We start from the raw sequence: 144,179 nt of genomic DNA, 5'->3' as shown, positions 1-144,179 counted from the left end.
TCCATCTCCTTCCTAGATATTTTCGTGATGCCGGAGCGGAATGACGTCACCGAGTCGACGGGGCGCAGGAGGGGGCCGCCGGAGGTGGAGGGCGGTGGTGGAGGCTCCGCTGCCGGCGAGGGGTTCGCGTGGGACAGGGTTGACCTTGCTTTCTTTCTTTTTTGTTTTCCGATGACGGGGGAGGAACCGGGAACGGAGGGAGAAACGGGGATGGGGGGTAGGGGGTTATGTAAACGGAATTGATACTGTTTATATATCGCGAGACTGTTCTGGAAACGTTGTTCTGCTTTGAAACAACGGATACATATATATTCTGCATGAAAATATAGAAAAATCATCAATATTTATGATATCGTGCTGAAAATGGGACCTACTGAGCTCAGTACAACTATGCCAGTGCTTGGTTCAAGGGTCTGTACACTTTTCGTGGTGATTCATCCTCATTTCAGACAAAAAATCCTCCTCGAAATGGTTATTCTATTTAAGGAGACATAGAAACGCCAAACAGAATCATGTCAGCTGACTACAGTGCTTTGTTGGTCGCGTTTGGATCGCAGAGACACTATATTATTTTTTCAACTTTTCTATTGCATTTTTCTTAATTTTTCAACACTTAATGAGTTTCACAGTTATGACGTCATGTATATTTATTCTAAGTATATTTCTTCTTGTGGTTGTCGAAATGTAACAATTATAATTTTTTTTTGCTGTCATTTCTATTCAGATTTACGTTGAAATGATGGTACAATAATTACTATGTTATGTTTCTATGCTTGTAAGTTATTCCAAAAAAGTGGCGAATTTCGATGTATATCATATATCTTAAAAACTATAGATTCTAGAGCAATTTAACATGAATTTTCGTTTATATTTACAAAAAATACATGTATTTTGAGATTTTTATCTTTTTGCAAGAGACGAAGAATTTTAGCACTTTTCCCATATATATAGTCGTGAAAATGTGTGATTTTTGGCAATTTACAATATTTTTACTGTCACTTTTGTTAAAATAATCGCAGGTTAATAAACATCACAGGAGTTATAAAGAATTTTACGCTGAATCGAATGGTTGTTCAATAAATTTTGAAAAGCCTTTATTTTCTAAGTTATACAACGAAAGATGTATTATCAAGAACTGAGTGAATTTCTGTTTATGTCAGGTATCTTAAAAACTATAGATTAAAGAGCAATTTAACATGGATTCTCGTTTATTTCGCCAAAAAATACATGTATTTTGAGGTTTTTATCGTTATACAAGGAATGAAAAAATTTGCCATTTTTTCCATATATATATAGCCGTGAAAATTTGTGAAATTTTGCCATTTTAAAGTTTTTTACTGTCATTTTTTAAAAAATAATCACAGGATAATGAAAATTGCAGGTGTTATAAATAATTTTACGCCGAATCGACTGGTAGTATAATAATTCCTATACAATATTTGGTTTTTAACCTATCCAATTAAAAGTATATTTTCAAAAAATAAGTGTTAAATAAGTCAGTTTGTCACTTATCTTAAGAAATGTAAGTTGCAGAGCAATTTAACATGGATTTTCTTTTCTTTTTACCTCAAAATATATATATTTAGAAAATTTTATCTTTAGCTGAGAGGTTAAAAAGCTTGTCAATTTATTCGTATCGTGAAAATATGTGATTTTCGGCCATTTTCAATATTTCTATTGTCATTTCTGTTGAAATAATCGCATTTTAATGATATCGCAGAAGTTATAAAGAATTTTACGCTGAATCGAATGGTAGCATAATAAATTTTGTATAACCTTTAGTTTCTAAATTATACAATGAAATATGTATATTTAGAAAATAAATGGGTTTATGTTTACATATAATATCTTAAAGACTATGAATTCTAAGGTAATTTAACATGGATTATCGTTTCTTCTTCTTCTTCTTTCGCCACAAACTCCATATATTTTGAGAGTTTTGTGTTTATCCAGGGGGTAATACAATTGGCATTTTTAATATAATGGTGAATTTTTTTAAATATCATTTCCATATTCCAAAAATATTTAATAGATAAGGTTCACAATGAAAATACCGCGTGCAATTTGGATTACGCCGCCTGATGGACAACTCTACTCAGAGAGTGGATATATTTCGATGAATTTCCGCCCTGGCGATATGCTGACGGCGGTGCTACCATTCCATCAAGCCACGGTAAACACAATTACGATACCGTCAGTAATTATGTCCAAAAAAACGTCGCACACGTGTCGACGTCACCGCGAAACGCCTCGGTCGCAGCCATCGCATCGGTACGGATAATTTTAAACGAGGCGACGCACTTGCCGATCGCTCTCACCACCTTTCTTTCTTCGGTGCTATTTCCCGAGACCGTTTTGCATCTCCTCGGTCTTTTATTAGTCACGGCGAGCGGCCGATCTTGTTGTTTTCGTCGCCGCGCTTGGACGTTGACCAAAATCGATTAGCGCTCGTCGGGTCCAGGACGTTATTATCTGGACCATCGGCGAAAACCATCGTCGTTGTTGTTCATCGATGTTGGTTCGAAATATCTCCGCTGACTAATAGTCTATTATTGGGCTTGCAAGAAGGAATGTATTGCGATTCTGTGTCATGATCTTTTACGATCACGTCGTTCCATATTTGTACAACTTTAACTTCAAAAAGTAGACAAAGACTATTCGCTATGGAAAGCAACTCGGAGATTTAAAAGATCAATTATTAGGGTATCGCCGATTAAATATGATCGAAATGAATAGGTTAGAATATACAATAGATATAAATCCTGTTTATGAGCCCGATGTAGCTGTAAACCTGATTTCTCCAATGGAAGTTGCCACGGAAATTGACAATAACGTCAATCCCAAAAAGGTTCCTGGAATTGATGATATTTCACATGGATTAATGCGAGAGCTGCCACGAAAAGCATGTTACAGGAATGTCTTAAAGTTGCTAGAAAAATTATACTTCAAAAACCTGACAAATCGGCAGAACAAGTTGGATCTTACAGGCCTATTTCGCTACTACCTGCGGTATCAAAATTATTTGAGAAAGTGCTTTTAAAACGTATTAAACCAATTATAGAAATACGATTTCCAGTTTGGATTTCGAAATCATCACTCGACAATTGACCAAGTGCACAGAGTTATCACCGTTGTTGTAAAGGCATTAGAAGAAAAAAATATACTGCTTAAAAAATTCCTGGACGTCTCACAAACTTTTGGTCGAGTACGGGAAAATCCATCTCTGCGAACCCTAAATTCTATGAGTAAATAGCTACTATTAGTTGATAATATTGTAAACAGGTGTGCAGTAATAAATGGTTCTAGAAACGTTGGTAACTCTTCATATGATGATGAATGAGTTGCTAGGAGCGTCAAAATAATCGTGAATCTATAGTACAGTTACAAAATATTCATCAGAATGTCTCTACCGTTATAGTTATCACTACATATGAAATTCTTCAGATGAAACTAACAGGTCAATTTAAAAGTCGCCAGCCTGACACATAGATGGCGCTACTAGAATTAAATCCATATGTTTTTAATTAGCCCTAACCCTCAAAAGATGCGTGTATAAATTTGACATCTGTCGGATCATTAGTTTGTGAATTACAGCATTTTGAGTGAAGCAACTTTTGTTATTGTGAAAAAAATAGATAAAAAGGAATTTCGCGTGTTGATAAAATATTGCTTTTTGAAGTGAAAAATACAGTTGAAGCAAAAACTTGGCTTGATGCCGAGTTTCCGGACACTGCCCCAGGAAAGTCAACCACGAAGGATTGGTATGCTAAATTTAGACGTGGTGAAATGAGCACCGAAGACGGTGAAAGCAGTGGACGCCCAAAAGAGGTTGTTACCAACGAAAACATTTAAAAAATCCACAAAATGATTTTGAATGACCGTAAATTGAAGCTGAATGAAATAGCAGACACTCTAAAGATATCAACTGAACGTGTCCATCATGTCATTCACGAATATTTGAGTACGAGAAAACTCTGTGTGAACAGTCACCCTCAAAAAGATTCGGATCAACTCCCTCTACCCGCGTATTTATTTATAATCGCGAAATATGGCGGATTAACATACACCAGAAATTAGACGAGTGGGTCTGAACGACGTCTAAATTTACTCGAACTCCTAAATAACTCAATTATTTACGTTATTTTAGAGAATACGGTATTGAAGGCGGCTAAAATTAAAATAGATACGATAACGTGACACCAGGTGAGTGAAAAACGTTCACGGAGAACGCGAGATATGTTGATTTGTTGTTTGGTGACATTCAACCGCGTTGAACAATGCGTCTGTGGCTTTTTAAATAGCATAGTGCGTGTAAAAATAAGTGTTTTCATTGGCTGGAAGTACGCGTCCAGAGTTTTAAATTACTTTAAAATAATAAAACATCACTGAATTCAAGCTGAAAATAGTTTAGTTCCATTGCTCAACGAAAATCGGAACGTGCAAAGCCTGAACTATACGGTAGATGCATCAAGTAGATGCAGCAACTTCGATGTTTATACATTCAAACTAACATTGACGTTATTTGTATCAACCCATTATAATCCGGACATATAGAGTCTATTCAAAGTTTATGTGTATATGCGTCGTCGAAATTTGTGACGTCAAAACGTCGCAATGTTGCCGCACCAACTCAACATTCTGGTTGTAATGTACGGTTTTAATAGTTCGTTGTTTTGGTAGTATTTTCTGAAGTTTATGAACAAGGCCTTCATGCCAAACCTTATCGAAGGCTTGTGCTACATCTAATATAGCTGAGCATACTTTTTTACTTTTGTAGGCTTTTTCAATAACATCTGTTATTCTGTGAACCTGGTCAATTGTTGAATGCTTGTTAATAAACCCAAACTGGTTGGTGTGGTCTATAGGCTTTTATTTCGTTTGGTGACTTCCCAGGTTTTCCGCCATCTTCCAAATGCCTGGGATATGTTTTAATCTAAATGCTACATTGATCAAGTATACCATATAACATGAAGAATCACCTAACCAATTGTAGTAATAACATTAAATACAACAAATATTCTGGAAATACAAAGGTATTTTGATATTTAATGAACGTTAAGCTCCACTGACCAAATAATATGAAGTGAATCTTAATAAAAGTTTGAAATACATAAGAAATTGAATCATTGCGTTTTCAGGTTATTCAAAATTACTTTGATATTTCATCACACATAAACATAAACAGTACATTTTTATAGTTTTCCTTGAATATATCTTGAAATAATCATTATATACATAGAATACTTTATATAATGTTAATTTGATATTTAACCAATATTAAGTTTTAGAGATATTACTCTATGTTGACCCAAATAATATATCCCTAAGAAATCTTTAAAAAACATTGGAAAAAAGGAATACAAACAAACATGGAAATACAAAGTTATTTTGATATTTAAAAAACGTCAAACTCCACTAATTATTCTGTTTTAGAGTTACTGTTTGACGTTAGCCCAAATAATATTTAATACACCTTAATAAATCTTTGAAATACATAATAAATATAGGAAATACAAAGTTAATTCGCCGTTTTAACCGAAATTTGCCGAATATTTTTCTTGAACTGTCTAGACGAGACATTCAACGACGAAGAATTAAAATCCCAACCAACTATCCCGGCTAATATCACTCCTTACGCAGTACTATTTATTTCGATTAACCTTTGTGCCGTCCGAACACATCATCATTAAACGACAATTTCATTGGATAAATAAGATCATATTGACAAAACAAACGGCAAATGTTATTCACGTCTCGAGGAAATGATACACGGCCTAGATGTTTGTCCCGTTCTTCGCGGCAGATGATCTCTATCAAGCGTTTATTTTGACGCTAGTTCGGTAGTTAGTTGAGGATATGAAGCTAAAAATACATAGCCGACCTTCTCGGGCATCATTTGCGGATGGAAATGTCAAAATCCGTCAAAAAACGAAACATGTTTAGTAATTACGATATCAAGTTTGTGTAATTTATGCAATAAGACATGTTTTACATCAGCCTTTTTTTCGAAACTTTAATTCATTTCGTATTTTTAAAATAAAAAGTAAAAACTTCTATCTAAGTATCTAAAAGACAGTTGATTGAGGTTATACTGATTGAGGTTATATAGAATTCGTTGAGTACATTCAATAAGGAATTTTATTGGTTAAAATTGTAGACCAATGCCCAAAAAGTTGAGGTTATGTTGTAGTTTTATCTTAAAATAGTCTTTTTTGAAATCATGAGTTATTTTAAACAAATTTACTATATTACTACCAAATATTTGAAGTAATAAATTGTCGTTTTTGTTCAAAAACTGTAATTAACTTGTATTTCTTAAAATAAAAAGTAAAAACTTGTATCTAAGTATCTAAAAGATAGTTGATTGAGATTATACTGAATAAGAATTCGTTGAGTACATTCAATAAGGAATTTTATTGGTTAAAATTGTAGACCAATGCCCAAAAAGTTGAGGTTATGTTTTAGTTTTACCTTAAAATAGTCTTTTTTGAATTCATGAGTTATTTTAAACTAATTTACTATATTACTACCAAATATTTGAAGTAAGAAATTGTCGTTTTTGTTCAAAACTGTAATTAACTTGTATTTCTTAAAATAAAAAGTAAAAACTTGTATCTAAGTATCTAAAAGACAGTTGATTGAGGTTATACTGAATAAGAATTCGTTGAGTACATTCAATAAGGAATTTTATTGGTTAAAATTGTAGACCAATGCCCAAAAAGTTGAGGTTATGTTGTAGTTTTACCTTAAAGTAGTCTTTTTTGAACTCATGAGTTATTTTAAACTAATTTACTATATTACTACCAAATATTTGAAGTAAGAAATTGTCGTTTTTGTTCAAAACTGTAATTAACTTGTATTTCTTAAAATAAAAAGAAAAAACTTGTATCAAACCGTCTAAATGACAGTTGATTGAGGTTATACTGAATGAGAATTCGTTGAGTACATTCAATAAGGAATTTTATTGGTTAAAATTGTAGACCAATGCCCAAAAAGTTGAGGTTATGTTGTAGTTTTACCTTAAAGTAGTCTTTTTTGAACTCATGAGTTATTTTAAACTAATTTACTATATTACTACCAAATATTTGAAGTAAGAAATTGTCGTTTTTGTTCAAAACTGTAATTAACTTGTATTTCTTAAAATAAAAAGTAAAAACTTGTATCTAAGTATCTAAATGACAGTTGATTGAGGTTATACTGAATGAGAATTCGTTGAGTACATTCAATAAGGAATTTTATTGGCTAAAATTCTAGATAAATGCCCAAAATTTGAGGTTATGTTGTAGTTTTACTTTAAAATAGTCTTTTTTGAACTCATCAGTTATTTTAAACTAATTTACTATATTACTACCAAATATTTCAGGTAAGAAATTGTCGTTTTTGTTCAAAACTGTAATTAACTCGTATTTCTTAAAATAAAAAGAAAAAACTTGTATCAAACCGTCTAAATGACAGTTGATTGAGGTTATATTGAATAAGAATCCGTTGAGTACTTTTAATAGGAATTTCCTAGTCTAATGTCAAAAATGTGAGGTTATGTTATAGTTTTACTCCAAAATAGTGTAAAAATAGTTTTAAACCGATCTACTAAATTACTACGATATGTTTGACATAACAAATCGACTGGGTAGAGTTAAAATTATATAAAATTCTATAATTTCTCTTTTATGGTGTATTGTTCGATCGGATGGTGGCTTGACACGGCTTACTGTAATCATGACCCAAAAAGCGGACCCGTTCTTGCGGAAAATCGCTCCGCTGTCACCGGTATTTGTATTATCGTCCGTTGGTTATTATTCAATAGTGCTTTCCTTTCGGACGCCGCGTTTTTTTCTTGTCGTTTTTCTGTAGCTAACAGTGGCAAATCATTTTTCAACTTTTACGTAAGGCACTTCATAACATTGTATCGGGTTCGGTTTGGTTAGCGGCCGACAAAAAAGGATTGGGTTAAGTATAGCCACATTGTCCATCGTTGTTGGCTCTTAATTGCTACATTCCCTCGGTTTATTTTATTGTTTCGTTCGATCTTACATCGTTATTGGTCGTAGTTGGTCGTGGATAATTTATAATCGCCTTTGTTGATTTATATTTACCAAATTATACGTTTGTTTTCAGATTTATCGTAATCATAGCAACTGTTGAAATTATATGTATCTTTTTATAGTAATAATGTTATAAAATCCAAGGAAATTGGCAAAATGCGGTATCATAGAGTAGTAGCAAGTAATATCCACGTCTTTATATATATATATATATATATATATATATATATATATATATATATATATATATATGTATATTATTAGTAGTGTTGGGAACTATCGACTGTTTAGTAATTGACTACTTTTTACTATCGACTGTTTCAGTCGTGTACTTTTAGTTACTATTTTTGGTTCTACTTGTTTCATTAGATTGATTTTCAAGGTTCTGGCTCTGCCGTCTTAACAGCGACCTTGACAAAAATATATCCAATATTGCATAGATTTATATGTGATATATAGTTTTATGATTTTTTTGGTAGTTTGCTTGTGAATAACAATATATTGTATATTAATATGGCAGTATTTTGGAAGGAAGAAGGTATATGTTTAATATTATTTAGTATTTGCGGTTATTGTACATTTTTAGTTTTTAGGTTTTGTTTAAGTTCTATCGTATTGTCTATATTTATTATAGTATATTATTTGAAAATAGCAATTAATATATTAAAGTACGATAAAAAATTTGTGGAGTATTATTTCATTCCATAGAAAAATTACATTCCTTTTTACAGATCCACAGAAAATTCAAATATAAAAATAATTCTACTTTCTTTAAAATTAAATTATTAACAATTGCATGTTAATAGTATTCAGTAATTACTTTTCTCCTTATCTTCTTTAAAGTTAGTACGTGAAGGAATATGTACATCTCTGTCTCGCTTATACTACCGTTGGAAAATATAAAAACATATAAGATAAACTGTTTCAAGCAATTATCTCTGTCCTTTCCTCTCTCACAATTTATACTATCAATGGTTCGGTCATCTTCGTCTGACATCACGAATTGACCAAACCAGTCGAACCGTGCATTACTATTTTCAGTCCCTAGTTTTTTGACTATCGACTGTTTCGACTGTTTTCAGTGGATAGTTCCCAACGCCCATTATTAGTCTATGTATTTAATTTGGACCTAATTGACAGTTTTGGTCATTTTGACATTTTATCAAGGTTATCATACATAACCTTATTTTTGAAGAATTAAGAGCTATCTATGTATTACTGATGATTCAGTCGAGTCTGGTGAACTTTTTTCGGATTCCCCTCGTTTCAAATTCGACAATTCTTGATCAATTATTAGATGCTTGCGTGTATTTTGATCAGCGATATCTATTGATGAAAATTATTGTATTATAGAGTAGTACCAAGTAATCCACGTTTCTTTCTATTAATAATATGTTTATTTAGCTCTGGCTCTGATATCTCGAAGCCTTTATCGACTTCAAGTTAATTTCGTTCTGTGAGTATGCTCCCTGGATATTTCCAATATATTTCCAGTCGTTTTTCTCCGCGTCGATGGAACACGGCCCGAAACTATCTACTCCTTTATTTAGGGAAAAAAACCCGGAGCCGTAAAAAGCTCAATCGAGTCAAGTGTTCCACGGAAACCAGGTCGAGTCTCCCGTATCGTCGAAAATCGATAGCGCCGAACGGTTCGCCAACGCCCGATCCATCCGGACGATATTTCTGGAATTTTTCCTCTCTCGTTACGGACACGGAATGGGTCCACGTGCTTTCCATTCGGATGGTCGGCGTTGGATCGCGATTGATTGTCCGTTTCGGGATGTTTTTTTTGTACGTCCACGCGAGGGACGACCGTCGAGCGCGGATATTTTCGGAAATTCCGACGGATATAGGTCTGGAGAATATTGCACGCATTTATTTTACACTTTGGCACTAAATTAATATTTTCTTGTCGTTTTTAATTTTAAATAGCATAACTGTGTTTTTACTAGATTGAGAATATACTGGCCGATACCTAGAAAACCATAAAATTGCTAGGATAACATTATCAGATAGTTTAATCGCTTCTTTTATCATAACCCGTCAAAAAACGAAACATGTTTTGTACTTACGATATCAAGTTATATATACACGTTTAACATCACTCATTTTTTTTTTTGAAACGTTAACTAGCTTGTGTTTTTTACTAGTTTAGATAAACAATTAAAAAATACATACATGTCTAAATGACAGCTGATTGAGGTTATAATAATGAAGAGCGCGTTCAGTATATTCAATAAGACGTTTTATTGGTTACAATTCTAGTACGATAATGTCAGAAGAGTAAGGATATGTTATAGTTTTACTTTGAAATAGTCTTGTAGGAATGTTCGTCGGGTCGGTCGAAATGTGTGGCTGTCGCTGCGATTATTTGTCAGAACACTCACTACTATTTTTGGAAGGAATTTGCACGAGAACTGAAAAACACTGGTTTAATAATCACTTCTTTATTTCGATATTGAGTGATACATGTGGTCGACGGGAGAATTGATAGGATATTAGGTTAGGTAGAGGAAGTACGGTAGCGCTGTGGAAGTGGTACTATTAGAAGGAGATGGAGAAAAGAGAAGAGAGCGAGACATCGTCGTGATGGTCTTTTATACCCTGGAACTGCATGGTACCAATCCACCGGCGTTGCCAACCTTTGTACTTGATGTATTCGTGGTGGCCTAAAGGGTCGTGGCGATCGCCACAGTCTTTTTGCGAACTTGTTGAAATGTTCTTCACATTTTTAACTATCCTTCATTATATTGGAGTTGTATGATATATATTCGAAAATTTCTTTATGATGGCGATAGAATTTTCAATATAGTTAATAGGTGTTCGACAAATAATCGATGCCAACTTCTTTTGACACTTCTGTTCAATAAACGCTCCAAATTCCGTGTACTGTCTGCCAACATTACAGATAACTATTGCTGTTTTATTTTTGTTTATTTGGTGTTAAGAATACTTTTTAGGCGTGATTATTCCGCTTCTTTGTCAATTTAGATGACTCCTCTGGATTAACCTACAGCTTTTAAGCTTCAGATTTTCATTATAAATCCACTTTTCATTGTCAGTTACAGAAAGCGAAAGAGAAATCAGATATTGAAATGTTCTAAATAGTATGTTTAGTCAATTTATATGGTAGACGTTTTCGCACTTTTTGGATCTTTTGCATCGTATATGATCAACTGTTAAGCTATCTGAAAGTTCTATGACTTGAAAATGTATTCAAAGTACAACATTTTCAAGTTAAACCTCCAAGTCCTTTAGAATAACTGCATTTAAATTATTAGACCTAAAACCAAGAATTGTGATATGACAGAGTAGCATCTTCGTAAAATTCTAAAGTTGTTCTAAAGTCTAATGTTTTGATATGTTTTCTATAGAGATATGTTTCATACACTAGAAACACTTCAAAAGTCATTCATTTTATTTTTGTCTGTTTTACATTAGATCTTCTTCACTTCCCTGTAGCCTCAATAAAAGTTTTCTCATTAGAACTGTCACCCTAACTGTCACATGCCAAAGTAATTTTGTGGGTTATGTTTTTTACGATTTGGTTAAATTGTGATAATCGACTATGACCATATATATGAGCTATTGAGAAAAATGATATTTTGTTTATTTTTGTTATTGAAAACTTATATTTTAATCAATAACTAATCGTAGTAAGAACTAATCCTAATTTTGTTCCCTATAACATATGTTCTATATAATTGTTTTACGTTTAAAAAAAACCTAGTAAAATAAAACTATTTCCTATTCTAAACAAATTTGGCCCGCGAAACTATATTTCTCTATAACCAAAATATTTCTCAGCTCTTCATATAATGTATCGTGTATAACGATCTATATATTTGTATTTTGACCGATTATGACCTTCTGTGACCCGTGAAACAGTGTTGTTACAGTGGAAAATAAAAATATTGTGTGACATTGAATGTAAAAATATTGTTTAGCATTGAGTATATTTATCAGAAATAAGTAAATACAAAATAATACAAGCTAAACCATAAAACAAATAATTTTAGCAAATTAAAACTTAAAAAAACCTGAAAATATCATTTAATTGAAATGATACATCCCACATTAATGGCAATGATCTGTCAATTTTAGCATAACAGGTTTAACTAACTTTTAATTTAATGGTTTCTTAATTTCTCTTTCACTTTATTCTCTTTATTAATGGGGATATTAAAATAGAGACATAGGAAACAGATCACATAGCGAAATGGATATGATATCAAACATACGAGAGAGGGGATGACCAAAATCGTCTTAATACTAACTACAAAACTAAGAACAATGGAAGTACTGAAATATAAGAATTCAAGAATGTCCAGATAATAGACAGAGAAATGAGAGAGATCCAAAATTCATTAAAACCATATCATCTAAAGGAAACAAAGAATATGGAAGAAAGATGGAAATTAGAAAGAAAAAAGAATAAGAATGTGGGTTATGTTCATTGATATATTGATTTATTTACTGTTTATTTATATTTCGACTTTATTTTCGATATTTATCCGGTTAATTTATTATTGAAAGTTAAAAAGTGAAAATTTCGAAGCTTGTCCAGTTAGGAAACAAATCGTCTTAGCAGCAACTATCAAACTAAGAACAATGGAAGTACTGAAATATAAGAATTCGAGAATGTCTAGATAATAGGCAGAGAAATGAGAGAGATCCAAAATTCATTAAAACCATATCATCTAATGGAAACAAAGAATATGGAAGAAAGATGGAAATTAGAAAGAAAAAAGAATAAGAATGTGGGTTATGTTCATTGATATATTGATTTATTTACTGTTTATTTATATTTCGGGTTTTTTTATCGATAATTATCCGGTTAATTTATTATTGATAGTTAAAAAGCGAAAATTTCGAAGCTTGTCCGGTTAGGAAACAAATCGTCTTAGCAGTAACTATCAAACTAAGAACAATGGAAGTACTGAAATATAAGAATTCGAGAATATCTAGAGAATAGACAGAGAAATGAGAGATATCCATAATTCAATAAAAGCATAACATCTAATGGAAACAAAAGGAAATGGAAATTAGAAAGAAAAAAGATTGAGAATGGCGGGTTATGTTCACTGATATATCGATTCATTTACTGTCTATTTATAGTTCGGGTTTCTTTCGATAATTATCCGGTTAATTTATTATTGAGAGTTAAAAAGCGAGAATTTCGAAGCTTGTCTGGTTAGGAAACAAATTGTCTTAGCAGTAACTATCAAACTAAGAACAATGGAAGTACTGAAATATAAGAATTCGAGAATATCTAGAGAATAGATAGAGAAATGAGAGATATCCATAATTCAATAAAAGCATAACATCTAATGGAAACAAAAGGAAATGGAAATTAGAAAGAAAAAAGATTGAGAATGGCGGGTTATGTTCACTGATATATCGATTCATTTACTGTCTATTTATACTTCGGGTTTCTTTCGATAATTATCCGGTTAATTTATTATTGAGAGTTAAAAAGCGAAAATTTCGAAGCCTGTTCGGCTAGGAAACGCCGAGAATAACCGCAATGATGTAACGAGAGTTATTCAACGATCGTTCAGTTGTAATTTTTTTCTTTGAGCGCGTATTTAAACGGGATAAATAATGAGCGTTATCTCTTATTTACACTCTTGTTGTTTTTCGTTGTTTTTTATTGGCGTTTCTCGCGAGTATACGGTGTCGCAATATGTGTATGTTGTTACTGTTTGTTTAAAATGTTCGCGAGACGTTCGGGTCTACGTATGATCGAAGTCATTGACTATCAAACACGTCCTAATTGATTTTAAGGACATTTTTTCTGCGATCTTTTCGATTCAGCGACGCGTCCTGCGAAATACTGAACCAATAAATTTTCTTGATCTGTTTTTTATTACTAGTCGAACAGTTCTAGGCTATAATAACGTATTTTTAGTGTCATTTGGTCGAACGAAATGTTCGAGTCGATGTCGTAATGCGAAATAACAATTAACAATATATTTATGCGTAAAATATCATTATAATGTGCATTGTTTGTATGCCAAATCATCTGGCGTAAATATAGCCGAGCGCTTGTATAACATTCGGTCGCGAAATTGTTGGCTGCAAATTAAAAACACGAATCAAGAGAAACATATTGGACGTTCTGATATTTCGAGACAGCCTTCCAGTGATTGTCTCTCATATACACGTAAAAATTACGAGTTTTCAAGGGATTGCGCTGAATAAAAACTGTTTTTTTACGTTTTACAATTCTCTATCTTTATTTCCTGATTAGACAAGGTTAGTAAGGATAAGATAGATAAGATTGTTAAGGCAGTTTTAAGTTTAAATATTTTTTAAATGCCAAAAGGAATATTTTCTGCTATCCAGAAGATAGTAGATGCGAAAATGGTTTGGTTATTTCACCTCTGTGGTATATAGCAATCATGTTGAAATCGATGTTCAGGCTTTACCAGGCATTTAAGACCAATTTTAAAGATTAAAAACTAGGGGCTTGAACAATCGTGCTTAGATACCTGATATTATATAAATTGGCCGTTGAAGAGATCAAAGCTGTACAATAGGATGTAGATAAAAATAGAAACTGTGCAAGCTGAGATAAATGGAACTATAGCGATGAAAATGTCAAAAAGGTATCGGGAATCGATCTATAAAGCACAAAATGTTTATTAACAATTCGAATTTATTATATCGCCTTCAAAGTAGTCCTCTTTCGAAAAAATATACTGACGCCAGCGAATGATCCAACTGTCAAAACATATTTTGAACGCATTTTTGGTATCGATTGGAAGGATAGTATGTTAAACAGTGAAATATTTCCAATTATCACTTGGTAAATATAAATGAAAAGTTTAATTGTGTTTTATGTAATTTATTTAGGCCTCAAAAAAAGATACAGATGGTCTTGCTGACAATACAGGGTGATGAGAGTGGAAACAATTAAAATTGAATATATAATTAATTTAGGATAACTGTAGAAAATCATACTGTAGAGTGAGAAAGATTTATGTGAATAGATAAGTGTGTAATTGTTCAAGAATACATATGAGCATTTGGGTAAAATGTTCGAGGAGAGAATGAATACTGTAACTGTTTTACAGATTTGGCAAATACATTAGGTAGTAACAGAAGAAACTAAGGAGAAATAACGAAGGAAAAAAGAACTAAACATAACAAGGTAAAGATATCATCTAATCAAAATAAAATACATTACTTGGATACATTTACTAATTCAGTGGATTAAGCTTCCAGGGGATACCATAGGTGGTTAAGAAAATAGTTCAATGTTAATATAATAAAATAAGTCTAACCTACAAACTATTCTCGCTGTTAATTAACTGTAGTTTAAGTCCTTCGATAATATATGCATTAGATGTACTATAATATTAAAAGAAAATATATTTCATAAAATATATTTAATATAGTTATATATCAAAGCTAATATAAACTAAAATGCGACAACGTTGCTCAGTTTTGACATCATAAATTGAAATGACGCAAGTTTACAGCTACTAGATAGATTATAGTCCCTTTTGACTATCATGTTCTTAATAGTATTTCCTTTGTTGTTTGCCACCACGGATAGTACCAAAAAAAAGCTGAATAAATGAGTGAGCTATCGCCAGACAGACAAAATAAGTCGTCCAGTTCTTTCCCACCCAGATCTTCTTTGATTTCTCGAATAACTTGGGGCAATTGACGACAAGGCGATTAAAAAAAAAGAGACACCGTAGTCATGGCGAGTAAGCATCTTCGAAAATAAAGCGAAGGAATTCGATTTTTCTCGCACCGGTCAATTATAAAAGCCGCATACGGCTAAAAATAGCGTTGGGGACGTTTTTCTGCCAAAAATCCCGACGCCCACCCGGTTACGGCGCCGAAAACAGTCCTCTTCTCGCTACAAAGGCCAAATACATTTCTATTTATCGCCAGCTACAAGGGTCACCCGATAAAAAATCGAAACAAAACAATAACGACGGCTAAGTTTACGTTTCGGCGATCGGTCGTCCTAGCGACGCGAATTATTTTCGTTCAAAAAACTAATATTTCACAGCCCACTATTTATAAATGTCGCCTCGTATAAATGCTACTACTTATTTTACAAGGCAGCTGCGTATCTCTAAGCCTCCACATGGTTACTGGTCACGTTATATAGGGACTCATTGCCTCTGTGAATCGAAATATTAAGTAGACTAGACTATTATGCGATTTAAGGTTCAAAATCAATGTTAAACAGTAGATCTGGTCACTAAATATGTTCATCTACATGTTAAGGTCCAAATAAATTGTTTTACTGATCAACATCATATTAATTTTCTTCTTTTTTATACAAATTGTGTGCAAACTTAACGTTATAATAGGAAAACTTTTATTTTACTTCGAATAATCCACAGATTTATTGCGTTTAGAAGCATAGAGTTCTCGAGAGCGGTTTCAAACTTAAAGATCTCGTGGTTTAACTTCTTGGATCTGCGTAAGAGACAAGTAAATGCCAGAAAAATTACTAACTAATGATGGACTAGAATTTAACCAAAATGTATTACATATAAAGCTCCCAAAGAACCTTCAAAAGTTGTTTGAACACTTTAAACATACCATATAAAGTAGTAAAGTGTAAAATACAAAAATTAAATTAATTAAGAAAAATAAAAACACAATAACAAATAAGATATCACTAAATAAAAGAAGTAATAGTTAAGAAAATAATTATTTAAATATCTTAAAGATGTAGAGCAAATATTGATAGAACCTCGTATAATCGCCTATACGAAAAAAATACTGTCTCGATACAACTGTCCTCAATTCGAATGAAATTTTATTTCAACTGTAAGTAAAACAGGTAACAATTAAGGAAATAACCATTTAATGATTTTAACAGAGACCGAAATAATATTGATGGTACCTCGTATAATAGATTATACGAAAACACGCTGTTTCGGTACAATTGTCCTCGATTCAAGTGGAGTTTTATCGCACAGGCTCTCGGAATATTTGAATATTTTTAAGTAGCAGGGATTTGCTTAATCAATTTGGCATTACTTAGCGTCTGTATGTTGTTTGTGAAACCAATTCGAAGGAATGTCTGGAGAATCTCTGTAGGCGGAAGTCAGATTGTGCTAATTATCAACAGAGTAGAAAAAAAACACGCTTTATTATTATACTATTACATCTATCAAGTATTTTGTTAGGAAGGATTATGGTGCATATTACGGTGTTCATGTATTTGAACTTGTATTTCGCCAATAGTCTGTTGAAATACTTATAGGAAAAGGTGAAATACCTCGTAAACTAACCAACAGATGGTGTTTTATGTGATACTAGTTCGACATCATCCGTGTTGATGAAAATATGTTGTTTACACTTCAGCAAAGCTCTAGATCTGGCTCTAGAAAGTAAGGTCTAACAGGTCAATTGAACAGTCCCCGGCCTGAGACATAGATGGCGCTACTAGAATTAAATCCATATGTTTTTTAGTTAGCCCTAATCCTCAAAAGATGCGTGTATAAATTTGACAGCTCGCGGATAATTACTTTGTGAATTATAGCATATTGAGTGAAGCAACTTTTGTTATTGTGAAACAAACGGATAAAAATGTTGTTGATAAATGTTGTTGATAAATAAAACGTGTTGATAAAATATTGCATTTTGAAGGGAAATATACAGTTGACGCAAAAACTTGGCTTGATGCCGAGTTTCCGGATACTGGCCCAGGAAAATCAACCATCAAGGATTGGTATGCTAAGTGTAGACGTTGTGAAATGAGCGCCGAAGACGGTGAACGCAATGAACACCTAAAAGAGGTTGTTACCGACGAAAATATTTTAAAAATTCACAAAATGATTTTGAATGACCGTAAATTGAGATTGAATGAAATAGCAGACACTCTAAAGATATTAACTGAACCTGTACATCATATCATTCACGAATATTTGGGTACGAGAAAGCTCTGTGTAAAGAGGGTGCCGCGCGAGCTCACTTTTGACCAAATACAACGACGAGTTGATGTTACGATGCAGTGTTTGAAGATGATTCAAGCGTAATAAACTCGAGTTTTTGCATCGATATGTGACAATGGATGAAACATGGCTCCATCATTTCAGTTCGAAGTTCAATCGACAGTTATCCGAGTGGACTCCACATGATCAATCCGCTCCAAATCGTGGGAAAACGAAAGAGTCGGCTAGCAAGGTTATGGCGTCTGTATTTTGGGATATACATGGAATAACTTTGATTGGCTACCTTGAAAAATGAAGGACTATCAACAAAAATTATTAGATAGCGTTATTGGACCGTTTGAAGGACGAAATCGCCGAACAACGACAGCATTTGGACAAAAGAAGAGCTGCTTCACCAAGACAATACACCTTGTCACAAGTCAGTGAAAACGATGGCAAAAATCCATGAGCAGGGCTTCGAATTGCTTCCTCATCCATCGTATTCTCCAGATCTGCCCTCCAGCGACTATTTCCTGTTTTCAGATCTCAAAAGAACGCTCGCTGGAAAGAAATTTTTGTCGAATGAAGAGGCGATTGCCGAAACTGAGGCCTATTTTTAAGCAAAGGACAAATCGTACTGTATCACCCTTGAAGGGAATTATGTTGGATAAAAAAACTAATTTTGCCAAAAAATATGTCTTACTATGGTAGGCCGGGAACTTTTCAATTTACCTGTTAGGAAAAAGAAAATTTATGGAATTGCCATGACTCTGCTGCAAAAAATGACATTTAAAACGTAATGAGTTAAGAGTTGAAGTTGTATACAGCATCCTAGTTAGTTGAGTAGATTTTTTAACCATTCAAATAATACAAAACAATTTACGAAGCTTATAGTTAATAATTACCTTATATTATCTTACCAATTATCCTCCGATATACTAACAAGAAGCTGTACTCCACTCACCTGAAAAAAGAAAGATTATTAATTATCAACAATAAGACAAAGTAGAAAAACATTAATTTTAAGAAGACCCCCATATATATTCAAAGTATCAACCCATATACGAACGCAAAAGAGGCTACGAACCTTCACCACGGCGTGAATATTAAATAATTCGTTCTGCTAACAAAAACAATAACTCTGATGAGAGGTCGTCGGGGTCATCTGTACCGAAAATACATTCTGACAATGGCGCGGTGCTCGCCCATGTCACTTCGACCGATTACAAGTTTCCTAGAAAGGTCGCGGAGTGATGATAATAAAACGATCGGCACAGCGGCCAAGTCGGAATTACTTCTTCATTCATTTGTTTTTACTAGCTCTCTTACTATAGGCGACGTCGTTATTCGGCTGGTTCGTTGTATTATATAATATGGTATGCCATTCATAGTTCTTTCGAACTTTAAATGACCATATCACAGTTCTGAACGAAATTTAATTATTCATGTTTTATTTTGTCGAAGGAATAAGTCTAGTTCTTCGAGTTGTCCATGTTTGGTCATTTTGTAAGGTTGGTAAACTATTCCTTGTGGTGTATACAGTGTATAGAGCCTCTGGGATAATCAGTCATTAAATCTTTTTAGTCATAACGGAAGTATTAAAACCCAACTTACGATATACATTTTCGTTAGCTTTTATTAAATCAGTATATGAATAGTAAACCAATATCAGTCAGCAAGTGTTTTTACCATAATAGAAATATTAAAACTAACACACCATAATACTTTTTAAAGGTATTTATTAAATCAGTATAAGTTTCGTATACAAAAAATCAGTTATTATATGTTCTTATCTATAATAAAGATATTAAAATCAACAGACGATATTTCTTGAATGGATTTTATTAAATCAGTATACGAATAATCAGTCAGTAAATATTTTAGTCATAACAGAAATAAAAATCAACATACTATAATATGTTTTATTATCTCTTATTAAATCAGTATATATTTAGTATATTAAATAAGCAATCAGAAATTATTTTAGTTATAACATAAAATTGAAACCAATAGATGATAAAAACGTTTCAACAGCTTCTATTAAATCAGCATATGTTTAGTATAAAAATGCAATAATAACTCAGTAAACATTTTAATCAAAACATAAATATTGAAAGCAATGTATAAGAAGACTTTTTCAATAGCTTATTAAATCTATATATGTATATATATTTATATACATTTACATGTTATGTATATGTTTGTAGTACAATCTTAATTTACAAATGAATTTATAAGTTCTGTTCTGTTGTACATGTACAGCTCGTTGGTTACGTAATATCACTGGTAATTAGTCGTAGAGCTGTGTTTTGGGTGCGTTGGATTACCAGTTGGTTTGATGTTTTAGTGCAACCCCATATTTGCACCCCTTAGGTCCAAATTGGCTTTATGATTGACTGATATATATAAAATCCCTTTGATTTTAGTTCAAGTTGAGAGTATCTTCCGACTAACCAGTGGAGTTGCTTGACTTTGAGCCTAATCTATTCTGATTTTTGTTTAACATGATTATTCCAACTTACCCAACCATCGAGATGTATTCCGAAGTAGTTAGCTGATTAGGCAGATACGTCAATTAAGTTTATATAGTTTATATAGTAACTATTAAGCTGTATTTTCTGATCTCTAGTCCATTTGTAGATATTGTTGACAACTACTTGTACTTTATCTACAGCTTTAATTTTTTTTATTAATCTCCTAGAACGTCAACAATCTGTCCGTGGGTAATTAAAATTATTATTGTATGATTTCAGTTACATAATATAACTATCCTGGCATGTAGTAGATCACTTCGGTAAATGATCTGCTGTACAACTTATAATCTAAATCTTATTCTAGATACCATTCTAACTTATTTTAAGTCTAACCTAAGTTATTCTAAAAATTATTCTAGGTTATTCTAGATATTATTTGATCTCACTCTATGTGTCTATTGATTCGTATGGCAGTTTGCGTTTGAACCTACGCACTCCACTGTCATCGCGCACATTTAACTGTTTGGCGAGTGCATTGGGATGCACTAATAGTTTTTCGTATTCCAAATCACACTCGTTATGGGTTCTATGGGGATATCACGCTGAATCAGTTTGTTGGACACGTAATATGGGGCATCGACGATGACTCGCTTTATTCTGGAACCTCTGGGGGATATCTATGTTGGATTTGCTAGTAGTACCGCACAGTTCAATACCATACGTCCAAATGGGCTTAAGTATTGACTTATACAGCAAAACCTTATTATGCAATGATAATTTAGATTTACGCCCTATCAGCCAATGTATTTGGTTTAGTTTAAGCCCAAGCTGTTTGCGTTTTGTCACTATATGTTTTTTCCATGTCAAACATCGATCGGAATATATTCCTCAGATATTTAACGTTGTTATAATGTTATAATGTTCATGATTATTCAATTTTACTGAGGGACATGTTTTTCTACAAACGGTGAATGTCACATGAATAGATTTTGTTTGATACGCCACGTTTTCAACCATAATTCGACTTTGTTAAGATAAAGTTGGAGGTTTCTTGTGACTGATATTGGATCGTTGTGTTATGATAAAACCGCTGTATCGTCAGCGTATGTTGCAACAATAGTGTTTGTTGAGATCGGTAGGTCCAGTATCTACAGCTTTAAATAGAGAACCATCTTTTGCCATGTTTGTAGTCGGCTTATAGTTCCGTTGCAACCTTCATAAAGACGTGTTTTCCCCTCTCGTAAACAACTGTCTACGAATATTACAAAAAATACATCTGTATTTTATATCTGTGCGGACGGCGAATAATGTTATGAGAACGGGAACGGTGAAAATCGATCGTCTACCGGAAAATTTCGACGAGATCCCTCTAGTAATTAATCCGTCTCCATGAACGGAGACGAGCTACGCGGAAATCTCAAAACCAAATAGAATTACGGAGCGTTCGGCCTAATCCTGCTCGCTTTGATTTATAGCAGCTGGAACGTCGTTTTTGTGATCTCTTATCCGTCAAGGTCGCGTTACGACAACCTTCACGTGCTGTCACATGAACTTGTTTTCGCGATGCGGTTTCATTTCGGATCCGTTCTGCGTCGTACGGGGCACCACTAAAGAACATCGCACACGATACCGTCTGTCGGTCATCAAAAAATTAATTGTCGCAAAGCTACGTCACCGCATCGTCCTTAATTAGTACGTGTGACGGCCCCGCACAGCTATTAGCGATGTCCCGGATCAATTACCGCGCTTATAGTTGTTTTATTGGTGTCATCGAGACCACCACGACAAACCGTCCCGTGTATGTTAACCCGCATGTCGGTCGTTAATGATGGAAACGTGATGAAAAATATCATACGAACGTCTGATGGTTACCTAACTCACCGTGAATCCACTAAAAGGATATTGTTTGGCAGTTTAGCACACAATAGAGCTTATTGATCTTATTCATTAGCAGAGAACGTCACCGATACAGAGCGTTTGTGTAATTCGTTTGGTTTATGTTGTGTTTGACGCCATTTAATTTAATTTAATTAGTCCCCTTTGCTGTTTATTTAGTTAATAATAAGACGAATAATATTTTTCGGTTCCAAGCCGGAGTTCGTAGTTGATATAATAAGAAAAAACGATTTAAAAGAAGATATAAGACATACACTTAAAACAAGAGTTGAATAGGTTTTAAAAAATCAGCATATTTTCATTTTTAACTGACATTCATTAAACTGTCAGTAATTGTTGACAGTTTAGAGTGAATAATATTAATAACATACCCTAGAGTTTAGTCATGATAAAATATATTTTTAGTAACTTCTTTTTCAGTAACTTTTGTTATATTAATAATATTTGAGAGTCATACTTCACATCTACATGAAAAATAAACTTATTCTCAGTCAAAATCAAGATTAGTATATAGTTAATTTCAATAGCTTTTGAATAATATGCTTTTCATTAGACTCTCAGTATTTTTGAAAGCTTTGAGACAAACATTTTTCTCAAAACTCAAAAGACAAACATTTTTTAACAACTTCAGTTAAATTACTACATGTTCCTCACTCATAATAAAATATACTTATTCTCAGTTTAACTCAAGCGTCACGCATTTTTTTAATAACATTTGTTAAATCAGTATATTTTACGATATTATCTGACAGTCATTGGAAGATTTGATTGAGGGATACTAGCCACACCTTCTTTTGCTACATCAAAGGTCTAAATCATTTTAACTCAAGGGGCTACATGTATTACACAAATACTTTTTAATAGCTTCTATTAAATCAGTATATTCTAAGGTTCTTATTAAATGTCAATGGAATTACACTACTTTTGAGAGCTCTGAGTGAATAATATTACTAACACATTTCTCAGACATAATAAAAATGTACTTATTCTCAGTTTAACTCAAGCGTCACACATTTTTTTAATAACATTTGTTAAATCAGTATATTTCACGACATTATCTGATAGTCATTGGAAGATTTGATTGAGGGATACTAGCCACACCTTCTTTTGCTACATCAAAGGTCTAAATCATTTTAACTCAAGGGGCTACATGTATTACACAAATACTTTTTAATAGCTTCTATTAAATCAGTATATTCTAAGGTTCTTATTAAATGTCAATGGAATTACACTACTTTTGAGAGCTCTGAGTGAATAATATTACTAACACATTTCTCAGACATAATAAAAATGTACTTATTCTCAGTTTAACTCAAGCGTCACGCATTTTTTAATAACATTTGTTAAATCAGTATATTTTACGATATTATCTGACAGTCATTGGAAGATTTGATTGAGGGATACTAGCCACACCTTCTTTTGCTACATCAAAGGTCTAAATCATTTTAACTCAAGGGGCTACATGTATTACACAAATACTTTTTAATAGCTTCTATTAAATCAGTATATTTTAAGGTTCTTATTAACTGTCAATGGAATTACACTACTTTTGAGAGCTCTGAGTGAATAATATTACTAACACATTTCTCAGGCATAATAAAAATGTACTTATTCTCAGTTTAACTCAAGCGTCACGCATTTTTTAATAACATTTGTTAAATCAGTATATTTTACGATATTATCTGATAGTCATTGGAAGATTTGATTGAGGGATACTAGCCACACCTTCTTTTGCTACATCAAAGGTCTAAATCAGTTTAACTCAAGGGGCTACATGTATTACACAAATACTTTTTAATAGCTTCTATTAAATCAGTATATTTTAAGGTTCTTATTAACTGTCAATGGAATTACACTACTTTTGAGGGCTCTGAGTGAATAATATTACTAACACATTTCTCAGACATAATAAAAATGTACTTATTCTCAGTTTAACTCAAGCGTCACGCATTTTTTAATAACATTTGTTAAATCAGTATATTTTACGATATTATCTGATAGTCATTGGAAGATTTGATTGAGGGATACTAGCCACACCTTCTTTTGCTACATCAAAGGTCTAAATCATTTTAACTCAAGGGGTTGCATGTATTACATAAATCCTTTTTAATAGCTTCTATTAAATCAGTATATTTTAAGGTTCCTATTAACTGTCATTGGAATTACACTACTTTTGAGAGCTCTCAGTGAATAATAGCACATTTCTCAAACATAATAAAAATGTACTTATTCTCAGTTTAATTCAAGAGACTCTACTTTTAATAACTGCTGTTAAATCAGTATATTTTTTACTACAAACTAGCGATCTATTCTGTAATTAGATCAAAGACTGTTCTCGGTTTAACTTGAGGGACTGTATATTATATTCAAGGTTTCTTCGTACATACGTCATCAAGATATTTAATGTATTGCCTGCCGAAATTTGGAAATTCGTTTCAGAATCCGACAATATCCTTCTCATTTTATTCTAGTTAAAAAGAGACACAATGCTGTCTGATTAGTTCGAACAAGTAAACGAATCAACCTGTCAAAGTCGTCCGGTTGTCAGACGTATGCAAAATTATTGAAAGCACTAGTGATAAGAGGTTACAACTCTAACCTATAAACTATTGTGGCTGTATAATTAACTGTAGTTTTTTAGATGTACTATAATGTTAAAATAAATTATATTTGATAACATTTCTGTTCATGTAACATTTTATTTAGATTAGAATTTTGTTGTATATCAAAGCCCAACTGATCTAAAACTCAGAGTTGATGCGGCAACATTGCGACGTTTTGACGTCACAAATTTAGATGATGTATGTGCAAAATAACTTTGAATAGACTATATATATTTTAATTAATTTATATTAGTTACGGTAAAAGCCTCACGTTGTTTATAACTTAACCTAAATTCTTCCTCAGCATACATACGACGTTAAAAAACCTCTCATCGAAATATTTGATGAGGCACCAAGATAAAACGAAACGCAGAAACGAACTAAATGAAATTTTAAAGCCCACTAGATTACCTGGGATTGCGATTGATCTCTGGGGGATTTTCTGTCGAGATTCCGTCGACGACAGTACCTCATAATTGCGATATATAATATTCAGGGGCGGAAATTATTTTTCCGCCGCTCCGTTTACGATTATTAAGGGTTACCGGAAACTGTCGAGTGATGTACGGTGTAGTAGTAATCCACCGGTAGAGGTCGACGACGACAATATCGCATTCATAACCGTTTATTAGTGGAAACTTTTGCCGGTTTACCGGCTCGTAACAGCCTATAGTAACGATATTGGTGCGAATTAACACTGTCAAGGTTAAATAATGGTTAGCGTGTTATTTCGATTCATATATATATATATATATATATATATATATATATATATATATATATATATATATATATATATATATATATATATATATATTTGTAATTCTAAAAGGCGAAATAATATTTTGTTTGTTTGTCATTATCATTATATCAGGATCTGTACAAAGATTGTGTCCTTCAGCAGGTTTTATTCATGTTCAGCAAGAGGCCCCTATTTGATAGTGCCTTTAAAAATCTAGTATTCACGAAAGTAGTACTTGGTTACTTGTTTAAACATTCCAGAAATCAAACTGGTGATATAGTATCAGCTTTCTTCGTTCGAGCATAGGTTTGCCATAACTAGCAACAAAGAAATAGGGTGGTATGATTAAACTTCAATTAGATTTCTTCCAGGTTTTGGTAAAAGGTCAATTGAAAAGTCCTCGGCCTACTATAGTAAAAAATTATTGGCAAAATTAGTTTTTTTATTCAACATAATTCCCTTCAAGGGTGATACACAGATTATAGCGACCCTCCAAATTTTCGATACCATTTTTGTAGTACGATTTGTCCTTTGCTTCAAAATAGGCCTCAGTTTCGGCGATCACCTCTTCATTCGTTGAAAATTTTTTCCCAGTGAGCATTCTTTTGTGATCTGAGAACAGGAAATAGTTACTGGGGGCTAGATCTGGAGAATATGGTGGATGGATGGATTTTTGCCATCGTTTTCACTGACTGGTGATACGATGCATTGTCTTGGTGAAGCAGTACTTTCTTTTTCTTCAAATGCGGCCGTTTTTCGGCGATTTCGTCCTTCAAACGGTCCAATAACGCTATGTAATAGTCGCTGTTGATGGTCCTTCCTTTTTAAGGTAGTTAATGAAAATTATTCCATGCGCATCCCAAAATACAGACGCCATAACCTTGCCAGGGGACTGTTGCTTTTTCCCACGCTTTGGAGCGGGTTCATCGTGTGCAGTCCACTCGGATGACTGTCGATTGGACTTCGGGGTGAAATGATGGAGCCATGTTTCATCCAATGTCAAACACTGCTCCGTATCATCAACTCGTCATTGTTTTTGGTCAAAAGTGAGTTCGCGCGGCATCCACTTTACACAGAGCTTTCTCATACCCAAATATTCCTGAATAATACGATGTACATGTTCAGTTAATATCTTTAGAGTGTCTGCTATTTCATTCAAGTTTTTGCTTCAACTGTATTGTTTCCCTTCAAAAAGCCATATTTTATCAACACGCAGAATTCCTTTTTATCCATTTTTTTATCAATTTTTTTCACAATAACAAATGTTCCTTCACTCAAAATGTTATAATTCACAAACTGATGATCCGACAGCTGTCAAATTTATACACGCATCTTTTGAGGGTTTGGGCTAACTAAAAAATAGATTTAATTCTAGTAGCGCCATCTATGTGTCAGGCCCATGACTTTTCAAATGACCTGTTAATTTCTTCCGAAACTTCCCTAGGATTAGCCATAGCAATCCTCTTAGAACAGTTATTGGGATTGAGGCATGGTAGAACTGTGTTGTACCAAGGGGTTTGATGGAATCTTTCTTCCAGATGTTCTACAAATATATTTTCTTCCCCAAAATTATTTTGGACCCACCATCCATCAGGCTCTCAAATATTTTGAATTTTCAAATATTTTTAGAAATTAAAATAATATATTTCGTATTTTAAATACATGCGAAAGTATTTGGTAATTTATATTTTAATTGAAGCAAAATATGTTTTTTGCTCAGCTCTGTGTATTTGTAAAATTGTTTAGATACCGTCCCAGACTAGCATAACCATCTGGATCTTATTTGATTGAATAATGAGAAAGATATCAATCAAAATATAATGATATATTAAGTTAATCCGTAAATAAGCCTAACAGGTATATTGATAAGAATTTTGAACACCATTTTAATATCGTAAATAACGTCCTGTATTTTTCCTAGCGACTTGTTTACGATACCAATGCCAAACACGTTAATATATAACTAGTTATAATCATTATAAATTCACAATTTTATCACTAATATGAAACAAAAGTTGTTCAGGACCAGCATGGCGCTTGTCCAAAATCGCCTGTGAAAAAAGCCACATCGCTTACCTAATAATGTTTTCCAATAATATATTTTCGATTATCACACAAACATATTGTGTTTTTCGCGATTATTTTTGAAGGTACATCGACCGCAAGTTGTTTGTTGTTAGCAAAGGAATCTTGGCTGCAATATTAATCTGGATAGATACTAGTAGATACTAGTATGTACGAAAATAGATAAAAACGAAGCGGTTAATGAAAAAAAGTGTAGCTTATTATTTATGACGGCATCTAGTGAAGTAAGTTTCATTAGAAAATAAAACAGTACATCGTAAAGTGAGTGGTATTTGAATATAAATTATGCTTTCAGTGTAATTAAGGATTTTTATTGAGCGTTGGAATGAATTCAAGGCGTTTTTTAGTTAAAAAATTATTTATGATGAATGAATGAATGACGATGACGATATGAATGACGTTTTCGAAAAACAAAAAATAGATTAAGTGTCTTCAAAAGTCGTATCATGTGTGGTGGGATACAATTTAATATGTTGGAATATGTTTAAACACAAAATGTTTGAAAGTTGCATGTGCTATCATACATTTACAAGATTCTGTTTTTAAAACATCTGCAAAATTACAATTTTTCCACTTTGTTTTTATAAATGTTGCAATGTATTTTGGTATAAACGCTCATGTGTTTTTTTGGACTACCTGAAGGGGGAACGAGTGAGACGGGTAGGTCTGTTTTTACCCTCAGCGTTGCTTTCTATCTCCGTTCAACAAGCCGCCTGCCCTTTCCGTAAAATGAAACAAGTTTTGTAAGTAAAATAATAGTTTTTTTGTTTAATACCCTTTTACAAAATATAACTTATATTCTTTTTTCACAAATTTATACTAACAATATCCTCGGAGATTCTATATGATGATCCTGCTATCAATGGAGATCGTTTAGATAATATGAAAGCACAGTTCATAATTTTCTTGCCAAGTGTAATGCTGATTAACTATTTTGCACTTCGTTGATTCATCTAATATTCATGGTTGGTGTACATGAATCATAAGAGACGTAGTCATCATTTTTACATTAACTAAATCATGATACTAATCTGATATAAACAAAAAATAATAGTAACGATTTCTTTCATTATTTGTTAAGAAGATATGTATAACCGCTTAACAAAGATAAAATACGTATTATTTAGAAACTTAAGTTGTATATAGTGTTCTAGTAAATATAGATAATATTTGCATGAAAGTTTTAACATTTCCAAATTTATTCGAGCAAAGGTAATTATTTTGAGCTAACCCATTTGCCTTGATGAATAACTAACGTTTCTTTTTTTACTATTGGTAATATAAAACTGATTTTATTAATTTTTTACAGATATCTCATTAATTTCATTACATTTCGGAAAAATAAAAATATAGTAAAATTAATCACTGGAATACGCTGTATACAGTATTATCTTGTGATATCATTGATTATGTGTTACTGTCTTGCCAATTTTCATGCCTAATATGCTATTGTCATGCCAAAACAAATAGGGTATTATGATGCTTCAAAATACCAATTTATATTTATTTATTGTTACGAACTTTATATAAAGGCTAACCAATTTACTTCATTCTACACCTCTTTAAAGAAGTAAATATGTTATAGTGCCATTTGTTTTAGGAATATTTGTCAAGATTGCATTAGTGGGTTAAGATTCGTCATTAATATGTTCACAAAAAGAGTAACCCAACAGCGTCACGTCACCAAACAATAGACGATTTCAAAGGAGCTATATGAATTCGTAATTAACAATAAAAAAGCACGTATCGTTGTGGAACGTCATGGAAAAGGAGATGTTTGTCAAAAAAAGCATCTGAAAGCCAACGTGCAAATGCCCGCAATACTTGTTGACTCCGACTGACACACATTTTGATTTTCAATTTTAAATCTTCCACATTTGGCGTCTATAAATTCGACTGGATTCTTGGCGTCGATCCAGACTACTACATAATGTAGGACACATCTTGGCACATATATCGGCCTGATATTAATTGTTGCGAATTCGCTCTACTACTTCTTGCCACGATAGTCGTACACTGGCGCTCCGAGAAAAATTGCCAAAGATATTTATAAATTCGTAATCAATACTTATAATTGATATTTTTTGATGATATTTTTAGGCAATATTCTAGTCGAGAAATTTTAGAAATTAGATTTAGATATTTTCTTTTCATATTTTCCTTCATTAACTGCTTAAGAACGTGCCCTTAAGAGGATTTTTTAAAATTTAACTAAAAACATATGGATTTAATTGCAGTAGCGCCATCTATGTGTCAGATCGGGGACTTTTCAATTGACCTGTTACATTAAAGTCGATTTATTCCAATGCCTTAGCATATATATAGTTATTTTAAACAACAATAGTTTATGAGCGTGAAAAACCTTGCATTTTCTAATAGTTACTGGAATTTTGTTGATACCTTTCCAGGCATTTTGTATTGTTGCAACATTAAAATTTATTAAATTCCATATAACGATGATTAGAATGTCTCCTAGAATACGCTGTATTGTTGTTTTCTAGTATAATTTTGCATACATACATAGGGTATTAATCATATTCGGTCAGGCATAGGGTAAAAATAAAACTTTTAGCCGTCAAAAATATTCCAGAATATAATTTATGCCAAGACAGCCTTGAAAACAATCGTTTCTACAAACAAAAACTCGTATTTCCCGGTAGTTGTTTGTTCTATTGAACTGTATATAATATTAAACAATTAAAATAGTTAATAGCAATAATATCTCGCCAGTGCGGCTGATACTGGGGATATCCCGAAGTTGTGTTAGTTCATCTGGTCGCTTTACCAAGAATGCCACGAGCCTTGAGTCCGAACGGGTCGGGCTGTTTACAAATAACGAGATGCTAGTATCGCAGCGTAATATGGACAGACTGGGCGATTAGTCAGACGACGCGGGCCAACGCCGTATTTTTAGTCGAATTCCCTCGAAAATATTCGCCTCGTATGTCCATTTTATTTCTGGACAAGATACCATCTGGTAATCTTAGCGCGAAAATAGAAGAATCGTTACGTTCAAGTCACGTTATTTTTGGATGGGCTTTGTGGTGTGTTATTCGAGAGTGGAGTATGAAAATAAAATATGGATCAACAGTTTAAATATATATACAACCAGTGATCATATTTTTAGCACCCATATAGGGGCTGAATGTGGTTAATACAAGCCGTACAAATAAAACTTTCACTTCATTATGATGTATATATCTTTGTGTTTTGTTCTTACACGTGCACAAGTATTTATTCAAACTTGTACCATTATTTATAACAAATTTCATAACTAATAATCTTAAGAAGTATTGATGATATAACAAAATAATCACTCTATGTTATTAAGAATCGTCATTTTCATGAAATATTAGTTTTATTTTCTTTTTTTACATTTTTTTTGTATTTTGTTCGTATATGTACCAAAAATTAATTTCAAACTTTAATTGTTTTTAGATATTTCTCATTATAACTTTAAACAATTATGCACTGATGAAATTAGTACTATTTATGCAAAAAAATTAGTGCGGAATTAGAAACTTTTACACAGTTGAGCTAACAACAAAATGCAATTCCTTATATACGCACATCTTAAAAAGTATTGACGTTATAACAAAGACAATCATTCTATGTTATCGATAATCTTAATTTTCTTCCCTTTGATACATATTTATTTATATTCTATTCATATATGTACCCAAGAATTGATTTCAATCCTTGACACTTCTTAGCTCTTTGTCATTATAATTTTACTACAAACAAAGATAAATTAGTGAGAATACCAGTAATTATGTAAACTTAAATGAGCAAAAAGTTGCTGCAAATATTTGTTCTGAATAATGGGAAGTTTTAATAAACATGGGTGATTAAACAAAATATCTGATTATCGAAAATATGTCCATATCTCAACAAATATTAAATATAGATAAAAAATTATGTAATTTTCGTTTTTCTCGTTAAATTGTGTCTATAATATAGAATTTTCACCTAAATTGGAGACCAAAAAAAATTTGCCACTTATTCCATATATATACTCAGGAAAAATCGCGATTTTTAGCCATTTTCAGACTTTTCCCCATAACCCTGTCTTACACAGGGATATATAGTTAAAAATATCACTACTTGTGTAAAATTTGATGCTGAATATGATGGTAAGGTCAATTTTTCTATAACTTTGAAAGTTTTAAGAGATATGCCTTAAAAGATGTTTTAGTTAAAATATTTTAAAACTCGAATTTTGCTCGTATTTCAAAACCTGTTTAGTATACACGAAAAATAATGGTTTATATGTTTTTAACACTGCAAAATTTACTAGAAATGAAAGTTTTAGTCCATTTGGAGACTTAAAATTTTTTGACATGAATTTTCCGAAAAAATCGAGTTTCAGTCAAAAATATCTCAAAGAAAATGTAAAGGCACACGTAAAATAGCTACCTGACAGGGTACTATACATATTTATTATAATTTGTTGTCACATAAGCGGACATGGTTAGATCACTGAAAAGAATGTTGTTTACGTTTTAGCAAAATGGTGCAATATTTTGTAAATTACTCAAATCTTATCTTCTATTAATCGTATTAATTTTGATTAGCTATTATTTCAACATATTGCATTTTTTTAATCAAACAAATTTGTTGCACTTATCACTAATATTGGTACTTGGTACTTCTCATATTTATTATATAATTGTAAGAATACATATTGTTGAAAGTTTTATAAAAGCCAATCAGATATACAGGCTGAAAAAGAGTTATGATACCTTTATATACAGAATGTTCGATGGACTGTTACCTTTCGAAGGTAAATTTCTTGCTCGCTGTTGTTGGGTTTGATGTGGCCAAACATGTTACATTCTAAGCCTATTCACTTAATTTCCAGTCACTCTCGAACGTAACTTTGATGGCATATTTGATTGACTTCGACACTTTAAGTCAGATCGTCTTCTCCTCGACATTGTCAAAAATAAGTAAAGAAAGTTCTCATGTACTACATTTGTGACTAAATAACAACAAATGTGAAAAACTTATTATTACATATTGTGCTCTACTCTAGGTAAATGTATACCATAGAAAAAATAGAAATTTCACGGTATAGGCGACCTTGGGGAAATGTTTTGTTTAGTTCAATCAACTGTAGCGCTGCGATCGCAAATTGTGATTGGCAGTTTAAATTCCAGGTGCCGCCACTAACATGAAATGTGATTGTTCGATCAAATTGTGTGAAATCAGCATTTTCTATGGGCGTCCATTTTTATGTTTGTTGTTTTTAGGTTATGGTTTTTGTTTAGATCACGAAATTTTCGTTTTACGTTGTGCATATTTTCTGTTTTACATTGATTATTATGGAGTAATAATATAAAAATTGATGACAATACGTCAGTGTAGTAAAAGATGTAGTGTACCGGGGTAAAATTCTACTACGGAAATTAGACATCGTTTCCCAAAGAATGATCTCACTCCTTTCCAAAAATGGGTTGATCAAGTAAATAATAGTAAGTTACCTGGATAAACCACAATGCAAATATATCAACGTATTTTTATCAATAAATTTTATAGTAGAGGAATTATATATTTAAATTTGATTGTCTTGTTAAGAAAATATTTGTTATGGTGCCATCAATTAAAAATTTAATTGCTACTTTTAGGGGATTTATTAACTTAAAGAAATCTATTTTGTCTAAATTTACAAATAACTACAATTGTTTAACAAATCTTAACCAAAATTGCTTAAAGATTTTTGTTGGATCTATTAGAGGTCATAGAGGTAGAAACAGCATCCTTCCCCTAGTATGTTCGAGAAATTTTTAAAAAGGCTCATCATTTCAATTTTTTCACATCATTCCCCCGGAGAAAATTGTGAAGAAGATGAACATTACTGTTTACATGTTAGATAACTTATATTCTTTTTTAACGGGAGATCTAGTACCACTTGGGGTTGTTAAATCACCAGTTGAGTCTATATTTTCAGTTCCAGAGAATTTTGCTCTGAGGAAAACAAAAGTCTAATATTGTATTTTAGTCTTATTTCAGGATTTTTAACAAAACTTCTGAAAAAGAGACAACATGCAATATTTGTCTATATTCTATATTAAGTAGTTCCACAGATTAAATACTCTAAAATCTAAATATTTTTAAAAAACACATACATTTTTAGTGTTTCGACTGTCCAATCCATAATGATTTTCAAGACAAAATTTTAAGTTATTCTGAGGTTTGATTGTATTTTTGGTTTAATGAAGTTAATGTAATATCAACAGGAAAGGATTTAAAGTTTACCTTCAATATATTAAGATAAGTTAGAACTCTAATAGATCCCATAAAATTGATGGCATTAAACATATATGGGAAGGCCTTATAGAAGAATTATAGATATTTTAATATTGCCTAGAATAGAGTTCATAATTGTTTTTTTTTGCTTTTTGTTTATATATATTTATATTATTTACACTTATGTATATTTGTATAGGATTTTATTTTAATAAATTAATTTTAAAATTTAAATTTGATTTTTATTTAAATACTATTGGCCAATAAATGTGACGTCACAAAATAATCAGGGGAAATGGCAGACCAATCAAAGCAAAGTATTTTCCTTACAGGTTTCTACATAACTATTTTAAACTAACCAATCAAATTCGCGTTGTCAGCGCCGCCAATGATTGGACTAAGCGAAACTTTGCCCCACTATTTACCATTGCAGTTGCACACCCCTGATGTATACTTGTCATTTAGCACACAGTTATATCATATTTGACATATATGTCATTACATTTCTCTTGACTTTGAGTTGATGCCAATATTTTTTTGAAATATAAGTCGTGGTAAAAAATTAAAGGATTAGTGCCAAGAAATAATCATTAATGCTTAATGCATTATATATTCTAATCGTGGTTTGATAATACTAGGTAGTTTTAATGAATATTCAACATATTTAGCCACAAAATAAGTTTTCCAACGCACCCATAAATATTTGATAACCGACAAAAACGTCGATCGTTCTTAACGGTGACCCCTTTATATGGGAAAACATAATTGTTGTTTTTATTATTTTCCTCATAGTTATTTCATATTTTCTCATCACATAAACCTTCCCCAAACTTCCACAAACATTTTAAAACCAAAATTATACAAATCGGTCCAGTGGTTGTCGAGTTTTAGCGAGACTAACGAACAGTAATTAGTTCTTATATATAAAGCGTATTTTCTAATGATGGTCAATTTTATACAGCTCGTTTATGTGTTGTTCTGATTTGTGGAGATAGCGTCGTGAAAAAAATACGGTAACACGACTCGTTGTAGCAAAAAATAATGGTAATGTATGACAATGTTTGTAAGCAGGCGACAGATAATAAAATCGAGGCCGATCAAACACTAACATTAACATCACTTGTCCGCCTGTCTGTGCATTACAAATCCGTACAATTTACTAATAAACCATCCAGTTATTAGGCGTCGACGTTTTACAGCAGCCACAGGCGTATAAGTTATCGCACAGCGTATGTTATTCCGCTATCAGAATCACAAAACGTATGTATGTGGGACACATTTAGTCGCTTAACTTTTAAACGAACATTTTGGTGATTCGTCGACCTAAATATATTTTAAAACTGAATATAGTTATTCTAAATTTTAACTATTATTTTATATGTATCTTACTGTTAACGTAACAGATCAATTGAAAAATCCCCGACCTGACACATAGATGGTGCTATTATAATTAAATCCATATGTTTTTTAGTTAGCCCTAACACTCAAAAGATGCGTGTATACACTTGAAAGCTGTAGGATCATTAGTTTGTGAATTATAGCATTTTGAGTCAAGCAACTTTTGTTATTGTGAAGAAAATGCATAAAAAGGAATTTCGCGTGTTGAAAAAATATTGCTTTTTGAAGGGAAAAATACAGTTGAAGAAAAAACTTGGCTTGATGCCGAGTTTCCGGACACTGCCCCAGGAAAATCACCCATCAAGGATTGGTATGCTAAATTTAGACGTGGACGCCCAAAAGAGGTTGTTGCCGACGAAAACATTTAAAAAATCCACAAAATGATTTTAAATGACCGTAAATTGAAACTGAATGAAATAGCAGACACTCTAAAGATATCAACTGAACGTGTACATCATATCATTCACTAATATTTGGGTATGAGAAAGCTCTGTGCAAAGTGGGTGCCGCGCAAACTCACTTTTGACCAAAAACAGCGACGAGTTGATGATTCGGAGCAGTGTTTTAAGATGTTCAAGTGTAATAAACCCGAGTTTTTGCGTCGATATGTGACAATGGATGAAACATGGCTCCATCATTTCACTCCGAAGTTCAGTTGACAGTCGCCCGCGTGAGAAAACGCAACAGTCGGCTGGCAAGGTTATGGCGTCTGTATTTTGGGATGCGCATGGAATAAGTTTAATTGAATACCTTGAAAATAGAAGGACCATCAACAGCGATTATTGCATAACGTTATTGGATCGTTTGAAGGACGAAATCGCCGAAAAACGTACGCATTTGAAGAAAAAGAAAGTGCTGCTTCACCAAGACAATGCACCTTGTCAGATCTGGCCCCCAGCGACTATTTCCTGTTCTCAGATCTCAAAAGAATGGTCGGTGGGGAGAGAATTTCGTCGAATGAAGAGGCGATCGACGAAACATACAACAAAGGACAAATCGTACTACAAAAATGGTATCGAAACGTTGGAGTGTCGCTATAATCAGTGTATCACCCTTGAAGGGAATTATGTTGAATTAAAAAAATATTGCCAAATAAAATGTTTCATTATGGTAGCCCGGGGACTTTTTTCAATTGACCTGTTATTTTCATAAAAATTAAAACTTGTCTATATTTGGGCTGTAGAGTATTGACAATCCAAAAAACAACAACCTACACTTTAGGATTAATACAACTAGAAAGCAGTGGTTAACATATTGATTGAAATTCAGTGGATACAAAAGATAATACCCAATGGCTATATACAACGAAGAGTGTTTATGGAATACTAAACATCAACACATGAATATTGATTTTTAGATCAAAATCATCCGAAGTTTCATCCCAGAAGACCCACATGCGATTGCTGAAAAACAGATATATCAACAACGTATCATTGTTATTCTTTTAAAAATGAAGTTGGTCAGGCTTTGACTGTTACTTGCTTAAATTTGAGACAAATATTTGGCTAAAATACTCACAGATATGAATAAATAACTTTAATAATAATTTTTGACAATAAAATTAAAGTTATAATATTCTTATTCATCCTTTTTATTTGTCATATAAGAAATACAGAACAAATTTGATTACCTTTTAAATAAATCAACGATTGTATCTGGTTATATATTACAAGAGGAATACAAGGAAGAGGAGGACAATTCAGATAAATTTTATTGATAATAAAACAGCGATTTCTTTTATTATCAATAAAAAATTCTCAATGTAAAATGAATGAGTTTTAACTATATTAGCTAAACCCTGGGGCATACATATTTGATAACAATATGTATAGTACATATTGAAAACAATAAAGGCATCATTTATTTCATGCAGGAAATACAAATTCATCAAAGAGATGTTTAGGTACATTTCATTCAAATTCAAACGATCTATGAATGCAAATTATACAGAAAATATTCCATGATGCTTGTTATTATTGTTTGTAGTATGGGTAATAATATTTGTTTTTGTTTATCTATATTGTGTTTGATATAATGTTATCTGATATTTCAGTTCATATTGTTCAGATATAAAAAAAACAACACAGTGGTGATTAATACAACATGATAGGTATATTATATTATATTTAAACTAGATGACATAAAAGTATATTACACAAGAAACATCCATCTTTGTTTATTACAAAAGACGTATCTATTAAATATTTATATTACGTAAAATATATATGTTTTTTCTATATCTTTCAAATATATCAGACCTATAAATTAATTTTAAAGGTTTTTTTTACAACAGATGGTATATATTTGTAACGAACTTCAGGTAGAAGCCTCTGGCTGTCATGTCGTAAAATTATAAACAAATAATTTGTTCAATATATTGAACATGTCTGAATTTTTACCGAGTAAATAGCGTTTGCGGAGAGTTTTACTTTTTTTCTTTACTTTGAAGAAACCAGCGGCTGAAAGATATTATTCTTCAGCATGACAACGTTAAAGACACATGTTGCCAAACACACTTATAAATAAAATATTAAATATATAAATTAAAAATAGGAAATAGTAAAATGGGAAGTGTTAACACACCAGCCGTATTCTCCAGACCCTACTCATTCTGATTACTACTTTTTCCGATATATGAATCGTGACCTGTCTGAGCTTCTTCACTTCACTTCTTATGAAGATAACACAACATGTGATGAAAGAATCCTTTAAAACTAATTTATAGGCTTAATAAACAAACCAACTCTGTCATGATCATTGTAAGGAGATATTAAATGATCTTTAAAGGTAAATGACAAACAAAACCTTTAAATACATCGAAAATCAAAGATGCTTATTGATTGTTATTATTTATTTATATTGTTTAAAATGACTGACTGAAAGAAAAACTGTAAGATTTTATTACTCTTTTTTATAAGGGATGAGCAGATCAACTAAAAAGTGTTTATCTATTGTTTATTTATATTGTTTAAAATTGTGTTTATTATATATTCTATAAACACAAATAAACTAAGTTTAACATTATAGATACAAGGGGATGTTAAATGATCTTTAAACGAACATTACAGTTAAAAGGTTTATATAAATCGAAAACTACAAGATGCTTGTTTGTTGCTATTATTGTTTTCGACAGAAATACGGTTCAAAGTTGATCGATCTCTTTAATAAACAAGATATTACATCTATTTATACCGTCATAAAACACTAGTGACACTGTGTGTGGTGTTACAGAGAAGAAATCCGTATGTTTGTCATGATTATCCGCGGACGGATCCATACGGCCGGCATCATTTCGGTCACGATCAATAGTGGCGGCAACGTCAAACTATTTTGATCAAACTCCCGGCTGACCTACTGGAGGCGGCGACCCTTCCCCACCGTAATCATGGCCTACCGCGCGCCTATGACGGTTCCTCGCATAGAGACACATTTTAGAGGTTATGTCGGCCTATTACATCGATAAAAACACTTATAGATTAGGAATTGGGTCAAGTGAAGGACATACGGCGTAGGATACTCCTCGGCGGTGTCGCCCTCCCCTCCCCCGTCAACGGCCCCACCGCCCTGATCACTTACCAGTTTATCGTACGATTGTCTTCGTGGTGTCGTGTCCTTTTGCTGCGTACGAGACGACGGGGCGGCCGATATGGAGGCGACGGGCGGCAGAAGAACTCGAGGGGGTGTCGTCGTCACCGGCCGGAACAGCGAACTGTACAAGAGACGCGTATAAAAGTAGAAAAATATAAAAAGACGTATGCGGGTATGAGTGTATGCGTGTGTGTAGGTGGGTGGGTGAGTGTAAACTGCTTGTGTGTCGAATCGCGTACTCGACAGTTTGGCTGTGGACGCGACGCGCACGCCAGGGAGATGCACAATGACCGTCGGCGACGCTCACCGTCGATATATAACTCGGTCTGCTCCACGACCAGTTGACGTCACCGGTGACGTCACGGCGTCGTTGCCGGGGCGACGGTTTGTTTATCGGCCGGGCCCGGGAACGGTTGCGTCATCGGTGGACCGCCGCCGCCACCGCCAGCCGCCGACACGGCCGCTGGAGGCGGCCTAGTCCGGGTCCGTGGGGCAGCGCCGGAGGAGGAAGGAGCGCGGTTGCCGGACCGGGATGGATGGACGCCCCGCTCTCTCGCTAGGATCGAGCTGCGAACGTTCCGTCCCTTCCCTTGTATACCAATGTTCTAACCTCAACTTCAGTTCCTTGCTGTTGAAATCAGAATGATACCTGAGGCCGAAATTCGAGTAAAACTTTATCAACGGTTGAATAAAAAGGCTGCTCGTTAGAGAATGTCTCTGAAATTCCACTTAAACAGGCATGAAAGACGTGCAATGCACAAGGACGACTAGTTGTGTCATGGAACTACCATAAAACTAGGCTCAGAGTGGTGTAAAATAATAGCTTAATAGAAAATTATGCACATTTAGGTATTAAATGTTCAATTGCTTTAAAAAACACACTTTGATGTTAAGATCAGAATAATACCTGACACCAAAATTGAAGTAATACTTGAACAGAGGTTGAATAAAGAGACGAATACTCTTACAGGGTGATTCAATTGTTCGTTTCTCTTAAAAAATGTGTCTGAAATTCCACCTGAAAAGGCATAAAAGACGTTCAATGCACAAGAGCGGCTAGTTGTTCCATGGAACTATATCTGAGTTCAGCATAGAGTAATATAATAGCCTGATAAATAACATTCTTAAAATATGAATATTTTGCGATTTTGAAAATATGGAAAAAGTGAAAACATTTTTGAGTCGGATAAAGATAAAACTCTCAAAATAGTGGTAAAATCAGAAATAGTATGGTGCGAAAGAAGCGAAAATATGTTATATGTCAAATTATCTTAGAGTGTTAGTTTCTTAGATATGTGACTTATATATGATTTTTTGAAAATACACTTTTCATTATATAACTTACGAACTTAAGGTTGTATGAAAACTATTATAGCACCACTCGATTTAGCGTAAAATTCTTTATAATCCATGTAATTTTCATGCACCTACCTTTATGCAGACTGAAATGATATTAAAAAAAATTGAAAATTGCAAAAAATCCAAAATTTTCATGACTATATGTATGGAAAAGATGCCAATTTATTTTTACCTCTTAAATAAAGATAAAACTTTCAAAATATATGTAATTTGGGCCGAAACAAACTAATATATATTACTAACAAATTGCGTTAGTATGCATTCTTTCTAAGATATGTAAAATAAACTGAATTGCACTTATTTTTTGAAAATATACTTTTCGATGTTCATCATTTGATCTAGCGTAACATTCTTTACAATCTTTACAATACATTAGAGTGCCATTGTTTGAACGGAAATGACAGCAAAAATATTACAAAATATCCGAAATTTTCGTGTATCTTCTAATATATATACCAAAATAATGTTATACAACGAAAAATGTATTATCAAAAAATGAGTAAATTTTGGTTAATGTCACATATCTTAAAAATTATACATTTCAGAGAAATTTCACATGGATTTTCGTTTCTTTTAGCCCAAAATACATATATTTTGAGAGTTTTTGTCTTTATCCGAGCGGTGATAATAATTATGATGATGTCTTCACCAGATATTACTCCATTCTAATATCATTTAATACACTTTTGACGGTAACTGCTACTATCATAATAATATCGCACCACTAATATCACGCAGTAATTTAGTGATAAATGAACTATATCCAAACATTACTAGTCCAGCATTCATTATGATCATGTTCGTTGATTTATGAGGTTCTAATTGGATAATTTAAAAGCAATTTTCAGCGTTACATCAACAAAATTATTAAATTTTAAAGGAATCGTGTTTGAATTATCCCACAACCTACAACGTATGTGTTTATGATTTTGTTTTATGGTAAATTGTCTATACGTATGATGAATTTTCAGTAGCAGCAAGTATGGATGAGGGAGGAGCTTTTGCGATTTAAACTGCAGCCGTGTGTGTTAAATGAGGTCTCAGAGTTTTAAGAGGGGATATAAGTGTAGAGGTTTCAAAAAAGTGAAAAGAAAAACCTCGTAAAAGATCATTTCACGGAAATCGATAAACAAATTGGCACCCAGATAACTATAGTGAAAATGAAGATGAAGAAGAAGCGAAAGAAGAAGAAGAAAATAAAAAAGAGGAAAGTGAAAATGAATATTTATCGAGAGATGATTTACTCGATAGATGCTTAAGCTATTATATTCAAAATGCATATGAAAGCCTCAATTCAACAGTTTGGAGATTGGCTCCAAAACATTTGCATTCTGATTTAGACATTGTTGAGGTCTCGGCATACTTGGCTGCGTGCTTATTTAATGAAGGAACTTCCGATATTTTAACAATTCTGGGCGATCATCATATTACCGTTGGTTATAGAAGCTTTAATTATGCACAAGAAGTTCGGTCATCAAAGAAGCTAGAAAAGAATTGTAGCATGAATGACTGCAATATGATGCTGGGATAGCTGATTAATTAGCAAAGTCGTTTAAATTAATTAATTATTTTCCTAAAATTTTGAATACGTTTCTCTCGAAAATATGTTTCTCGAATTTGTGTACATTCCACATCTTCTTTTAGCCTTTTTAATCAATCGTTATGAAATTTTACAGTTATCTTGTTTATATAAACTAGAAACTAACAAAAAATTTAATTTTTACTAATACTTATTGCATGTAAATGTAGAAAAAATGATCAAAAATCGTACTGATTTTTACATTCTGGAAAAAATAATAATTTTCGTTTGTTAGTTCACATAGAAGAGAGCTCGGGAATCGACACCAATCACCTACCTGAATGAAAACTCACAACGCAACGGCAGTCTATATATTCATTGTGTGGTTAAAAAAACTTGTATATACTCAAAATGTAAATAAACTAAATTTATTCTTAATTGGCTAAGACAAATACATAAATTTGACCTGAAATACGGTGTCCTAAACCTATTCCCCCCTAATTTAAACGAAATCTCCGTTTATTCCGCGAAATTTTTCACTCATCCGGCCCCAAATGACATTACTGACGAACTAACGGTTTATGGATTTGGCATTTCACGGTCACCAACTGATGGTAGATCGTGTGGGTGGCGCAGAGTGGGCGGTCGGTTGGTTCACTGGGCCAAAATGCAGGAGATGATGCATCCAGGGCCCCCCGTAATAACAGCTTTGACGTCAGATCCGAGCGACAGAAAATGTCAAAGTTCATAGTGGCAACGCCAAGAATCGATATAGCTGTGGCGCATATCCAGCCTGGATATAAACGGAATAGAAATCCCGAGTTTGGGGCTTTGGGATTGTCGGGCGTTCGTTATAGCACTGTATTTGTGTTGTTTCCCTACTTGGGTTCGGCTGAATAATAATAATAATAAAAACAAAATTATTATTAGTCGGACTGATTACGTAATTTATTTGTTAAAATTGAAAATTCTTCGTTCTTATTTTTTGTCTATATTTTAAAGTCTCCTTTTACCAACTAGGGGTTTATCTGGACTGGACCTACAGTTTAACGTGGGCTCCGAACCACGGTTCTCGGCATTAAGCCCAGCAACTGGCGAGGGACCAACTTAGAAATTATCCCAGAAAACATCCGGTCTTACCCAGCCTAGTTACTGACGTAGCTGCGCAGTCGTCGTAGTCCTAGGACCATTACAAATATTAAACAATCACAAACATAAATTTACGACTATGCCCCAGTAGGATTCGAACCCACGACTATCACAACAGTCCCGTGGACCGTCCTATCGCCTTTACCACTGCGACAACAAAAATGCCTAAAAGGGCATTAGAACAATGCGATTTAACCGCTGTTCCTAAGACAGATAAAAGAAACTTAAAAAATAACGACGTGGATGGTGGTGGCAAAATAAAGTTTAAACGTGAAAAATTTAATGGCTATCGAGTTTAAATGACGGATGAAAAGCTCTTCATCAATCAGACAAATCAGACAAAATCTATGAATAATTAAACAAATAAACCAAGCTAAGCACGAATTTTCTCTGAATGTATCACCAAAAACAAAAAACATAAAATAACTACTCCATGTTCTTCATCGTACAGACTTAATTATACAATGAAAATTCTTTTAGTCGTCATATAACCCACAAACAAGCAAACAAAAACGAACAAAGAGCGTAGGAATCGCAAGAAATGTCACACCATTATTACCCTCCAAGTCAGCGCGCTCTGCCCCTTCTTGATTCTGCCCCTGTTCGTATTGCTTCGGTCGCCCCTCGCCCCCCTCGGTTAGGCGATCACCCCGCCAAATTGGGTCAAATTACTTTTTCTTCGGTGGTAAAAATAAGGCAATTAGAGCGTTATTTTCGATGCTCCAGCTAGAAATATCCGAAGGTGGAATATTTAAAGAATTGTTACATATATTATATGTATTAATATCACGATTTTATTATGTATTCTTCATATAATCCGAATTTAATGGGGTATTTAAACGAATATGCTGCTAACAACTAAAGAAAGTTCGGTGTTAAAAAAGAATTCGTTAATGTTAATATTTATCGGAATATAATGTATGTTAGCAATGTTTCTTTAGTAATTGCTGATTCTAAGCCTTTTTTTAATTTATGGATTACAATGTTACTAGTCGTTGCCGACTAACCTACAATTTGTTTTTACAATAACTTAAATCTAGGTATATAACTAGGAGGACCCATCGGCCGTAGTTCAGTCTCTACTGTAGTACTAATATTTATGTGTTAACACTGCAGTTCTAAATGCCAAAAGATATTGTTCGGCTGCTTTCCTAGACATATCTCAGGCTTTTGACAAAGTATGGCATACGGGCTTGCAGGTTAAACTAAAGAAACTTCTCCCTCATCCGGACTAACAGCTACTAAAATCGTATCTCACTGACAGACATTTTATTGTAAATCAAGGCGATGAACATACCGAATTAAATCCCATATATTCAGGAGTTCCGCAAGGTAGTGTACTGGGTCCAGTACTGTATCTTCTGTATACGGCTGATCTGCCCACCACAAAAATAACTACTGTGGCAACATATGCAGACGATACAGCAATCTTAGCATCCCATGAAGATCCAGTCACAGCATCAATAAACCTACAAACCCACCTGGAGCAAATACAATTATGGTTGAAGACATGGCGCATTAAAGCCAATGAATCAAAATCCACGCATATAACGTTTACCCTGCGTAGAAGAACATGTCCACCAGTAAATATCAATCATCGTCAACTCCCCCAAGCAGAGCATGTTAAATATCTTGGTATCCATTTAGATCGACGCCTAACCTGGAAGAAGCACATACTCTCTAAACGGAAACAACTAGGGCTAAAATTATATCAAATGTATTGGCTCATTGGGCGCAAATCCAAGTTATCATTAGATAACAAGGTATTGCTGTATGAGTCTATACTCAAGCCCATTTGGACATATGGAATTCAACTATGGGGTACCGCTAGCAAATTTAATATATCCATCATTCAACGGTTCTAAAATAAGGTGTTGCGTGCCATTGTTGATGCTCCGTATTATATTTCAAATAAAGTGATACAACGCGATATTCCTCTATAACGAGTGTAATCCAACGTGTCTGTGTGAAGTACTTCGAAAGAGTGTCAGTGCATCCCAATGTACTCGCTAATCAACTAAATAAGCGACGTGATAGTGAAGTGCGTAGACTAAAACGTTTAACACCACCTGATCTGATTACTGGACATATGTAGTATTTAGAATAAACATTAGAATAAGACTAATTAATTAAGATAATAATTTATACAGAAGATTGCTTAATGAAGTGATTTTCTACATGCCATGTAGTAATATAAACAGAAGAAATACTTATTGCCAATAGGGCAGATTGTGGAATCACGAAGAGTAATAAAAAAAAACACTGCAGTTTTTCAATTAGGTGCACCTCACTACAGTACACTAATCAGCTGGCTTAGTGACGCAGTGGTAAAGGCGATAGGACGGTCCTACTGTTGCGATAACCGCGGGTTCGAATTCTGTTGGGGCATGGTCGTAAATTTATGTTTGTGATTGTCCTAGGCAAGAGTGTAAAATCCAACAAGGAAAATGATCCCAGTCACACCAATAACCAGGCTGGGTAAGACCGGATGTCTTCCGGGATGATTTCTAAGTTGGTCACTCGTCAGTCGGTAGGCTTAGTGCCGAGAACCGTGGTTCGGAGCCCACGTTAAACTGTAGGTACAGTCTAGATAAACCCCTAGTTGGTAAAAGGAAACTTCAAAATATATTAAAAAAAAGTACACTACTCAAAATTAAATGAGTCTGTCCTCATATCATCTTGCAATTGTTTTGATTTCTTAAGTGACTCTTGACCCTTTTTTCCTTTTTTTTTACATGTTCCTTCCAGCGAAGTATTGCATCAAGATTCATTCCGAGATACTTAGCGTTGTTGCTATATGGAATGATAGTATTATTTATTGTTATTATTGCTTGTGCAATCTGATTATACGTGAACTACACAGGTGCAGATTTACTTTCGCTAATTTTTATACGAAATATTAAGTCCAATTATTTATATTGTTACTAGCCAGTTGCAATTTTCGTGTGGCTTCTTCGCTATTGTCTCCAATATAGCAAGAATCGCAGTCTTATCAGCACATGTAGAGTTTCTTCTATTATAGAGTAGGCTTCCTCTGGTTTGACTCTAAATGTTCTGGCTGTAATGTGAGATTTCAATAACTCAGTGTGTTATTTCAGTTATATTTTCTGTAGCTTATGAACAAGGCCATCATGTCATACCTTTTCAAAGACTTGTGCTACATGTAAGAATGTAGCTGGATCCCAAGCATATGCTATTTTTGTGTTCAATATATGAGGCAATGAATAATATATTTAATTTTGATTAAAATTAAACAATTTAAAAGTCATCAAGCAATAATTAAGTTGCATTTTCATTTCTGTTACCATGTACAGGACTTAATAGAACAGAGCAAAAGAATTTTTCACAACAAAATGTGAAAATCTCGTTAAAAAAAGATCCCCGAAAAAAAAACAAAGTTCATCTTGCAGTCGTTCGGCTTGAAATTAAAACTGCAACCCTCCGAAGACCCATTCCCTGGGGTAACGGACGGGAACGGGATGGCTAGTGTCGCCCAATCTTAATCTGGAGACCGCTAAGCGTCTCCGAAATACAACGTGAAAAAAAAGATGGCGGTGTCGCGGCGGCAGTTGACCGAAAAAGGGCCACCCTTCTCCGGTTTTATGTTCTACGAGGTCAACGGACATCGCTAGAGGACGCTGGCAAATCTCCGTCGTCATATAGGACGATATAGTTCGCACAGATTACAACCGGTCGTTCCTTTTCGAGATATCCTGCAACATAATTAAAGTTTCTGGATCATGGACTTCTCAGCGGCGCCAGTGTTTTCCAGGAGCTGGAGCGACGACTTTGATAAAGGTGATTTTATGAAGGTTTACAACGAGAGTTCAATAACATCTAATGCTGTGTTTTTTCAACATTACCAAACATATTATAATAAGTCGATATAATAGTTAAAACAATCACACTAAAAGCACGAAATAATTTGTTTCAGTTGCTAAAATAGTAAATAATTCATTTTAACGAGTAATTTATTAATATTCCTTAATAACAAATGTTTAGAACAGTCAACAATTATTGGATATTAACATAAACATTATTATTTTAGTTAACATGAAAGATAACAGGTCAATTGGTAGTAAAACACATTTTTTTGGCAAAATTATTTTCTTTTATTCATCATAATTCCCTTCAAGACTGATACACTAATTATAGCGACCCTCCAACTTTTCGATACCATTTTTGTAGTACGATTTGTCCTTTGCTTCAAAATAGGCCTCAGTTTCGGTGATCACCTCTTCATTCGACGAAAATTTCTCCCAGCGAGCATTGTTTTGAGATCTGAGAACACGATATAGTCACTGGGGGGGCAGATCTGGAGAATACGGTGGATGATGAAGCAATTCGAAGTCCCATTCATGTATTTTTGCCATCGTTTTCACTGGCTTGTGATACGGTGCAACACTTTCTTTTTCTTCAAATGCGGCCGTTTTATATATATATATATATATATATATATATATATATATATATATATATATATATATATATATATAGTCTGAACTAGATACTTATAATTAATAATTTGGTTTAACTATAATTAAATTTTTTATTAAGCTACATATTTAAGAGTCAACAACACTATTTCGAATAATTACTGATATTTTCAACTGTTTATATAAGTCAGCGACGAAGAAAGATTTGTTTTCGAAATTCAAGACTCAATCAGTATAATAAGAAATGGTTGAGAATACTAAAATGTATATGGTCTATGTATATAAGTTATATCAACTTAGTTCTTTTTGGTAAGTATAAAATATGTTTAGGAATCAGCAAGCAATATTGCGAGGTAATTTATCATACACAGAATACGTAGTTTATATTTTATAATTACATTATTTGTTGACGAGCAAATATGTTCTTTTGTTTGATATACATAATTTATGTTTAAAAAAAGTCAGTAGTTATAACGGATATAGAATAACATAGAAAATAATTAGCTTTGTTCACAAAGAAAATACACTTTTCTAATTTTAAGAGTAGTAAACCAGCAAATAAACTTAATAGAGAATACTGAACTATATAGGAATACTGAAGTTAGATCAAATTAAATGTTGGTTAGTTTTTAATAATAAGTACAGATGGGAATCAGAAGAACAAAGAATGAACAAATACTTAACAGAAAATAATAAAATATTGAGATATGCTATAGCATAAATTATATATCTTATATATTATTATATAATTATTATTATAAGAGCAGGTTTTCAATATTTTTTATTTAGTTTATTTTATTTCTAAGATGTTTTTTTTATTAATATGTAAGATAATGATTGTATTTAATGAAACTATATTATCTTAAGGGTAATGATTGGGATTGTTATTCCTTGTTGAATTTTACTATTATACATAATATTTTACCTATATTCAAATCTAAGATCCTATAAATAAATAACTTTTAGTTATTTCTCGATTTCAACTATATTTAAGAGCCAGCAAAGCTAATTTCAACGAATACTGTTCTATATATTGTTTCTAAAGGATATCAGATAACGTTTTTCAGTATCAGCCTGATTGAAGAGCCAGCAACTTAATTAAATTCAAATTTTTAGAAATATGTTTCATTAATAATTAGTGAATGTCGATTCAAATAGCTTATATTTGATAATATTTATATTTTAATGGGGCTCGTTCAAATACAACCATATGGAAACAGTTCTTGAGGTATCAGCCATACAGTATGTACCATCAGCAGCCGATTCTTTTTATCATTTACGTCGCCAGTTCCAACGTAACCGTTTAAGAGTTTTAGGGTGGCGATCTGTCAGTTTTACGACATCGCGCCGCGCGTATGTGTGTGTGCGCGCGGCCATCTCCCGAAGAATAGGTCGAGGTCAGGGCTGGACGCAATCGATGGAGCTCGGCGCGGGACCTGGTGCCTGTGGCGGCAGCGGCGATGCGTGGGCGGCCTCGTTTACTACGAGCATGCTCTTGCTCTAGCTGCACCGAAGTGGGACCAGAAACTGGAGGAAGCGGAAGCCCCCGATCTCTTCCACCAGGTTGAGTGTTAACGAGCCTCGCGAAATCGTCGATATTCGCTCATTCACTCTAGGAAATCCATTTGACGTTCTTTATCATCTAGTTCTGCATATTGGTCCCGGAAGGTTTTGACAAAATTAAATTTTATATGAGATTCAACTTTCTAATCGATTTCCTGCATCAGCTTTAATGATTACTATACAGTTTTATTGTTATAATGATAACTTTACAATAAAAGAAGCTAAAGCAGGTCTACCACAAGGAAGTGTATTGGGACCAAGTCTTTTGGACCATAACTTGGAAACAATTGGATCCAAACCTGGAAAATAATGCAGTTCACGTATGATAAGACCGCACAAGCACCAATAACAATAAACAGTTAAGAAATCAAAAGAATTTCAAGAAGTTATGAAGACATAGTCCATTCTCACACTCATATTGTCAACATGGAAGTAAAACAACTCTTGGATGACACAAATGGATGATTTCAAAGATCGTCTTCTATAAACTTCGTAATTTAAGGTCAAAATCATTAATTTTTTATTGTTAGCGAAGAAGTAATTAGAAACTGTACATGAAGATCCAGACCTGGTGAATAAAAGTCAGTGAGTGAAAAACAGTGCATTAAATGCACATACCATCAAACATATGGTAAAGATGTTTTCTAACGAATGACCATACAAAATTAGAATAATCCCGAAATATAAAAGGCAACCCTCGAGTTATCGGAAAAACGCGATTCGCGCAAAAATAGAGTAGATATATGTACAGCAATAACGCAGAGACGATAAAAGTGACGCGAAGACCAACAAAAAGTCCATACCCGGAAATTGTCGGTTAATTTATACGAAAAGTTGTATCGCGGTTTGATGTTCGACGAGCTAACTGAAGACGTTCGCCCGCTACAAGGACTGGCGCTTGTATGGGTGCCATTGCATCCTTTAGTGCTGGCAAAAACAGAAATATGAACGATGTTTTTCGATCGTGGACAAACGCGCAGAGTTCAGAAAACTTTTATGATATCATTTCCTATGGCTGCTGTCGCGATGTGGAGACGCCGTTCAATTTGGGGGGGTTTTAAATAACGACACGAGAGCAGAATGTAAACGAGATACGTCTTGTGTTGTTTATCTCATATTTTGAATTGTTCGGTAGTAAAAGTGCATAGAATATCACATAATTTTATAATTATATTGATATTACAAGAATTTCTGGGTATAAAAATAAAAATCGACATGTTTATCAAAGAAGAAACAACGATATATTGATAAAAAATATAAGACACATATTTCATTAAATAAAAATGTAAAAAATATATTTAATAAATGAATAATTTAATAAAAGTTTCTTTATATATTTCTCATTCAATAATTTGTTCTTAAATATAGAGTTTGTGTATGAAGTATTTTTTAAATCAGTTACCTTTAAATCAATTACATCTTACATTAAATGCGCTTAGGGAAATCTTCATGTTTTAAGACGAAATCTTGGATAACTTCGTAAATGCATTTAATCTCAAGGCCTTCATTGGTTACGTTGCAATACACATTGATAATTAATCGAATAAAATTATTTTGGCATCGTTGGATTACTAGCTACTTTAATACCTCATATTTTAACCTCACACTTCCAAGTAGGTAGTAGTAGTAGTAGGACTGATAAACCAATCTCTTTGATTTCAGATCAAACTGGGAGTATCTTCCGACAAACCAGTACAGTTCTTTGATATTGAGTGATGTTTCCAATTTAATCTACCATCAAGATGGATATCGAGATATTTTGCTGATTCTTCTTGAGGAATTCGGCATCTGCCAAGTGATACATGTTTGAAGTAGGGACGAAATTTTTGGTTGTTTTTTTAAGAAACAATATTTGATGAGAACGATGCTTTTTATTTTAAATTTTCGTTTTTAATGGGCTTAACTCTGATTTTGACTGAATTAATGGGAAATACGTTGTTGTCTTTTCCTGGAAGATACTCTCTGCGTGAGGCCATTAGACTTCGTAATACACAACAATGAGCCTTGATGTGACGCTAGATTAATTCTAACTTAACTAATGGGAGATATGTTGTTGTTTCTTCCTGAGAAATACTGTATACCCTTTGCATGAGGTCATTAGACTTCGTAATACATAACAAAGAGCCTTGACGTGACGCTTGATTGATTCTGAACGATCTAATGGGAAATATGTTGTTGTTTTTTCCTGGGAAATACTGTATACTCTTTGCACGAGGCCATTAGACTTCGTAATACATAACAAAGAGCCTTGACGTGACGCTTGATTGATTCTGAACGATCTAATGGGAAATATGTTGTTGTTTCTTCCTGGGAAATACTGTATACTCTTTGCACGAGGCCATTAGACTTCGTAATACATAACAAAGAGCCTTGACGTGACGCTTGATTGATTCTGAACGATCTAATGGGAAATATGTTGTTGTTTTTTCCTGGGAAATACTGTATACTCTTTGCACGAGGCCATTAGACTTCGTAATACATAACAAAGAGCCTTGACGTGACGCTTGATTGATTCTGAACGATCTAATGGGAAATATGTTGTTGTTTCTTCCTGGGAAATACTGTATACTCTTTGCACGAGGCCATTAGACTTCGTAATACATAACAAAGAGCCTTGACGTGACGCCTGGCACCCAGTGACTGTCACTCATTCACCTGATCTCGATCTCAGCGATCATTGACAGATCACCGTGACATTTTACCAAGTTCTACAGCATCGTTCTACACATAGTTTTTCGAAATTCGGTGCTTGTCGTCGACTTGACAAATTTTCCGTATACTTTGGCTTCGGCATAGAATGAACAGAGCTTACCCGAAGAAGGAGAAGGTAACTAGGCGCGGATTGGCCTAAAACCGCTTAATTAAATCGACCTGTTGGGTTTCAGAGGGACTGGTATCGAAACGAACGCGGCACTTACTGTGTGGGTAATTTGGATTTGGTGAATCTGAGGTAAGTCCCCATCAATTTTCCCGCCGTTATCGATTCCATCGTCCTCTGGACCATTCCAGGTTAAATGTACCTCCTGATTCACCGAGGTTGAGACCGACGGAGAAAGGTTCCGGAGACACGTACGTTTCTCACTCCCTGGTAAGGAAGGTATCAGCATTTATATAAAGATAATTTTTTACACATGAATAAATACGAATCTTTTTCAGGGTTTTTGCATAAATTTGACTTATCTAAAGATAGTAGATATGATTCTCATGAATAATTATAGATCATATATCATTATTTGCTTGTTGCAGTTTCTTGGTTGCTTCTTCGCTTTTGTCTTCAACAGTCATCAGCAAATGTAGCTGAGATGTTCATACATGTGGAGTAGATAGTTATTGGCCATCAACGTACTGTCTTGATTTAATTGATTTTATTGTTCAGTGGACATCCGACTTGTTTGACCCTGAAGATTTTGGCTGAGATATAAGAGCGTGTTGTTCGATATCATTTTCTGAAACTAGCTGATGAATACCTCCTGTCAAACTTTGTCGATAGCTTAAGTCACGTTTAAGAATGTAGCTGTGCAGACTTTCTTCTCTTTATAGACCTTTTCAACGATGCCTTGTCAAGCTCTATGCACCAGGATAGTTACTGAATGTTTGTTTTGTGATTGGTTATGACTAATTTTAGCCTTTTCAACAAGCGATTTTCAAACGGCTAGATTGATTGGATGATTTGGTAACTCCTGAAAAATTCCAGTAGACAATGAGTGACATATTTTGGGTTTTCCCAGTTTTATGTGCACCAAGTATATCAAATTCGCTTACGCTGTAGCTGTGGAGAAGGATTGGGTTTACCGACGTGATCCTCAATCAACATAAGAAGCCAAAAGGGTGACGTTAAACCTTTATTTCAGCCTAAAGGGGAATCAGGGTCCAGTTATCGGCAAAAATCCCGTTTACATCACTGTTTTCAGCTATAAAAGGAGCTTTGTTATGTTGGGCTATATCCAATACAGTAAAATAAACAAAATATAGTACGCAGTAAAATACTCACATTATTATTTGACATGCTGTTGGGAATTATTGAATTTACAGAAGAAAAAACAATCGATCAATTTTTTATCAAATAATAAACGATAGTTATGATATATTTGAGTGAATTTCTTATGACAACAACAAAAATTACTCAGCAACTTAGTATATTAATGAAAATGTCAGTACTTGGTGTAAAATTTACTCCATAATTGGATTTTTTATATGTGTTATAGTTATAGTGGATGATTTAGTCTTGTGCTTGCAGTATCAGCCATACACGAAGAACTGTCCTCGAACATCACAGGAGGCATCGCGGAAACCCGATCACAGACCTAGCTCTCGATGTAGACCTGTCCACCAAGATCGCAGCGAAGAAGTGATCGTTCTTAGATCCAAGGATTCCGAAAGGCGCATTCAAGAGGGCGAAACAGTGAAGGAGGGCGACTTCTTATACCCAACCAAGAAGAAACAGAGTTCCAGAACAGCCGGCTTCGACTCGGGCTGTCGTTTCCCGTTCAAAATCACCCCCAGCGGTAATTTGAAAGTAGAATCATCACAGGTAGGAGCGTGGTCGGCTAGGAACGGTCCCAGTATCGTCGTTTTTGATGTTGCAGGTGGTATTCTCGTCAAAGAAACTCAGTGTTCTAGTTGCGGATCCCAAAAATACTAAAATTGACATCAGCGCCGACAGTACGCCATCTGACTCTCCCAGAGAAATGGCGCATCAAGACGGTACGCCGGTGAAGCGCCCGTTTCTTAATCCCCTTGAAATAATGAATCAGGTATGATGCGAAAACAGTAGCAACGTAGCCGATTGGAGCGAGTATATGCAATGAATGTCCATTAATAAGTTTACTGGGGGTGCAAAAAAGTAATCAACGTTTTTTTTTTAATAATTAAAAAGTTTGATCGAAGGACAAAATACTCCCAAAATATATGTATTTTGGGGTGAAAGAAACGAAAAACCTTATTAAATAGCTTTAGAATATACAATTTTTGAAATATACGACATGAACTTAAATTAGTTCCTTTTTTAAAAATATAATATTCATTCCATAACTTAAAAACTAATGGTTACATATATATCAGTGTACTACCATTCGATTCCGCGTAAATTTCCATTAACTTGTTATGGTTTGAACGACAATGACAGCAAAAAATATGAAAATGACTATAATAAGTTAAAACGAGAATGTTTATAAAAATCACATGCTACCATTCGATTCAGCATTAAATTCTTTATAATTTCCCCAATTTTGTACATATAACCCACGTAAAAATCAAAGACGCGGTCACTCACTTGTCCGACTTTTTTATACTTATACTTTGTATTGAACATGCACTAAGAAAAAACGTGGATTACTTTCTCACGAAACCAATATCTGACCATCGAATAATTATTAAACATTAGGCCGGAGGTTTATCCTCTTTGGGGTCGTTAATTGGCCACTCGCCAATGAGAGGTCCGATGAAAGAATCATCCGAATACGAGAGCAAGAAGACCGAAGACATCCTGGACCCTGAACTGAACCTACATCGCTTGGGATACAGCACGAACGACATAATCAACTGGGACAAGGTAAAGCTTCCCGAAAAACAGAACCTCTACCTTGCACTGTATCAGAGAATCACCAATAACACGTGAGAAGGTCCTTTGGAAGCGTTCAAAACAGATAAACCTGTCTTTTTCTCGCAGGAACGCTGACTGTAAGGTCTACATCGACAACGAAGAGTTCAACTGTCATCTGATCGTACTCCAGTGCTATTCGGAACTCTTCGACGCCTACGTAGCCGTGAAGAAAGTGGAACTTCCTTCAGTAAGTCTATTTGTCTCGATCCTACGTCCACTGAACCAACATCTTCGCAGGACAAATGCAGCATGGCGGCGTTCGGCTTCATCTACGACTGGATGATCACCGGAGAACCCTCCTACTCCAAGCTCTCCCGAGAGAACGTCCTGGACGTCTTTATATCCGCCAAATACCTTAAGATAAAAGGTAATTAATTCTCGTCTCAGTAGACCACCTGTCGGACCATGTTCAGGCTCTTTCTCAGATCTGGTGGAGCAGTGTTGGGCGTTCATCGACAGCGTGGAGGTGTTCAACGAGAGCACCGCCTTCCTGCTGTACCTGGAGGCCAAGAAGCGTAACATGCCCGAGGTGAAGGAGCTGATGCTCCCTCGTATCAAGCAGTTCTTCTTGATGCTGGTCAGCTCCCAGGACTGGTTGGAGCTGGACGTGGACGACGTCAGGAGTTTCCTCAACTCGAACTACATCTCCATTAACTGGTAACTGATGATGATCAGCATTTAATATTCAATAAATTTCTTTATTTCCTGCCGTTATAGAATAATCACTATTAGGAAAAACGGAAATTACTTTTCCTCCAATTTTATATACTAAAAGTTAGGCCATGTATTATAAAACACCCAATATAAAAAAATATTTCAATAATGTTGGCCTGAAGCATATCTCCAATTCATCATAATTAAAAAAGATAACAATCCGTGACGAATTTTTTTTACATTCAACGAATTTTCATAGAATAAACTGTCTGTTTGTTTTACAGTATATTCATCTTGTAACTCATAATTGAAATTATGAATAGAATTAGAAAAGGGTGCTCGTTAAAGCGCCAGGTATTTATACAGGCAACAGCAGTTTTTCTTGGAAGGACACTTCTAATAACCCTTACAGCTAGAGTAACTCTAAAAAGTACTACTGAGTTTATTGATTGTTGATAAAACGGGAAAACTATAGCTTAAAATTCACGGTCTATTCAATATCTCTTTTGTTTTTAGCTGCAAGGACATTAATTAGTACTAAAATATTTCAAATTACCCTTTACAAACTTAATTGTAGTTTTGAATACTTTTTAAAGTCAAAATATATATAAAAGCCTTTAGTGGGTATTAATAAAGTTAAAAGACAATTGACTAAAAAGTTCTCAATATAGCAAATGTTATTTTAATTAATTATTTTGTTCTGTAAATATTGAACTCATATTTGTGATGTTATTAATTTTTTTTTATTTGTTTTGGTATAGATTTCTTTATTTAAAACACAAATGTAATTAATTCCATATATATTTTGTTTTTAAGCATAGAGACATTATTGTTTTTGATTCTGTTGTATTGTAGTTACAAACTTGTTGCTTTTGTTTCAAGATACTTAACAGTTTCTTTCTTATTTCTTTAAACTTAAATAAATTTTGAGATAAGAAATGCCTCGATATATTTCTTGATTTTATGTATATTATTATTATTTCTATTGTATTGAAATATTTGAAGTTACTTTTGTTTCAAGATGCTTTAGATTTGTATTTTTGAATATTTCTTTCAGCTGATATTTAAATCAATTTTGAGACAAAAAGTGTCTATCAGAAAATGAGAAAATCTTTCTTAGGTGTTGTTCTTGCATAGCAACGTTTGTTTAATTGTTTTGTTCTGAATTAACTCTTGTGATGTTGACAAATTTGATAATGCAAGAAGTAGATTAATTAAAAGTTTGTCTTGTTTTTGTTCCCTTAGTGAAATGGAAGTCTTCATGGCCGCTGTGCGCTGGTTGAAGTACGACTGGCAGAACCGCGACAAGTACAAGTACGAAGTCTTGGAGTGCGTCAGGTTCGGTAATGTGGCGCCCTGGCAACTGGTAGATATCAAACGGAACCCAGATAATCCCGAATTCGTGGAGTTAGCCAAAGATATGCGAATATGTAAAATGATCGACGACGGTTTAGCGTAAGTGGCTTTCGCTTAAGAATAAACCGCGACCAAGAGGGCTTTCGCAAAAGTTGAGTTAGCGTCGTTTTAGAATGTTGGGTCCAAGAGAACAACATCATTAAAAATAGTTAAAAATAGAGTTTTTTTCGTAGAGAAATATTGTTGGTATTGAAATATCTTGATGTTCAGGCGGTTTACTTATGTCATGATATTGGTTAAGCACTGATGTGATTTGTTGTTGTAATTTAGAGTCTCCTTTATATCTGGACTGGATATAACTGCGTAACTTGCCTTTTGGAAAATCACATATATAAATTTATGACCATGCCCCGGCAGGATTCTAACCCGCGACTATTACAATAGTAGGAGGACCGTCCTGTTGCCTTGATCACTGCGCCAACCAAAGCTAATGTTTCTTTCTTATTGTCCTGATTCAAATGTATAGTTTAATTACCGGACTAAATTCCAATTTTGGCTGTTTCTTGATAACAATTTTACACTTACATCATATGTTGCTGTCATCTCAAAAACATAGCCTGGAGCTTTCCGAAAAGGACTGGTTGTTGCGCTAAAAGAGAATTTAACATACTCTGTGTGTGGTATCCACAAAATTCTTGTCGTTAGACTGTCCAATAAAAAGTGTATTTTTGAATTTTTGCTGTTTTCAAGTTTCTTGACGCCATTTCCGCCTAAATAACGCCAGATTATTGAAAATCTCAAATGTTATAAATAATTCTACGCTAAATCTAATGGTAGTATAATAATTTTCATAAAACCTTTAACTCTTGGGTTATGCAATAAAAAATATTTTTCCAAATTGAGTGAATATCTGTTTTTGACAAATATCTAAAGAACTGCACAGTCTACATTAATTTAACATGGATTCTCGTTTATTTCACCTCAAAATATATATTTTAAGATTTTTATCTTTATCGGAAAGGTGTGAAAGTAAAAAATTTACTAATTTTCAAAAAATTAGTAAATTTCTGTTTATGTTACATATCTTGAAATCCATCAATTCCAAAGCAATTTAACATGGATTTTCACTTATTTCACCCCAAAATACATATATTTTCAGAGTTTTATCATTATCCGAGAGGTGAAAAATTTTGGCACTTTTTCCATATATATAGTCGTGAAAATTTGCGATTTTTTGCCATTTTCAATGTTTTTCCTCTCATTTTCGTTCAAGTAATCACAGGTTAATGAAAATTACAGGGATTATAGAGATTTTTACGCTGAATCGAATGGTAGTATAATAATTTATATACAACCCTTGGTTTTTAAGTTTTACAATGAAAAATGGATTTTCAAAAAATTAGTAAATTTCTGTTTATGTTACATATCTTGAAATCTATCAATTCCAAAGCAATTTAACATGGATTTTCACTTATTTCACCCCAAAATACATATATTTTCAGAGTTTTATCATTATCCGAGAGGTGAAAAATTTTGGCACTTTTTCCATATATATAGTCGTGAAAATTTGCGATTTTTTGTCATTTTCAATGTATTTCCTCTCATTTTCGTTCAAGTAATCACAGGTTAATGAAAATTACAGGGATTATAGAGATTTTTACGCTGAATCGAATGGTAGTATAATAATTTATATACAACCCTTGGTTTTTAAGTTTTACAATGAAAAATGGATTTTCAAAAAATTAGTAAATTTCTGTTTATGTTACATATCTTGAAATCTATCAATTCCAAAGCAATTTAACATGGATTTTGACTTATTTCACCCCAAAATACATATATTTTCAGAGTTTTATCATTATCCGAGAGGTGAAAAATTTTGGCACTTTTTCCATATATATAGTCGTGAAAATTTGCGATTTTTTGTCATTTTCAATATATTTCCTTTCATTTTCGTTCAAGTAATCACAGGTTAATGAAAATTACAGGGATTATAGAGATTTTTACGCTGAATCGAATGGTAGTATAATAATCTATACACAACCCTTGGTTTTTAAGTTTTACAATAAAAAATGGATTTTCAAAAAATTAGTAAATTTCTGTTTATGTTACATATCTTGAAATCTATCAATTCCAAAGCAATTTAACATGGATTCTCACTTATTTCACCCCAAAATACATATATTTTCAGAGTTTTATCATTATCCGAGAGGTGAAAAATTTTGGCACTTTTTCTATATATATAGTCGTGAAAATTTGCGATTTTTTGTCATTTTCAATGTATTTCCTCCCATTTTCGTTCAAGTAATCACAGGTTAATGAAAATTACAGGGATTATAGAGATTTTTACGCTGAGTCGAATGGTAGTATAATAATTTATATACAACCCTTGGTTTTTAAGTTTTACAATGAAAAATGGATTTTCAAAAAATTGGTAGATTTCTGTTTATGTTACATATATTAAAATCTATCAATTCCAAAGCAATTTAACATGGATTGTCGCTTATTTCACCCCAAAATACATATATTTTCAGAGTTTTATCATTATCCGAGAGGTGAAAAATTTTGGCACTTTTTCCATATATATAGTCGTGAAAATTTGCGATTTTTTGTCATTTTCAATGTATTTCCTCTCATTTTCGTTCAAGTAATCACAGGTTAATGAAAATTACAGGGATTATAGAGATTTTTACGCTGAATCGAATGGTAGTATAATAATTTATATACAACCCTTGGTTTTTAAGTTTTACAATGAAAAATGGATTTTCAAAAAATTAGTAAATTTCTGTTTATGTTACATATCTTGAAACCTATCAATTCCAAAGCAATTTAACATGGATTTTCACTTATTTCACCCCAAAATACATATATTTTCAGAGTTTTATCATTATCCGAGAGGTGAAAAATTTTGACACTTTTTCTATATATATAGTCGTGAAAATTTACGATTTTTTGTCATTTTCAATGTTTTTCCTCTCATTTTCGTTCAAGTAATCACAGGTTAATGAAAATTACAGGGATTATAGAGATTTTTACGCTGAGTCGAATGGTAGTATAATAATTTATATACAACCCTTGGTTTTTAAGTTTTACAATGAAAAATGGATTTTCAAAAAATTGGTAGATTTCTGTTTATGTTACATATCTTAAAATCTATCAATTCCAAAGCAATTTAACACTCATTGTCGCTTATTTTACCCCAAAATACATATATTTTCAGAGTTTTATCATTATCCGAGAGGTGAAAAATTTTGACACTTTTTCTATATATATAGTCGTGAAAATTTACGATTTTTTGTCATTTTCAATGTTTTTCCTCTCATTTTCGTTCAAGTAATCACAGGTTAATGAAAATTACAGGGATTATAGAGATTTTTACGCTGAGTCGAATGGTAGTATAATAATTTATATACAACCCTTGGTTTTTAAGTTTTACAATGAAAAATGGATTTTCAAAAAATTGGTAGATTTCTGTTTATGTTACATATATTAAAATCTATCAATTCCAAAGCAATTTAACATGGATTGTCGCTTATTTCACCCCAAAATACATATATTTTCAGAGTTTTATCATTATCCGAGAGGTGAAAAATTTTGGCACTTTTTCCATATATATAGTCGTGAAAATTTGCGATTTTTTGTCATTTTCAATGTATTTCCTCTCATTTTCGTTCAAGTAATCACAGGTTAATGAAAATTACAGGGATTATAGAGATTTTTACGCTGAATCGAATGGTAGTATAATAATTTATATACAACCCTTGGTTTTTAAGTTTTACAATGAAAAATGGATTTTCAAAAAATTAGTAAATTTCTGTTTATGTTACATATCTTGAAATCTATCAATTCCAAAGCAATTTAACATGGATTTTCACTTATTTCACCCCAAAATACATATATTTTCAGAGTTTTATCATTATCCGAGAGGTGAAAAATTTTGGCACTTTTTCCATATATATAGTCGTGAAAATTTGCGATTTTTTGTCATTTTCAATATATTTCCTTTCATTTTCGTTCAAGTAATCACAGGTTAATGAAAATTACAGGGATTATAGAGATTTTTACGCTGAATCGAATGGTAGTATAATAATCTATACACAACCCTTGGTTTTTAAGTTTTACAATAAAAAATGGATTTTCAAAAAATTAGTAAATTTCTGTTTATGTTACATATCTTGAAATCTATCAATTCCAAAGCAATTTAACATGGATTTTCACTTATTTCACCCCAAAATACATATATTTTCAGAGTTTTATCATTATCCGAGAGGTGAAAAATTTTGACACTTTTTCTATATATATAGTCGTGAAAATTTACGATTTTTTGTCATTTTCAATGTTTTTCCTCTCATTTTCGTTCAAGTAATCACAGGTTAATGAAAATTACAGGGATTATAGAGATTTTTACGCTGAGTCGAATGGTAGTATAATAATTTATATATAACCCTTGGTTTTTAAGTTTTACAATGAAAAATGGATTTTCAAAAAATTGGTAGATTTCTGTTTATGTTACATATATTAAAATCTATCAATTCCAAAGCAATTTAACATGGATTGTCGCTTATTTCACCCCAAAATACATATATTTTCAGAGTTTTATCATTATCCGAGAGGTGAAAAATTTTGGCACTTTTTCCATATATATAGTCGTGAAAATTTGCGATTTTTTGTCATTTTCAATGTATTTCCTCTCATTTTCGTTCAAGTAATCACAGGTTAATGAAAATTACAGGGATTATAGAGATTTTTACGCTGAATCGAATGGTAGTATAATAATTTATATACAACCCTTGGTTTTTAAGTTTTACAATGAAAAATGGATTTTCAAAAAATTAGTAAATTTCTGTTTATGTTACATATCTTGAAATCTATCAATTCCAAAGCAATTTAACATGGATTTTCACTTATTTCACCCCAAAATACATATATTTTCAGAGTTTTATCATTATCCGAGAGGTGAAAAATTTTGACACTTTTTCTATATATATAGTCGTGAAAATTTACGATTTTTTGTCATTTTCAATGTTTTTCCTCTCATTTTCGTTCAAGTAATCACAGGTTAATGAAAATTACAGGGATTATAGAGATTTTTACGCTGAGTCGAATGGTAGTATAATAATTTATATACAACCCTTGGTTTTTAAGTTTTACAATGAAAAATGGATTTTCAAAAAATTGGTAGATTTCTGTTTATGTTACATATCTTAAAATCTATCAATTCCAAAGCAATTTAACACTCATTGTCGCTTATTTTACCCCAAAATACATATATTTTCAGAGTTTTATCATTATCCGAGAGGTGAAAAATTTTGACACTTTTTCTATATATATAGTCGTGAAAATTTACGATTTTTTGTCATTTTCAATGTTTTTCCTCTCATTTTCGTTCAAGTAATCACAGGTTAATGAAAATTACAGGGATTATAGAGATTTTTACGCTGAGTCGAATGGTAGTATAATAATTTATATACAACCCTTGGTTTTTAAGTTTTACAATGAAAAATGGATTTTCAAAAAATTGGTAGATTTCTGTTTATGTTACATATATTAAAATCTATCAATTCCAAAGCAATTTAACATGGATTGTCGCTTATTTCACCCCAAAATACATATATTTTCAGAGTTTTATCATTATCCGAGAGGTGAAAAATTTTGGCACTTTTTCCATATATATAGTCGTGAAAATTTGCGATTTTTTGTCATTTTCAATGTTTTTCCTCTCATTTTCGTTCAAGTAATCACAGGTTAATGAAAATTACAGGGATTATAGAGATTTTTACGCTGAATCGAATGGTAGTATAATAATTTATATACAACCCTTGGTTTTTAAGTTTTACAATGAAAAATGGATTTTCAAAAAATTAGTAAATTTCTGTTTATGTTACATATCTTGAAATCTATCAATTCCAAGGCAATTTAACATGGATTTTCACTTATTTCACCCCAAAATACATATATTTTCAGAGTTTTATCATTATCCGAGAGGTGAAAAATTTTGACACTTTTTCTATATATATAGTCGTGAAAATTTACGATTTTTTGTCATTTTCAATGTTTTTCCTCTCATTTTCGTTCAAGTAATCACAGGTTAATGAAAATTACAGGGATTATAGAGATTTTTACGCTGAGTCGAATGGTAGTATAATAATTTATATACAACCCTTGGTTTTTAAGTTTTACAATGAAAAATGGATTTTCAAAAAATTGGTAGATTTCTGTTTATGTTACATATCTTAAAATCTATCAATTCCAAAGCAATTTAACATGGATTGTCGCTTATTTTACCCCAAAATACATATATTTTCAGAGTTTTATCATTATCCGAGAGGTGAAAAATTTTGGCACTTTTTCCATATATATAGTCGTGAATATTTACGATTTTTTGCAATTTTCAATTTTTTTGTTGTCATTTTCGTCCAAATAATGACAGGTTAATAAAAACTACAGAAATTATAGAGAATTTTATGCTGAATCGAACGGTGGTATAATAAATTTCATAGAGCCTTTAGCTCTTGATTTATAGAATAAAAAACGTATTTTCCCAAAATGAGCGAATATCTGTTTTTGACAAGTATCTTAAAAACTGTACATTCTACAGCAATTTAACATGGATTCTCGTTTATTTCACCTCAAAATACATATATTTTGAGATTTTTATCTTTATCTGAAAGGTGAAAAAATTTGGCACTTTTTCCATATATATAGTCGTGAATATTTACGATTTTTTGCCATTTTCAATTTTTTTGCTGTCATTTTCGTCCAAATAATGACAGGTTAATAAAAATTACAGGAATTATATAGAGTTTTATGCTGAATTTCATAAAATATGTTTTTTTTTCATAAACTTCTTACAATCGTTAGTTTCTGGTTTATATCGTTTATCTTAAAAATTATATGTTTTACAATAATTTAATATGGATTTTCGTTATTAACATTTAGTTTTTGAGTGAAGTAGTTTTATGGGAAGTGCATTTTCAAAAAATTAGCGAAGTTCTTTATGTCCCACGTCTTAAAAACCATCAAATTCTACAGCAATCTAACAAGGATTTCCGTTTTTATCACCTCAAACTACATGGATTTTGAGCATCTTATTTTTATTTGAGAAGTAAAAAACAATTACATTTTGATTACGATTTTCATGTTTTTGATGTAAATTACGTTGAAATTATTCTAAATTCATGAAAATTACAAGAATTACAAAGAATTTTACGCTGAATCTGATGATTGTATAATAAAAGAAATCGTTGGAACAGTTCCTGTAAATTTAATTTTGAAAATTTGAGAAACATTAACATTGATAATAAAATATTTATCACTTTGGTATGCCGCTCAGTCAAACACCTTTCCATGGTGACTTGACATCGGTGATCAGTAACAGATCCAGAATAACTTATTCCCATTAAAATATTGTACACAATAAAAGTATCGGTATACTTGTATAATAAAACTGTAATGTGTTCTCCTAGACCTTTTAATTTAATTTTCTGGGTACTCATGTGTCCTATCATAACTAACTGATGCAACTGAATGGCGATGATGCCTCTTGGTCGTAGTAAACACGAATTACAGCTAGGTCCTCGATGAGGTTCTTCTAAGCGATGTTTTGTTCTAAATCTAGATTCGTGATAATCAAATATTGGTACGGGAGCGACGCACCCGACGACCTCCGTAACTGGAACAGCATCCTAGGCTTACAAGAACCTCCGACGCGGAACTGGACGGGTAGTGACCGAAGCTATTTGACTTTCAGGGAATTCCTCATCTTCCTGGACCAATACCGGCGAAATCAGCTCATCGACAAGAACAAACCGAAGCCGGGCGACAAGCAGCGCGGTGCCGCCTCTTCGGAGAAGTTCACGTCTCAAAAGAGCACCCCCCGGGTCCCCACCATGGACGAATTCCTCGCCAAACGCAAACCTGGTACTCATAAGAAAATTAACAAGGTTATCTCGTAATATATAGTTCGAACGAATTGTTGTTGTTTATTTTTTTTCAATTGTTCAATAAAGAATTCCCCAATTCGCATTATTAAACCGTGTTTTAATCGAAAATATTCCCAAATCCACTGGTTTAGTTAGGCCGATAAACATGCCGATCGCCGTAAGTTTAGTTGTCTGACTACGGGGGGACGATAACCGTCAACGATGTCAGATCGCAACGATCGACTAGAAACTCGTGAAGAACGCGCCTTCACAGCGCCGGCGCACATACCACAACAGTTTAGTACACGGGTGCGGTGTGTTGATAAAAAGAGGAAAAGGTGGCAGTTTTCCCTTTATAATCGTGTAAAGTGAGAAATCCGCGTCGAAAGGTAAATTTTCAACAATCCCCTACATGCTTGATTGTTATTTGAAACTGTAGTTGTCGTAGTCTGAACGGAAATTATCGGTGTAAGTCAACAACAACATTGATTTATTTACTGGCTCAAAATGGAGGTTTCCCTATTTCTTTGTTTATCCGATTCGCTGTTTGTGGTAGGATTGTGCATGGTGGTAGTGTATCTTTTTGTTTTATCGAGTCATTTCTAACCCAACCCCGAATCGTCTGACGTTTATCCCCCGTCTCGATTTCTTCGTGATATCATCCGTTTTCTAATCAAGACGAATGTGTCAATCGGAAATGTTGCGCTAATAGTAATCCGAGGATGAGTAATATGCATTGTTTCTGAGAAAAGATTCTTGTTTTTATAGGTGTGAGGAACACCCAACAGAATGAGTTATCAGAGCAGGTCAAGTAAGTACACTGTTTACTATTTTTGCTCGCTGGAAATTATGCATGTTATAACAGTAATAATCAACAGGTTATTTTATAACGTTAATTTCCACCTCTTAACCTGTTTTAATCGACACGGACGATTACAGCAACAGATAAAAGTTAATCTAAATTAGTCATTAGTATATAAATATAAAAAACAGCATGTCCTGATAACATACGAATCCGAGTTTGTTGTTAGGTCTAAGGCGCAACGCCTTTTAGTTATACGGAGAAGTACAGGGAATATTTCGGTGACTTGAAGCAGTTCCGGAGTTTATAAATAAATTCGTTTCGGTTCTCACAACATTTTGGTATCATTTTAAAGTTTTTGTATTTTTAATGAACTATTAACAATTACAATAAAAAATGGCATGATTTTTGATTATATTATTTCTGGGCAATTACTGTAGATTTTTATATTATTGTTAAATGTATCGATAATGTTTTAAGGCACAAATAAATGAATAACTTAACACTGTCACTGGTTACTACCTTAAGATTTACGTTACCACTAAAGGAATATTAGTCTTACCAATTTTTTGTTCTAATTAATGTACGTTATTTTGTTGTTAATTATTGTAGATTTTTTATGTGGAATACTAATGATTCTTAGATATATCGATAATGCTTGAGAGAATCAACAAATAACAATTTATCATTGGTATCTAAATTAAGACGCATAACATTAGTGTCACTAAAATAATTATCGTTTGCTACAATTAAAACATCTTTACGGTTTTTATTATTTTATGTTTTGGTCAGTTGCAGTAGATTGTTATATAGAATACTCCTTATCAAATAAAATGACCGTTTCAACACTTTTGAGTTATTTGTCGACTTAAACTTGGATTTATTTAATTAGTACTGATACCTATACCTACTTTTATGATTGGTGGTTAAAAACAAAGCTAATTGAAGATACAGAAATATAGATTAAGTTCATGGATTGAAATAATCGAAAGTATGAAATATATGCACAGAAGATATAATAATATAAAATGGAATACGAAAGATAAGAAAACATATATGATAAATATTAAGATGGTATAGAAAGATATAGCTAAAATATATATCAATATACATACAGATAACAATATATAAAATAAATTTAACTAGTATAATTAAACCTAACATAATGGTACTAAAGAGAGTTTCAGGTATACGAACTCAAATAGGTTTTAGAACTTGACATGAAAGCAGAACACGTTGGAGTGTGATTATAAAACCGCAATTGTCACATAACGGAAGGACGACATTGGCTATAAGGGATGAGTGTGAAGAACTGGCAATGCCATAGTCGTAAACCACGACCTATTTATGTCCACTAGAGAACATGATTAGCGACATAAAATCTCGATTAATGGGCCATAACTTATTTTCATTCCAATCTCATCTCGTCCCAGTTGAACCATGAAGTTTTTAAGACAATAGTTGCTTTCCTATTTATATTGTTGTACTAGTAAATAATACTGTTTGCTTTAATTTACATGGTGAATATTCGATATTATTTTAATACATGCATTGTCGCTGGTGATTAGATTATACATTAATAACGTTTGTTAATTTAGTGTCTTACCAAAACACTGGAGACATACCGATGTCTAACTCCAAAGATCCGGCCGTCATGTCGTGGCAACAAAACAACTACATGGGCGACTCCGGTATTCATTCCGGGGCTCAGACACAGGTCCCTTCGCTGAGCGGCAAAGAGGACATGTCCGAGAATTTGTTCGACCTCGACCAAGGTGACTATCCGGGCTTCACCCAGGACGACGTTGATCAAATGAACAACCAACTGAACCAGACCAGGTCTCACAGGGTGAGGGCAGCCATGTTCCCGGAAACACTCGAAGAAGGTAAGGTATTCGTCCTGCGGACGTTCCCCGTTGTTATCGGTCGTCTTCGCTAGGTATCGAGATACCGTCCACCCAGTTCGATCCCCAACAACAGACGGCAGTGCAGCGTTTGGCAGAACCCAGTCAAATGTTGAAACATGCCGTCGTCAATCTGATCAATTATCAAGACGACGCCGAACTAGCCACCAGGGCTATTCCCGAGCTGATTAAGCTTCTGAACGACGAAGATCAGGTGGTTGTTTCGCAGGCCGCCATGATGGTGCATCAGTTGAGCAAGAAGGAGGCTTCTAGGCACGCTATCATGAACAGCCCGCAGATGGTGGCCGCGTTAGTCCGCGCCATATCGAACTCGAACGATCTAGAGACCACCAAGGGCGCAGTCGGTACCCTGCACAAGTTGTCGCATCATCGTCAGGGTCTCCTAGCCATCTTCAAGAGCGGCGGCATACCGGCTTTGGTGAAACTGCTCAGTTCACCGGTCGAGAGCGTTCTGTTTTACGCCATCACCACCCTGCACAATTTGCTACTGCACCAGGACGGTTCTAAGATGGCGGTACGTCTAGCCGGCGGCCTCCAGAAGATGGTGGCCCTTTTACAGAGGAACAACACGAAGTTCTTGGCTATCGTCACCGATTGCCTCCAGATTCTCGCCTATGGAAACCAGGAGAGCAAGCTGATCATCTTGGCCTCTCAGGGTCCCATCGAGCTGGTTAGGATCATGCGGTCCTACAATTACGAGAAGCTCCTATGGACCACGTCCAGGGTTTTGAAGGTACGGTATGGTTTAGATCCGATAGGGAGCCGAACTAATGGATGTTACGACCTCTAGGTGTTGTCAGTATGTTCAAGTAACAAGCCGGCTATCGTTGAAGCTGGTGGCATGCAAGCTCTCGCCATGCACTTGAACAGCGGCAGTCAGCGACTGGTCCAGAACTGCCTCTGGACCCTGAGGAACTTATCAGATGCCGCCACCAAGGTCAACGGGTTGGACGCCTTGCTGTCGTCTTTGGTGCAAGTGCTCTCATCTCCAGATGGTAACGTCGTCACCTGTGCTGCCGGTATGGCTCGTGGGGTTATCTTATCGGCGCCTAAATTAACCCTCGACTTGTTTTTATATCCCGATAGGTATTCTGTCGAACTTGACCTGCAACAACCAATTCAACAAGGAGATAGTGTGCCAATGCGATGGTATTTCGGCGTTGGTACGCACCATTATGTCCGCAGGCGATCGTGAAGAGATCACGGAGCCCGCCATTTGCGCCCTGAGACATCTGACGTCCAGGCACGACAAATCCGAGCTCGCCCAGAACCAAGTTCAGTCAGTATGCGAACGCTAATCCGAGTAACACGAATCTACAAGTTTCAAATCTTTGCAGGCGCGTTGGCGGTATTCCGGTTATCGTCAGGTTGTTGAATCCCCCGTCCCGTTGGCCTCTGGTCAAGGCCGTCATCGGTCTTATCAGGAACTTGGCCTTGTGCGCTGAAAATTTTGCCCCGTTACGTGAAGCTTGCGCCATCAACTACCTGGTACAATTGCTGATGCGAGCCTACCAAGACACCCAGAGGGTAAGTATGTGAGTGTGACGGTAAGAGCATTGGAATGAATTCTTTTTCTGTGAAGCAGCGCGCGAGCATGGCCAGCGGAGGAAGCCAACCCCCAGGCACCTACGCGGACGGTGTCCGAATGGAGGAGATCATCGAAGGTACCGTGGGAGCCCTGCACATTCTGGCCAGGGAATGGAACAACAGGGAGCTGATCAGGCAGCAACGAGTTATACCGATCTTCGTACAGTTGCTGTTCAACGACATCGAGAACATCCAACGCGTAGCTGCCGGAGTGCTCTGCGAATTGGCTACGGATAAGGAGGGAGCGGATATGATAGAACAGGAAGGCGCAACGGCACCGTTAACAGAGCTGCTGCACTCAAGAAATGAAGGTAACCATATTTTGTAATTGGTTTCCTACCAAAGTAACCTGATCTAAAAGTCCAAATTGTTTATCGAATAACCCTTCTTTCACATCTGAGTTCTATTAGATTTTTTATTAGTATTTTTGAATTATTCTGACTTGCACTTCGTAAAACAACGACCCTTTTAGGTTTTTTAAAGTTTTTGACAGACAGACAAAACAGACAGATCTTTTTTGCCAAAAATTCAGAAACTAATAAAAGTGTGAGCAGGTTCACTGTAGCGATTCAACTAGATATGCCAACATATTTTCTCTCTTAATTAATTTTTCTTAACCACAGATAGATGATGAGTAAAAGAACTTCAATTGCATTATGACATTAGAGTTTTTATTTGGAAACTCAGATTATTACATATTTCATGGTTTCAGTTTAAAACAATAATAATTAAAAATGTCAATTTAATTTCAACACTATTTTGTCTTCATTCATAACTTATTGTTGACAAATGAACATATTTTTTTTAAAGTCGGTGTATTTTGGAAACAGAAAAAGGTCATACAAGGCCATGCCTAACGAATATGGAGGTTGATTATTGATGAGGTATGGTATTGATTCAAAAAATGTTGTCAGTACGAGAAACCTTAACCACAGATAGATAAGTGAAAGAACTAAAATTATGTTATGATTTTTAAGGAAAGATTTTTTACTTGGGTATTTCTATTTTGGTTTTAATTAATATAGTATAGTTTCCATATAAATAATACCATTAGAATTTATAGAATTTGTCTTGTCTTAGCTCAGTTCATAATCAAATTTATTTTCGGATCAGTAAGCTAAAACATAAAACTACTCTATAACGAACACAAAAGAAGTTAGTAAACGTGTCGGAATGCACTGGGTTGGTACAAATTTAGGTAGCCGACTTACGCTAAACAGATGTGGATTCCAGGAAATGGTAATAATAAATCTCGAACGGGAAAGAGAAATTTTAATGGGCCTGTTTTCGGCATTCTCGAATGGAAACCAAACCTAAAGGTACTTTTACGATATTCACTTGCACTGGACCGTGAATAAACGAAAGACCTGTAAGGAATAATGGCTTTATTTTTAATATTTACCTTTTCTACCTGTTATTGTCCGTAGTTTTTTTTACATGTCGGTGGATATTTTGTACCTGTTTGTGTGGAATTGTCTTTTATCAAATTTTAATAAACAATTCTATATCCTATTTTTACAATTTTTTGGGGAATGTGTAATAGGATGTAAATATGTTCTTATATAATTTTAATTTTTTTGTATACAATAATTTAATAATTTTTGAAATGTTTAAAACTCTTTTTGTGCTCCTCTCCTATTTGTACCACCCACTACTGTAATTTTGTGTTTTGATAGATTCCCATTTACGCATTTTTCTAAGTTTTAAGGATTTTTCACATTATTATATTCTCAAAATAAACTTTGAATGAAATCACTCACTCCAACAAGTGTGTTACTTTTATTTCTTTACCAGTAATTCGATTCCTTTTTACAAAATATGTAAATATATATACAATGTACTGAATAATCTTTTCTCTGTTATTAATTATACTTGAGTTGCATAATAAATGATTATTTAAATTCAGGAGACATGGATTTAACGACATTATAAATTTTCTGTGTTGCTCATGTCTTTTCGTGTTGCAGGCGTAGCAACGTATGCTGCTGCGGTTCTGTTCCGCATGTCCGAGGACAAACCACAGGACTACAAGAAGCGCCTGTCCATGGAACTGTCCAGTTCCCTATTTCGAGAGGAAGGTCTCTGGAACCCAGACATAGGGATGGGTACGGATTTCCAGGTAAGTCCAACGGCGATCCCCAATACGGAAACAAATTTCGGGAAATTTTATTTCAGTAGATTTCTCTTTTTATTTTCATTACGGGCTTGATTTGACTTTTTGAATGATTTTATTTGAGTATTTTCAGTTGTTTTTTTTTGGTTTTGCATTTTTTTCTTTTGCCAATTTTAGGATATTTTGAGTCCTGAACAATCATACGATAATATGTATGCACAAGGCCCACCAAGCGTTCACAGTAGCCATGGGGGTAGACCTTACCAACAACAAGGTAAGACCGAGATAGAGTGGGCGCTTTTGCTTTGATTAAAATGTTAACATCAAGAGCCATCAGAATGATATTAACCAATCTATATCAGTTTAACATAATCTTGATTAAGGTGTCTCAAAAGAAAGTTTATATTTATACAGTGCATTGATTTAAAATAATAGTCTACCGAAAACGTGTTTAATAACTATTGAAGTATATGATGTGGGAATTTCATTTTTAATAATATGATCTGAATTGAATACTGAGGTGGTCAAAAAGAGAGTTTATATGGAAACAGCAGGAAAATATGCTAACCAACCTATAAATTGTGTGACAGTGAATCTGAACAAGAAAACTACCTATACAGTTTTCTGCTCCTATCACTCGGTAGGAGTCTACAAACCTGAAGATATGACGTGCCAATGAGCAATAGAAAAACTGTTCAATATCATAATTTTTCGTGTGGTGACTGGTCTGTATAATATTAAAATTAACTTTACAATGGCCTACTCTTTGAAAATTAGGAAACGTAAATCAATGCTACATGGTAGAAAAGCTCAGTAAATCTTTCAGGTTTACTAGTTTTGGTTTTGAGACAAAATATAGTAAACCGCTTTGAACTCACTGACCTTATGCCAGACTTACGGTTATCGAGGATTTCAAAACACATCTGAGATTCAGCCTACTGGTAACTTGATTCTTCCGTACATTGAGAATGTTGTTTATTCAAAATTTTGTTTAAAATTAGTGTAGTTCGAGAAAAAAAATAGTTTTTTATTATGCTGTGATACGAGCGGCTGTAGTGGTTCGTATTTCGTATAAATTTCTAATTTTTCTTAAGAGCTAGGCTAGCTATCGAGGACTATACCTTGGATTCTTTGCTTTCACGCAACAAACTAAGCGAATATAAAATTTCTCTTGAGACACATTGTATATCAATTTAATACAGCTATATAACTAAATCTTTCGAATGAAGTGTCTGGGACTTTTTCAGGACTGAAAAGTTAGTAACCATTTTTGGTTTGTGTTATTTCGCATGAGTTTATTTGACGATTTTCGTTTGGTTGGTCAGTGGTCTGACGGTGTTTTTCTGTACAGGCTATGACCAGATACCAATAGATATGCAGGCGATGGACATAGGTTCGGGGGGTAATGGGTCTACTTACGCAACTCTGGAAGCAATGGACGTTACCGGCACGGAACCAGACCTCAATTTCGACGGCTTAGACCAGCTACCCGCCCCTCCTCAGGACAACAACCAGGTGGCCGCATGGTACGACACCGACCTGTAATCACACGACTATTTCATTGTCACCCATCTCCTTCCTCGCTCCCTTCATCACTCAACTCGATCCCTCCACCTCCTCCTCCTAGCCCGTCTCCCCCCACATCCCTCGTGTAGACGTAGCATCACCAAATCAAACAGGAATCAAAGGGATGCTTTAACCACAGTCATGGTATCTCAGAGGAATCTACGTGGGTATCGGATCCTCCAAGACATCAGGACGAGACTTGTATATTACCTTTTTTTGTTTTTCGGCAGTTTGGTTGGAGCTCTTGTCTCATTTTATTTGAAACGTAATGCAATTTACTTAGTGATAGTTTTTCTATTTTTGATTTCATTAAAAATATTAAGTTATATTTATGATGGCATTTATTCCTACACTGTCTTATATATACACATATACATACATATATTTTTCTCTATTTTTTTTTTTCGGTAGATAGAACTGTAGAATTTTCAGTGCTGTAGGTATAAGTATTGAAAATGTTTTTTGATGTTTAACGACGATTCACACGAGCTTAGTATGTTGTAACCTTAAGACTTTATTTTATTGTCATTATTATTATTATTATTATAGTTAGGTTTATTTGTACAATACAATATTTCTAATACTTTCTGACTGCTGTACAAACAAACCTATGGTAATTTTTTATATATATATATATATATAAAGTATAGAAACATATTTATATAATTATCTTTTATTATTATTAATTACTTTTATTCCCGGGACCGGCGATACGTCGTCGTTTCCGTTATTTTATCAGTTGTCGCACAATCTTTGATATGTTTTGTTCTTTTACATTATGTTTGACGCGTAATGACCCTAGTTTTGGGGCCCCGTTCATTAATTGTCCGAAGAATTGTTTATTTATCTCTCTTTATCATCAAAGGAAAAAAGTATTCTTAAAAACAGGGTAGATATGAATTATTATCGGTACTTTTTATCGAATAAGTGCATGATAATTCTAGGATTAAATAAAGATAATTGTGAAGTAAAGGAGGGGTTGTTTTATTTTAATCTCCTATTTTCCTTCTATATACGCTTATAGGATGAATTTTGGCTGTCGTTTCAAGTTTGGTTCATTGTGTGTCATACTTCGATTTTTTAATTGAAACTTTAGTGTTACAGTAATAATTTGGGAACGTAAATACATATTTTTAAATGATGTTTCTAAGAAACAAATGGCATATCTGTAAAGATATTCCCTTTTTATATCGGTTAACTGACATTCCGACTGAAAATCATGTCCTACTTTGATATAACGGATTTTGTTACAGTGAGTGTTTTAAATTTATAGTGGATGCTTTTAATGGTTCGGTACTGTAATATTGAATTTTAATATTTTCATTGTGGATCCGAACTCCGAATATTGATTGCTGATTTTTTTCAGTTCATATTTTAAATGTTTTTAATCAGCTTAGTAGATGCAGTTAAGGCAATAAATAGGTCGATCATTCTAATTCTTTATGCTGTTATTTTTAGTACTACAATTCCAGTCATGTAGGTAAACATGATGGTTTCTAAGTTAGTTACTCGTAAGATAACATAAGTAAGAATAATTATTAATAATAATTAGTAACTCGTAAGAATAAGTATTTAAAAATATTTCCTTGACGACTGTAGATAACCAGACATACATCGGTTGATTCGAATTCAACAGCGGCGGCTGTGGATTTGATTAAAAGACGTCTAACATGTAAATCAGTGGCCGAGTATCGGTTTCCGTGGGATTTGTAGTGAAATTTCGCATCGATTACAAGGAACTGAATACAGATGTGCGAGAAACTGCGAATGTTCTTCGATTTTAGAAGTGTAGGCACGCAATACAAGATTAAAACTGGCCAGCGATTTAAAACAGCGGCGATCATCGCTGTGTGCGTAGTGTGGGACCAATTTTATTAAGTCGGCCGTAATCAACTCTTGTCCCACCTCGGCCCGCACACATCCCGAGCAAGAACGCACCGCACCACGGCCAGCCAATCGCTCAGTTTACTATCGCGTTGGCTCTACGACAGCGGCGCTAACAGGTGTGTAGTGTTACTTGTAGTCGTCGCGTCAAGAAAAACGCAGTTTTCATCATGACAGAGACGGTGGTGAACGTGCAGGAGGCGCCCAACAATAACGCGCCCCCCAGCAAGGGTCCCGCTGCGGACCAGCCCCTGGCCTGGATCAACATCAACGTGGACTACTTCAAGACCACCCCGGGGTTGCTGAAAGTCGCGGAATTCGTAAGTAGATTTCCCTCGAAACATATGTGAGGTTTCCGCGGCACGTAGGTAATTTGCGTAAGGCGGGCAGTTTGTTGACAAAACAAAACCAAGTGAGCGGACATTTCGCCGCGACAAGGAGTCCGGCCGATTGGAGAGCAAGAAAACAAGGCATTTCAACGATTTGTACAGGGTGTTTGCGAATAATCGGTGCGTAGTTCTATCGACTTTGGTGTTTGTACATCAGACGGACGTGCGATGATTCAGGATAGGATAGTTGTTATTATCACACTACTCATTCGTTTGTAATTGTTGGTGGTGATTCAATTGTTTTCTCAGCTTATCCGAATGGTTTGTCTGCTGTCTCGTGCTTTGCGAATTCATAAAGTCATCATATTAAAATTATAGCTTCGCGGATTTCTGATTTTATAATCAAGTCCGTTTGTTTTTCTTCTAAGGAGATTGTGTATTGTTTCTTTTCTGTTTATTTATCTAGCCTTCTTTGATATATAGGGTTACTGTATATTATTGATGAGTGTTTTACAAACTATCTATTCTATTCTCCAACAGTAAAATTAAATACTTAAGATTGAAAGTTTACTTGTCAATGTATTTTTAACAATGTAAAAAACTGAATATCGTGTACTCACTAGATTTTTGTGACTAGAAATTAACGAACAAGATGATTGCATAAGGCAGAAGGAATATTATTCGTGGATTACTTTCAAATCAGTAAAATAACTCAATTTATGGTTGTAGATCAACAAATGCAAAAAGATCCTTTTTGTTTATACTGTTCTCTTCATACAGATGAAGAGAAAGCATTGATAATATTAAGGAAACTTTGTTCGAATTATATTTTTATGTAGGTTTTGAAATGTTCAACTATACATTAAAAAAACGACAAGAAGCCGGCTTGGTGGCGCAGTGTAAAGGCGATAGTCCTCCTACTGTTGCGATAGCCGCGGGTTCGAATTCTGCTGGGGCATAGAAATGTTATTTTCTACAGGTAATAAATATTTTTGAGATATAGGTAGAAAGTATGTAGTAAATTTAGGCAAAAAGTTCATGTTTTTAAAACAGCAACGTTAGAATAATATTACTGTATTTTGCATAACCAAAGGAAATAGCTAAAAAATCCCATTTACTGAGTGTATACGTGTAAAAAGTTGTTTAAAATTACAGAAAAACAATTAGGTCCCAAACTAAGTTGATATCTTAACATTTTATCGATACGAGGGTTAGGTTGGAACTATTGAAAATGGAAAAATTTAGTTAGCCATGTACAATCAATTAGTACAATTTGAAACACATTAAGTTACCACCTAAATAACCTAGATATTCTAGTCTTCAAGTGACATCTGTCAACGTTTATGTTTAAACGGTATGGTGGATTTAGTTAAACAATTGTTATTGCATTATTTGACTACCTGACACATTTACAAAAATATTATTTAAGGATTTAAATTTATGTTAGGTATGAAATAAAATATTAACGGTAAAATTATTAGCCGTACTGACGTTTTATGTTTTTAAATGTTTCTATTTATCTAGAAAGTTGGGCCTTGATAGATAAGATAATGAAACAATGAAATGAATAAAAAATATATTGAAATCACTATTGTCGTAAAAAAAAGCATCATCATTTTTTTTTTGATATACATAGTCGTGAAAATTTACAGTTTTTACCATTTTCTACTTTTTTACCATTTATTGCTGTCATTTTTGTTAAAATAACCGAAAATTTTCAGGATTTATAAAGAATTTTACATAGAACGGAATGATTTTATAATAATGTTAATAAAACTTTCGGTGTTTTCATTACGCGAGTGAGTATTTCTGGTTATGTCGAATACCTTAAAATTATGAATTTTAAGCAGTTTAATACATTTTCGTTTCTGTCACCCCAGAATGCACATATTTTGATAGTTTTATTTTCACTCGAGACGTATTGCCACTTGTTCTATGTATAGTCATGATTTTCAAGTTTTTTTTGTTGTAATTTTCGTTCAAATAGTTTCAGGTTCATACAGATTACAGGAATTATAAATAATTTTACGTTGAATCGTATGGTAGTACAATAATTTTTATGCAAAGTTTTGATTTTAAGTTATACAATGAAACTAGGGAATATATTCCTGTTAATCCCAATCTATGGAAAGATTATGCTGCCTGGACTCTTTTAATTCAAGGAAGGAAAATTTACACATCCAAATTTTCACATCCAATTCTTTCTTTAAAATAGTATTTATTTTCCACCATGACGTCACTGTTCTTATTGTTACCTTTCCTAGAATCGACGTCGCCTATGAGGGGTTTATTTCTGTACGTTTACCACCTCGGTCAGCCTTATCAACGCCATTTCCATTCGTCGTGGCCGCTTTATCTTCGTCTAAAATCTGAATTCGCATACACCTGAATCGATATCAGAACTTTCCCGACTTACCTTGACTGGTCCCGTTCGTTAAACATTCATAGATTTCGACATTCCGCCAGCCAGCCTGCAATCATTCGCTTATTATCATTTATTAATGTCGTTTCCTTCGATGTTGAGAAACGTTAAGTGATCGGAATTTCGGAGGAAAAACCGGAAAGTTCTCTTTGCGTTAATGTGCGTTTAAATGTTTCCATTTCGGTGGTCGATCTATCTGATGTGGACTGATCACACCATGTCAATATCATTAAGGTCTCATTAATTATAGATAATTTATATTCACAGCATATTTTCTAAGTATTAAACAATACAGTCAATAAATCAGTGGAAAAACGACGTTCCAAAAGATTTAGGGTGTATATTATTCTTCCGCATTCAACCACCTGTTTATCAATAGTCATATGTAACAGTGTGAGATTTACTTCTTATTGTTGACGTTTGACAGCCTAATGCAAAACCAATTTCTGAAGGCGCTGAATGAATACTATCAATAATTCTGTTTAGGACTCCTATTTTATTTACAGATTTTCGCGCATTTACATAGTAATTAAATTTAGTCTTTTTAGCAGTTTTCAAGTTTTTTATTGTCATTTTCTATCAAATAATTGCAGGCTAATGAAAATTACAGGGCTTTTTACGCTTATTCGAATGGTAGTATAATAATTGTTATACAACTTTTAGTTTTTAAGTTATTCAACGAAAAAGGAGTGAATTTTGTTTTGTCGCATATCTTTAAAACAAGATATTCTACAGCAATTTAACATAGATTTTCGTTTCTTTCGTACCAAAATACATATATTTCGAAAATTTTATCTTTATCCGAGAGGTGAAAAATATGTAAAATACTTTTTCCAGTAGTTCAAAATTTGTGATGTTTGGTCATTTTCAATGTTTTTTGCTGTCATTTTTGTTTACATCAACATAGGTTATGTTGACATATTTCCAAAAATGAGTAGATTTCTGTTTGGGTAGCCTAACTTAAAAACTATAAATTTTAAAGCAATTTAACAAGAATTTTCGTTTATTTTACCTCAAAATACCTATATAACGAGAGTTTTATCTATATCCGAGAGGTGAAAAATATTAGTACGTTTTTCATGTATATTAGTCGTGAAAATTTGCAATTTTTGGTCATTTTCAATGTTTTTTGCTGTCATTTTTGTTTACATAAACATAGGTTATGTTGACATATTTCCAAAAATGAGTAGATTTCTGTTTGGGTAGCCTAACTTAAAAACTATAAATTTTAAAGCAATTTAACAAGAATTTTCGTTTATTTTACCTCAAAATACCTATATAACGAGAGTTTTATCTATATCCGAGAGGTGAAAAATAATAGTACGTTTTTCATGTATATTAGTCCTGAAAATTTGCGATTTTTTGTCATTTTCAATGTGTTTACTGTCATTTTTGTTCAAATTATCATAGGTTAATGAAAATTACATGGATAATAGAGAATTTTAAGCTGAATAGAATGATGATATAATAATTTTTATACAGCCATCAGTTTTTAAGTTATAAGATTAAATACATATTTTCAAAAATGAGTAGATTTCTGTTCGTGTCTTGTAACTTAAAAACTATAAATTTTAAAGCAAATTAACAAGAATTTTCGTTTCTTTAGCCTCAAAATACCTATATAACGAGAGTTTTATCTATATCCGAGACGTGAAAAATTTTAGTACTTTTTCCCTATATATAGTCGTGAAAATTTGCGCTTTTTGGTCATTTTCAATATTTTTGCTGTCATTTTTGTACAAATAATGACAGGCTAATGAAAATTACAGGAATTATAAAGAATTTTGCGCTAAATCGAGTAGTGGTAAAATATATTTCAAACAATTTTCAGTTTTTAAATTATACAATGAATAGTATATTTTCGAAAGGTCAATTGGATATTTGTTTATGTGATACATCTTAAAAGATATCGCCCATAGAGCAATTTAAGGTAGATTTTCGTTTCTTTCACATCAAAATAGGTATATTTTGATACTTTCGCCTTAATCCAAGAGATCAAAAATGTTGACACTTTTTCCACTTATATAGTCGTGAAAATTATCGATTTTTCGCCATTTTGGAGTTTTTTACCGTCATTTCCGTTCAAATAACCGTAGGGTAATGGCAAGTGCAGAGATTATAAAGAATTTTACGCTGAATCGGATGGTGGTATAATGGTTTTAGAAGAATCCATAATTTTTAAGTTATTCAATGAAAATTGTGTACAAAACTTCTATCTTTAATTTTTGTAATTTTGGAACATAATAAAATGGTGACTGGACAACTTAAAATAAAAATAGAAGCATTAAATATATCAAAAAGAAAAGAATATTTAAAAATACGTTACAAAGCAATAGTGATATGATATTAAACACTGAAGATAGGTTGCTAGTAGTTGAAAAAGAGTTTTATGGGTTTATATATGATTTATTAACTTCTCCAATCATCAGTAAACTTATTCCATCCTTGAAAACAGTTCAAACAGCCTTTATTTTGATTCAGGATGGTACTAAACCCAAGTTTTATCCACAATATGGTCCAATGTTTCAACAAAATACTACTCACGTTACTTGACGGGGTCCTCCAATACACAGAAACATTTTCTGTAGATAAGGCTATGGTTTTTACATTATTCAAGACCACAAAACCTTAACCAGTAACACAAAGACTACTGCATTATCCAGTTTGTCATTCTTACGTAAACTTGCCAGCGATATGATTAAGTATAACAAAAACATGTGTTATAACTGAAAATAAAACTGTTGCACTTTTGGTTTGGTGTTTCGGCACACGCTACCACGAGTTTTTCGATATATCTCGGTTATTTGCAGTTTATTTGCGGTTATTGTTAAAAACTAGTCGAAAATATCCGCTAAGTAGATATATCCAAGGACAAATATATTTTAAAAAATGTAAACAATGGCAACTGATAAATGGTACGGTAATCTCGGCTGAGAAAACTTATTGTTGTTATTTTTGTCCAGAACAAGTCAAATAAACACCTAGGTGTTGGTCAGATTACTTTGATTAAGATTAGTGTACGTAGGCGTAAGGAATAGGTCTACGACTGTGTTGAAAGTATAACAATACAGGCGTGAAAAATAGTTTAGCACCATTTTTTAATCAATATTTTAAATACACAGGGTGTGCAACATTAACGAAATAATATTTTGCCCCTGCTCAAACACAGGGGCTGTATTTTTAGGCTTGAGACTTACACGGTCACTAACATCTGAACTACGGGAGTCCGGGTTCACGTCGCATTGATTGACTAAAACTACTTACTACTTAAGATCTTCTTACTAATGTTCATCAAGACTTTTAAAATTTCTCTCAGTTTTCAACAATATGCCCAATGGACAATAAGTATTTAATGTGATTTATATTATAAAATAAACATTGTATAACAGATCAATTCAGTAAGTGATCTTCTAGACAATCTTATTTTAATTACCATCCAAAAATATTCTAAATACTAGTTGTCTATTGATTTTGTTGATAATGTGGAACAACTTAGAAATGCTATTCAAGATTATTATTTAATTAATTACATCTTACAGAAGATATGCTTAGTGAAGTCTTAATTTATAAATTAATATATTAGTACTGTTCTGTTGTATATACACACAAGCAAGGATTGTATGAGATTAGTCAGTCACTAGTATCAGTATATAGTTCCCAAATTAAAATAAAACTAAACTACTTAAGCTACAGTTAAGAATACACTTAAGCGCTATAAAAGTTCGTGTCATTTGGTTCGCTTCAATCTTCTGTTTTCCAGCATGTTGTTCAGTAGCTGTATTGCTTCCACGTTGTTGTCATTTAGCAATCATATTTCATGTTTTAACGTGAAATCTTGGATCACTTCACCTATTTATTTGATTTCGAGGTCATCGTGTAGCTCTTCGTTGGTTACGTAGCGAGAAGCATTGGGTAATTAATCGTAGAACTTCGTTTTGGCTGCATTGGATTACTAGTTGATTTGATGCTTTTGTGCAGTTCCATATTTGCATCTCATACATCCAAATTAGCTTTATGGTTGACTAATAAACCAATCTCTTTGATTTTAGGTCAAGTTGAGAGTATTTTCCGACTAATCAGTACAGTTTCTTGACTATGAGTCTAATCTGCTCTACTTATTAATCTGTTTACATTATGTTGAACCTACCATAGATATAGATGCCGAGGTATCTAGCTGATTCTGCTTGAGGAATCGGGCATCAATCATGGTCAAGTGATATAATTAGGTTTTTGTCATTTCGCTGCAACGCAACGTGGACAGATTTGGAGCTATTAATATGTATTTTCCAGTCTTTAGTCCATTTGTAGGTTAACTTTTGCCGTGATGGGTGTGTCATCGGCAAATGTTCCAAATACTGTTTCTTTCGTTGTTGAAAATGCCCCTTCATAGGAGACTGTAAATTATCTTTCAGACATATATTATTCCAGCAGTCGACAGTAATTCCGCGATATCAATTCCTAATTTGTAGATTAATCCCAAATGGCATATCCAGTCTAAAGCTTGTGATATGTCCAGGAATATTGCAAGGCAGTATTTCTTTTCCTCGAATACCTTTTCGACAACCGCTGTTCTCAAACAGGCATTAAATAATGTATGTGAACATGATGATTGCTTTTCATGGCAGCTCTTTCAATAACCCAGATGAAATATCATCAATTTCAGGAGTCATTTTAGGATTGTGGTTGTTGTCTATTTCTGTTGCAACGTCCATTGGAGAGATTTTGTTATAAATGTATGTGAAACGCTGTCGAAGACAGTGGTTGAAGCCGTGAAAAATAAATGTGGATGTATCTATTACTGAAATGTGCCTCTTTGTAATGTGTACGCGAATACCATGACTAACCGTCTTTAATAGTGGAACCTAAAAAAAGAAATATATTTTTACTAGCGACCCGCCCCGGCTTCGCACGGGTGCAATGTTGATACTAAATTAAATACACTACAGAAAAAATATGAACGTTGTATATAAAAACATAGCGGCCCGCTCCGACTTTGCACGGGCATAAAATATATATGCCTATGTCACTCAATGAAAACATGATTAAAATCGATCCAGTATTTTTGGTTCATTCATTACTGCCCTGCACGCATTAAATTTGGAGTAAAACAATTCCTCTTCCCCTATACTTACTATGAAGATTTCCTGCTATCTTTGGAATATCTAAATTCATACAATTTTTATTACATTACACATTTTTAAACGCAAATTTTAAATTTGTAATATCTCCGAAAATATTTGTTTAATTTACATGCTGTAAGGAACCATATTGATCTATATTAATTGCACACTGTATTTAAGGTACTTAATTCGATAAGGATTAATGCCGTATTGCTTAATTACTTAATTAATATAATTAAATAAGCCATTTTCTCACGTAAAAAGTAAACAATAAAAATGGTTAATGTGGGTTATCCCTAAAAGATAAACATATACCATCGCGGACTTTTTTGTAGACCTTTTTATGGTGTACAATACTGTAGTACATTAATTTGATCTAACTCGTAGGGTTAGGCAGCGTTTTTGCTAATTGCTAAATAAGCCTAAAAAAATAGGTTAATTTACGACATCACGTTAGAAACCTCTAAAATTAGCAATGTTGCCTTAGTATATTATGCATGTATTATACATATAAACCTTCCTCTTGAATCACTCTATCTATTGAAAAAAACCGCATCAAAATCCGTTGCGTAGTTTTAAAGATTTAAGCGCACATAGGGATATAGGGACAGAAAAGGCGACTTTGTTTTATACTATGTAGTGATTAGGAGTTGTAATGAAAAATGTGTAATGTGCTAAAGTTTTGTCGCGGAGTGTATTAAAATTATTTGTCATACGAACTTGGGCTTGTAGCTGTAAGGTTCTAACGTCAGTGCTGGTCAAGACAAATAATAAAGACCGTAAGAAACGTGACGCAAGACGCCATAACCAGCCGAGACCGTTAGATCCGAGGCAGGCAGTACTTGCAGTCTGGCGATTTTTACAGTTTAGCCTCGAATTAGTGTCGCCGGTCTAAGACGTCAAGTGCGCGAGAGCAGTATATCACCGAGAAACCTCGGAAACGAGGCACCTGCCGATTATGATCTGGTTTTCGGCCCGTCCTGACCCGAATAGTTCCGCATACCGAAAAAAATGCGTGATATTCGTACATTCCTCACGATATCACGCGCATAACTTAAAATGCACAAGGCTAAATATGTCGACGGCTTACTGCGACGTACTTCCTATCGTGATGCGCCGGTACTACTTCCTGCCCATCGACCCACCTGCTGTAACCGGGTCAGCGTGGTACCGTTGAAGATGGGTCTTCACTTTCTCTTCGTGGGACTAACGCATAAGTTGTTGGTCGTCTGATAAATCGCTGTATTTATTCCACTATAACTTATTTATGATTATTTTATGCGTATATATACAAATATTTATTTACTAATAAGGTATTGAGCCACCATTTACTTTTAAAATAGTTGCAATTCTTCGCGGAATACTCTCAGAATGGTTTTCAGTGAAATGTTGTTCTATTTTTGTACCAAAACAACCACCAATACTGTTTCTCACTCTCCTTGCTACTTCTCAGAATCACTGTCAAGTCATGGCTCCAGTAGTAATGTATTCACACTCAGAAGAGAAGCCTGCCCACCTGTGAAACTTTATAACACATATATTGAATAATCAGATGACGTCAAAAACTTTGGTATGGCGCAAACACATATGGGCTAAAAGCAGACAATTGGACTGAAGGCTCCGGATCATGTACTGGCTCATCGGATCCAAGTCATAGCCGTCAGACGCTAGTAAAATGGCCATCTATAAAACTATACGTAAATGTAAAAAAAAACGATCAAACAATAAATATGGGTACCTAAAGTTGCATTTACGAACCATGAAGGAAGAAATTGATTTATACAACAAGAACTTTCAAGTCAGACTAGACCAACACATTAACCAGTTAGCCGTTATAGTGTAGGGAGTGGGCAGTCTAAGATACTCTGGCCTCAAGAGAAATAGTATACCAGATCTACCTTCAAGATTCGCAGACGGAAGATGAGGATGACATCAATGCAGTGCATAACACAGCTAAAGATATATCTACCGATGAAGATCTGACAACATATTAGATTATTGTTTCAAAGAAACAGATTGCTAGGTAGCAGGATATGCTATAAAAACTTCTCAACTTCTTCGTTGGCCATGGAAGATGTTTTATAATATTCTGATGCAATTCAAACCAAGACTGAACATTTGTGGATGTGTTTATGGGGGATTGTCATCTTGTACAATGGCAGTGTTCGGGTGCAATATGCTAGTCACAGTAAGAACTTCATCATTGAGGATGTCGAGATATAAATTCGCAGTAATTCGGCCAGAGATATGAATAGATTCTATCCCATGATCCCAGGATGGACCTGTCCTTGTAAAAGTAAAATATATATACAAGACTGAACTTTTCACCGTCAAAATAATTAAGTTTTCATAAAATAATTAGTATATAAGTAATATTTTACTCAAATGTAACTTAAAGCTCATAAAATAAACAAACAATCATCTGTATGATGGGTTGGAGAAAAAACAATTTCAGTTTTCTTCAATAGGTGGTCTCATGTTAGACAAAAAGCTGAGCAGATTATATTCAAAGTCAAAAAATGTACTGGTTAGTCGGAAGATACTCCTAATTTGACCTAAAATCAAAGAGATTGGTTGATCAGTCAATCATAAAGCCAATTTGGACCTATGGGGTGCAAATATGTATGAAATAAAGTTCTACAATTAATTGCTAATGCTTATCGCTACGTAACCAACGAAGAGATGCACGATGATCTCAAAATTAAATGGATATTCGAAGTGATCCAAGATTTCGCCTTAAAACATGAAAATAAGGTTGGCAACACGCAGGAAATCAGAAGATTGAAGCGAACCAAACCACACGAACTTGTTTAGTGTTTAAGTGTATCCGTTTTAGTGTTACCTTGAGCTTAAGTAGTTTAGTTTTATTTTGATTTGGGATATACTCAGTATGTATAATCCCGTACTCGCGTTGCTTGCGTATTAATACAGGTACAACAAAACAGTAGTAAATTCATGTGTAAATTAAGATTGTATTAATTAAGTTGTAATTGTAATTGTCTAATGTTTTGCCAAAAAAAATCAAATTACTTTTTGGATAGACCTATATTTTAACACTCTTTTATTATATATTTAATTTAACATCTAGTTAACTAAACCACATATATTAATAAAATATAACGGACACATTGAATTCTATACGTGTTTTGCCAATAAAAAGATCAAGGCCGACTGTGATGGACACAAAACACATAAACTACACAATTTCGAGCTGCCGTTCTTAATTACGTCGGTTTCTCTTAATGCCAAGTCCTGATATTTCGTTATCTAACGCGTCGCCGGTTTAATTTAAGACCTGGAACTGTCAGAAAGTCATTCTTCAGCTTCAGGTGTCGTCTAGAACCGGCGATTCTAAAATTAGTCCAAGCCCGCCGGAGAATAATGTTTTTTCTGGATTTTGGTATCAAACAAGTTGGCGTCCGGTTGAGGATGTTCCTCCAGGTCCCGATAAAAATAACCTCAATACACTCGGCAATTATTTACGATGTCCTCTCGCTGATATCCGCGGGTTGGCTTCAGTTCGATTGACGCCAACGCCAAGTTATACGATTTTTCGTATAAATCGTAAAACGTGCGACTATTTATATTAAATCGAATATATGTTCGAATAAAAGTTTTATTCTGTTGTTAGATGGAGTGATTAACTCACCTCTGTCTGGCATATATCATGTGGATTTTGAATAGAGCTATGTATATGTAAGCTTAACATATTACCATTTTCGATGTGCGAGAAAAGATAAAATCTAAAAATAAAATCTAAATACCAATATCACATTAACAAGATAATCAGCTTCAATATTTGAACAATAGTGTCAATAAAGTTAATAAAATTAGGTTTATGTATTTTTTAACTAAAAAACTTAACTTTTAATGTATGGTATATTATAGAAAATTAATATTACTAGCTAATTGGACATTAAATTTTATCTAAAACCTATTATTTTTAGCGGTGTATTATTCTTAATTAAATTAGACTTTGATTTTTTATAATTCGACTTCAATATTTTATTTCTAGTCCTGATTTCTGTTTATGTTTCTGTTACATACTGCCAATTTCGTTGAAATAATAGTATGTTAATGAAAATTACAAGAATTATCGAGAATTTTACGCTGAACTAAAATTATATAATGAAAAATATACAAAATATATTATTATACATACATTCATTATATTATACAAAAAATGTATGAATTTCTGTTTCTGTCATGTATCTTAAAAGTTATAGATTATAGAGCAATTTAATATGGATTTTCGTATATTTCACCAAAAAATACATGTATTTTATAAATTTTATCTTCATCCGAGAGATATAAATTTTTGGGGCTTTTTTCCATATGTATAGTCGTGAAAATTTGAATATTTTTGTCATTTTCAAGTTTTTTGTTGTCATAATAAAAATTAAAGAAATCTAAAGAGTTTTAGACAGACACTGAGTCCAATGGCATTATAATCATGTTTCTAGAACAATTAGTTTTTGGAGTTATACAATAATTCAACCCTTTTTAGCCTCTTGCAATTGTTTTCTCTCTATTTTGTATTCATTCTTATTGGTTCAACAATTTGCCCAATGGTCAAAAAGAATTTCTTTAGTTCTTAATTAATTATCATTATATACGTGACATGTAGAAGATTACTTCAGTAAGTCGTTCCTGGTGGATAATATGTTATTCTAAAACTTGCTCTAAAATCCACATATGTCGCTTAATCAGCTAGCAGCAGGTTCATTGAGTTACTATGAGGAATTATACTCGCTATTGATTCTAGAGGGATATATATTACTCTGTAGTACTTCATTAGAAACGTAGTAAGGAACATCGACAATGGCACGCAATAAGTTGTTTTGAAACTTTGAATGATGCCTATTGTATTTGCTAACAGTACCTGAAAGTTGGATTCGTGGGTCCAAATAAACCTAAGTATTAATTTGTACAACAATGTCTCGTTATCTGAGGATACATTCGATAAAATGACATGCATAAAACTTTCTTATGGTGAGATCAAAAACCAGATAACAGGTCAATTGAAAAGTCCCCAGCCTACCATAGTAAAACACATTTTTTTGCCAAAATTAGTTTTTTTATTCAACATAATTCCCTTCAAGGGTGATAATACACTGATTATAGCGACCCTCCCAATTTTCGAAGCCATTTTTGAAGTACGATTTGTCCTTTGCTTCAAAATAGCCCTCAGTTTCGTCGATCATCTCTTCATTCGACGAAAATTTCTTCCCAGCGAGCATTCTTTTGAGATCTGAGAACAGGAAATAGTCGCTGGGAGCTAGATCTGGAGAATACGGTCGATGCCATCGTTTCCACTGACTTGTGACACGATGCATTGTCTTGATGAAGAGGCACTTTCTTTTTCTTCAAATGCGGCCGTTTTTCTGCGATTTCGTTCTTCAAACGGTCCAACAACGCTGTGTAATAGTCGCTGTTGATGGTCCTTCCTTTTTCAAGCCAGTCAATGGAAATTATTCAATGCGCATCCCAAAATACAGACGCCATTACCTTTCTAGCCGACTGTTGCGTTTTCCCACGTTATGGAGCGGGTTCATCGTGTGCAGTCCACTCGGATGACTGTCGATTGGACTTCGGAGTGAAATTATGAAGTTTTCCATGTTTCATCCATTGTCACATATCGACGCAAATACTTGGGGTTATTACGCTTGATCATCCCCAAACACTGCTCCCAATCATCAACTCGTCATTGTTTTTGGTCAAAAGTCAAAAATTTCTCATATCTAAATATTCGTGAATGATATGATGTACACGTTCAGTTGATATCTTTAGAGTGTCTGCTATTTCATTCAATATTAATTTACGGTCATTCAAAATCATTTTGTGGATTTTTTAAAATGTTTTCGTCAGTAACAACGTCTTTTGGGCATCCACTGCTTTCATCGTCTTCGGTGCTCATTTAACCACGTCTAAACTTAAGCATACCAATCCTTGACGGTTGATTTTCCTGGGGCAGTGTCCGGAAACTCGGCACCAAGCCAAGTTTTTGCTTCAACTGTATTTTTTCCTTGAAAAGCGATATTTTATCAACACGCAAAATTCCTTTTTATCAATTTTTTTCACAATAACAACAGCTGCTTCACTCAAAATACTATAATTCACAAACTAATGATTCGACAGCTGTCAATTTTATACACGCCATTAACATGTCTGGTTTAAAATAATATTAAAACAATTATACCATATCTATACGTGATAACAAACACAAAAAGCTATTTTTAAAAGAGGATTTCTTTACAGACTTGTTTTATTGCGAATTAATATCCTTAATTACAATATCTCAATGTTATTTAGCCATATTTGTTTCTCGAAGGTGTACAAATTGTTTTCTTCACAATACCAACGCTGTCGGAACCCGTCCCTAGTTCGATCGCGGCTACGTAACAGTTCTGACGTAAGGCTCGAGAATTGTCCATGTATGTGTACATCTGTGTCTTGCATACTCCTACTGGACAGAAACGGTGAATAATATAAATGTGTATGAGATGCGGTGGGCGAGGTTTGCCCACCACATCGGATTTAACCTTACTTTACCATCGTTTAGCTCGGTTTCCTCGTCATTACTAAAGATATCCGAAATATGTCAGACGTCGTTAATTAGTAACAATGTTATTTTTAAATAGTGATCAAAATATTTTTTCATTTGGCCGAATAAATAAGGTTTATGTTGTTCGGTTGTCGGTCGTTTGGTTTGTTAATTGGTTTATTTTTCTGAATCAGATCTGTTTTCGCACAAATAAAGTCCATTCACAGAACATATGTTTGATACGCCTTCCTTACAAGAATTAGAACCTTCATATCATTATTCGTTTCAGATTAATGGTAAAGATTTATGAGCTCGAAGAAATGCTTCATATTATAGGATGTACAAATAAGTTTTGAGAGTTTTTTTTTATAACTTTGAAGGTCTATGCGAAGAATTTGATGATGAGATTGTATTGATCGTTACATACGGATTTCCAGTTTTTGTCCTTTTCATAAAAAATGTGATGTTGGGGCAAATAAAACAAGTGGTAGTAGGAAAGAGCAATATCTTGCGGATACGATGAGTGGTATAGGGCTTTCCAGCTGATTATTTACATGTAGGTTATCACGGATTCGTCAAAAATGACTAATGCATTCTTATTTATAACAGTCAGTTTATTTCTTGAAAAAGTTCTCGTCCATGTAAATGTTAAAGAAAATGTTTATAAGTCATAAACGTAATACATTTCTGTGTTGCTCGCTAATTACCCACATTTTAATATTGACTATTATAGTGACTAATATGTGTTGTTCATTAGTCCATATAAAAGACATTGAAAGAATATAAATTGTACGGCTCATGATTGGATGCTGTCTGGAGATCATATCAGAATGTTGGATTCAAATTTTGAAATTCAATGGAACAAGAGTCTTGAATATAATCAAAAGAATTTTTGTTTAAGATTTTGTATAATGTAAAAACTTCACTGTACTAGATCAAATGGTTTTATACTCTTTAATCTTCAGTCTAAACTATCGTTATCTAGGAGCTGGAGGACCTCAACATTAATGTGCTGATGTAGCCACTGTTCATGTGCTTGGGCATGGTTCTTGATAACTTCACTGTTACGCGTGTATCATGGAGCATTAATAATACCACGCAGTGCCCTCCGTTGGGATCTTTGTATAATATTTCTATTGTTTTGGCTGGTACAACCCCAGAGATGAACACCAAAAGTTCACACTGGCCAAACAAAAGCTTATTGTATAAAGACAGGGCTGACTATCTATCCAATAACCAGTACATGTTTTTGTACCTCAGATTGAGTTCTTCATATTTTTTATTAACATGTGGCTTCCATCTGAGTTTAACAGTAAGAGTCATACCAAGATATGTGGATGGCACAGCGAAAAACTTCGATAAAGATATCAAGATAATCAAAAAAAGATCAGGGGCGCGGACAGCTGCGGCCGACCACTAACAGGTTAATTGAAAAATACCCGGCCTGACACATAGATGGTGCTATTAGAATTAAATCCATATGTTTATTAATTAACCCTAACTCTTAAAAGATGCGTGTTTCAATTTGACAGGTGTCGGATCATTAGTTTGTGAATTATAGCAATTTGAGTGAAGCAGCTTTTGTTATTTTGAAAAAAAATAGAAAAAGGAATTTCGGGTGTTCATAAAATATTGCGTTTTGAAGGGAAAAAATACAGTTGAAGCAAAAATTTGGCGTGATACCGAGTTTCCAGACACTGCCCCACGAAAATCAACCATCAAGGATTGGTATGCTAAGTTTAGACGTGGTGAAATGAGCACCGAAAACGGTGAACGCAGCAGACGCCCAAAAGAGGTTTTTACCGACTAAAACATTTTAGAAATCCACAAAATGATTTTAAATGACCGTAAATTGAAATTGAATGAAATAGCAGACACTCTAAAGATATTAACTGAACATGTACATCATATCATCCACGAATATTTGGGTATGAGAAAGCTCTGTGCAAAGTGGGCGCCACGCGAGCTCACTTTTGACCAAAAACAACGACGAGTTGATGATTCGGAGTAGTGTTTGAGATGATGAGAAGATGATCAAACGTAATAAACCCGAGTGTTTACGTTGATATATGACAATGGATGAAACATGGCTCCGTCATTTTACTACGAAGACCAATCGACAGTCATCCGAGTGGACTACATACGATGAACCCGCTCCAAAGCATGGGAAACCCAACAGTCGGCTGTCAAGGTTATGGTGTCTGTGTTCTGGGATGCGCATGGAATAATTTTCATTATTCACTTTGAAAAAGGAAGAACCATCAACAGCGACTATTAAATACCGTTATTGGACCGTTTGAAGGACGAAATCGCCGAGAAACGGTCGCATTTAAAGAAAGAGAAAGCTGCTTCACCAAGACAATGTACCATGTCACAAGTCAGTGAAAATGATGGCAAAATCCATGACTTGGGCTTCGAATTGCTTTCTCACCCACCGTATTCTCCAGATCTGACTCCCTGTTCTCAGATCACAAAAGAATTCTCTCTGGCAAGAAATTTTCGTCGAATGAATCGGCAATCGCCGAAACTGAGGCCTATTTTGAAGCAAAAGACAAATCGTACTACAAAAATAGTATCGAAAAGTTGGAGGGTCTCTATAATCAGTGTATCCTTTGAAGGGAATTATGTTGAATAAAAAAAACTAATTTTGCCAAAAAAATGTGTTTTACTGTGATAGGCCGGGATCTTTTTAATTGACGTGTTAACTGTGCTGACATTTAGAGTAGATTTAGTAAAGTCCTACGGGACCGCCTATCAATTACGGATGATTTTGAGTAGAGATCAGTTTATCAAGGTAATCCTGCAATGTGCTGAATGTGAAGTGACAAAGGACAGTGATGTCATAGAGAAACTCTTCGTCGAATTTCCGCTTTTATAACTGTGACACAGATGATTTTAATTTAAAGTCATAATAACGCGAAACTTGAATGAAAACAAGACACAAATAGATTCGCCTCGAATCAGACCCGCGAGATTAATATCAGTCGCGGGGACTGCGATAAATTACAGAAATAAAATCGCTATTTCAAGCTCACTTGGACGCGGCGTCATTGAAAAATCTCCATATCAATAATATCGAAGGAAAACTGGTAATTATACGATGACAAAATAGATTGAGCTTCACGTTCACCGCGTTTTTGCGATTGCTCTGGCGCGGATCCAAGCGGTTTTGTCGACGAATATAGCTCAGATGATGACGGTTTTTTTTTGGGTCACTGATTATTAGTAAGCTCTATAGGAGAGGTATGACTCAAACAGGTTTAAGTTACTGCACAAAGCACAGAGGAATTAGAAGTGTATCTCCCATGTTATTACCTGTGAACAAATTTAGCATTCATTTGCCACCAGAGGGCGCGAGTGACAACAAGAGTAGCGGGAAACTTTTTTATTTTATTAATAATAATAGCAGTAATAAAAATAGTAAAAATAAAAATGCAATAAAAGTTTAAAAATACATTTTATTTAAATATATGTTACATTTACATTGCAAATATTATTTCAGAGAAGATTTCTTATAATTTTGTATGTTTAACATTAACAATATATTTAACATTTATAACAATATAACAGATTTAACACAAAACTTTTAATATAAATTTAAATATACAAAATTTAGTAAAATATTGAATATGGAACATTTTATATTTTCTTAAATATAACTCGTAAAATACACAGTACAGTACAATATATATGTTGAAGACTAATTATTTTGAAATGTCTTTTTAAATCTTTTTTTTGCGAAATATTTATTGTAAGTATATAATTGTAAGTCATCCATATAAGCTGTGTTATATTTAGATGTTGCAATCAAAAATGTCTCATTCTTACATTTTGCTATTCTGTTCACATTCTTCTTCTACCAAAACAAACAGCACCTAGCTATTATCCTTCTAATCACGCCTTGTTGAAAGTGCTCAATACAGTTGATTGAAATATAGAAACACAGGCATTTAGTGATATAAAATATTGGGCAAACTGCTTGTTAAGTTAACTTTTGTGCATAATCTGCGGATTAAATAGTACAGTCGAGATATCATTTATTTACCAACAAAGTAAAAGAAGTCTCTGGCTTTGTCAAATTACATCTGCCATACTGTGCCGGGCTTTAAAATGGAGGTTTGTTATATTTTACAAATCAGTCACATATAATTAACTTTATAAAAGACTTACAATTTAAATAACCACTGGAAACCGTATCCCTGTTAAGCAATTCTCTTCCACATTTCGGTTTGTAGTCTGTGTAAAATGTACATTGCAAACCCTTTTGCTCTTATTTAAGACATCACAAGAGATTCCCATCAGTTTTTCATTATTTATTGCTAAAATCGATACTACATCCTTGGACGCAATACCTGAGATGTCTTAAGATTTAAACAAATCATTTTAACTAAAAAGGAACCATAAAAACACAGTTAATAATATAAGATTATTTAACACGTAAGTTTATAAGTTTGTTACGTTTTTTATATTAAAAAGTGCTCCAATTCGAAAGAGACGCTTTCAACAAAAGCTTTGTCGAAAACAATTAAACCAAAATCCTTTGTATATAAATCAAATTGTTTCTACAGGAAGTATATAATAACCAAAATAGTCCAAAATATCCAGTACCTTTTTGATTATTTCTTGACTTTTTGGTGTTAGTTTGGTTAGAACATTTGTCAAATCACCTAGACTAGGTAGCGGACCCCGGGGTCTGAAGCGTTCCTTATTTTCAATTATTGTTTCTTTATTCCTATTTTTCCTCATACGGGTTGCACCTTTACTTGGCCTACCCATTGTAATACTTAGTAAATTAGTTGCGCAATTTATTGAGTAAATATCTAACTCTAAAAAGAGAAAAATAAAATAGAGTATGGTAAAATAAGTATTGCTTGATAAGATCAGTTGGTAGTAGTTAAAATAATGTTGTAAATAGATAAATAGGTTTAGGTAACTATTAAGCTAAATTGTGTGTACATATTTTATTTTAAAACGTTTTTTTTTGTGTGTTAAAAATCTAAGTCGTTTCAATTTTTTTGTTAAAATTATTTTATTAAAAGATACTTTACACTGTGAAGTGTGCGACCTTCAGTGTTCTATTGATGGAACACCGAGATACCTTTTTCTACAATCATTATACATCTTATTAATCCATCTCGGGGATACCGTGTCAAGGTTAACGTCAGCCATACCCTTAAAAGCTGATGCGAACTGAAATAATATACTTGACGTGGATCCAGAAAGGAATTATTTGTCATGGCCTGTTTAAATCAATCGATCCGAACCGTAATAATTAATATAAAAACTACACCGACCAATAAGAACGATACAAGAAATGTACCGTACTGGAAAGTCGTTAAAACAGATCATAATAATTCATGAACGGCCATTTTTGCATAATTTATATAGATAGAATTACGAAAAAGCGTTTTGTAGGTAAATTATAGCAGTCGCGGTCGTTGAAACGGCTTGTTAATGAGGGAAAGAAAGGTAGATTGCGTTAACCTCTGGGTACGCGAAGTCAAAACTGCAATTAACAAATACCCTTTTAATTGGTAGTTAAAGTTAGTCGGTCGAGTAAATTCTTGTTTGCTATAAGAAATATTGTTAACTGTCTGTTAAATAAATTTGGATAGTTTTTTTAATGAATATCATTGAATAATGTCATATTATATAAGGGATTTCCCTTTTTTCTGGTAGTATTTAACTTTCACGTATTTTTAAATGGGTCAGACCATTTGCATGGTATTGATCAGAAAAAGTAACCATCAAAAGGTGCAATGTCTGGTGAATACGGTCGGTGAACCAAGAACTTCCATTTGATTGTTTCTGTTTCAAGACTCATCTCAAAATGCATTCAACCATATTGCCTGAGGATGGGAATCTGAACTAAAATTATTATCAATATAGTCTAGTATTCGTTGTTTTACTTCAACTATATTTTTTTTATTAAAATTAATTTTCTAATAATTGTTATGTTGTGTGGATATCTTCATTTATAGAATACCATGGAATGGTGATAATACCCAAGAGAACATTCTTTTCTAACAAGCTTTTACTATATTAACATTAAATTTTGTTGTACTTCCACAAAGTTGTACAAGCAGCCGAAATAAAATAATTCAGAGCCGGCTTGGTGGCGCAGTGGTAAAGGCGATAGGACGGTCCTGCTACTGTTGCGATAGCTGCGGATTCCAATCCTGATGGGGAATGGTCGTAAACTTTTGTTTGTGATTGTTTAAAATTTGTGATTGTCCTTGATAAAATCCGACAAGGAAAATGATCCCAGTCACGCAAATAACCAGGCTGGGTAAGACCGGATATCTTCTAGGATGATTCCTAAGTCGGTAGGCTTAATGCTGAGAACCGTGGTTCGGAACCCACGTTAAACTATAGGTCCAGTCGAAATAAACCTTTAGTTGGTAAAAGGAGACTTTTAATATAATTCAGAAGGATCAAGGGTATAACAAAGATGGACTTATACTTGGAGGAAGAATTTTGTACATGGATGAAGAGAAAATAGATACTAAACACACTACTATGTCGTAAAAAAGAATTTTTTTATTATATATACACTTTAATACTATTACATTGTAATTTATACATTATTTAAAGGTTTGAAGACGTGTATAATGGTGTTATCATCTATTTATTATTGTGTTATTATGTGTTATGTTGTGTATGAAGACTTAACCATATAATTATGTAATTTATCAAGTAATTTAACATACTATAGAAAAAAACACACTTCGACCTAATTTTCTGTTAATTAATCATCACTTAATGAACGAGAAAGTCCCCAGAGGAAGTAACAGGGGTTAAATGATACGAACTTGGGACGCATCGTAAAAATACGCACATCGTTGCTAGATTGCCGTAGTTGTGCTTCAAAGAAAGGTATCATTCTCTTGTAATGTTTATTTCAAGAACGGTCTGTGGCCAAATTATATTTAGAATGGCTTAGTCACAAGTCAAAAATTACAGGATTATTTTTATCGAATGTTTTAGGGGGAAACGAGTTAAAACGAATAAAACAAAATCATAAAGCAGTCATAGAAGTTGATATGAGAAAAGGTGACAATAACATTATGTATATTTGATTACTATTTAACTCACATATCTTAAAAACTATACATTCCGAACTAATTTAACGAGAATTTTCGCTTATTTCACCCCATATTATGAATATACATATATTTTAAAAGTTTCTCTGTGTCCGAGAGTCCTTTTTTATATACATGTAGTCATGAAAATTTGTGAATTTTGGCCATTTGCAATGTTTTTGCTGTCATTTTTGTTCAGATTATCATAGGTTAATGAAATTAACAGGGATTATAGAGAATTTTAAGCTGAATCGAGTGATGGTATAGTAGTTTTTATACAACGTTTAGTTTTTAAGTTATATGATGAAAAACCTATTTTCAAAAAATTAGTAGATTACTGTTTCTGACACATAACTTAAAAACTATAAATTTTAAAACAATTTAACAAGAATTTTCGTTTTTTTCACCTCAAAATACTTATATAATGAGAGTTTTATCTATATCCGAGAGGTGAAAAATTTTAGTACTTTTTCCATATATATAGTCATGAAAATTTGCGATTTTTGACCATTTGCAATCTTTTTGCTGTCATTTTTATTCAGATTATCATAGATTGATGAAATTGACAGGGATTATAGAGAATTTTAAGCTGAATCGAGTGATGGTATAGTAGTTTTTATACAGCCTTTAGTTTTTGAGTTATATGATGAAAGACCTATTTTCAAAAAAATAAGTAGATTACTGTTTCTGACACATAATTTAAAAACTATAAATTTTAAAACAATTTAACAAGAATTTTCGTTTTTTTCACCTCAAAATACTTATATAATGAGAGTTTTATCTATATCTGAGAGGTAAAAAATTTTAGTACTTTTTCCATATATATAGTCATGAAAATTTGCGATTTTTGACCATTTGCAATATTTTTGCTGTCATTTTTGTTCCGATTATCATAGGTTAATGAAATTGACAGAGATTATAGAGAATTTTAAGCTGAATCGAGTGATGGTATAGTAGTTTTTATACAGCCTTTAGTTTTTAAGTTATAGGATGAAAAACATATTTTAAAAAAATTGGTAGATTACTATTTGTGACACATAACTTAAAAACTATAAATTTTAAAGCAATTTAACAAGAATTTTCGTTTCTTTCACCTCAAAATACTTATATAATGAGAGTTTTATCTATATCCGAGAGGTGAAAAATTTTAGTACTTTTTCCATATATATAGTCATGAAAATTTGCGATTTTTGACCATTTGCAATCTTTTTGCTGTCATTTTTATTCAGATTATCATAGATTGATGAAATTGACACGGATTATAGAGAATTTTAAGCTGAATCGAGTGATGGTATAGTAGTTTTTATACAGCCTTTAGTTTTTGAGTTATATGATGAAAGACCTATTTTTAAAAAATTAGTAGATTACTGTTTCTGACACATAATTTAAAAACTATAAATTTTAAAACAATTTAACAAGAATTTTCGTTTTTTTCACCTCAAAATACTTATATAATGAGAGTTTTATCTATATCTGAGAGGTAAAAAATTTTAGTACTTTTTCCATATATATAGTCATGAAAATTTGCGATTTTTGACCATTTGCAATATTTTTGCTGTCATTTTTGTTCCGATTATCATAGGTTAATGAAATTGACAGAGATTATAGAGAATTTTAAGCTGAATCGAGTGATGGTATAGTAGTTTTTATACAGCCTTTAGTTTTTAAGTTATATGATGAAAAACCTATTTTCAAAAAATTGGTAGATTACTGTTTGTGATACATAACTTAAAAACTATAAATTTTAAAGCAATTTAACAAGAATTTTCGTTTCTTTCACCTCAAAATACTTATATAATGAGAGTTTTATCTATATCTGAGAGGTAAAAAATTTTAGTACTTTTTCCATATATATAGTCATGAAAATTTGCGATTTTTGGCCATTTGCAATCTTTTTTGCTGTCATTTTTAATCAGATTATCATAGATTAATGAAATTGACAGGGATTATAGAGAATTTTAAGCTGAATCGAGTGATGGTATAGTAGTTTTTATACAGCCTTTAGTTTTTGAGTTATATGATGAAAGACCTATTTTTAAAAAATTAGTAGATTACTGTTTGTGACACATAACTTAAAAACTATAAATTTTAAAGCAATTTAACTAGAATTTTCGTTTCTTTCACCTCAAAATACTTATATAATGAGAGTTTTATCTATATCCGAGAGGTGAAAAATTTTAGTACTTTTTCCATATATATAGTCGTGAAAATTTGCGATTTTTGGCCATTTGCAATGTTTTTGCTGTCATTTTTGTTCCGATTATCATAGGTTAATGAAATTGACAGAGATTATAGAGAATTTTAAGCTGAATCGAGTGATGGTATAGTAGTTTTTATACAGCCTTTAGTTTTTAAGTTATATGATGAAAAACCTATTTTCAAAAAATTGGTAGATTACTGTTTGTGATACATAACTTAAAAACTATAAATTTTAAAGCAATTTAACAAGAATTTTCGTTTCTTTCACCTCAAAATACTTATATAATGAGAGTTTTATCTATATCCGAGAGGTGAAAAATTGTAGTACTTTTTCCATATATATAGTCATGAAAATTTGCGATTTTTGACCATTTGCAATATTTTTGCTGTCATTTTTGTTCCGATTATCATAGGTTAATGAAATTGACAGAGATTATAGAGAATTTTAAGCTGAATCGAGTGATGGTATAGTAGTTTTTATACAGCCTTTAGTTTTTAAGTTATAGGATGAAAAACATATTTTAAAAAAATTGGTAGATTACTATTTGTGACACATAACTTAAAAACTATAAATTTTAAAGCAATTTAACAAGAATTTTCGTTTCTTTCACCTCAAAATACTTATATAATGAGAGTTTTATCTATATCCGAGAGGTGAAAAATTTTAGTACTTTTTCCATATATATAGTCGTGAAATTTTGCGATTTTTGGCCATTTGCAATATTTTTGCTGTCATTTTTGTTCCGATTATCATAGATTGATGAAATTGACAGGGATTATAGAGAATTTTAAGCTGAATCGAGTGATGGTATAGTAGTTTTTATACAGCCTTTAGTTTTTGAGTTATATGATGAAAAACCTATTTTCAAAAAATTGGTAGATTACTGTTTGTGACACATAACTTAAAAATTATAAATTTTAAAGCAATTGAACAAGAATTTTCGTTTCTTTCACCTCAAAATACTTATATAATGAGAGTTTTATCTATATCTGAGAGGTAAAAAATTTTAGTACTTTTTCCATATATATAGTCATGAAAATTTGCGATTTTTGGCCATTTGCAATATTTTTGCTGTCATTTTTGTTCCGATTATCATAGGTTAATGAAATTGACAGAGATTATAGAGAATTTTAAGCTGAATCGAGTGATGGTATAGTAGTTTTTATACAGCCTTTAGTTTTTAAGTTATATGATGAAAAACCTATTTTCAAAAAATTGGTAGATTACTGTTTGTGATACATAACTTAAAAACTATAAATTTTAAAGCAATTTAACAAGAATTTTCGTTTCTTTCACCTCAAAATACTTATATAATGAGAGTTTTATCTATATCCGAGAGGTGAAAAATTGTAGTACTTTTTCCATATATATAGTCATGAAAATTTGCGATTTTTGACCATTTGCAATATTTTTGCTGTCATTTTTGTTCCGATTATCATAGGTTAATGAAATTGACAGAGATTATAGAGAATTTTAAGCTGAATCGAGTGATGGTATAGTAGTTTTTATACAGCCTTTAGTTTTTAAGTTATAGGATGAAAAACATATTTTAAAAAAATTGGTAGATTACTATTTGTGACACATAACTTAAAAACTATAAATTTTAAAGCAATTTAACAAGAATTTTCGTTTCTTTCACCTCAAAATACTTATATAATGAGAGTTTTATCTATATCCGAGAGGTGAAAAATTTTAGTACTTTTTCCATATATATAGTCGTGAAATTTTGCGATTTTTGGCAATTTGCAATATTTTTGCTGTCATTTTTGTTCCGATTATCATAGATTGATGAAATTGACAGGGATTATAGAGAATTTTAAGCTGAATCGAGTGATGGTATAGTAGTTTTTATACAGCCTTTAGTTTTTGAGTTATATGATGAAAAACCTATTTTCAAAAAATTGGTAGATTACTGTTTGTGACACATAACTTAAAAATTATAAATTTTAAAGCAATTGAACAAGAATTTTCGTTTCTTTCACCTCAAAATACTTATATAATGAGAGTTTTATCTATATCTGAGAGGTAAAAAATTTTAGTACTTTTTCCATATATATAGTCATGAAAATTTGCGATTTTTGGCCATTTGCAATCTTTTTTGCTGTCATTTTTAATCAGATTATCATAGATTAATGAAATTGACAGGGATTATAGAGAATTTTAAGCTGAATCGAGTGATGGTATAGTAGTTTTTATACAGCCTTTAGTTTTTGAGTTATATGATGAAAAACCTATTTTCAAAAAATTGGTAGATTACTGTTTGTGATACATAACTTAAAAACTATAAATTTTAAAGCAATTTAACAAGAATTTTCGTTTCTTTCACCTCAAAATACTTATATAATGAGAGTTTTATCTATATCCGAGAGGTGAAAAATTGTAGTACTTTTTCCATATATATAGTCATGAAAATTTGCGATTTTTGACCATTTGCAATATTTTTGCTGTCATTTTTGTTCCGATTATCATAGGTTAATGAAATTGACAGAGATTATAGAGAATTTTAAGCTGAATCGAGTGATGGTATAGTAGTTTTTATACAGCCTTTAGTTTTTAAGTTATAGGATGAAAAACATATTTTTAAAAAATTGGTAGATTACTGTTTGTGACACATAACTTAAAAACTATAAATTTTAAAGCAATTTAACAAGAATTTTCGTTTCTTTCACCTCAAAATACTTATATAATGAGAGTTTTATCTATATCCGAGAGGTGAAAAATTTTAGTACTTTTTCTATATATATAGTCGTGAAATTTTGCAATTTTTGGCCATTTGCAATATTTTTGCTGTCATTTCTTGTTCAGATTATCGTAGGGTAATGAAAATTGCACGGATTATAGAGATTATAGAAGATAGATAGATTATAGAATTTAATAAGGGTTTTCATTTCTTTCACCTCAAAATATTTTTATAATAAGAGTTTCATCCATATCCGAGAGGTAAAGATTTTTGGTACTTTTTCGATATAGATATAATCGTAAAAATTTAGGATTTTTGGTCATTTTCAATATTTTTGCTCTTATTTTTATTCAAACTATCATAGACTAATGAAAATTACAGGAATTATAAAGAATTTTGCGCCGAATCCAATGGTAGTATAATAATGTTTATACAACAAATCTTAAAGATATATAATGAAAAGCGTCTATACGTTATGTACCTTAAAAATTAAAATTCACCGCATTTGAAGCACTCCTAACAACGTCTAGGCCCCGGATCTATACAGGAGAATTGGAAAATGAGTGTTTTGATAAAGAAGTGAAAGCCCTTGGAGCTTGACCGATTTAATCGAGCTTATTACTTCAACAACTATTTAAGCCAGCTTTCTTCTCCTTTATTTATGTATTTGAACTTTCCAATTCTGAGAGATTCTTCAGGCCCTTAAACATTTTTAAAATTCTTATGCCGTGAAAATGTTCCTTCAACTTTACTATCTGCGTTAACAATTTTTTTCTTAGATATTCAAGCATTAACTCTCTTTAAATATAATTCAAATAACATATTTCGTATACTCATTATACTAGCTAATAATGGTGCCATTGTTATTTTTTCTATGTACTTCTACGTCTTACTTTGCTATGTAATTATTATTTCAATGCCGCCGCCTATGGTCGAATTCCTCAGCTGGCTAGATCTTGTCCGGTTTTTTTACGTACCTTTACTACTACTACTACATCAAAATAAACGTATTGACGGTGCACGGTTTGACACACAAATCGATTAACAGCCGAGGATCGTCTCTTGTATACCAATTGGTACCCAATTTAAAGCTAAACGTCTTCCATCTAGTCGGTTATTTAAACTTTCTAAAAGAATCTTCGTAGTTGTTTCAATTAATAAAAGAAAATCGTGTTTTTTTGGTATTATTTTTGATTGTTGGAAGATGTTGAGATAAGGTTATTCTTTCAAAAATATATATTTATTTCTTAAACATTATAAAAAACCAATTAGTTACTTTTAATAAATCTTTTAAATTCGTACTTGTTTCTAAATGTTTAGTGTATTTTGGTATTTGTAAGGGTTTGTTAAAAATACCAATATATATTGCAAGAAACATCGATAACAATTTTTTTATATATATATTTTAAAGTCTCCTTTTACCAACTATAGGTTTATCTGGACTGGGCCAGGAAGTTTAACGTGGTATGTGACATAAATAGAAAACCACTCATCTCTTACCAGCCTGGTTACTGGCGTGACTGCGATCATCTTCCTTGTCGGATTTTACACTCTTGCCTAGAACATTCACAAATTTTAAACAATCACAAACAAACAATTTACGACCATGCACCATTACCCCAGCACGATTCGAACCCGCGGCTATCGCAACAGTAGGAGGACCGTCCCATCGCCTTTACCGCTGCGCCACCAAGCCGGCGATAACATTTTTTAAAAAATATCTTAAACGATATATCGATATTTTTTAAAGTATCGAAATATCGATATTTTTCTCGGTGCCCGAAACCTTTATATTGAGAACTTAATAACTAGCAGAGCTAATATTTGAAGGTCGATTTTGCCTAATAAAAGGTGAGGTTTAACTACCTCCAGTATGCACCTGAATTTGCTTCTTCCGATATATATTACTTGTTCCGTGAGTCTTGTACTAAATTAAACCTTTCGGAATCTTTTATTCATCACTGTTGAGATTTTACGGTTATTAATTGATATAGTGAGATTAGTTTTAACAAGTAGCTTTATTTAATACACCTATCTAAGCAGTTGAAGACTATGTAAACGAACTAATGAATGAATCTATATACAATAACAAACAACAACAACGTGGTTTTTCTCTTGACTAACACTTCTATATATCTGACAACTACATAACTCCAAAGTCCCTAGAAACTAGTAACATTTCATTATTATACTTAACACAGATTCCTTCTTTTAACTAAAGAAGAAATGTATGTTTACTTTAACAATCACAATTATATATATAATGACGAAATTATCATGAGATATTTGCTGTAAACAACGAAATTATTTTGATATAACCGTGCGTGAGTGACATCTTCGTTACAATTGGAAATACTGACCAAATCTGTCTGTATTCTGGTAGGCGAGTCGACCTTAATATCGCCTCGTTTTTTCTCTCTCATTCATTTGATTCCCCTCGCGTACTATGAGCTATATATACACTTAGAATTTCTCGAGTCACTTTCACGCCGCTTGTATCTGTGTCGAATGGCCATCGAAGAAGCACCATCATCGACGGCATTGGTACATTGACACTGTCTGTTTCGTTGGAAAAAAATGAATCAAAACAATTTTCACTTATCTAGTGGTGCTAGATCTAGATAATAATTTAGTTTGGGATTGTTATATTCCTTTTAGTCCAGTATATTCATATTCTTATTTAATTGTAGAATATCTGAAGAACCTATATGATGACGTAGGATATTAACATCTGTACATGTTAATTTAGAAGGCATTGAACTGTTTATTTCATGGGCAACTTTGACGTTTATGACGAGGGGAGAATGTTAAGAAATAAAGATAATTTCTCCCAAACCTTTCCAATGCTATTTTTTATGTTGTCTTTGTTGGGTCTATTATTGCTTTTGATGTAATATATCTCGAAAATTACACATTCTAAAGGATCAGAACAATTTTCACTTATCTAGTGGTCCTAGTTCTGGATGATAATTAGGTTATACATCCGGGATACCACTACTATAACATGATTTGTAGTTCTTTCTTGAGAATACATAGATGTCCATCATTTTTCCTTATGGCAAGGATACATTTTGTAGGTCTTTTGTTCCTCTTGAACTTGGACCTCTAATTAGACTCTTTGGATGTAGGTAGCTGCTATATATATCTATTGATTCTTCTATCAGATTTTGGATGTCTCGTTTGTATTGTAAACTTTCGAGTTTTGTTTGTGGGGTCGCCAGTTTATTGTCACCTACTTCTCTCTTTTTATCTTTAATTACTTCTCGTTTGTCTTTTTACACTTTTAATTACAGAGTACAATAGTAACTATAATAATAGATACTTAATTTTAAGTCCTTGGCTTTATTTATTTAAAAATTGTCTATTCAAAGTGCATTTTCCTTGAGACAATTAAAAATATGTTGATGAGAAATAATCTATTGGCGTCCAGTCTGCATTGTAAGTGCACTAATAAAAGGCATTCGACGAGACGTCTTACGCAAACCATTTTTCGCTTCTCAGGATGAAAATAGAGTATTTTATGCTTTAAAATATTAGACGACGTGAGACCTTGAACATTAGTCAATACGAGACCTCCTGTAAACGCCGCTTTCTTAGAACAAACGATACTAATATGTTTCGTTGTTGCGTCTAGATATCGGACGCCGTGTCCACCGGAAAAATTAACGAAAACCCTTTTGTTTCAGGTACTGGGTATCCTGTGTATGTCCCTGGCCTCACCGGCCTATTATTCAGGCACGCACTTCTTCCTGTTTGTGGCGGTGGTCAGTTTTATCGGTACCTTGATATGGATCGCCATCTATCTCCTGGGGATCAGGGAGGCAACCAATTTCCCCATCAACTGGTTACTGACTGTAAGTATTTAAATAAATAGAATTAAGAAGGATAACCATGAAATATATTTTTAGGAATACGTCAACACAGCTATATGTACAATTTGTTACATCATCGCCTTTATCCTGCAACTGATCGTTTCATCTTCACTGCATCCCGGTCATTACAGAAGAGGATCATCCATAGCAGCTGGGGTAAATTTCCTTTTAATCGCGTCTATTTCGGAGATAAACCGTTTTTTAATAGATTGCACTGAAAGGGCTTCGGCCATTGAATTTCCGAGAAATGTTTTGATGCGCTTACTTGCACCAGATTTCCCAATAATAATATTCTGTAACCGTCTACCTTTTCCTTTAAATTCCAACCTTTCTTCGTAAGAATATTTAAATTTCTCTAAATTAATTAAATTAATGACCACTTCCATAGTCACAGTTATTCATATTGTTATTATTAACTGGCCGAATACAGATAACCGATATCACATACGGACCATACGACGCTGGACTAAATGCAGCGAAATCCATTTAAATATCGTGCCGCCTGAATGTTTGAAGGAGCTTGCAGAGCACGTTCGTGTGGTCCAGATAAATAATTGCGTTAAGTCGATAGACTACCGACGGTATCCCATTGGTCCACGTTACTTTCGTGGCTAGTACTTCCATTGCAGTTTTTTATCATTTATTGCAATAAGAGTTTTAGTATTTCAGTTAAATTGCATAATTATTTTGAGGGGAGCTCTGCAGGACTGCAGCGCTTATGCACCAGCCGCCACTGCTCGTAACGCAACTGTTTATATCCGATCACACTTGATCGTTCTATAACGAATTATGAACTCACTGGAAACTTGAAATTTTCGAGGTCGCCATTTAAAAACGTAAATAACGACCGGCGATTTGCAACCAGTAAGACAGCGAAACTCTAAACCATTTTGCTCGTTGACTGCATCGGTGGAAATGGAAAAGAACGACAAATATTTGTTTCAAAATCACACACGCGCATTCTAATCGGTTCGTTAAACAATCGAGACAATTTTGAGAATTTTAAACAGTGCCGTACCGTTTTGTTTCAGTCATTTGCGTGGAATATAATTTTCAAATGGTTTTTATTATTAACCTTGTTATAATCTTTATGTGTTATAACCAACGAACAACACCTAATATATATAACGAGTATATTAAACTGTAAAATATTTACCGACCAAAATAAACAAGATAATTAGGTTTGTTTTTGATATTTATTGGTTCAGTGATAATTTATAAACTTATAATAACATTTTTATGAATGCGCCAGGTTTACGAAGTGAGTTATGTTGGTCGTCTAATTAAAACTTCGGACACTTAATGGTCTTGAAAAATTATTTTATTATTTCAGGTATTCGGCATCATCAACGCTGTTGTATACGGTTTTGCTACGTATCTTCTGCACCTAGAATGGAAAGGCACCAGAACAAACTAGATTAAGATATTTTTACGTTTTTTTTGTCGATAAGTACTTTAGCTTTAAGTTATTGTTGATAAGCTAAAAGAAGTTCGTGTGAATTACATTTAACGTATTCACCAATGTATGTTAAGCTAAGATAAGACATCCAACTTTGTTTTCTCTTTTTTTGTACAGTACCAGATATTTTACTAATTGTTGTTATACATAAGTTTTATATATTTAAAACGTGCATTTTATCCGTTCTATATTGATCGATGTTATTTTGTAAATAATAATGCAGAATATACAGAGTGTTTGTTATTAATTAATTATAATTATTTTTGTACGTTAGTGTTTCATTACCTCTATTTATTAAAATATCTTTATGTATTGGTGGATGTGCCAGGTTCGATAGAGCCTTGTAATGTTAGTTGCCGATCTAATGTATTATTTGTATTTGAATTGATAGCAATAAAAATAATATATAAAAGAGAACTTATAAAAGTACAAGGTATTTTTATAAATCCTTTGTTTTATTTCCATTTCGAAATATCTGTTGATAATCGATACTGATTCTTGACAGTTCTGATGGGGTGTTTTTGGTTATTTTTGGAGAGGTAATGTGATCCGATACATCGAGGAAGATACATAGAGCTATGGTGAGTACGAAATGTTTCCTAAATTATATATAAAAAAAACAAGACACCGCGAAATAAGATTACGTAAATCCGACCCGTTCCGACTCGAAATTAAATCGGTTCCATACAAATTCATTTCGCAATTATCGTTGCCAGAATATAAAATCCACGAAACTGAATGATTGCTTGGCTTGGAGCGCTGCCAGTTTCGCAAAAAATTAAAATCGTAGTGGCTTTTACGATATTTTGGACAGACCTAGACCCCATAAAGATATCGGACAATGTTAATTTTTGTTTTCGACAGGAAAAACAAGCGCCAACAAAAAGAAACTCGGATTAAAGTAGGCTCTGATATGCGTGTGTTCATCTTTATTTTCGTGCAGTGAAGATAAACATAAAAAAACATGGGATTACTTTGAATAATAGTAATTGAAGTGTATGTTAATATTTAATAGAGGAATATTGTTCTGTTTGTGTAATGTTTATAATGAAAGATACGTTTTTTGTTCCTTATATTATATAGTATTTGTTTATTTATACATTGCTAAAATTATATGTTTTATATTCTGTTTTAAGACAATGAATGATTGTTTCGGAACTACTTTGATTGATAAACTTGTGTTGAACTAGAAATGATAAAAAATAACATAATTTAGAGTTGTGGTTTTGTTAATTTGAATGAAAGGTTTGGGAGTGTTGTTTTCAGAGCCGTAAGTACAATTTTGGCAGCCCTAGTCCCGTCAGCCGCACCCACGAAGCACGTCAGTAATATTTCGAAAGCACCATATCGAATATTCGGTTTACTTAACCTCCGGTTAAGCAGTCGGTTTGCGGATTGCGAGCGAGGCGAGTCGTACGCCTAGCTAGCTGATTCATTCGCCAGTTTATTTCGGTGTATAACCAGCGATAAAGAGTGCATTACGCTGATTTCTCGTGTTGGATTTCGTTTGAACGGTAAGAAAAACTGCATTTTTGCCTAATTGTCAATTTTTTCCGTTGCGATTTTGACGAAAACATGAAAAAGGTACGCCAGGTGTATGTAGGTGACGCGGGAACTGCATTTTGATAAAATTATTCTTAAAATAGAGCTGAAGTAATCGACGGTTTGTTGAAACATTTGTGAGAGAAAGAAGTACACTTATTTTAATTTTTAATGTTCTCTAGATATTTTCTATTTTGGGAATGGTCGCTTTCGTAAACATTAGTATCAAGTGTTTTGTTTTTGTAATTTGCTTTATTTTAAGGAAACGTTTTCCCCAAGCCAATCGCTGATTATTCAAGAACATTTTTGGGCCAAGTTCTTGGTGCTAATTGTTTTTTAGCCTGGCTCTTTCATTGGCTCGACCTAATATTTATATTACGATTAATATAACATTTTAGCCAACTCATAAATATTTAGTTTTTCAGCGACTTAAAAAATTTTATAGTTTTATCAGTTTTACGCTATTATAAATCCGCAAGCATTGCTAATAAAGATATTGATAAAAAAAGATTATAATGACATTAGTGCCATGTAAACACGATTGTTTAGAAAGCAATTATTACGTTTTTATTTCGTATTATTCATTCTGGATTTTGATATTTTGTGTGTTAAGTGTGCGTGTTTGTGTCTGATGTAGAGGGAAGTCGCAAAGATGTCGCACACAGTCACGGTCACCAGAACTACCACCACAACCACAACCTCAGCGATAATTATCAACACAGGATATTTGAAAACATGGCCAGGAATACTGAAATTTTTCGAACTGGTGAGTTTCTATAAAGTAATGTCGGAGTTAAAATAAACGGCTTCCTTATTTGGCCAACAGACTCGAAAATATACCGCGATCTTGACCCAGTATCGCGTGAATAGCTTTTTTCTGAACACAATGCTCCATTATACGATTGTATTTCTGTATTTTCATACATTTTTAGCTAAATTCTTCATATCAATCGGACCGATATAATCGGAGGGAAATGAGTCATACGTCATTGATGATTCGGTTTCTCGTCCTTGTAAAATTCTTTCATCAGCGTTATTCAATTGTTACAGAGCCTCGTTCGTTATGCTTATTCATATTTCTTGATAACAAATTTATATTTATGACGATTATTTCAACCGATTATATGTTTTTAAATGTAAATCTAAATGTCCGTAAATAAATTACAACATTATTATAATTAACATTGGGAACTATCGACTGAAAATAGTATAAACTGTCGATAGTTGCAAAACAGTCGATAGTAAAAAAATCTAGCGACTGAAAGTAGTAATTACTATTTCGATTTGGACTATTTTTTCGAACAACACATTTATTTTGAAACGTGCAAAATTATTTTTTTATTTTATATATTCGACTTTAAGAGGAATGGAGTAATAAAACTTTATCAACTATTTAAGAGACTTTCTAAATGCCATGATAAGTTTATTTATTAATAATTAATAATATTTTATTATTAAAAATATTATTATTTACCTACTATTGTCAAGATAACATAAATGCAATCCAAATTGTTTTTCTATTTATCAATGAATTTTTTTTTACCTTATTACATTAATAAATAATCTTGAAAAATAGAGTTGCAAAATGCTGCTATATATTGTACATGTTCTTATTTACAATATTACTACAAGTTTCAAGGCCGCGGCTAGGGCGGCAAAGACAGAACGCTAAAAGTCAGTCGAATGAAACTAATAGGTCCGAAAATAGTAACTGAAAGTATACGATTGAACCAGTCGATAGTAAAAAGTAATAGATTACTAAACAGTCGATAGTCGTTTTCATAGGCATTTTAATGATTTAAATATCGAGAGTTTAATTTTAATGCATTTGTTTTGATTTTTATTTTTAGCTTCTCGGAATCGTGTGTGTAGGATTGGTGGCGCATTACTTAACGAATAATCAGAGACATTGGCCCACCGCCGATATACTTTTCCTGATAGTGGCCGCCATCTTCATGTCTGGAACTTTTATGATATTATTATCTTGTTTACTATCGATAGCCACGGCTTCTTTGTTACCTAGAACCATTTATGTAAGTATGAATTCTTTACTTTTGAGTACAGGCAACCAAACAAACACCATGGGCGTGAGCCACCGTATACTAGAAATATTTCATTATAAATATCTCAATAAGAAAATCCGCACACTTATAGATTATCCGAAGATTATTATTCAGAAGATGTTTCGGCTATGTCCAACCGTAATCCACCGATGGTCAAATTGCATCGAGACTGATTAAATCAATTAAAGCGGTGACGATATAGCTCAGACATTTTCAAGGATATTAGGTGGGGAGTTCGTAAAATTAGTAAATATTTTGACCTAAATAAATAAGCGGCCTCGCGCGCCCGTCTTCACCAGGTCGGCACCGAAAGAGATGTTTACCAATTAGTTTCTACATAATCTAGCAAATAACGAAATCGCCAGTCGCCTTCGCCGTTTTTGTGAAATATATTTTTACTTTTTCAGGAAGTGATATATCATTTCCTTGGCTGCGTGTTCATCCTGGTAGTGGGATTAATATACGTCATCACGTTAAATCAAAAGAAGAACGATTACTACTATGTTTATGAGCCGTTGTTTGCAGCTGCGGTAAGCATAGGATTATATTCTAATCTTCCAATATATACAACTAACAAAGTATATATTTTTAGATTATAGCAATGATAAATGCTGTTTTATACTTACTGAGTACCGTGTTCGCTTGGAGAAGCTATAAAGGAATGTAAAATAATCATCAAAATTTCATTAAGAATTATTTGTTATATTAACTGCCAGCTAGAACATAACTCATAGCTTACGTTGTTTTCTGAAACGCCAACTATGATACAACTGGAACAAAATCGTGGCAGTCTGGCGGTTGGTGTTTAATATAATATGAATATTATGTTATAGGGTATATTTCAAACTTTTTTAAAATACGATTAATATTTATATTGGTCTTGCTGTGAAAAGTTTACTCAATGTTGACGTTTATGTGCTGCCATCTGTACGTGCCTTGGTATATACATTTTAAGATATTTATATTTTAGCCTCTAATTTTTTTTTTGTAATAAAACCGTTACTTTTATTGTGATACCCTTTTATTGGTCGTCATTTGACGCCATCTTATGTTTGCTCTTCCATCTCTCGGTTTTTAAGGTTCATTCTTTGTGCTATAGCTTCTTTGATAAAAAACATGAATAATAATAACGATAGTTTATTATGGAAGTTATTATAAATAACTTTATCACAATATGGGTATAAAAATAAAGACATCTTCTTAACTAAATAATCCATACGTCAATATACAGTATCTCTGAATCGCCGCGGTCAATATCTATATCCTTTGAAGTACCTGTACGATTTATAAGCATCGTACGCGTATACAAGTCCCAAAATGGACCCAAGTATCTGAAAAAATAAATATTCTTACGTTATATTTCGTTTTTTATCGAAGAATATTAAAATCATGGGAGGACGAGGTTATCGGTTGAATTCGTCTTCTTAAAATTTAACGCTCTTTGACAGTGAGAGGTTAGTAAAACAAAACAAAGGGAAAAGTACTCACATAGGCTGTGCTCATCGCCGGATAACCTCGAAATTGTGACATGAAAAAGTTCACCGGATTCAGAACTTCGTTCACCACGTATGCTAGATACGAACAAGTGCCCAAAAAAGTGAAAGCAGCCAGGCTATTAAAGAGGACCTCCTGTAATTTTAAACATAATTTAGTTGAAACCAGAGTATAGTTTATTACGTACAAAGATGGAAGATTTCACTAATCCTATTGATTTTGGGGAAAACACGTAGCAGATTACTAGAAAAAGTGTGGTAGACAAGCACCAGACGACATTAGTAAAAAATGATTTAAACGATAGTCCAAGGTCGTCTGAAAGTCCGGATCCGTACTGAAGTCCTATGCCTTGACAAAGAAATCCTAATATCTGAAAAAATGTAAGTGTTATATGTATATATATAATTCTATTCAGCATAAAATTCTCTATAATCTCTGCAATTTTCATTAACCTGCGATTATTTAAGTGCGAAAATTTTTCGTCACTCCTATGAAGATGACAATTTTAAAATATATGTATTTTGGGATGAAAGAAACGAAAATCCATGTTAAAATTATCTAAAATTTATATTTTTAAATATATATGACATAAAGATAAATCCATTCATTTTTCAACAGGCAAAAAAAATTCAACTTACAGGGATATAAATAAAAGTTAATCTTAAATTACTTTAATTACTTTTGTTTCAAAGTTAAAGACGAAAATAGCGAATACAGAATACGGACAAGAAATAATTTATTTCAATATTAATTAATAGTAAAAATAATGATATATCGTTGAATTTTAGAAACATTTTTAATGAATTTACAATACTAGCAGATTTATATTTTTATCGAAATGGATAAAATGAGCTGTGTACAAAAAATAGTCGATATTCTATATAAACAATAACTGTTAGCGATTTTTTGGTGGATTTTTTAGTCGTGATAGAATACTCACCAGTTCGGCCAGTTTGATCATCCCTGACCGCGTTTTAAAGTATTCCAGGTGTATGCAAGTACAACACTGACAACAACAACAGGAAAAACCGTTTTGCGTCCTGCTCGAATGCACTGGAACGTTAACAACGGTGGGACCTCGTTTCTGATGCATTTTCCGAAAACTTTTCTCGTCTCCAAAACTCGACCAGCCACCGGTACGTTGTCCCGCGAATTAAGATGCTTTCCTGTCAGTATATGGCACGCGACTTCTGTCGGAAATAAACATGTGCTGTGGGGGATACGCGCATGAATGGGTGGAGGGTCTCCATCTATTTTAGGACCTATGTTTGCGGAATGTCGCTGTTCGCTTTTTTCGTTTCAGCGGTAGTGACGCTAATGCAATCTTAGCGGCCATTATCAAATGATTTCTATGTCGGTATTGTTGTGGTAAGGGTGATGATATATAAACATTTATTTCGTATTACACACAAAGAGATAGCACACTTAGGAGATAAAAATCAGAGATAGAGGGTGTACTGAAAATTAAAAAGAATCAAGACAAGATAGTATCAGAAATGTTGAAAAAAATAGAGTCAGAGAGCTGCTCAATTATTAGGGGAAATTTACAATAGAGTATGGAAAGAGGGACAAATCTTACATGATAGAAAAATAGCGCTTATTGTCCCGATATATAAAAAGGAGGTCAAAGAGACTGTAACAATTATGGAAGATTACTAAGTTGTGCATAACTATACAGATACAGGAGCAAATTATGTAAAATTGTCTACATTTTGAAAAAAAAATTGAAACTGTGATATTGAGTTATAGTATTCTATTCTTTCTATTTTCTAATACTTTCGGACTTGTAATTCTTTCATTTCGACGCAAAATTTACCGGTGTTTGCGGAATATCGTGGTTGCTCTTTTAGTTCAGCTGCAACGTATATACTGCCATGTTTGTAGCCATTATTAAATTATTTCTATGTCGCAGTTGTTGTGGTAAGTATGATGGTATATAAATATTTATTTTGCTTACACACATGTACAGGTACACAGATGATATAAAAATTGATAAACATATAAAAAAGATAAAGAGTATACTGAGAAAAATGACAAAGTTTAGATAAGATAGTATCAAAAATGTTGTACTGTATTTTGAGGGAAAATGTACAGTCGAATATAGAAATAGGAATAAATTATTGATTACTATTCCAATACATAAAAAATATGAAAGTAACCGTAATAATTATAGAGGGATAGCTCTGTTCTGTAAAGCCATGCATATATAAGAGAAAAATATAGAAAATTAATACGAAAAGTAATACACATGAGCTCTGTCCTGTTGAAACTACGAAATTGAATTAGGATTTTCCATTATTTTCATTTTCATATACTTTCGGATATCATATTAGACAAAAAGCAGAGAAGATCGGACTTAAAATCAAAAAACTGTACTGGTTAGTGAGAGGATACTCTTAATTGTAAGCCAATTTAAACCTATGAAAACTAACAGGTTATACAAGAGCTGCAGGATGACCTGATATATGATTGCTTGAAAACTTCAAGAGAATAATATAAAAAACCATGACAGAATGTTAAAAATCGCCAATTCCTAATTGGTCATATCTTATTTTGAACATAATATAATGAAATGATTAACAACATATTTATATCAAAATAGAGACTGTATATATTTACAAATATATCACATAATAAACATTTATATTTATAGAACGGTGAATACGACACCCGTCCTGTGCTACTGTTTAAGGTATGTCAGACGAGGAAGAGGCCGTTGGCTCCGCCGCCTGCATATGATCCACGATATTTTGCTCGTCCTCCTTCTTCCTGGATTCACCGATAGTCGGCAACTTAGGAATGACCCTCTGTATCTTCCTCCTGGCCCTTTTCCTGAGACTTTTTATTTTGGCATCGTGTATTTTCCTAAAACAAGACAGCAATCAGTTTATCGAACGTCGATCCACCATCCGTGTCATTTACTGTTGTCTGCAATCGATGAAGATAGCCATTAGGAATATGAGAACTATGACTAGAACGGAGACTATGACGAATATTACTACGGTCGCCACCTGATTATTTTCGTCCTGGATCAGCTCTTCGATATTCGGGCTCGTACTGGATTTTTCTTCTGCAAAAAGAGGTAAAACATTATTTACTAGCGCCTTCACCATATTAATATCTGATCCTTCGCCATATTAACAAAATTATGAAAAGAATATCGATTTAACATGGTGAAATGTTTATTTAGGCGTGTTATTTCAATAATTTCGGATCGTCATACCAAAACCAGATGATTCAAGGTAATTTTAATTCATCATACGCATATCGTGATATCGAAAATTCCTTTAGATACGTCTCGAACCGGTATGGCAGCATTATCAGCGTATAAACGTTATCGCCACCTTTTTGTTAGCTAATGGAAACTTAAACAATTTAGTTAAGTTGTATAAATAGCAGGTGGATTTATGTATGGCGCGTTTTATCGTTTTCTCAAAAAAAAATATATGTACATATAACAGGTTAATTGAAAAGTCCCCTGTCTACTATAGTAAAACACATTTTTTTGGGGAAATTAGTTTTTTTTATTCAACATAATTCTCTTCAAGGGTAATACACTGATTATAGCGACCCTCCAACTTTTCGATACCATTTTTGTAGTACGATTTGTCCTTTGATTCAAAATAGGCCTCAGTGTCGGCGATCACCTCTTCCTTCGAAGAAAATTTCTACCCAGCGAGCATTCTTTTGAGATCTGAGAACAGGAAATAGTTGCTGGGGACCAGATCTGGAGAATACTGTGGATTAGGAAGCAATTCTTGTGAGATGGTGCATTTTTGTGGTGAAGCAGCACATTCTTCTTCTTCAAATGCGGCCGTTTTTCGGCGATTTCGTACTTCAAACGGCCCAATAACGCTGTGTAATAGTTGCATTTTGGTCCTTCCTTTTTCAGGTAGTCAATGAAAATTATTACATGCGCATCCTAAAATACAAACGCCATAACCTTGCCAGTTGACTGTTGCGTTTTCCCACGCTTTAGAGCGGGTTCATCGTGTGCAGTCCACTCGGTGACGGTCGATTGGACTTCGGAGTAAAATGATGGAGCCATGTTTCATCCATTGTCACAACAATAACAACCTCTTTTGGGTGTCCACTGCGTTCACCGTCTTCGGTGCTCATTTCATCACGTCTAAACTTAGCATACCAATCCTTGATAGTTGATTTTCCTGGGGCAGTGTTCGGAAACTCGACATCAAGCGAAGTTTTTGCTTCAAATGTATTTTTTTCCGTTCAAAAAGCAATATTTTATCAACACGCGAAATTCCTTTTAATCCATTTTTTCACATTAACAAAAGTTGCTTCAGTCAAAATGATATAATTCACAAACTAATAACCCGTCAGCTGTCAAATTTATATACGCTTCTTTTGAGGGTTAGGCCTAACTAAAAAACATATGGATTTAATTCTACTAGTGCCATCTATGTGTGAGGCCGGGGACTTCTCAATTGACCTAACCTCTCGAAAGTTCAGTGAATTTGCCTAACATCTTTATTTTGTTAGTGAGGGTGGAGAACTCACAATAACTGTTTATCACAGTATTTATTTAGAACACTACATAGAAACTAAATTCTTCAAGTTGGAAAGGGGATGGATTAGTGAAACTGTAGAAGAATAAATGCATATCGAAGCATATTGAGATGCGAATAACACTATTTTTTGAAATGCGTTATGTTTGATAACCAGTCAAAATCTCAGGTATGTGTGATGATGTTCACATCTAATGGTCTTGTTATTCATTGCCAAAATACTGATATGGTTTTTCTTTTTACAAAATTGTAAAATAATTCTGTGAAATGCTCTCATATTTTTTTTGTAATTCCTGTGTGAGTCATAGATGTATCTGTGAATAGGTGACACTTAATGATATCAGAAATAATAAATGGCTACAGAAAATAATGTTCTACTTGTAATAATGTTCTTATTTTCCACAATAAAGTTTTTGGAAACCTTAAAATCAATTTTTAGTCCTCGTATAACTAATCGAGCCAGTTAAACGCTACAAATAATTGTTTTTGGTCCATAAAATGTCAGAACTATTACACTCCATAAATCGTAATGGGTTGGTCAGCATAGTTAGTCATTCCTCCGATATACCGTGCGTTTTATCCTTGGTAAAATCGTAAAAATAACCGGTATTACTGTTGAGAAGCGTTTCATGCATATTCGCGAATATAACTGCGTATCGGTGGTAGATATTCCTCACACGGTGGAACTTGACACAAGCTACGAAACCTCGAAGGTTGTACGTGTATATTCACAAAGATTATTGTTTAAATTCAGTTCGTAAGCGATGAACTAGCACAAGGTCTACGGACACTGTGTGCATGGTTGTGTTGAACGAAATAAACAAAGACATAAGGCTGGTAAAGAATATGTTGGGATAGTGAAAAATAAGTTTGATTTTTTTCTGAGCCAAATTAACGCTAATGATGAATATAATCACTGTACTTTTCATTAATCTGCTATTATTTTTATATAAATGACAATAAAAACTTAGAAATCACAAGAAATCGTCATTTTTTACGACTAATTGTACAAAAAAAATGTTAACTTTGTTTTCCTTCGGATTAAGACAAACCTTCGGGTAACATAAACGAAAATCTATTCATTTTTTGAAAATACGTTTTTCATTGTATAACTTAAAAACTGAAGTTTGTATGAAAGTTAATGTACTACCATTCGATTAAGCGTAAAAATCTTTGTAATCCCTGAAGTTTTCGTTAACCCGCGATTATTTTAACAGAAATGGGAGCAGAATAACTGAAAATGACCAAAAATCGTAACTTTTCACGACTATATATATGGAAAAAGTGCCAATTTTTTTTGAACTCTCGGATAAAGATAAAACTCTCAAAATATATGTACTTTGGGGCGAAAGAACCGAAAATCGATGTTAAATTCCTATGGAATTTATAATTTTTACGATATATATAATATATATATAAACAGAAATCCAACTTTAAAAAAAAATATTTTCATTGTATAACATAAAAACTGAAGGTTGTATAAAAGTTATTATGCAATCATTGGATTTAACGTAATTCTATAAAATAAAATTGCATATTTTCACTTGTAATTGTGATCTGGTATCGTAACAGGTTAAATGTATGCCAACAAAACATCATGGCGGTCATACACTGCCAATATTGACCAACGCCTAATGGAAAACCCTTATAATGCACAACTGGACATATTAACAATGGACACATGAAATTTTTGAGATAATCTGATTCCATGATAGGTGCCTGAAGATGAAGTAAACCTTCCATAAAATCAGAGAATCCTAAATAAAATGTTATGGGCGTTAATATTAATGTAATTACTATGGGTAGGCCTGAATAGATCAGCAATAGCAGTTTTTTTTGCGATGTTGGTTTTAAGTTTTGCTGAAAATAATGAAAAATATTCGCATTTTTTGACAATAGCGTCTTTAATTTCCAAAAAGCTCAGCATTATTAAACGTAATCCTGTTTACGTGTGTATCTGATAACAATTGAGACTAATGTTATTTTATACCTAAAATCTATTTATATGAAATGAAAAGAACCAAAATTAAATCTGACGTCTAGTCGTCGGTTTGGTCCGAAAGTCATCGACGGAAATGACGATCCAATGACGTTTAGATAATTTGAACAGCCTACTAGATTTCCATAAAAAAATCGACGCAAATAGAGATATTGCTGGAACATCTTGACGTTTCAACTAATTTATTATTGGTAATAGTTCAATTTTGTCTGTCGTTATTATTATTTATAAAGATTATAATAGTGTGATATTTATTCCGGAGTGGCCGGTAACTAGTGGTTCGATCGAAATGTTATGGAGGAATAACGGCGATTTTTTGTGCGAAAAATCTGTGATATCGCTCTCTGGTACGAAAGAGTGAAACCCGTGAAAGTACTCCGCCACGGCTGGCGGTACTACGCCGTGTTTGAACGTATTTTATTTAATTTTATTCTGTTATATACATGGCTTTGCGTGTGCGAGGCTTCTGCAGATATAATGGAGGGCTTCGCAGATATCTAGTAGGCGTAGCTCTATTATATTTCAACTATTTTGTTCCTCGATTGTACTAGTATCACATTACTATTAGTTTTATTTGTATTTATTTAATTGATAACGAGATGTTTGATCTAAAAAAACACAATATCCGTTAGTTTTCTTTTGTCTTAAAAGATTCCTTGATAATTAGGTTGACGAGTCTTGTTCTGGAATAACGTCGACTTTATTCAATTGGTTCTAGTGAGAATAAAGAATTTCCATATATATTCGTGGAGTACCTACATAGTTTTGCGATGATGTTTTATTTATTTTGACCATCGCAGAACAGAGCGTATAATACACTGAATTTTAAGAGTTGGCATATAAACTTAACACTACACACGCATCACATTATTTACACGGAAGCAGTGTTGGCAACATGCAACATACTATAATGCATCCCACAAAACAGCCAGTGCACGTCATCAAAATTTATAATGCAACGTTGTCGCACCAAACTTCGTTTTTCAAGAAGTTTTCGTTTATTTGGACTCCGACAACAAAAAAAAATGTAAATAAAATAATGAAACAAAAATAACGTTATAAAATTTAATTTATTTTTACTTTGTATGTTAGTATATCTAATGCATATATTATCGAAGGACTTAAACTACAGTTAACTAACAGCGAGAATAGTTTGTAGGTTAGAGTTGCTTTGTTATATTTACATTAACATATGACAACGGACGCATCAGACTCCATTCTGTCACTTTTTAACTAGAGTAATGCTAATTAGTAAAATGAGAAAGAAAATTATTTTTATGGTTATTTTTTTCTATCCCTTGTATCTACGAAGTTCTACAATGATGGTATTACGATTTTACCCAGAAATTAGCAAAAGATCATCGATAAAAACAGTACATATATCAATGATTCATGTTTGAATTGTATAAAAATGCATAAAAATTCGAATAACCTTTTTCAGAGAAAATTATATATATATATATATATATATATATATATATATATATATATATATATATATATATATATATATATATATATATATATATATATATATATATATATATATATATATATATCTAACACGAATAGTTGTTAAAAAATAATTGATATTTTCAACACAAATTATTCTAGCTTCAGTGAATATTGCAAAAAAATGGTGAAAGTTTGTAAAACTGAGCATTTCTATCCGTTAGCTGTTATGTACGTGACCCAATGCTCGATAATGCGAACGGCAGCGGTAAAAACAGACGATAATTACCCATTTTCCACAGAGTTTCCAACGTATTATCCATGATCGGGATCTGGACAGGTCGGTATAAACAAATACGGTACAACGCGCGTCTGCGAATTTATCGATTTGCGAACGGCGGCTAGACGCGGAAAATATCGCGGTACCTGTGTCGGAGGTGGTACCGCTGATACTGATGGTGGAACCTAGCGAAAACGTTCATATTTTTATCATAGCTATTGAGGCTAGTTGCTATATAACTCTTTGGCAAACAGTAGCGTACACGCTAACAATAATAAGAATCGGTTTGGTTCGCGTTAGGCTTAGTCGAATTTTGTTGTCAACAAGTTTATCTATGAGGGTTTGGAGGGATTTCTTTTGTAAAGCAATTATGTTTATCATTGTTTTTACCTCTAATGAGATTTACTATTAAAATTCTGAAGATTTTCTTGATATTTTTTTTTAAATGAAACAATCAAATGTCATTTGAACCAAATATCCTTAACTGTTTATTATATCTGCTGAAGATATTACAGAACTTCTGAAGTGAGTCTTGAGAAGAATACGTATATCAAAAATCCTGGAAATATACAATAAGCTATGATGCAATGATTTTTTTGGTATATTATTAAGCTTATTAAACTTATTATTAATCCATATAAATAAGTGTCAGGGTAAGTTATCGGAGAAGATGGACTGAAGAAGAAAAACAAGATTCAATCAAATTGATTCGTTTTGGTTTTGAGGCAAAATATTGTAAATCTCATTACCTGAGTTTTTTTTTAATTATTATTTAATTAATACATTGTTACTAGTCGTTTCTAATCTACAATTTGTCTTTATGATAACTTAAATCCTATCTCCTATCTCAGTCTCTGGTGAAATAATGTTACACATGTCACTGCTGTATTTTTTAATATAACCTCGCTACACAAGATCAGATGGTTTAATTCTTTTGAGCCTGTGCCCTGTTCTGGTGGTATCCAAAAGCTGCAATATTTCAATATTCTCATGAGAATGGAGTCTTTCCTAATGCCCCCTTCCAATTCTCTTGATTTCTTGACTGACTATGGGTATCTGAAAGTCTCGAAGGTTTTTTGAATATAAGTTAGGTTAGCTATATACAATAGATATGGACCCTGTTTGACAATACAAGGTCTGTCTGAGAGGTATGATTTCAGCAGTTGAAAGTGCATATGAGGCAAGAGCTTTTTCAATTTAACATGCCACACCTTGTCGAAGGCGTGAGAAATGCATGAGAAAAGTTTTTGTTAATTTGGTTGAGTAATGTATATATTTGTTGTGTTGTTCCGTGTTTATTATGAAACCCAAATTGATAGTTTGGAATAATATTTCTCTACTTTGCGATTATTTTGAGTATCTTAATGTATAGTTTTTCGAAAAGTTTAGATACCACAGGTAACAGGTTTATAGGACGATAAAAGGAGACGTCTTCTGATTTTTTCCCAGGTTTAAGAATCATAATGATTTGAGCCACTTTCCAAGTTGTAGGAAAGTAATTAAGTAAGTAATAAGTATGACATTAAATATAAATATTCTAAATTTGATGCAGTTTCCTGAGAGCTCTTTTAAGATTCTTCCAGTAATTAGGTCAAAACCAGGAGCTTTCTTAGCATTGATTTCATCGCAAGTATTATCTGTTTTACTTCCTTAATAGTAAATTTCTCATGTGGCAGGTCCTTTTGAAACGCAGTGCTAAGAAAATCAACTATGTTATTTTCTTCTGTTGCGGATATTTCAGACGGGTACGGATGAAATACTGTTTGTAAGTGTTTAGAGGAAACGTCTGCTTTATCTTTATCATTCCTAGCCCGGGTATTGTTGTCAATTTTAATAGGTGGATTATGTTGTTGAGGTTTTTTAATATTTTTTGTTAGTTTCCAGAGAGAATATTCCGTTGCATCAGTTGCCGTTAAGTTTTCTAAATAGTTCTGAATTCTTTTTTTCCTTATTTATTATCTCTTTCAGCTCTTTTGTGGCCTTGTTGAATTTTCTCTTGTTTTCTTCTGTTCTGATTTGTTGTCTGCCAGGTTTTTCGCAGTTTTCTCTTTTCAGCAATGTTTTTTAATTGTAGATGAAATGTAATTAAATTTTTGGTATGTGTTGCGTACCATGCGGCGTCTTGTATAGATTTGTTATATTTTTTGCTGCTATTTCTGTATCTCTTTCTATTTTGAGAGGTAAACTTAGGTATATTAAACTGTGTAACTTCTTTCTAAATAATGGCCAGTTACTCTTGGTGTTATGCAAAGAAGGTGATTTTGTTTTCTTGAGAATATTTGAGTTCACTGTTATAATAACCGGTGGGCGATCAGATGATAGATCGAAAGATGATTCAGCTTTGCGCGTTTTGGTTGAAAAACGAAATTGAGTCTTTTTCAATTCTTTACTCTGATTGAAGCTCAGGAAAATGTACAAACTGGACATAAAACCGGTCGCTAAATTTATTTATTTATTCACATTCGATTTATTCGTAAATACAAGCGGTCTACGTCTATGTAAATGGGCGAATCATTTGTTGGAGATCGTCTTTCTGTAAACGCCATTCACTGACTTTCAATGCGTGATGTAACAGCAAGCGGATAGATAATGTTTTTGCAAAGTTACGTAACACGTAATAATTAGGATCTGTATTAAATTATATTGCATGGTATTCCTACATCTCCTTTTCTCATCTACATCTTTCGTTGCAGTCGTATTTAGGTGAAGCAATACACTGTAAAGAAGTATCAAATGATATTTAAAATATAAAAGTAAAAAATGGTCCAAATGTTTCTGAACAATTACAATTAAACAAATAATCATGGCTAAAGTTTGTCGTTTTTAGTTGATTGCAGTTCAGTAACTTCGTTTTTATCATTTGTTTTAATTTTTTTTAATAAACCAAACCACAATCCGAAATATTATTATCCAGAAATCAGATAAGTCTGTCAACAACAGCGGCCTGTGTCAGAATGGATAAAATTAAAGCTTTATCATTCACTTTGCTCTCTTAATATTGTATTATATTGCTGAAGCGTTAGAACAATTTTTTTGTAATTTCCAACCAATTTGAATTAAAAAAACTCCTTTAGCTGATTAATAAAAACACATTTTGGGTAAAGTAAATTGATTTTGATATAAAATTACTTGTATAAATGTATTTCCAATGATAAATGAAGCCATAACCGTATGAAACACTATTATTAATTGAATATAGGACGCTATAAACCAATAACTAAACTTCTACGTGTAATTTAAAAAAGCAATAAGGAAAATGACTGTGACGTTGGCGCATTTTTCCCCAATCTGCATCATGATTACATCGCTGAAGTATATTTTCTTATACATTAATATCATCTGGAGCGTTCTTGACGCCAACAATGATACTTCAACATACAGGGATCTGATAGAAATGGTGATTTCGTCAGAAGTCGTGAGTAATTTGGCGTTTATTTGTCACAAAGACTCGGTGGACTTGTGCCATGATACTCTAGTTTGGGTGAAGAGACCCCACCAGATTTTCAATTTCGCTCAGAATCGCCTAGAGCTGACTATGAACAGTAAAATAAATTTGCTAGTTTTCCTTGTACAGACCAAGGACATTGAAGAAATATTCAGACATATTTTCGTCAGTCAAAGAAATGTTATATTGTTTTTGAGTATTATTACGGCCAATGAAGTTTCGATTATCACCCAGAAGTTGTTCCGCGAGTATTTTTTCGTCAATTTAGCATTTCTCTGTATCAACACATCTACCATAATCAGATACAATCCTTTCAGTGATGCTCTGAAAGAGAGTAGAGATATTAGTTTGGTGTTCGAGGATTTTACCGAAAATATTTACGGGTACCCGTTGAAAATTGGTTCCTACTGGTTCAAATGGAAGAGGTACGATTTCGACGCGCTTATGGGAATGGAGGTCGTGAAACAGTTGAACGCTACGGCGGTTCTTGTGCCGCCCGGCTATGGAGGGCTGGGATTCCGTATGAAGAACGGTACGTACAACGGGCAGCTGCAACAGGCAATGAGTCGAGTGATTCATGTGGGATTCACCAGCAGATTCGTGGAACTACGTAACTATTTTCTGGTAAATGATGTTGTAACGTTATGACATCGCGAATTTTCACTCTTCTGCTTTGTTTCATGTCGACAACACTTATGTCCATGATGTCGTCGATATCAGAATCATTCTACCAATTCGGAATCATATTTTCAAGAACATTGTTCTGGTGATGCCGTTAACAGTTTGGCTGGTCACCCTTTTGGTTCTGACATTGTTATCGCTATACCTCACGCTATCTGTTCACCAGCCAATAATGGTTAGCCTTTTGACCAGCATCCGTCTATTAACAGGTGGTTGGATCAACGTCAAGCCGATAAAGCATCTAAGGATCCTACTGGTCGCTGTAATGTTCTACTGTTTAATAATCGATAACTATTTCCAAACAAGATTGATCAGTGTTTTGACCGTACCAATGCACGAACCAACTTTAGAAACCTTACGGGAAGCTTCTGACAGTTCCCTCACCTTTATGTCAGAAAACATACTCAGATATCCGTTGAGTATACTCGAAAGTCCCGATCAAAAAACACTCACGAATATTAAGGCCAAGAATCAGTTTGTATCCACCTCCAAATTCTTGAAAATGATTTCCGAGTGTTCAACGAATAATGGATTCATCGGCTCTAAGGAGATGGTATTGATCTATGGCGAGGAGATAACTGAGAAGAAGTACCACACGGAGAAATGCTTTTATCCATTGAAGGAATCGTTGGGTAGCATTTTTATGTCGTTCATCGTACCGAAAGGCTCACCTTTGTTAGGAAGAATCAACGCCATCATCATGAGGATTAGTCAGGCGGGACTTCCTGGGTATTGGGACAAGAGCAATATGGTACTGCTGGAAGATACCGAGGTGATTGTTACCAAAAAAATCACTTTCCTCGATTTGTTATCGTGTTTCTATTTTCTTGTCTCTGGCTTGGCAGTGTCTTTTGTCGTGTTTTTGTTGGAAATTATTATAAATAAATGTTATCGAAAATAACCGCTGTTTTTTTGCATGATGGAGTTTATGACAATCGTTACTTTGTCCGACATATCATCAGATAGCGTTTCATTTCAATGAAAATGTTTCTTGCAAATAATATTTTTATAAAAACTAAACTCATTCTTCTCAAGTGCTCAGTTCTCACGTATTTGACGTGCTGTGGTGACTATATTTTTGGAGTCACTATACCCAATTAACAAATGTTTATTATACTATTTAAATAAAATGTGTAGGTACTATAAATATTTTATATTACGAATGAAACAATAGTGTGGTTAACTTTTTATTAATAAACAAATGAGACATATTTAAACTGTACTATTTTAATTGCTTATGAATTGTATCAGATAGTAAATTTACGACTTTTTTGCTCTTTTTGATATCAATATCTCTAACGTAAAAACGATAAATGATAAACCTAAACATAAAAAGAGGAAATAGAAACAAAACAGCAAAGTATCCACGGTTAGTTTGTGTGAACCTTTCGACGTCTCCTCTGGGATAGAATGGAACATTACGCTATCCCAATGCTGTCTTATTCCTGCCTCAGATATTCCCAGTACCACTCTGTTCACTTTATTCAGAAATGGCGAACCTTTTTTGAGTCTAAACGATAGCCAGTTGGTAGCCAGAACTTGGTTCACTGCGTAGAAACATTTCTCCTTGATGTGGTACTCCTGCATCATGGTACTAAAATAAAATGTATTGAGATACTGGGCACTGAGAAAGCCTTCTTTTGGAGGACAAGTCGCCGCTTTGGCCAGGTATTCCCGATGGTCCAGTACGCGGTTTCTTTTCTGGATGATTCTGATGTGATGCATGTCAGGACCTTCAAGATTATAAATCGGAAAAAGTATTAAGTTCTCTGTGTTGAAGCGGTAGTCGCTTTCGGCGACCTCTTGGATAGTTTCGAGTTTCTTTGTTGGCTTGGGAACGCTGAGCACGCTCATGAGCTTCGATTGGAAGTAGCTGTCCACTATGTAACAATAAAAAACAAGCGCCATCGCGACTATTTTGCTGTACCTAGACGGGATGTTAGCAATACCATCACCAACGAGTAAACGGATGTTTATTATGAAAGTTTCCGGCCAAGTATACCCGACAAAAATCTTCAGGTACAAAGAATGGACCAGCAAGTAAAGACACGTTACTATCCACATGATACAAGGCATCACAGATGCTACGTTTCTAATGGTCGGCGTCTGCTTAGTCAGTAGTATGGTGATCTTGTCAAAGTCGTGCGTTATTGTGTGATCTATCTGAAGAAAAATTATCCGAACTGTTAACCAATCAAAGAATTAGACCAAGTATCTTACCAAGTAGTAATTTTGGGGGGTAATAGGGCCGGTATTGAAAGCACCATGTGCAGAACCGGTGATCAGTTGATGTAGCTGACCCGTGATGGTACCGTTCCGATACTTGAAACCGTAGAAGGTTCTTGGCGGCGGCTTTATGTACTCGGCAGAGGCGTTAATGTGCTTCAAAACTTCCAGAACAAGAAACCCATCACGACCTTCATAGTGATCGTCTTTCCATACCGCCACGAAATGCGGAAAAATCGATATCTTCAACGAGAAACCGTGCAGGTTATGGCAGAAATCTTCGCAAATCAATCCCGTATCAGTACCCTGAAGAAGAACGCCGGCAAAAGGATTGTACCGGTAGATTTTGTCCAGTGACAAATCCATAAACACTAAATTAACCATGAAGTATTTTTTGAACCATTTTTTCGAGATCGTCACCATAACATCCCGTGTAATCATCCTCGTTAACATCAAATACCTGTTTCTCTGGCGATACAAAGAAGTCTTCAGTACCGATTCAAATTCTTCGATATTTGCTTGTAAACTATTCAGAAATATGTACAAATTATACTCGCTAAAAAGATCGCCAGATTCCTCAGGATAATCCACTAGATTCTCGATGTTTATTATGTACATTGCCTTTCGGGATTTTAAGGATTTAATAAACGAATCGGTTTCGTTATAATTTCCGTGGACAACCACCAGATATTTGATCCACGGCATTGACATTACTTGGCTCAAGATGGTGGAGTTATAATCGTATATATCTAAAGAAGAACAAAGAGAGAGGTATATTAAAACAAAACCTACGTTGGGTGCCAGACCCATGATGACGTTCTACTTGAATGATGACATCGTATTAATGAATTTCACTCAATTTATTCGATATATACAAACAAAATTAGAAAATAACATCATTAAAATCAAATCAGCCTGTATCCGAATTGTCTATTCGGCATAATAAAATAAATTAGAGAAATAATTCGTAAATGAAATAATAAAAAGAATCAATAGTACTATAGGCAACTCAATATATACGCAGAATAATATCAAATTTTCTTTCGATCTGTGTATTTAAGATCAAGACACTCATTTTGTGGATTTGGGAGATGTAGCCAAATAACATAATAAATGCTGATATTTTTTCACCATATTTTTTATAAAATTTTAGTAAGGTAATTAAAAATGACCATTGAGAAAAAATATGTGTTTTTTTTGGGTGAAAGAAAAAAACACATGTTAAATAGGTTAGGTATTTGTTTTTTTAAGATGCGATATATTAAAAGTTAACTAATTTTTTGCAAATTTCACAACTTGAAAATAAATCTCGGATTAACATAAAACTTTCAAAACATAACTATTATGGGGTGAGGAAAATGAAACTCCATGTTAAATTGCTTTATAATTTATAGTTTTTAAGATATATGACTCCAAAATACATTTTCATGTTGTATCTTAAAAACTAAAGGATGTACATAAATTGTTGTACTCCCATTTTATTCAGCATAAAATTCTTGTAATTTTCATTAACTTGGGATTATTTCAATTAAAATGATAACGCAAAAACTAAAAACGGCAAAAAATCGCAAATTTTCACGACAGTTTTTCTCACTCGTATAAAGGTAAAACCCTTAGAATATACGTGTTTTAGGGTGAAACAAACGAAAATCCAAGTTAAAGTGCTCTAACATTTATAGCTTTTAAGATACGAGATATAAACAGACATCAGTTGATATGAAGTACATTTTCCATTGTATAACTTTTAAAGGAAACCAAATATTCTATACTATTGTGTTATGTACTACCATTCTATTGAATGTAATGTATATTTTATTGACCTGCCATTATGACGGCAAAAATGTCGAAAATGATAAATTTTCGAGACTCTATATGTGGAAATATTTCTATTAAAGTAAATGTATTTTCTCAAGATATTTATCAGATTGCATTCGTGTTATTACTCTGGAGCAAAATTTAAGTTTCTCCGAATAGAAGATTCTTGTACAAATAAAGCAGTGCCCTATCGCGCCATAATAGTATTTTTATAGGTAAACATCTCGAACAAAAACACAATCAAGCAAATAAACCAACTCAAAAGCAACAAATAGAAACAAAGCAATAAACTGTTCATGGTGAGCTTCTTGGGACCCTTGGCAGACTCCTCGGGAATTTTATGGTACGTGATGTCGTTCCAGTGCTGTCTTATTCCAGTTTCTACAATTCCCAGTACGACTCTGTTGATCTTATCCAAGAACGGGGATCCTTTCGTCACCCGGAAAGACAGCCAATTGATGGCCAGTATCTGGTCCACTTCGTAGAAACATCTCTCCTTGATGTCGTACTCCTTTACCATGGTACTGAAATAAAAGGTGTTCAGGTACTTCGCGCTAAGAAAACCCTCTTTCGGGGGACAGGTGGCTGCTCTCGCCAAGTATTCTTGGTGTTGGAGAACCGTGGTGCGATTTCTGATGGCTTGGATGTATTCCATGTCGGGACCTTTGAGATGGTAGACCGCAAACGCGACCAAGTTTTCGGTGTTGAAATTGTAATCGCTCTCGGCGACCTCCCGGAGAGTCTCTAGTCTCTTTGTGGGCTTGGGTACGCTGAGGACGCTCATTAATCGCGACTGAAAATAGTTGTTCAGCATATAACAGTAGAAAACAGACGCCATCAAGATTATTTTGCTGTATCTAGTTGGGGTGTTGTTAACACTGTTTCCAGTGAACAAGCGGATATTTATGAGGAGAATGTCAGACCAAGCATATCCCACAAACGTCTTCAGGTACACGGAGTGCACCAGCAGGAAAACGCAAGTGATTACCCACAAGGCGCGAGGGATCACAGAGGCCACGTTTCTTATGGTGGAAATGTTGTTTGTGAGCAGAATGATGATTCTATCGAAATCGTGAGTAGTTGTAAAATCCACCTGTGAAAAAGCATTGGCATTATAAGACATATAGCAGGTCAATGGAAAAGTCCCCGGCCTACCATAGTACAATACATTTTTTTGGCAAAATTAGTTTTTTTAATCAACATAATTCCCTTTAAGGGTGATACACTGATTATAGCAACCCTCCAACTTTTCGATATTATTTTTGTAGTACGATTTGTCCTTTGCTTCAGAATAGGCCTCAGTTTCGGCATCACCTCTTCATTCGACGAAAATTTCATCCCAGCGAGCATTCTTTGGAGATCTAAGAACAGGAAATAGTGGCTGGGGGCCAGATTTGAAGATTTTTGCCACCGTTTTCACTGACTTATGACACGGCTCATTGTCTTGGTGAAAGAGCACTTTATTTTTCTTAAAATGCGGCCGTTTTTTGGCGATTTCGTCTTTCAAACGGTCGAATAAATGTAATAGTCGGTGTTGATGGTCCTTCCTTTTTCAAAGTAGTCAATGAAAATTATTCCATGCGCATCCCAAAATACAAACGCCAAAAACTTGCCAGTTGACTGTTGCGTTTTCCCACGCTTTGGAGCGGGTTCATCGTGTGCAGTCCACTCGAATAAGTGTCGATTGGACTTCGGCTGAAATGATGGAGCCATGTTTCCCAAAAACTCGGGTTTAATACTCTTGAACTTCTTCAAACACTGCTACGAATCATCAACTCGTCGTTGTTTTTGGTCAAAAGTGAGCTCGCGCGGCACCCACTTTGCACAGAGCTTTCTCATACCCATATATTCGTAAATGATGTACACGTTAAGTTGATATCTTTAGATTTTCTGCTATTTCATTCAGTTTTAATTTACGGTCATTCAAAATCATTTTGTGGATTTTTAAAAAGTTTTCGTTGGTAAGAACCTCCTTTAGGCGCCCACTGCGTTCACCGTCTTCGATGTCTATTTCACCACGTCTAAACTTAGCATACCAAAGTTTGATGGTTGATTTTCCTGATCCAGCAGCTGTCAAATTTATACACGCATTTTTTGAGTGTTAGGGCTAACTGACTGGAAAATATGGATTTAATTCTAGTAGCAATATCTATATGTCAGGTCGGGGACTTTTCAATTGACCTGATATGTATATAATCTTACCTGGTGGTAGTATTCGAGTGTGATGGGTCCAGTGTTCATGGCAGCATGGACGTCACCACTCACAATCTGATGTAATTGACCCGTAGTACTTCCGTTAGGATACCATTGACCATAGAACGAACTCGGTGGAGGCCTCGTATACTCGGCTGAAGCATTGATATGTCTCAGGATTTCCAGAGTCATCCACCCATCGCTACCCTCAAAGTGATCGTCTTTCCATACCGCCACGAAATGGGGAAAAATCGATATATTCAATGGAAAACCGTTCATGTTATGACAGAAATCTTCGTAAACTAATCCTACATCAACACTCTGCAGTAGGTCACCAGTGAAAGGGTGGTACCGGTAAATTTTCTCCATTGACAAATCAACAAACACTAAGTTGACCATGAAGTGTTTTTTGAACCATTTTTTCGATGTTGTCACCATGACGTTTTTGCTAATCATCCTCGTTAGTATTAAATAAATATACCTCTGTCTATACAAGGAGGTTTTCAACAATGACTCGAACTCATCGATATTTTCTTGCAAACTATTCACGAACAGGAACAAATTGTTTTCGTTCAAAATCTCGCTGGATTTTTCAGAGTAATCGATGGCATACGCGATGTTTACTGTGAATATAGATCTCCTGAGTTTCAATGCTTTTATTAAGCCATTTGTTTCGTTAAAATCTCGGTGGATAATGACCAGATATTTCACCCAAGGTATGGAGATTATTTTATCCAACACGGTTGAGTTGTAGTCGAAAGAATCGAGAGAAGAGCAAAGAAGGAGACAGATCAAAACAGGAAATATGTTCATTTTAATATCCATACTGCCCCAGTCAACATAACAATACCGTGTGCGTACTTATTCAATTAATTTCACACACACATACCCACAAAAAATCGGTATAATCAAAAGCGAATCAACGAACACCGAATAATACATTATTGTTAATATTAATCTAATAAAATAACTCAAAAAAGATATTTGAATTTCTTAATACATCTAGCCAATAATATAGATTAGCAATCGACGTTATTAATTTTTTTAATACTTTTAATATTATTTTACTAAATTGCTTCCATTTTGAGAGAAATTAATCTTTTTTCCTTAATTATACTAATCAAGGGGAAAAGATTGATCAAACTGTACTCAGGTTACTCAGGTCCCCTGTATACTTTTATTTATTGTTGAAATGTTCTTTTCAATTATTCAAATTATATTCAGTGATATTAATTTTGTTTGATGTCTATAATTGATTTTTATTGTTTTAGAGACGTCCAAATTTAATTACAGTTAGTTGTTCTTCATTTTAGATACAATTCATTTACGATTGTTCTTTAAGGGAAACAATTATTTAACGAAGATTTTTTGTATATGAGCATTGATGAACGACCGCCAAGCTCTAAGAAAAATATAAGAAGGGCAAACCCCAACCCTACTAATAGAAAATAGAAACAGAACGTAATGTTCCTCAAGGTTATTTTTCGATTTTTCTTGATATCGTCTCTCACGGCGTCGATCTTGTCCATGTATTGAACCAAACCGGCTTCAAACATTCGTCGTATGGTCTTGTCGGTTTGTTTCAGCAACGGAGATCCCTTGGTGAAGACGTAACTCATCAGGTTGGAGCTCACGTATTCCTTCAGCATGTAGAAGCATCTCTTTCCGTTTAGGCTGGTTTGATGCATGGCGTATATCTGACGCGTTATGATGAAGGCCTCTTTCGGGTAGCACCGATTTAACTTGGCCCAATAGTCGTAGCCTTCTAAATAGTTAATTCGCATTATTACTCCAGACAAGCGCTCGTCTGGTAGGGCCTCGTTTATTGGATATCTGTATATATCATGAGCGTTTAGTCTCAGGTCGCTTTCGAAGACGTCTTTAAGAGTCTCCAGAGATGATGCTGGCTTGGGTACTGTTAATACACTCATCAATTTAGTCTGGAGGTAACTGTCGATAATATAACAGTAAAATAGCACTGCAATCATCAACAGTCTGCAGTTTCGTGGTATCCTGAACATTCCTCCACCAGATAACAAGCGGAAGGTGGCTAGAACGATCGTGGACCAAGATTGTTTTCCGCGCACTTTCAGGTGAAGTGAGAAGACCAGCAGCAAACAGCTGCTTGTTAGCCACAGCGCTGGGGATATCAGTGAAAACACGTTTTGTCCAGGAGGTTTCTTTATGGGTAGGAGTACAACCAGGTGGTCCGTGCAATGAGTATAGGCATGGTCGATCTGAGAAAACGTAAAAATGATTGTTGATGCGTAATTATGTTTATTTATGTTTAAGAAAATTGTAATGATTTGTTCTTTTGTATAGTATTTTTGTGTTGGAAACTATTCAGGGGTTCATATTACTTTGTTTACTTCTACCACAAGCATCAACACATCAAAATTATAAGAACTTACCAAATAAATATTCTTCTTCTCGATTACTCGAGAATTGAAACTTCCGTGAGCTATTCCTTTGACTATCTGACCCAGTTCATCCAAGTGAGTACCATTATCTATCGTGTGACCGTAGTACTGGTTATCGGGAGGTGTTAAATAATGAATAGACGCATTTAGACGCTTTACCACTTCATTTAAAATGAACCCATCGAGGCCTTCGTAGTGGTCATCTACCCATGGCGATCTGAGGAAATCAAACATGGTGATTCGTAAAGGAAATCCGTGAAGATCCCTGCAGAAATCTTCGGAAATTAACTGGATATCGTTGCTCTGTACTAGCTCCATGGTGAATGGGTTATACCGGATGATCGATGACGAGTTACGAGCAATAAAACTTAGGTTTAGCATGAAATATTTGTGGAAGAGTGTTTCTGATAGTTCTCTGATGGTATCTCCGCTTAAGTTATCAATTTGTAGCAGATATCTATTCACTGATCGGTAGAGAATACGAAAATGGTTATTATCAAACACACTTAAATCATCCGAACATATAAAATAGAGATTAAAACGTCCCAACAAATCTTCGCTTAGTGTCGTAACAGTCAAATGACGTTCTAAATTAACTATGAATACAGGTACTTTAACGAAAGACCATTTACAGTTCTTGACGTTTAAGTTACTGTATATGAGTACTATATGATTTAAATCTTGGGATTTCATCAGCGCTGTTTCAATACTTCCCATGTGGACTGAACTAAAAACACTCGAATTTAAGAGTAAAAGAGCAAACTTCATCCACTTTAACCACATAATTTATTAGTCCTATCAACGTTTTCGATAGTTTTTCAAACACTTTCGATAGTTTTTCACAACTATTAATATCAATCCTTTATTACAATCATTGACGTGCAGTTTTTGGCCAGAAATATATATATATATATATATATATATATATATATATATATATATATATATATATATGATCTAGGAAAAATATTAAAGATGAATCGACAGAGAAATTATATGATAAATGGTCCAGGATAAAATGGTCCCATCAAAAGGGGATTGAAGTGTGATTAGGTGATAAATTATTTCTATTGTGTTTGTGGTGATGTATCATTTATAATTGAGAAAAAATTAAGCAGAGACTGCGTTTGAAATAAATGCGTCAGGTGTTTTAGTAATTCACCACCCATAAGACCAAGAACGTCTTGGTGGGACAAACACTTTTAAAAATGCGGAATTGCAGACGTTTTGCATTGGAGGAATCAACTTCAAATGTGTATTTATCGAGAAAAGTCCAAATTACACTCAAACATATATGATAAGATGATTCTGCGGCATGACAAAGTGCCGTCTCATAGAGTAAAACCAGTCAAAGACGTGTTGAAATGATTTGGAGGTGAAATTTTATCGCACTCGCCGTGCTCCCCAGACCTGTCTTCATCGGGCGATAATATATGATTCGATCAATGACTTAGCACAAAGGAGAAACTATTGAAAGATGGGCAAAATGTATGGAAATGAACGGCCTGTACTTTGAATAAATACATTTCAACTGTCAATTGTAAATAAGTTGTTTTCTTTAGCGAAAAAACGGCAAAGAATTACCTACATACCCAGTGGATATAGATATAAAAAGAATGAAGAACTTTTTGGTCTAAATATTATCAATAGCTTTTACTATATCCAAGGTATTCTACAAGTACACTCTTTGGAGTATTGCTCATTGTCTTCCTTACCTAAATTATTTTAATTCATACACACATACGCGCCTATGGGTATTTTTTAACGAGTTTTGGAAAACAATTAAATCGTAATCCGAATACAACCCCAATAACGTATAATCAAAATAGAATTAGCGCAATAAAAGACTGATAATACGTATAGTGTAAACGATATATTTGTGTACTAAATACCATCTATCACATAAAAAACTATTTTAATAATCGACAGGTATTTGATGATAAATAAAATGACGCTTACAAAATATAATTTCGTTGCATTTTTGTTTATTTTCAAAAAAAAAATAATTTCTAAATACTAGGTTCTATATTATAAACAAGTTAATATAGATAGTCAAAAATATATTTTTTATGAATGATTTCATGGCGAAACTCCAATAAAAATACGATTATAGAAGTGGTTAGTCCAAAGGCCAACATGTAGAAGCTTGACAATATATTGACCATTCCTATTTTAGTCATTTCTTGTTGTGGTGGGCGCTGTTTAGGACCGTAGGATGAATTCGAATAGGATAGGTACCTGGCAAGGCCTGACTCCACTATCGCTTGTACTATTCGGTCGACGCTGTGCATCAAAGGCGAACCCCGAGGATAGAAGTATCCCATGAAGGCAGAATTGACGTATTCCGGCAAAATATAGTAACAATTTTGTTGAGCTCTTCTTCCGAAATGTTTAATATAGTGTACTGCAATTCTCTCGGTGTTGAAATATACTTTGTCAGTTTTACATTGACTAAATAATTGTAGGTATCCCTCTGCGGATAATGCTGTAGTTTTCTTGGAAATCTCCGTCAAACCTCCCACGCTTTGGTCCTTAAACACCTCGATGTTCTCTTCAAATGTCGTTTCTACAAAGAACGCGTAAGGTTTCTTCGCTACTTCTTCACTTGTCGTCAGTTTGCTAGGCATGTTGGATACGGTGAGAACGCTGGCTAATTTCGAGACATACAAATTATCCAGACAAAAGCAATAAAATATAACCGACAGGAGTACAATCTTTCCTGGTATTGCTCTCTTGTAACTCCAAGAATGTCCTGTCAAAAGCTGTACGTTCAACAGAAGTAACTCAGCCCAGCTTAAGCCATCGTAAATCTTCATATACAATGAAGAACAGACAAAGAATATGAAACTGACAATCCACATGGACCAAGGTATGATGCTTATCAAGTTTCTTATTCTAGATTCCTCGTAAGGGATGACCATAATGAAGTCGTCTTTCTCCACAACCACACTGAAATCCACCTAGAATAACAGTTTTTTTAATCAATTATCAGGTTTAAACAATGTGTAATCACTATCTAAGTATTTTTTACTTTAAATTAATCGATTTCATACTAAAGTACCTTAAGATATGTTGTTAAGAGTTTCAAGGTTTCAAAGTTAACAATAGGTTTAACTCTGGAGTACTTTTGGTTGGACTTTGAAAACTGAGATTTGATTTTGAACTATCTTATGATTTTAAGCAACAAAATATATGTTATAATATATTTAAAACAACACAGACAATATAGGCCATTAATTAGATGAATAGAAATTAAAATAATACAAGTAGAACATTTAATGTTATAATTGAATTATAAAAGATGATCTGAAATTAGTCCCACAGGCACTAATATCGGTACCAAATACCCCATTGATAATGTTCTAGTGATAATGCCTCTTTTTCAAAAATATTCAGTACTTATTTACTGTACCATATTACTGTCCTAAAAACTGTCAGGGATAGATATAACCGGGTTTTTCTTCAGTTCTTAGTTATGTTGTATTCTAGGAAACCAGGGAGCTGACGTGGTAACACCTGAAGGATTTTTAAAACGTGTTTGATGTGTCAAAGTATGTTGATGAACGCCTAGTAATTTAACAGGTCAATTGCAAAGTCCCCGGCCTGACACATAGATGGCGCTACTAAAACTAAATCTATATGTTTTTCAGTTAGCCCTAACCCTCAAAAGATGCGTGTATAAATTTGACAACTGTCGGATCATTAGTTTGTGAATTATAGCATTTTGAGTGAAGCAACTTTTGTTATTGTGAAAAAAATGGATAAAAAGGAATTTCACGTGTTGACAAAATATTGCTTTTTGACGGGAAAAAATATAGTTGAAGCAAAAACTTGGCTTGATTCCGAGTTTCCGGACACTGCCCCAGGAAAATTAACCACCAAGGATTGGTATGCTATGTTTAGACGTGGTGAAATTAGCACCGAAGACTGAAGGTGAACGCAGTGTACACCCAAAAGAGGGTGTTACTGACAAAAACATTTAAAAAATCCACAAAATGATTTTGAATGGCCGTAAATTGAAATTGAATGAAATAGCAGACGCTCTAAAGATATCAACTGAACGTGTAAATCATATCATTCACGAATATTTGGGTATGAGAAAGCTCTGTGAAAAGTGAGTGCCGCGCGAGCTTACTTTTAACCATAAACAACGACGAGTTGATGATTCGGAGAAGTTTTTGAAGATGATCAAGCGTAATAAATCCGAGTTTTGCATCAATATGTGACAATGGATGAAACATGGCTCAATCATTTCACTCCGAAGTCCAATCGACAGTCATCCGAGTGGAGTGCTCACGATAAACCCGCTCAAAAGCGTGGAAAAACGCAACAGTCCGCTGGCAAGGTTATGGCGTCTGTATTTTGGGATGCGCATGGAATAATTTTCATTGACTACCTTGAAAAGAATGACCATCAACAGCGACTATTCCATAGCGTTATTGGGCCGTTGGAAGGACGAAATCGCCGAATAACGGCTACATTTGAAGAAAAAGAGAGTGCTGATTCACCAAGACAATGCACCGTGTCAAAAATTCATGAATTGCGCTTCGATTTCTTCCTCATCCACCGTATTCTCCAGATCTGACCCACAGCGACTATATCGTTGTTCTCAGATCTTCAAAAAATGTTCGCTGGGAAGAAATGTTGGTCGAATGAAGAAGCGAACGCCGAAACTGAGGCCTATTTTGAAGCAAAGGACAAATCGTACTACAAAAATGATATCGATTATGTTGAATAAAAAAAGTAATTTTGCTAAAAAAATTGTTTTACTATGGTAGGCCGGGGACTTGTCATTTGACCTATTAGTGAAACATGAAAAAATAATATAAAGATAGGTTTGCTATTTTATTTTTTAACTCTATCTCCTGACATTATAATTTCAAAACATTTAAACTTGTCTGACTCTGACTGAATTTTTTTTTGTTATCATGGAAATATGGATATTATGGAAACTTACATACTGTATATAGTAATAAAGTAGTATGCGTATGTTGAAAGTTAAATGGGCTGACCCATCTATCAACTGACAGGTCTGTTCTCGATGAGGAACTCCTATCATGTCTCTCGCCGCTTCACACCTTGTGTTGTTCTTGGTGGGTTGTATATACTTGACGGAGGCGTTCAGATGCTTGACCACCGCGTCGGCCACTACCGCATCTCGGCCAACGTAGTTTTCTCCATCCCACTCGCTCAGGAAATAAGAGAATATCGATAACCGTATCTGGAAACCGTGTAAATCCTTGCTGATATCCTCGAAAATAACAGTAGGATCTTTGGTTCGCACCAGACGACGGCTGAACGGGTTATACTTGATGATGGTGCCGGAATCGAGATGGAGAAACGCCAAATTCGGCGCGAAATATTTCCTGCAAGCTCGATCTCCGAATTTTGTGATCATCTCGTCAGATGGGTTCCTAGTCAAGAACAACATTCGATTCCTGGGCCTCCAGAATTTCATGGAGACGATCTCGCTCATTTTTTGGTACCAATCATCACGACTATCCCAGAAAGTAACATACAGATTGTCCTCATGTATCAGCATGAATACATCGTTATGAAACATTGTGATATTCCTCCTTGGATTCGTCATATATACGGAAGTTTTTTGGGACAAAGCACGAAGGAAATTTGCGGGTATTTCCGGATGATCTGTAATAAACACCAGTTTCTGTAGAGGTCTGATACGGATTATATCAGCAATTAAACTATCGTTTATCTCGAATTTGTCATAACCAAAGTTCATCTTGTAAAAAAATGCACATTTGAAAAACAAAATTAATAAAAATGATATTGTTCGAGTATATCTGGATGCCATTGTTAAATGAATATCTAATGTTTTCATAGCGATATTGAAAACCATTATACTATAATATTATATCAGATTTCATTTGTTTAATAGACTACTTAGTTATCAGATAATTTATAAATATTAATTTAATGATTTTTTGATGAGGTTAGATTCTTGGCTCGTAAGCCAATGAATGCTCGAAATAGTAATGAAATGAAATTAATTGATTTTACCGAGTGTTTGGGAATTACATTTCCATTATTACAACGTTAGTTCTTATACGGATGTATTATAATATGCCACGACCCTTTAGGCCACCACCAATTAACCAACAACAAGTACAAAGGTTGGCAACGCCGGTAGATTAGTACCATGCAGTTCCAGGCTATAAAAGACCATCACGAAGACTGTTCGTTCTCTTTCCTTTTCTCCATCCCCTTGTAACAGTACCACTCCCACAGCGCTACCGTACTTCCTCTACCTAACCCAATATCCTGTCAATTCCCGCGTCGACCACATGTATCAATTTAATAACGAAATAAACAACAAGTATTTGATCCAACCAGTGTTTTTAGTTCTCGTGCAAATACCTTTCAAAAATATTAGTGAGTGTTCGGACAAGCAATCGCGTCGACAGCCATTCATTCCGACTGACCGACCAGACGAACATTCCTACAATATCTAAATTCGTAAAGTATTGAATAATTCTCTTCTTTATTGTTAAAGATGACTAACTGACTCAAAGAATATTAATCGGGTTCTGCCGTAACTATAGCACTATTTGTGTAAATAGAAATTTATAAATTCCAATGTTTTGTATTGTACTATATACGATTTACTCATTTTAAAATGATGAATGGTTGAAAAGAAAAAAGCTTTTTCTACTACAGTAACTAATATGATAGTTATTACATAATTACTTCAACTACCTTGAACAATTTAAACTTGGAAACGCTATAATGCTTAGTAAATATATTACATACATTTTTGTAGTTATTGTTATTATTCTAGAGTAATACTTCAGACTTATCAGGGCTATGGTATATAGTTTTTTTTATTAGTTCTGAGTATTATTGGGATTTGTACGGGAATACTTAGTTAAATTATAATTCACTAAAGAGCAAGTAATTGGAGGCCTTTATTAATTCTTTTACAGTTGATATAACAGCAACACATCTCGAACACGTAGCACACTAAACATTGCATTATAAATAGCATTTAGGATAATGAGGAATTAGCAACACTGATAGTATAGACAATATATTTAATAATAGGTTTATATCACATAAAAATTAATCGATCAAAGCTCGTTGAGTAATATTACTTCTACGACACTATTGGCCAATTTTATTAATATTATTCTAAAAAATATGTGACGTGAGACACAACCTTTCTTATCTTTCAATGTATTTGGTTGTTTATGATATACTATGTGATATTCAGAATCACCATCGATATGTTATTTTGATTTGTTGCAGTATTTCTAATATTGTTGGGTTTGAAAAAACGAAACACTATTTAAAAATACAGTATTTTTTCGGATATACGTAAAGTGGGTCTATATAAGATCTATCAATGGATTGCCAGATCTAATCTGGCTTATCTAATCTTAAACTTAGACTTCTTAAAATAAAGTGCTATGTATGTGTAAAGAGATATGTATAGTATGTAACCGCCGAATAAGGGTTTTTTAATGAGTATAACGGTTATTTTTAACAGATACTGTGATAAAAGTGTTGAAAATGCAGCAAACATAAATTCAATCAACGTTCAACAATAAAAACAGTGTTTCCAATTCACATAATTTGTCAGCCTATTCGTTTTTATATCATCATCGATAATTTTCATCAAAAGATTGTGATACAGACATAAATATTTTGTACACTATAGAATATATAGAGAAAAATATACATTTATCATTGATTATGTTTTCATTACAATAAAGTTCTAATAGAAAAATGAGTGTGAAATAATTTTGAAGGATTTCTTCCACATTCTGAAGAGCTGTAAACTATCATAATGTAAAGGAATTGGTCGTATTGGACACGGTGAGAACTCTGGCTAGTTTGGACACGTATAGGTTGTCTAGAGAGAAATAATAAAATCTTGCCTACTCTAGTATAATACCAAGAATGTCCTGTCAGAAGCTGAACGTTTAGTAGAAGCAACTGAAACCAGCTCAAACCATCACGGATTTTCATATACAACAAGGAACTAGTAAAGAAAACCAAACTGACGATCCATATAGACAATGTTATGATGGGGTTTGTTATATATATTATGGAGGGTTGAAATAAGGTACGAAAGAAATTAGGGGGTACCTCACGATTATCTGCAATAAATATTAGTTTTTGCACGGGTTTTGCGCAAATTATATCAGCAATTAAACGAGTATTAATTGCAAACTTGTGATTATTAAAGTACATATTATAAAAAAATGCATATCTGAAAAACAGTATTAATAAAAATGATATAGTTAGACTATATTTGATTAACTTTATCGATAATATAGCGCGTACTTGTATTTTCGTAACGATATTGAAAACTATTAGAACGATTAGTCATAAACTTACATCAGATTTAACATAATACAACACTGGTTATCTATATGTCTACAAATAATAATTTAATGATAAGCCGGCTTGGTGGCGCAGTGGTAAAAGCGATGGGACGGTCCTGCTGTAATTATGCCTGTAAATTTATGTTTGTGGTTGTTTAAAATTTGTGAATGTTCTAGGCAAGGAAAATGATCCCAGTAACGCCAGTAACCAGGCTGGGTAAGACCGGATGTCTTCTGGGATTATTTCTAAAGTTGGTCACTCGCCAGTCGGTAGGCTTAATGCTGAGGACCGTGGTTTGGAGCCCACGTTAAACTTTAAGCCCAATCCAGATAAAATCATAGTTGGTAAAAGGAGTCTTTAAAATATATTTAAAAAAAATAATTTAATGAATATTTAAATGTAGGTTTTAGTAAGTTCAGCTATTTGCCGAATTAATGATGGAATATTAAATTATACTCAATCGATTAAAAGTTCGTATCGTTGTACAGTGATTTTACAGGCATTTTGAATATTAAAATAAATAAATTTTCCTAATCATAACATTGATAATGATTCTGTGTTTATGTAAAATTATTTTAAATATAATAAAGAAAAGACAAAAGAGCATTTTGAGGTACTTTTTGTAGGTGCCAGGTCCTACATTTTCTTATCTCTCTAATTGCACTTGAAGTCGTCCTTTGAAAGTAACGAAAATAAAGCCTAGTGTTTGAGCTTGCGTTTTTTCTTGATGATTTTATGACGAATCTCCACCAGAAACACGAGGGAGGCAATGGTAAGGCCGAAACCCAAGAGATAGAAACTGGACAGGACGTTAACCATTCCGATTTTCTTGGTTTCCTTGTGATATTCTCGTCGATACGTTGAATCGGAGTAGGATAAACGCTTGGCAATACCAGATTCTACTATCGCTTGTACTATTCGATCAACGGTCTGCTTCAAGGGCGTACCTAGACCGTAGAAGTAACCCATGAAGCTGGAATTGACGTGTTCCTCTAAAATATAGAAACAGTTTCTTCGGGCTTTTTTTGCGACGTTGTCATTATAATAGAGAGCTGTTCTTTCGGTGCCGAAAAATACGTGGTCAGTCCGACATTGACTATATAAACGCAAGTATTCTTCTGAGGATAATGTTATGGTTTTTTTGGAAATCTCACTTAAGCTTCCCACGTCTTCGTCCTTAAAGGACTGGATGCCTCGGTCAAGCGTGGTTTCCACAAAGAAACTGTAGGGTTTCTTCGCCACCTGCTCGTTCGTTGTCAGTTTTCCTGGCGTGTTGGAAACCGTGAGAACGCTGGCTAACTTCGAAACATAATAGTTATCCAAGCAGAAACAATACAATATTATCGCTACCAACACAACCTTGCCCTCTCCCTTGTAATACCAGGAATTACCAGTTAAAAACTGGACGTTTAGTACTAACAATTGGGACCAGGTAAGCCCATCTCGTATCTTCATATACAATGATGAACCAGCAAAAAATACCACACTAATAACCCACATGGACGAAGGTACGATACTTATCAAGTTTCTTATTCTGGATTCCTCGTAAGGGATGGCCACAATGATATCATCTTTCTCCACAACCACACTGAAATCCACCTAGAATAATAATCTACCGTCAACGACTAATAACCAACTATTTTCATGTTTTTCTTTAAATTATTTATATCAACTTAAAATCAAATTACAGACCGGCACTTACGTATTGTTTTGAATAATAAAGCATAATGCGTGTGTTGAAACTTAAATGGGCAGATCCATCTATCAACTGACAAGTCTGTTCTCGATGAGGAACTCCTATCGCGTCTTTGGATAGCGGACAACGTGTGTTTTTCTTGGGAGGTAATATATACTTGACGGAAGCATTCAGATGCTTCACCACGGCATCAGCCACCACCGCATCTCGGCCAACGTACTTTTCCCCATCCCATTCGCTCAGGAAATAAGAAAACATCGATATCCGCAGCTGGAAATCATGCAAATCTTTGGTTATATCCTCGAAAATTACATGAACATCTCTGGTACGAATTAGCTGATGATTGAATGGATTATATTTGATGATGATGTCGGAATCGAGATTCAAAAACGCAAGATTCAAGGCAAAGTATTTCTTGCATGCCCAGTCCCCGAATCGTACGACCATCTCGTCAGACGGATTCTTGGATAGGAACAACAGTCGATTTCTAGGCCTCCAGAGTCCTCCTCTTTTCATCAAAACGATGTCGCGCACATTCTTACGCCAATCGTCACTGTCATCCAAGACGGTGATGTAAAGGTTTTCCTCGTTAGTTAACATGAATATTTCGTTTAGAAACATTGTGATATTCCTCCTTGGATTCGTCATGTATACGGAAGTTTTTTGAGGCAAACTACGAAGGAAATTCGCGGGTATTTCTCGATGATCTGTAATAAATACCAGTTTCTGTAGAGGTCTGACATGTATTATATCAGCAATTAAACTATCGTTTATCTCAAATTTGTCATAATCAAAGTTCATCTTATAAAAAAATGCACATTTGAGAAACAAAATTAATAAAAACGACATTATTCCTATATATCTCGATACCATTGTCAAATGAACCACCAAGTTTTTATAGGGATATTGAAAACCATTATACTGTAATATTATATCAGATTTCATTTGTTTAATAGACTCCTTGATTATCAGATAATTTATAAATATTAATTTAATGATTTTTTGATGAGTTAGATTCTTGACGGACAGGCGATACCATTCAATGGTCAAAATACTAATTACATTAATTTAATTGATTTTACCGACTGTTTGGAAATGAAATTCATCATCCACCAGCGCATCTTGGCCAACGTACTTTTTCCCCATCCCATTGGCTCAGGTAATAAGAAAACATTGATATCCGCACCTGGAAATCATGCAAATTTTTGGTTATATTCTCGAAAATTACAAAAACATCTCTAGTACGAATTAGCTGATGATTGAATGGATTATATTTGATGATGATATCGGAATCGAGATTCAAAAACGCCACATTCAAAGTGAAGTATTTCTTGCATGCCCAGTCCCCGAATCGTATGACCACATCATCAGACGGGTTCCTAGATAGGAATAACAGTCGATTTCTAGGCCTCCAGAATTTCATCAAAACGAAGTTGCGCATTTTGTCATGCCAATCGTCACTGTCGTCGTTCAAGAAGGTGATATACCGATTGTCCTCGTTTGTTAATATGTATATTTTGAAATATTGTGATATTCTCTGTGGGATTTGTTATATATATCGTACAGTGTTGTTATGTTGCAATAGATTTACGGGCACTTCTCGATTATCTGCAATAACTACTAATTTCTATAGAGGATCGACACGAATTATATCAGCAATTAAGCTATTGTTCATCGCCAAGTTGTTATCATCAATATTCATCTTTTAGAAAAATACATATCTGAAATATAATATTAATAAAAACAATGTCATTTGGTGAAATTCATATAACAACATCGTCAATCTTATATATTATTGTTATTTTCATAGCGATAGCGAAACTAGGATACTAGGGGGCTATTAGATTTAATTTATTTAATAGCCC

The 144,179-nt window shown here is 33.6% G+C and overlaps 13 protein-coding genes across 29 annotated transcripts in view; 5 read left to right on the top strand and 8 right to left on the bottom strand.

Annotated features, from left to right (window-relative positions):
- Positions 1-7,826: 7,826 nt before the first annotated feature.
- Positions 7,827-13,146, bottom strand: LOC143199801 (uncharacterized). 3 transcript variants are annotated; one of them, XM_076409909.1, is made up of 2 exons: positions 11,610-13,146; positions 7,827-11,432 (listed from the first exon to the last, which is right to left on the bottom strand). In XM_076409909.1, exon 2 carries the CDS (start codon positions 9,915-9,917, stop codon positions 9,585-9,587), a length of 333 nt encoding a protein of 110 aa, XP_076266024.1. In that variant the 5' UTR covers positions 9,918-11,432; positions 11,610-13,146; the 3' UTR covers positions 7,827-9,584. The 3 variants fall into 3 exon arrangements, with proteins under 3 accessions (XP_076266024.1, XP_076266022.1, XP_076266023.1); XM_076409907.1 differs by having other exon boundaries at positions 7,827-11,383; positions 11,584-12,016; XM_076409908.1 differs by having other exon boundaries at positions 7,827-11,410; positions 11,584-12,010.
- A 26,348-nt stretch (positions 13,147-39,494) lies between these two features.
- Positions 39,495-64,647, top strand: LOC143199792 (uncharacterized). Of its 4 annotated transcripts, none has more exons than XM_076409888.1 (11): positions 51,671-51,844; positions 51,903-51,967; positions 52,027-52,114; positions 53,255-53,548; positions 53,604-53,771; positions 54,401-54,630; positions 54,686-54,806; positions 54,857-54,986; positions 55,045-55,276; positions 56,519-56,728; positions 64,245-64,647. In XM_076409888.1, the coding sequence occupies exons 1-11, from the start codon at positions 51,815-51,817 to the stop codon at positions 64,579-64,581; spliced, it is 1,905 nt and encodes a 634-aa protein (XP_076266003.1). In that variant the 5' UTR covers positions 51,671-51,814; the 3' UTR covers positions 64,582-64,647. The 4 variants fall into 4 exon arrangements, with proteins under 4 accessions (XP_076266007.1, XP_076266003.1, XP_076266004.1 ...); XM_076409889.1 differs by having other exon boundaries at positions 51,672-51,844; positions 52,027-52,105; XM_076409890.1 differs by having other exon boundaries at positions 51,672-51,844; positions 64,377-64,647.
- A 147-nt stretch (positions 64,648-64,794) lies between these two features.
- Positions 64,795-73,513, top strand: LOC143199789 (armadillo segment polarity protein). Of its 8 annotated transcripts, none has more exons than XM_076409881.1 (11): positions 64,795-64,937; positions 65,317-65,359; positions 66,949-67,236; positions 67,290-68,008; positions 68,066-68,294; positions 68,362-68,554; positions 68,613-68,802; positions 68,861-69,173; positions 70,830-70,981; positions 71,153-71,249; positions 72,327-73,513. In XM_076409881.1, the coding sequence occupies exons 2-11, from the start codon at positions 65,338-65,340 to the stop codon at positions 72,518-72,520; spliced, it is 2,397 nt and encodes a 798-aa protein (XP_076265996.1). In that variant the 5' UTR covers positions 64,795-64,937; positions 65,317-65,337; the 3' UTR covers positions 72,521-73,513. The 8 variants fall into 8 exon arrangements, with proteins under 8 accessions (XP_076265996.1, XP_076265994.1, XP_076266001.1 ...); XM_076409879.1 differs by having other exon boundaries at positions 68,858-69,173; XM_076409882.1 differs by having other exon boundaries at positions 64,838-65,016.
- Positions 73,514-74,313: 800 nt separating this feature from the next.
- Positions 74,314-106,579, top strand: LOC143199797 (plasmolipin). Its single transcript, XM_076409899.1, has 4 exons — positions 74,314-74,745; positions 104,489-104,656; positions 104,711-104,830; positions 106,008-106,579. The coding sequence occupies exons 1-4, from the start codon at positions 74,596-74,598 to the stop codon at positions 106,089-106,091; spliced, it is 522 nt and encodes a 173-aa protein (XP_076266014.1). The 5' UTR covers positions 74,314-74,595; the 3' UTR covers positions 106,092-106,579.
- On the top strand, positions 106,572-110,746 carry LOC143199799 (uncharacterized). Of its 5 annotated transcripts, XM_076409901.1 has the most exons (6): positions 106,632-106,714; positions 107,400-107,647; positions 108,313-108,441; positions 109,526-109,708; positions 110,146-110,268; positions 110,331-110,746. In XM_076409901.1, the coding sequence occupies exons 3-6, from the start codon at positions 108,328-108,330 to the stop codon at positions 110,403-110,405; spliced, it is 495 nt and encodes a 164-aa protein (XP_076266016.1). In that variant the 5' UTR covers positions 106,632-106,714; positions 107,400-107,647; positions 108,313-108,327; the 3' UTR covers positions 110,406-110,746. The 5 variants fall into 5 exon arrangements, with proteins under 5 accessions (XP_076266015.1, XP_076266016.1, XP_076266020.1 ...); XM_076409900.1 differs by lacking the exon at positions 107,400-107,647 and having other exon boundaries at positions 106,572-106,714; XM_076409905.1 differs by lacking the exon at positions 107,400-107,647 and having other exon boundaries at positions 106,643-106,714; positions 108,289-108,441.
- A 113-nt stretch (positions 110,747-110,859) lies between these two features.
- sing (MARVEL domain-containing protein sing) lies at positions 110,860-112,463 on the bottom strand. Its single transcript, XM_076409898.1, has 4 exons — positions 112,173-112,463; positions 111,420-111,602; positions 111,227-111,367; positions 110,860-111,069 (listed from the first exon to the last, which is right to left on the bottom strand). The coding sequence occupies exons 1-4, from the start codon at positions 112,323-112,325 to the stop codon at positions 110,989-110,991; spliced, it is 558 nt and encodes a 185-aa protein (XP_076266013.1). The 5' UTR covers positions 112,326-112,463; the 3' UTR covers positions 110,860-110,988.
- Positions 112,464-113,819: 1,356 nt separating this feature from the next.
- On the bottom strand, positions 113,820-119,689 carry LOC143199800 (uncharacterized). Its single transcript, XM_076409906.1, has 3 exons — positions 119,499-119,689; positions 114,155-114,302; positions 113,820-114,097 (listed from the first exon to the last, which is right to left on the bottom strand). The coding sequence occupies exons 1-3, from the start codon at positions 119,530-119,532 to the stop codon at positions 113,920-113,922; spliced, it is 360 nt and encodes a 119-aa protein (XP_076266021.1). The 5' UTR covers positions 119,533-119,689; the 3' UTR covers positions 113,820-113,919.
- Positions 119,690-122,618: 2,929 nt separating this feature from the next.
- Positions 122,619-124,516, top strand: LOC143199794 (uncharacterized). Its single transcript, XM_076409894.1, has 2 exons — positions 122,619-123,558; positions 123,617-124,516. The coding sequence occupies exons 1-2, from the start codon at positions 122,746-122,748 to the stop codon at positions 124,514-124,516; spliced, it is 1,713 nt and encodes a 570-aa protein (XP_076266009.1). The 5' UTR covers positions 122,619-122,745.
- A 359-nt stretch (positions 124,517-124,875) lies between these two features.
- Positions 124,876-126,651, bottom strand: LOC143199897 (uncharacterized). The gene is made up of 2 exons (XM_076410018.1): positions 125,836-126,651; positions 124,876-125,778 (listed from the first exon to the last, which is right to left on the bottom strand). Exons 1-2 carry the CDS (start codon positions 126,649-126,651, stop codon positions 124,876-124,878), a joined length of 1,719 nt encoding a protein of 572 aa, XP_076266133.1.
- A 1,073-nt stretch (positions 126,652-127,724) lies between these two features.
- LOC143199895 (uncharacterized) lies at positions 127,725-130,662 on the bottom strand. The gene is made up of 2 exons (XM_076410017.1): positions 129,859-130,662; positions 127,725-128,749 (listed from the first exon to the last, which is right to left on the bottom strand). Exons 1-2 carry the CDS (start codon positions 130,660-130,662, stop codon positions 127,844-127,846), a joined length of 1,710 nt encoding a protein of 569 aa, XP_076266132.1. The 3' UTR covers positions 127,725-127,843.
- Positions 130,663-131,053: 391 nt separating this feature from the next.
- LOC143199894 (uncharacterized) lies at positions 131,054-133,052 on the bottom strand. Its single transcript, XM_076410016.1, has 2 exons — positions 132,261-133,052; positions 131,054-132,086 (listed from the first exon to the last, which is right to left on the bottom strand). Exons 1-2 carry the CDS (start codon positions 133,050-133,052, stop codon positions 131,187-131,189), a joined length of 1,692 nt encoding a protein of 563 aa, XP_076266131.1. The 3' UTR covers positions 131,054-131,186.
- Positions 133,053-134,190: 1,138 nt separating this feature from the next.
- Positions 134,191-138,240, bottom strand: LOC143199793 (uncharacterized). The gene is made up of 2 exons (XM_076409893.1): positions 137,227-138,240; positions 134,191-135,229 (listed from the first exon to the last, which is right to left on the bottom strand). The coding sequence occupies exons 1-2, from the start codon at positions 138,127-138,129 to the stop codon at positions 134,309-134,311; spliced, it is 1,824 nt and encodes a 607-aa protein (XP_076266008.1). The 5' UTR covers positions 138,130-138,240; the 3' UTR covers positions 134,191-134,308.
- Positions 138,241-142,484: 4,244 nt separating this feature from the next.
- LOC143199893 (uncharacterized) overlaps positions 142,485-144,179 on the bottom strand; it is a 2,392-nt gene continuing 697 nt past the window's right edge. The window contains exons 2-4 of the mRNA XM_076410015.1: positions 143,397-143,500; positions 142,535-143,021; positions 142,485-142,491 (exon numbers count right to left, since the gene is read on the bottom strand). Of these exons, the coding sequence (XP_076266130.1) occupies positions 142,485-142,491; positions 142,535-143,021; positions 143,397-143,460 (558 nt within the window). The 5' untranslated portion in view covers positions 143,461-143,500. The remainder of the gene's footprint in view (positions 142,492-142,534; positions 143,022-143,396; positions 143,501-144,179) is intronic.

Source organism: Rhynchophorus ferrugineus, unplaced genomic scaffold (genome assembly GCF_030347505.1).
Source record: "Rhynchophorus ferrugineus isolate W39M unplaced genomic scaffold, kcgeb_rfMv2 rfM7, whole genome shotgun sequence".
Taxonomy (NCBI): domain Eukaryota; kingdom Metazoa; phylum Arthropoda; class Insecta; order Coleoptera; family Curculionidae; genus Rhynchophorus; species Rhynchophorus ferrugineus.
Note: the sequence above shows the minus strand (reverse complement) of the source record. Positions and strands in the feature narration are given on the sequence as shown.

What these genes read in the sequence shown, in the direction of transcription:
- LOC143199801 (XM_076409909.1), bottom strand. Translation starts at nt 9,917, where the DNA reads ATGCGTGCAATATTCTCCAGACCTATATCCGTCGGAATTTCCGAAAAT.
- LOC143199792 (XM_076409888.1), top strand. Translation starts at nt 51,815, where the DNA reads ATGAACAGAGCTTACCCGAAGAAGGAGAAG. An exon ending in CTCACTCCCTGGTAAGGAAG is followed by an intron (nt 52,115 to 53,254) that starts GTATCAGCATTT and finishes TTGTGCTTGCAG; the next exon opens with TATCAGCCATACACGAAGAA. An exon ending in CAAATACCTTAAGATAAAAG is followed by an intron (nt 54,987 to 55,044) that starts GTAATTAATTCT and finishes GCTCTTTCTCAG; the next exon opens with ATCTGGTGGAGCAGTGTTGG.
- LOC143199789 (XM_076409879.1), top strand. Translation starts at nt 65,338, where the DNA reads ATGAGTTATCAGAGCAGGTCAA. An exon ending in CCCGGAAACACTCGAAGAAG is followed by an intron (nt 67,237 to 67,289) that starts GTAAGGTATTCG and finishes CGTCTTCGCTAG; the next exon opens with GTATCGAGATACCGTCCACC. An exon ending in GCTGCACTCAAGAAATGAAG is followed by an intron (nt 69,174 to 70,829) that starts GTAACCATATTT and finishes TTCGTGTTGCAG; the next exon opens with GCGTAGCAACGTATGCTGCT.
- LOC143199797 (XM_076409899.1), top strand. Translation starts at nt 74,596, where the DNA reads ATGACAGAGACGGTGGTGAACGTGCAGGAGGCGCCCAACAATAACGCG. An exon ending in TGCTGAAAGTCGCGGAATTC is followed by an intron (nt 74,746 to 104,488) that starts GTAAGTAGATTT and finishes CTTTTGTTTCAG; the next exon opens with GTACTGGGTATCCTGTGTAT. An exon ending in CCATCAACTGGTTACTGACT is followed by an intron (nt 104,657 to 104,710) that starts GTAAGTATTTAA and finishes ATATATTTTTAG; the next exon opens with GAATACGTCAACACAGCTAT.
- LOC143199799 (XM_076409900.1), top strand. An exon ending in TACTGAAATTTTTCGAACTG is followed by an intron (nt 108,442 to 109,525) that starts GTGAGTTTCTAT and finishes TTTTATTTTTAG; the next exon opens with CTTCTCGGAATCGTGTGTGT. An exon ending in TGTTACCTAGAACCATTTAT is followed by an intron (nt 109,709 to 110,145) that starts GTAAGTATGAAT and finishes TTACTTTTTCAG; the next exon opens with GAAGTGATATATCATTTCCT.
- sing (XM_076409898.1), bottom strand. Translation starts at nt 112,325, where the DNA reads ATGCATCAGAAACGAGGTCCCACCGTTGTTAACGTTCCAGTGCATTCG. An exon ending in TAGTGAAATCTTCCATCTTT is followed by an intron (nt 111,368 to 111,419) that starts GTACGTAATAAA and finishes TTAAAATTACAG; the next exon opens with GAGGTCCTCTTTAATAGCCT. An exon ending in CGGCGATGAGCACAGCCTAT is followed by an intron (nt 111,070 to 111,226) that starts GTGAGTACTTTT and finishes TTATTTTTTCAG; the next exon opens with ATACTTGGGTCCATTTTGGG.
- LOC143199800 (XM_076409906.1), bottom strand. Translation starts at nt 119,532, where the DNA reads ATGGATAATACGTTGGAAACTCTGTGGAAAATGG. An exon ending in GGAAACTCTGTGGAAAATGG is followed by an intron (nt 114,303 to 119,498) that starts GTAATTATCGTC and finishes CTCTTTTTGCAG; the next exon opens with AAGAAAAATCCAGTACGAGC. An exon ending in TTCATCGATTGCAGACAACA is followed by an intron (nt 114,098 to 114,154) that starts GTAAATGACACG and finishes GTCTTGTTTTAG; the next exon opens with GAAAATACACGATGCCAAAA.
- LOC143199794 (XM_076409894.1), top strand. Translation starts at nt 122,746, where the DNA reads ATGACTGTGACGTTGGCGCATTTTTCCCCAATCTGCATCATGATTACA. An exon ending in AACTACGTAACTATTTTCTG is followed by an intron (nt 123,559 to 123,616) that starts GTAAATGATGTT and finishes GCTTTGTTTCAT; the next exon opens with GTCGACAACACTTATGTCCA.
- LOC143199897 (XM_076410018.1), bottom strand. Translation starts at nt 126,651, where the DNA reads ATGGGTCTGGCACCCAACGTAGGTTTTGTTTTAATATACCTCTCTCTT. An exon ending in CCCCCCAAAATTACTACTTG is followed by an intron (nt 125,779 to 125,835) that starts GTAAGATACTTG and finishes ATTTTTCTTCAG; the next exon opens with ATAGATCACACAATAACGCA.
- LOC143199895 (XM_076410017.1), bottom strand. Translation starts at nt 130,662, where the DNA reads ATGAACATATTTCCTGTTTTGATCTGTCTCCTTCTTTGCTCTTCTCTC. An exon ending in CACTCGAATACTACCACCAG is followed by an intron (nt 128,750 to 129,858) that starts GTAAGATTATAT and finishes GCTTTTTCACAG; the next exon opens with GTGGATTTTACAACTACTCA.
- LOC143199894 (XM_076410016.1), bottom strand. Translation starts at nt 133,052, where the DNA reads ATGTGGTTAAAGTGGATGAAGTTTGCTCTTTTACTCTTAAATTCGAGT. An exon ending in AGAAGAAGAATATTTATTTG is followed by an intron (nt 132,087 to 132,260) that starts GTAAGTTCTTAT and finishes ACGTTTTCTCAG; the next exon opens with ATCGACCATGCCTATACTCA.
- LOC143199793 (XM_076409893.1), bottom strand. Translation starts at nt 138,129, where the DNA reads ATGGTTTTCAATATCGCTATGAAAACATTAGATATTCATTTAACAATG. An exon ending in TTTATTACTATATACAGTAT is followed by an intron (nt 135,230 to 137,226) that starts GTAAGTTTCCAT and finishes CTGTTATTCTAG; the next exon opens with GTGGATTTCAGTGTGGTTGT.